This window comes from Alosa pseudoharengus, unplaced genomic scaffold (genome assembly GCF_046254945.1).
Source record: "Alosa pseudoharengus isolate Yale_2024_CS ecotype anadromous, Long Island Sound unplaced genomic scaffold, YU_APseudo_1.1 YU_APseudo_1.1_scf_2, whole genome shotgun sequence".
Lineage (NCBI taxonomy): Eukaryota > Metazoa > Chordata > Actinopteri > Clupeiformes > Clupeidae > Alosa > Alosa pseudoharengus.
Window position 1 is genome coordinate 37,780,996 of NW_027468663.1, and position 144,179 is coordinate 37,925,174.

General features: G+C 42.6%; 7 protein-coding genes across 8 annotated transcripts; 3 read left to right on the forward strand and 4 right to left on the reverse strand.

Moving 5' to 3' along the window:
* Nucleotides 1-28,416: 28,416 nt before the first annotated feature.
* Nucleotides 28,417-32,500, reverse strand: elovl8a (ELOVL fatty acid elongase 8a). The gene is made up of 8 exons (XM_076293258.1): nt 32,486-32,500; nt 32,317-32,383; nt 30,644-30,831; nt 30,112-30,192; nt 29,873-29,929; nt 29,684-29,798; nt 29,009-29,136; nt 28,417-28,584 (listed from the first exon to the last, which is right to left on the reverse strand). Exons 1-8 carry the CDS (start codon nt 32,498-32,500, stop codon nt 28,417-28,419), a joined length of 819 nt encoding a protein of 272 aa, XP_076149373.1.
* Nucleotides 32,501-33,128: 628 nt separating this feature from the next.
* Nucleotides 33,129-36,733, reverse strand: selenop2 (selenoprotein P2). Its single transcript, XM_076294910.1, has 5 exons — nt 36,654-36,733; nt 36,285-36,537; nt 35,086-35,298; nt 34,620-34,728; nt 33,129-34,519 (listed from the first exon to the last, which is right to left on the reverse strand). Exons 2-5 carry the CDS (start codon nt 36,500-36,502, stop codon nt 34,226-34,228), a joined length of 834 nt encoding a protein of 277 aa, XP_076151025.1. The 5' UTR covers nt 36,503-36,537; nt 36,654-36,733; the 3' UTR covers nt 33,129-34,225.
* Nucleotides 36,734-38,001: 1,268 nt separating this feature from the next.
* LOC143134494 (uncharacterized) lies at nt 38,002-39,771 on the reverse strand. Its single transcript, XM_076294909.1, has 4 exons — nt 39,483-39,771; nt 39,165-39,318; nt 38,720-38,895; nt 38,002-38,547 (listed from the first exon to the last, which is right to left on the reverse strand). Exons 1-4 carry the CDS (start codon nt 39,630-39,632, stop codon nt 38,176-38,178), a joined length of 852 nt encoding a protein of 283 aa, XP_076151024.1. The 5' UTR covers nt 39,633-39,771; the 3' UTR covers nt 38,002-38,175.
* A 472-nt stretch (nt 39,772-40,243) lies between these two features.
* toe1 (target of EGR1, exonuclease) lies at nt 40,244-43,830 on the forward strand. The gene is made up of 7 exons (XM_076294907.1): nt 40,244-40,683; nt 40,785-40,825; nt 41,275-41,371; nt 41,473-41,631; nt 41,717-41,976; nt 42,124-42,283; nt 42,784-43,830. The coding sequence occupies exons 1-7, from the start codon at nt 40,570-40,572 to the stop codon at nt 43,486-43,488; spliced, it is 1,536 nt and encodes a 511-aa protein (XP_076151022.1). The 5' UTR covers nt 40,244-40,569; the 3' UTR covers nt 43,489-43,830.
* On the reverse strand, nt 43,733-74,649 carry tesk2 (testis associated actin remodelling kinase 2). 2 transcript variants are annotated; one of them, XM_076294905.1, is made up of 11 exons: nt 74,193-74,649; nt 69,460-69,775; nt 63,511-63,632; nt 60,285-60,333; nt 50,630-50,776; nt 49,907-49,989; nt 48,805-48,889; nt 48,318-48,401; nt 47,683-47,769; nt 47,342-47,477; nt 43,733-46,051 (listed from the first exon to the last, which is right to left on the reverse strand). In XM_076294905.1, coding segments are annotated over exons 1-11 (2,109 nt in total). In that variant the 5' UTR covers nt 74,195-74,649; the 3' UTR covers nt 43,733-45,053. The 2 variants fall into 2 exon arrangements, with proteins under 2 accessions (XP_076151020.1, XP_076151021.1); XM_076294906.1 differs by having other exon boundaries at nt 74,054-74,649.
* An 860-nt stretch (nt 74,650-75,509) lies between these two features.
* Nucleotides 75,510-82,442, forward strand: tmx3a (thioredoxin related transmembrane protein 3a). Its single transcript, XM_076294908.1, has 16 exons — nt 75,510-75,649; nt 75,833-75,887; nt 76,003-76,042; nt 76,142-76,265; nt 76,958-77,003; nt 77,138-77,218; nt 77,426-77,525; nt 77,776-77,853; nt 78,564-78,630; nt 79,503-79,601; nt 79,766-79,823; nt 79,922-79,975; nt 80,272-80,328; nt 81,353-81,482; nt 81,894-81,962; nt 82,120-82,442. Exons 1-16 carry the CDS (start codon nt 75,622-75,624, stop codon nt 82,318-82,320), a joined length of 1,287 nt encoding a protein of 428 aa, XP_076151023.1. The 5' UTR covers nt 75,510-75,621; the 3' UTR covers nt 82,321-82,442.
* Nucleotides 82,443-84,163: 1,721 nt separating this feature from the next.
* Nucleotides 84,164-88,506, forward strand: dsela (dermatan sulfate epimerase like a). Its single transcript, XM_076294911.1, has one exon. The coding sequence runs from the start codon at nt 84,665-84,667 to the stop codon at nt 88,298-88,300; it is 3,636 nt and encodes a 1,211-aa protein (XP_076151026.1). The 5' UTR covers nt 84,164-84,664; the 3' UTR covers nt 88,301-88,506.
* Nucleotides 88,507-144,179: the final 55,673 nt, after the last annotated feature.

The window sequence follows — 144,179 nt, forward strand, 5'->3', positions numbered from 1 at the left end:
CTCACGTACCCCCTGGAGTGCCTTCACGTACCCCCAGGGGTACCCCCCATTTGATAACCACTGAGTTAGAGATTAAAGGACAATTCCGGCGCAAAATGAACCTAGGGGTTAATAACACATGTGTACCGAGTTCGAACGTTCGCTGGGATTTGTTTTCATGCTAGTCGAATGTGACCAGTTTTATTGCAAACCGCTTATTAGCGTTTAACGCTAGCCTTCGGGGCACACGTACAGAGAAAGAAATCGCTATTTCTATACCACTAACAAGGCTCAAAATAGCCCCACACTTACACAGTAGCATAATGAGGGTCTCTTTTGTAAGTGTACAGGCAGTTTATTAAAAAGAAACACATTACCGTTGACGTCTGGTTCACATACAGGCAGGCGCCTTGGTTAAACAGAACTGGGATGTGAAGTGAATCTCGGGTGAAACGTTGTTGCAGAAGGACTGTGCAAAAGAGAAGCACTGAACGCAACAGGAGACATAAGAGATGGCAGGTTATTTGAACGAATTTGAAGACATCGAGGATGAACCCTTATTGGACGTCCTTATCTTTTCGAGTCGGAATACCAACGAAGAGCTGCGGGAGCTCCGTGAAAGGGCTATGAGAGAGAGAGCTAGAAGCTACCTGTAGTCAATACCACACACAGGCGGCGGCGATCCATACCAGAGGGACCAGATGGATCCACTAAGTAAGTACACTATACAAGTTATGTTACATCGGAGCTATTATTTCTGATAGGCCTATATTGAGCAAATTACGTTTGATTTTAGTTTAGTTCACATCGCCTGCCTGTATATGTGAACCAGACGTGAACGGTAATGTGTTTCTTTTTAATAAACTGCCTGTACACTTACAAAGTTCTCAATGCTTCGGTTTACATGTAGAGACCCTCATTATGCTACTGTGTAGCTAGTGTGGTGCTATTTTGAGCCTTGTTAGTGGTATAGAAATAGTGATTTCTTTCTACTGTATGTGTGCCCCGAAGGCTAGCGTTAAACGCTAATAAGCGGTTTGCAATAAAACTGGTCACATTCGACTAGCATGAAAACAAATCCCAGCGAACGGTCGAACTCGGTACACATGTGTTATTAACCCCTAGGTTCATTTTGCGCCGGAATTGTCCTTTGACCTGTGACGTCACATGCAACTGTAGTTCGTTATCACGTTCAAATTCAATAAAAACAATTCAACTGATCCTAAAAATAAGGTATGACCACTAGAAGCAATAGAGTTGACCCCAGTGCCTAACATATGGAAAGCATTAAATTAAGATCCCAATGTGCACCGAGATATATTTTTTCTAAAAACAAAATCCCATCCACTCCGCTAAACTCTAGGATGAGATTACTTTCCCTCCCTATTCTGACTAGAATTTGAGTGACAACTTCAGGCTATACACCAATCCGACGAGCGTTCTGTGGAGGCTGCCATCTTGTGGCAACGCCATTACTGAGCTGTTACTGGTATGTAAACAAACCTCCGTCACCTGTCTATGTGATAACGCACCCTCAATGACAGCTACAGCCAGGCAGTATGGCTTGTTGGATTGATGATGTTAGACAGTGGCCTCCGGTCACAGATGAAGGTACAAGCGATCTTACATATTATTTATGAAAATAGCTTAGAGTAGAGAATGAGGAAATAAAGACATAAGTGGGACTAGGTTGATATTATATCTACTTAACTACTGTAGCTAGCTAACGTTAGCAATAACTATGCTAGCTAGGCTAGCTAACGAGGAAACTATACAAATATCTGTCCATTTGGAATGTTTTCCCACTCGACATTATAAAAGAAGTAGTGAGACAGTCGTAAATCGCGGGCTGTTATCCCAGTGGACACAACCAATCCAATATGATATGTAAACAAACCTCTGTGATAACGCACCCTCAATGACAGCTACAGCAGGCAGTATGGCTTGTTGGGTTGATGATGTTAGACAGTGGCCTCCGGTCACAGATGAAGGTACAAGCGATCTTACAAATTATTTATGAAAATAGCTTAGAGTAGAGAATGAGGAAATACAAAATTGGGACTAGGTTGATATTATATCTACTTAACTACTGTAGCTCTAACGTCAGCAATAACTATGCTAGCTAGGCTAGCTAACGAGGAAACTATAAAAATATCTGTCCATTTGGCAACAATAAATAAATGAATGGATATTAAATAAACAAATTCATGTTTTTCATTTGTGACCATTGTTTATCTAATTTTCACATTTCAAAAGGAAAGGGTAAGGTACAGCTAACTGCTATCTGTGCAAACCGTATGGTAACGTTAGGCTACCAGACAGGGGCAGTCGACCCGGGGTATTTTGTGTATCTCATATTTTTCTTTTGTTCCAACTGGTATTTTTATTGCTGCTATTGGAACAATTGAAAACGGAACATGTTTTCCCACTCGACATTATTAAAGAAGTAGTGAGACAGTCGTAAATCACGGGCTGTTATCCCAGTGGACGCAACGAATCCAATAGGAGGCACTGGCGCAATGCTACCCAGCAACAGCTCAGTAATGGCGCCCGCTTACTTCCGGTAGTTTTGCTGGCTTCGTGTATTGATGCACAAGAGATAGGCCTAACATTAAATCACTGACCTCAATGTCCAGCTCATATCAGGTGCTTTCTAATAGTCTAGCAATTTCATTTGGTATAATATTGGCTTATTATTTGCATGCTCTTATTGCTAGTTTATTCTATAATTGAATTAGTTACCATTTCAACTCGTAAAGGGTAATATTGTGTGATGACACAGAAGGTTGCAGTTTGGTGAGCTAACTATTTTTATAGGCTGTATAGTTCTGCCCTTTGAAAACCCCCGTAGGCAACTCTTAACGCATAAGCATGTCCATCTCGTCCTTTGAGCTTTCTTACTTGAACCTGGCTGTTTTCTTTAAAAGGAAAAAAAGAAATGTATATCCATCTATGGGGACTGTGTCAGGGTTTGTTGTTGGTGTTTCAGTTCACTGATATGAATGAGTGATGATCCGTCAGGTCGAATTATTTATTTTTCATTGGCATTGGCAGTTAAACATAAGAAAGTGTCTGGTAGGGAGGTAACAGCAGGCTTAATAGCACACTTTAAAAACTCATTGTACTCGCAAGCTAACTGTAGGCTATGGATAATGTTAGCCTACCAACTGTGCAAAATTGGACTCGTGGTGAATAGGCTAGGCTAAATCAGATATAATTGCCATCATTGTGATCAGGGAATCACAGATTGGTTCCACAAATACTACACCTGTAGCCTACTTAAACGTGTACATTCGATTAGATTTCATTTTCACTCCATTAGCCATACCTTTTCAGTGGTAGAAGGTAGCCTACTCTGACAACTGTTCCCCCCTACTCTGACGACTGTTCAGGCATCCTGAGCCGCTCACCAATCAGAGGCATAGCCTAGGCCTACTACTCGTTCAGGAAATAGCAGATAGGCTGTTTAGGGTACAACTGAGCCTGTCATCATTTATCCTATTCAATCGCTAAAATCAGGTTTGCAAAAGTAATAAGGTTTGAGCATTAAAAGATTTCACAAAAGTTTCCAGGTGTTTTTTGGTCTGGTCGCTCCACCCTTTCATAATGTGTGTGCTACTTTTGCTACTTTAGTCCCTCCAACCATCTCTGGGAAGAAATACAGATGTTTAACTGTATGTCTATATTGCTGCTGCCATAACCCTAGGTTATAGACTGTTGATTATATTCCTATAGTTGGAGAAATGCTGCATTCCTCTCTCATAATGCCCAGCCCACCCTCTCATATAATGAGGCCTGTCTTTCAAATGCCCACTCAGTCCGATAAGTACTACCTCGCAGCAGTGCTGCACCTCTGTCCACTGCCATTGTTTGGGCCAGAGCCTGCTTCATTAAATTAATCCCAAAGCCATGGCCCTGACTCTGGGGGTGAAAGGGGCGGCCTGGGGGCTGGATTTGGGCCCTGTCCCTCCCTCTGTAAATTGGGCCGGCCACTGAGGCCTGGCTGTTCTGGGAATGCGAGCAATGAAGAGGGGGAACAAAGCCCGACACTGTCCCCCTACAGGAATGTGTGTGTGTGTGGATGGGTGGGGTGGTGGGGTTACTGGGTGGAGCTGGTTTTCCATCTCAGCGCTATCAGCAATGAGAAGCTTTGCTTAAATCTTCATCTGATCTGACAGTGCTCTCGGAGAGTCTGACTGGTCTTGTCTTGTTCAGCTAGTTCTGCCCATACGGACATGGCTGTGGATTCTGAGCCTCACGTACCCCCTAATGTCCAGCGCTCTGTGTCTCCACCCCCTCTTCCCCATTCCCAACGCTCATCTCATTCCTTACTCCACCCTTTTTTCCTCTCCGCCCGTCTGCAGCGCGCCCCCACTCTGTGGATGCCGAACATTCTCCATCGCCTAAAGGCTGCCAAGAGAATAGACGCCGCTGAAAATGTCCATTTGCATAATATGTTTAATAATCGGAGGATTACGCCTTCTGCAGAACAGGCATGGAGAAGGGCCTGGCGCTGAAGGCACAAAGGCCCCCAAAACGCTCATGTTCAGTTCCGATCAAAAACTCAGCGTTAGTCACTGGAGCCCCTCTACTGTACGATGTATTTTGGATGCATCTGTTCCATGAAGCGCTCACGCCCAGGAGACGATGTTGAGACCTGTCGTTTTCCTGATTTGGCACTATTTCATCCTGCCAGTGGATACTATGTGCAGTAGTCAGAGAGCAATGGATATCAAGTCTCTGCTGCATGGCTCCGCAGTCTCTGTGCAACTCTCAGAAGCGAGGTAACCACTGAACTTATTTAAATGTCCTCATTCCACAGGGTGTATGCCTAATTATGCAGTTAAGCTTATAAAAGCTGAACGTAATTGTACAATTCCATGCATCTTGTTCAAAGATATAAAATAGAGTATGAAACAGCTTTCAAAACAGCTGTGAAAGATTTGTGTTTAGTTCTGGATAGTTTTCTATGGAAAAAAGGCTAATAATACATAGTGCAGCACTGTATGTCTTCAGAATGAATGTTTTCCATTGAATCTTGGAGCTTTGTGTGGAAAGAGTCGATTGCACCAGCTCCACCTCTCTAGCCCCATATCATCACCTACTCCCCTCGCCTGGCCCTCTCCACTGATAGCAACCAGAGGAACAGAACCATAAATCCTTCCCACAGCTGCTGTGGAGTAGAAAAGAGCCTGCAGTCTCACAGAGGCCATACAGCAGCAAGAACACATTGTTGGGAGTGAATAGTTTTTTCTATTTTTTTTTTAATGTTGGCATTTCACATTATTTCCTGGGCCTCATCCTGCCTTATCGGTGGCTTTGTGGATTATGGCAGGATCTGGTTCCATCTTTTAAGGGGTGGGGGAAGTCCCCGTGCTAATTACTTTCATTCTGGGCAAGAGAATGGACCCCTCTGAGACTGAATGTCTGCAGGCCTTTGGTCACATAAATAAATGCACACAATGCAAACAATTAATGGAGACTTAACTGCGCAAGGACTAATTTCTCCTTCGTCTCCCCCCCCTTCCAAGACAGGAGAACTTTCTGGCAATTACCATGCTGTTACCATGGTTATTATGGATAATTCCAGGTTATTTATGCTTGGAGTGCCAATCATGCTGAGGCTTCACCCGTTCATTATCTTAGCCAGGTTATTTTCTCCATCTGCAAAGTAATTTAGCTTGCATGATCGTAATCAGAATTTTTTTTGTGTGTGTGTGCCAGGCTGCTGTTCTTCGAAGGAAAGGGTCTCTGCCGGGAGACAAAGGAGCCGCAGTCTGCTATGCCCACCTCAGTGACACACATGCCATGCAATAAGCAAAGTCGACTTGCCATTCAGTTACCGCAGAGTGATCGGCTGGCTAATGTTCCATTTACATGCTTACTACTTGTATTCAACCCTCTTCTTTTTTACCACTTTAGCCATAATTGTTAGCATAACCCAGAACAGTGTGTACATTTTGAAAACGACAAAAACTGAAACTGCACCATAGCATTAATGACAAAATAGTTTTGAGAAAGATAGCCACGTGTCGCACGTCCAGACTGCAGGAGACATCAAGCCCTATTAGTATTTTCCCATCTAACCACACAACTGCTCATTTCTGGGTCTGAGGAGGCGAAGAGATGGAGACAACCATTACTTTGCCTGTCCAAATGATCCCTCCCATTTCACATCCTAATTGTCCAGGCAGACAAAGCTGTAAGTGCATTGTTCGGGCTGCTGCCAACTAGGCCTCCTCCTTCATTTGTTCCAGAACAATCCGCGGAGCTGTGGGTTGAGAGTCTATACTGTATGTTCTGTTTGGACTCGAGTGGCAGGTCTCCTAACGGCAGACCTTGTGGCGGTGGTTGCAAAATTGATTCCCAGCGTGTTTACCTTCCTCTCATCTTATTAATTAACCCATAAATTAGCAATCTCTGCCTTTTAAGTTCCTCTGAGGTAGACTGGAAATGAGCTGGTTAATTAACTTATTGTGCCTCTGGCAAAGGGCCATAGATTGAGGACTAGGAACGGTGTAAGAGGGAGGAAAATTCTGTTTCAAAATATCTTTTCCAATCATTTGAAGGCAGTTCATGCTGGCTCCCCGGTGGTTTCACAAAGTACTCCCTGAAAGAAGAAGATCCCAGAGAGAAGAAAGCAGGCTAATCATGTGCAGCCATGAACTCTTTTTCAGATGATCTTTTCTTCCCCACAATAGAGCAACACACCAAACACCAGATAGAAAAGGTCAGACCTTGCTTATCAAGGTAACATGCTGAGGAGAGTTGGACAGCTGCTGTCTTTGTGTAGATTGTTAAGTGTTTGCCTCTGCTTCACTCTGTTGGACCCATGTGAGGGTCAGCCATTTTGTTTGTTTGGTTGTTGCATAAAAAGAACCAAACAAATCAACGGTAGACTTCTGAAGCTGCAGCGAGAGAGAGAGACAGAAAGAAGAATGAGTCTTTCCCTGTTTCCTCCTACTTTACGGGCTCTCTCCCCCTCGGCAAAAAGGGTCGGAAAATCCTGGCAGGCTTAGAAAATGTTCTTCTTGAACCACAAGATGTCCACTGCTGCTCCTCGGAGAGCCTTTGATCAATACTAAAGCGTTTCCACAGGGCAGCTGTGTTAATGCCACTGCATCCACCGTGGGATGTTGCTGCCAGCTTCAACTTTCCTTCCAAGTCACCTTCACATTAACGAGAGAGAGGAAGAGAAGGATGGAGAGAAAGAGCATCCACAACCACCTTACCGCCCTCCTCTCTCTCTCTCTCTCTCTCTCTCTCTCTCTCTCTCTCTCTCTCTCTCTCTGTGGTCTGTGTCTCCTTTTCTCACCCAAACACACACACACAAACACACACACATCCATGAGCACCTTTATTAACTCCAGATAGTGCCTGTCTGCCGACCCCACCCCATCTTACTGACGAGGCCTGCAGCAAGGAGGCCTATCAGATGGAGGGGAGCTCCATCTCTCTCCACCTCTCCTCATCTCTCCCCATCTCTCTCCACCTCTCCTCATCTCTCCCCATCTCTCCATCTCTCTCCACCTCTCCCCATCTCTCCATCTCTCTCCACCTCTCTTTATCTCTCTCCATCTCTCTCCACCTCTCTCCATCTCTCTCCACCTCTCTTTATCTCTCTCCCCATCTCTCTCTATTTTTCTCCACCTCTCCCTGGCTCTCTCCACCTCTCTCCATCTCTTTCCATCTCTCCTCATCTCTCCCCATCTCTCTCCACCTCCCTTTATCTCTCTCTCCATCTCTCTCCACCTCTCTTTATCTCTCTCCCCATCTCTCTCCATTTTTCTCCACCTCTCCCTGGCTCTCTCCACCTCTCTCCCTGGCTCTCTCCATCTCTCTCCATATCTCTCCACCTCTCTCCATCTCTCCTCAGCTCTCCCCAGGCCTGGCTGGCTCCACTGAGCTGGAAAGGTCACACGTTGCTCCTGATGCTGGAGTGACCAGAGTGGAGGGGTGGTGTGCCCACAGGGGAGTACAGGAGAGACAGGAGTGGGCAGGAGGGAAGTGGAGACCCGACCCCCACCCTCTCAATCCCTCAGTCTAGCTAAAGGCTGGTTTATGGTTCTGCGTTGAATCAACGTCATTGCTGAACACCGAACCGTTGTCAGTTGTGTGTCTCATGCTGTGTCTGCTCACCACCGTAGCGCTACTTAGAGTGGCGAACGCCATGGACTACCGTGTTTAAATATGCCATTTGTTTGGCCTTTTCTTGCTTAGATTTTGTTAAAGCTACCGGAATAGACACTGTATAATATGCCAACAATGTCATTATTGTAACCAGGAAATACATCAGAGGTTATTTGTAAGGTGTCTGCCAGCCAGTTTATGTTATTCTAGCAAGCAAACTTCCCACAACTGCCCAAAACAAAGTACTACTGCTTGCAAGCTTGCTGGTGAAGTGCCGATTTTCAAACATTACTGAAAAATAGACACTGGATCAGATAATCCTGTCACTGTAACAAAACATATGATTTGTACAATTTCTGTCAGTGAACTAATATGTTGCTAACTACCCCACAGTACGCTGCTGAAATACACCGATTCCACACAGAACCATATGATGATTCCACACAAAACCATACATTTGGGCTCCCTATGGAGCACAACATGGTGGCACTTAATGCACTCCATCGGCGACACAGTGACCAGTAGCCTCTGTAATGCTCTCCATTGGCAACACAGTGACCAGTAGCCTCAGTAATGCGCTCCATCGGCAACACAGTGACCAGTAGCCTCTGTAATGTGCTCCATCGGCAAAACAGTCAACGGCTCATTCTAACTCTGAATGCATCATTTGACAAGATGTTAGAAGAGCACAAGGAGGATCATAGGGACAGATATATAAATATAGGCCCATACATTATTTCTTTTTCTTTATGATTTTGCAAGCGCATCATGAAAGAGGATTTGCCAGAGTAAATTAGTGAGGGCCCTTGATATGCAGATCAGAGCCCATTAATCAAAGAAATGAGATTAGGATTTCAAATGGGGATGAAGAAAGGCTCCATTATCTTAGCGGAGTGTCATGTTTAATAACGCGGAACGCCGCTGTAATTCACTTCTACTGCACACCCAGTGGGGGCCTGCAGCCCTCAGAGGCTTATCTGCTGTGTCAGGTAACCCTCTGAGTGTGTGTGTCTGTGTGTGTGTGTGTGTTGGATAGGGAGGGGGTGGGGCATCACTCAATGAAGTGAGAGATGAGAAGTGAAAGGGGGAGAGATTCAAAAGGAGAGGAGCACACTCCTATGAGAGAGAGAGAGAGAGAGGGGAGATGAGGGCTGGATGTGCATCTTTGGGCTTTGATGTCTTGTGTCTTGTGCATCCAGGCCTGGGCCTGCACAGCACATGAATAATGCTTGACTGTAAATGCAGCAGGCTCCAACAACCACCTCTGAGCAAGCAGCACACCACAAAACACACACAAACAACACTAAAAAAAGCATTTCATATGATCAAAACACTGCCATGAATATGCATCATGTATTTACAACACTAGACCAACAGATACCATCCAAACACTCTCTCTCTCTCTCACACACACACACACACACACACACACATACACATAAACAAACACACAATCACTGCAGAGTATCCTTCAACAACACAGTAGATAAGATGAGGCATACACACACAAACAACATTCAAAAGAAAAATTCCACTTACAATGGACCATAAAACACAATAACACCCTCACACACACATCCAGGGCCACAATGAAGAGGCGGAGCTATATGAATCAGCGAGCCTGGAGCCTGCGCTCGGGCCCAGAGACAAAGCTCCCGGGTGTCAGCAGGGGCAGGCAGCGCTGAAACGCAGCTTTTAAACACCGGCTGTTTCTCTTGCCTGACTAAGAATTGATTTTGACAAACGTCTTGCCACTGGGACAAGCACATAACTCACTGATGGCCACGAGGCTGCTCTCCGCTCCTCCTTGGGAGCAGCAGAAATTATGCCGAGATTAATATTTAATACTGGAAGAGACTTGGGAGACACACATGTGTGCCAGGTCCTTTGTCTTTGTGTTCAGCATAGTGGAGCTTCAATGCGAGGTGCATGCGAAGTGTTTTTTTTAGTGGTGGGCATGTAGAGAGATTGAGAGAGAGTGAGAGAGAGAGAAAGAAAGAAAGAGAGAGGGAGAGAGAGACCTATAGGCTGTTTGGCTCTGAATAATGCAGAGAAATGGTCCACTGATGAGGGGCCATTACAAAGAGGAGAGCTGAGGCAGGACCCTCCCCGGACACGCCACTCCACATGGATCTTCATCCCTGTTGGTCACAGCTCTGAAAATAAAGCCAGGGTCGGAAAATAAATATATTACATTAGCCTTTTGTTTTGTCAAGTGGTGGGTGGAAATTTGATGAGTTTCTGTGCCAAGGGCCAGAGATGAAAGAGCAGTGGAGAAAACAGACTCATATGAATCTCGTGGTGCGAGCAGAGTGCATACTGATAATACTATAATACGTCATCAACACATCATGGGATAAAGTGGCACTGAGAAACATCGAAAGAAACATTGAAACTGAAAAATACAATTAAGTGAAATGATTGTTGAAGACCTTGTTGACAATATCTATATCTGTCTGTGTGTAGCCTTATAAATATGATAAAAGTAGCAGGCAGGCTACACCAGGCACATAATTAAAGCATTCCGTTCGTGGAGGGTATGATTACAACAACAACAATTAGCTTCCACTATAATTAATAGGACATGACAGCAGCACATACGTTCGAAAAAATGAAACCAAAACTTCAAAACCTATTTTAACACTCTGAGAATGGAACGCTTCAGTTCCGTGCCTGCCGTAGCCTGCCTGTTAAACACAATATGCACATTTCAGCACCCTGAGTGGGTCACTTTCCACTAGAGGTAATTGCCTGCATGCACTATGAATATGAAGTCATCTGTCTTTGGCTGGACTGACCCATTACTGACCCGAGACATTAGCTTCCTTTAAAACATTTTAAGTCATTTGTTTAAACGAGAGGGAGGTACCCGGGGGCAGTTAAGCTAAAGAACCTATAGGTCATGTTTTTAGCTTGTATTTAATTCAATACCAGACCCTGATGCATGGAGGAGCTGAGGCTAGCTGAGATGAGCATCATCATTATCATCATCCCTGATGTAATGTTTTAAGCTCAATGGAAGAGGCATGTGGGGGCGGGGGCACATGTGAAACTCGTGACCATCAGATAAGATGCCATGGTAACCGTCCGGAGGAAGAGGAGGGAGTTACCCATCACAAGGTGAGACTTGGGGGGCTGAGGTGCTGTGTGTGAATGCATCTTAGTGCAATCCTGTAATGACCACCTCCCCTGATCAATAGGCAAAGCGCTTAAGTCGCTCAGCAAGAGATGACTACATAATTTGCACACTGCACATTTCTCTCTCTCTCTCTCTCTCTCTGTCCCTCCCTCCCTCCCTCTCTCTCTCTCTCTCTCTCTCTCTGCCCCCTCTCTCTCTCTCCCTCTTTCTCTCTCTCTCTGTGTGTACAAACAGCATACTGCAATTGAGCCTAACAGTAGAGTAGCTGATGAACATTTGCCAGAAGGAGAGCGGTGAGCCACATACCTGTTAAAGGTCAGCTCAGTGGGGAAACAAAACCATTCAGCCAGTCTGGACAGCAAACAGTAATCAGACTGGACCTCCATAACCGGTATAGAATCCTTTCCACAAAATGATTATCGACTCATCTCCTTTACACATCTCCTAGCCTCCTGCCTCTTCATCTGATTTCAATCTCACCTTACTGTCATTGCTTTCCAATTATATTCTGGCTTATTATCCATTATTTGTCTTCGCAAACTCCTTTAATTTGACTACTTTGAGAAAAACTAAAATATAAATAGGTGTTGACCCCCTCTCTAAGCATGATTGATAATGCAATCTGGATTGGTTTCATGCTATGTGATAAAGGCCCTGGCAAAGACAAATGTGACCTGTGTGGCCATCTAGATTGATCCCAAACCCAGTGCAAGGCCCTCCTCTCTGACTAACATGAACGGGCCCTGGTAAAGTATAAAGGCTATTCAGTGACCAGTGTTGGGAGTAATGCGTTACAAAAGTAATGTAATTACTGTAATATATTGCTGTTTGCGGTAACGCGGTAATGTAAGGCATTACAAAAAAAAATTGGGTAATATTGACTCGGTACAAACTTCAGTAACGCGCGTTACAATGCAGTTTAACCCAAAATTAAGCGCTTGTTTTGTTTTGATACATATTCGCAAACACCACGAGAGAACAACAGAGGAGAAAAAATCCGCGCAAAATAGTAGAACGTTATCTCCTGATACTGGTTGAATATGACTGTGGCTGCAGCAGACTCGCAGGCGGACTCTATTTGCGGGATGGACATAAGCCTACGCTCATTATTTTCAGCTTGTCAGAGACAAGGCTATGAAGAACATAATAGTTAGTGCACTTTGTGTGCGAAACCGAAAGATTTCTCAGCTCGCGAAATAGCACAAGTAAATTAATGAAACATCTAAAGTAGTGCCACGCTAATCTTTTTGATTCTTGATAAAACACAAACTATGCTGTTGTGCATGTCAGCTTTGTGCTGTGAACTTAAATTGAAGAGAATAAAGGGATAGAAATGCAGAAAAAGATTGTGTAGCCTGGCAGTGCCACCGCTCCCACCACGCGCATCATGCACTTTGCGTTGGGCACCAAAGGACAGAGGGGGCACCCAAATGTAACCAATGAATAGTAGCTTTACTGCAAACTGCGTTTCACTCTTCATCAATAACGTTTACAATGTCAAAATGCACTAACACGATGTTACATGCAAGTTTGATACCTTTTGGGTTCTCTCAATCACCACTAGAATTGGTGGGTCTTCAATCATTCGTTTTCCAAGCATATAGGCTACATGAAGCACATGATATGCTGAGTCGACTGAAACGCATTCCATTCAGATAGCTAGGTGGATACCAGGCTCATAATTCACTTGTATTCGCAAAACGAAATGTGAAGCAACATGTCATTGCATACTTCCATTTCCAAAGCAATGAAGGTTGCTTAAAACAACTTAACATTGTGCATATTATTGTTAATATTGTGCTATCAATGTAACTCAAACAAATAAGGCTTGTAAACAAGAGCTGGCAAAAGGGCATTATGACAACGTAAAGAGCAATGCTCTTAAAGTGACAGTGCACCATTTATAAGTAAAACAGCATTTCTTCAGAAATTAATGTTTAAAAATACACAGTAATGGTCTGTAAATAATAGGCCTTTTATTTTACTTTAGGTGTTTGAGTTATCATTTAAATGTCACTCACTCAAAGCCACTCACTTAGGGCACCGAAATGGCCAGCAGGCCACCATCTTGACATGTCTTTATTAAAGGAACCGTATGTAAAAATTGTATTTCAATTAATCATAAAATTGCCCTGATATGTCACTAGACATTAAGAAATCATGTTCATTTCAAATACTTATATCACTGACAACAGTAGTCTGGCCAGGATATTGTCATTTAAAAAGTGAAGTTGCAGCCCTCAAATGATGTTGATGTTGTCATGTTGTGTTTTGGCCTAATGCGCCACCCTCCACCTATCTACTAATCACAAAGTCAGTAGTGTTTCGTCATCCGGTTGCCAACTCTGCCAGTCAGAGGGGAGGGGAAGGGGATACACCGCTCTACAGTAATTTGAAAGTGATTGTACCCGTTTTGGCCACAATCTTACATATGGTTCCTTTAAGCTTTGATTTACAATATAGTAGGCTCTCTATTGATTTTAATGAGTAGGCCTAGGCCTTAAAGTTACAGTATTTCTATCACAATTTACCAGACTTTGACCTTTTGTCGGTTTTTAACAAAATTCTGACTATGATTGTTCCTTGTATTGCATTATGCGCCTATTGCATACTGTTGCCTTAAGCCTAGCTCAGTCATTATGCTATACCACAGCTCCCTCCATTGGAAGAGCAAGCTGCATTGAGTGTAATAAACTGCATTTAAAATGGCAAATCCATATTTCTAGATATTTTGGTGAAAGTAACTTAAAAGTAATGCAATAGTAGTGTAATGCCTTACAATTCAGAGACAGTAATATTATAATGTAACAAACTAGATGTACCGCAGAGCGGTACAAAATATGACCGCCGCCCAGTCCAGCACATTTTTTCCACAAAAATAAATCACGCTGAAAGGCCTATATGATTCTAACTGTCTCACTAAATTGCATTATCCACACTCAATTCTCACTGGTATCTGCTAGACAACAAGTACCAAAACATGATTAGTTCATAGATTTCACATGTAAAATTCATTTTATACAACCCCTCCTCCATCTTGCCTGTTCATAATTCTGAGAAATTCTTGATTGTTTGTGTTATGTGTATGTTATGTGTGTGGGTGTGAGTGTGTGTGTGTGTGTGTGTGTGTGTGTGTGTGCGTGCTTGTGTGTGTGCCTGCGTATGTGCCTGTGCATGCAAGCGTACATATGTCTACTGTGTGAGTATGTGTCATACGTATGATTACTGTGAATGTATGTGTGTGTGTGTGTGTGTGTGTGTGTGTATCTGTTTGTGCACATGTGTGCACATGAAATGGGTTAACATGACCCCTGGAGGCAAACATACGGAAAAAAATGGTCATCCTAGGCCCTACAGTTCTCAAGATATTCACAGAGAACTGTGTCTGCCCTACCCTCCTTTCGGGGGGTCCAGTCCAGCGGGGGGGCTACAGATCAAAACAAAAAATGACGGTTCCATGCTATCCGTGTGGGGGTACATGCCCACCAAGTTTTGTGTACCCCGGTCTTTCAGTGTCCCGGGAATCCTTGTTGGTGTACGTCACTAAATGTACACATAAATTATTTTATTGTAAGGCCCCCCATAAACGAAAGTACACAAAACTTGGCATGCATTCGGAGGGTGTCATAATGATCCTACACTTTTAATTTCGTGCAGTTTTGACCTTGTCAGCCAGAGATATTGTGATGAAAACACCTAATTGTTTGCTTTTTAATTTTTAACTAGGTGGCGCTATACATGAAATAAGTGGTAATGGGATGGGTTGACATGCCCCCTTAAGACCAACATACATAAAAAGGTGGACCTCCTAGGCCCTACGGTTCTCGAGATATTCACAGAAAACTGTCTCCGGCCACCTACAGGTCAGTTGGTGTATAGTAACATAAATGAATTTATTGTGTGGCCCCCCATGAACGGAATTCCACGAAACTTGGCGTGCATACAGATGGTGTCATAATGATCATACACTTCCAATTTCGTGCAGTTTTGACTATGTTAGGTCACAGATACCTTCAATTACAACACCTCATTTTTACTTTTTTGTGTTTAACTAGGTGGCGCTATACATGAAATAAGTGGTTATGGAATGGGTTGACATGACCCCTTGAGATCAACATACAAAAAAAAAATGGTCCTCCTAAACCCTACGGTTTTCGAGATATTCACAGAAAACTGTGTCTGCCCTACCCTCCTTTCGGGGGGTCCAGTCCAGCAGGGGGGCCACAGATCAAAACGAAAAACGATGGTTCCATGCTATCCATGTGGGGTTACATGCCCACCAAGTTTCGTGTACCCCGGTCTTTCAGTGTCCCGGGAATCATTGACAGAAATTTGGGCATGCGAAAAAGAAAAAAAAAGAAAAAAAATCTGACTAAACCTATATGACCGCCGCTTCGCTGCGCGGCGGTCATAATTACTTTGAAATGACAGTAATAAGTAATGCATAGTACATTACGATTTTGAAGTAACTTGCCCAACACTGTCAGTGACAGTAAAAAAACAGGTCGGAAAGCTTCGGTAGGATATATGCCTACAAAGATGAAGCGCAGCGAAGCGGCGGTCATATAGGTTTAGTCAGATTTATTTATTTATTTTTATTTTTTTCGCATGTCCAAATTTCCGTCAAGGATTCCCGGGACACTGAAAGACCGGGGTAGACGAAACTTGGTGGGCATGTAACCCCATATGGATAGCATGGAACCATCGTTTTTCGTTTTGATCTGTAGCCCCCCCGCTGGACTGCACCCCCCGAAAGGAGGGTAGGGCAGACACAGTTTTCTGTGAATATCTCGAGAACCGTAAGGTTTAGGAGGACCATTTTTTTTTGTATGTTGATCTCAAGGGGCCATGTCAACCCATTCCATAACCACTCATTTCATGTATAGCGCCACCTAGTTAAACACAAAAAAGTAAAAATGAGGTGTTGTAATCGCAGGTATCTGTGACCTAACATAGTCAAAACTGCACGAAATTGGAAGTGTAGGATCATTATGACACCCTCTGAATGCACGCCAAGTTTCGTGGAATTCCGTTCATGGGGGGCCACACAATAAATTAATTTATGTTACTATACACCAACTGGCCTGTAGGTGGCCGGAGACAGTTTTCTGTGAATATCTCGAGAACCGTAGGGCCTAGGAGGTCCACCTTTTTTTGTATGTTGGTCTTAAAGGGGCATGTCAACCCATCCCATTACCACTTATTTCATGTATAGCGCCACCTAGTTAAAAATTAAAAAGCAAAAAAAATTTTTCATCACAATATCTCTGGCTGACATGGTCAAAACTGCACGAAATTGAAAGTGTAGGATCATTATGACACCCTCCGAATGCATGCCAAGTTTTGTGAACTTTGGTTCATGGGGGGCCTTACAATAAAATGATTTATGTGTACATTTAGTGACCGTACACCAACAAGGATTCCCGGGACACTGAAAGACCGGGGTACACGAAACTTGGTGGGCATGTAACCCCACATGGATAGCATGGAACCATCGTTTTTCGTTTTAATCTGTAGCCCCCCCGCTGTACTGGACCTCCCGAAAAGAGGGTAGGGCAGACACAGTTTTCTGTGAATATCTTGAGAACCGTAGGGCCTAGGATGACCAATTTTTTCTGTATGTTTGCCTCCAGGGGTCAGGTTAACCCATTCCATGTGCACACATGTGCATAAACAGATACACACGCACACACATACATTCACAGTAATCATACGTATGACACATACTCACACAGTAGACATATGTACGCATGCATGCACATGCACAAACACACATACGCAGGCAAACACACAAGCACGCACACACACACACACACACACACACCCACACACATAAACATAAACGTGTACACGCACACATGCGCACAATTCAAGAATTTTTTCAGAATTATGAACAGGCAAGATGGGGGTGGGGTTGTATAAAATGAATTTTACATGTGAAATCTATGAACTAATCATGTTTTGGTACTTGTTGTCTAGCAGATACCAGTGAGAATTGAGTGTGGCTAATGCAATTTAGTGAGACAGTTAGAATCATATAGGCCTTTCAGCGTGATTTATTTTCGTGGAAAAAATGTGCTGGACTGGGCGGCGGTCATATTTTGTACCGCTCTGCGGTACATCTAGTTTACAATGAGTCTGCCTCTCATACAAAGGACATTTCAGTTTGAGCTGTTTGAATGTTTAATATAAATACCACTCACTCCTATTTCAAATATACATTAAATGAAACCATTTCCATTATAATAAATGTCTTGTGTGTTCCCCATATTTGACATGTACTGCATCTCGCTTTGGATAAAAACATCTAAATAATGAACAAGATGAGAGAAGCTATGTCACCTGCGTCTCACTAACACTGTTATTGTGCAGTTATTACCACCAGAGAAGGCAGAGGAAGCATGGGATTACCGCCCTTCAATCAGGATGTTCAGTAATGGACTACTGCCACAGTAGTAAGATAATAATAACTAGATGTACCGCAGAGCGGTACAAAATATGACCGCCGCCCAGTCCAGCACATTTTTTCCACAAAAAGAAATCACGCTGAAAGGCCTATATGATTCTAACTGTCTCACTAAATTGCATTATCCACACTCAATTCTCACTGGTATCTGCTAGACAACAAGTACCAAAACATGATTAGTTCATAGATTTCACATGTAAAATTCATTTTATACAACCCCACCTCCATCTTGCCTGTTCATAATTATGAGAAATTCTTGATTGTTTGTGTTATGTTTATGTTATGTGTGTGTGTGTGTGTGTGTGTGTGTGTGTGTGTGTGTGTGTGTGTGTGTGTGTGCGTGCCTGCGTATGTGCCTGTGCATGGAAGCGTACATATGTCTACTGTGTGAGTATGTGTCATACGCAGTGCCGGCCCAAGCCTTTTGGGGGCCCTAAGCAGAATTTGATTTGGGGGCCCCCTCCCACAACGCAGTCACCTGTGCTTGGCGATAATTGACAACTTCACACTATAATGTCATATTATAAATTAATACAGTGAGGTTATGTATTAATACAGCGACTGATTATGAACTACTGTCCCCCTGGACACAGATGCATAAGGACCCTCTCCCCCTACCCTGTTTGTGCAAATGTGGGTACAAACGGGTGTGTGTGTGTGTGTGTGTGTGGGGGGGGGGGGGGGTTAGATGTGATTTCCTGTATTCTGGTGCATTTTTGGGATGGTCAGCTTGAGAAGGGCAGTACCTAAATTTGTTCAGATTCATAGCCTTTTGCTTTTTGACTTATTGGTGGTGAATTCACACAACTACTTGGGGTTCAGGGTCCCTTGACCTCTTGGGCTCGGTAGGCTCATTCAGTAATCCATCCTTGCTCACATGCCAAAAATGTTTTGGGGCTCCAATCTAGACTTCTGGCCCCATGTGCTTGGTAAACCAATGTATTAATATAGTTGTTATTTACACCAACCCTGTCACCTTTTAATCTTAGAGGGTACTAAAATCACAGATTTATTTGAAACATTCATATTCAAAGTGAAGCACTAAGGGTGGTTTACTGAAGTTGAATTGACAAATAACAAAATACAACAGCATTTGTATTTGTTGTAAACAAGTACATCAGTTTAATGACTTGTTTTTCAACAGATTTGCTGAACAAATCCGCAAATGTGCATTAAATGAGCAATTTTCAACTACAAAATAAAAACAAAATAGACAAACATTAATAATCAAAAATAAAATGTCCCAAAAAATAGATAATTATTCCTACTTCGTTCCTGGTTTTTAGGCATCTGCAACTCTGCAGTGGACGAACCTGCAATGATTAAATAAATACATAAATAAAAAAAATAAAAAAACGATGTTAAATGTGTCGTGTCATATTAACAGGCTATGTAACCATTTGCCATCAAGAAAACCTCACCTTCTGGTAGGTAGAGTTAGGTAGAGGTAGAGATGTGCTCCAAAGGACTTCAACAGTGTCTCTGAAAAAAAAAAAATATTGCATAAGTGCATAGTTGATCGAGCAGAATGAGTTTATTTTGCTATCATTACTTACACTCAAATAACAAGCAATTCCACATGTAACAATTCATATTCTATTGGCAAATGAGGCATAATCAAAAGAGTATACTTAATTGCAGTATGGTGAACGCTTAACATGGTGATCGATCTACTGCAGCCTAAATATTAGGGTAGCACCGCTACATCACTTGCCACTATCTTAATCAAATGTAAGTTTATTTTCATCACAGAAGTCTCCCCACCCAACATGGTATATTTTCTCAAACACTACCATCTCTCTCCAAAGATCTTAGAGCAGAGCGCACTGCTGTTCCATCTTTGCCTATGAAGCTGGAACGTTACCGATGCCCAGAGTCGCGCTAGTCAGTGGGTTGGGTTGGGACTGGGAGCCTGGGCTTAGTCTGTTGTTGCTATCAGACTTACCACTATGTCACATATTATAGAGCAGTAATAAACTATCAACACTTTCAGGTACGAAATCAGAAACAATCCCTCTGTGGTAAATTTGCCTTCAGCTACGTTTTCATGTAGCTACTGTAATGCTAATGTCCACTTCAGTCAGCTAGCTAGCTGCTAACTTTAATTTACGACATAATAAGCCCACCTAGAGCAAGGGTACATGCTTGATTGAACATCCAAAACAATCCCAATATCATTGACATCTGAAATACATCTAGATAAATATATATTAATGGGAGACATTTCTCTGTTGATGGCGGAGATTTAGCTCTGGTGATGGCTTATATTAGATCATGACAGCTACCTCAAGCACAAAACATACTGTAAATAATCATGCAAAACATACCTGTATCTTGCTCGTTTTTCTCCTCCTCTGTCATTTTCTTCGTTCTGTTTTCGGCACCAGAGAGATACGTCCTTTTTTGTGACTTGTCTTAACATTACCGTCTCTTCCGATTGTTGAACTTGATGCAGTGTCTGCACGAATTGTATATGCACCCGAGGTGTCTACTTTATGCGCGTGACTCAAAGGCTGGCAGACACAGTAGCAGTAGGCAGGCATATTGATCATGAAATCATAATTTTCTTGATTTGAATGATAATTGTTTCATTTATTCATTCATTGATGTCACTTGTTTACGTTATTTATTATGTAAAAAAAAAAAAAAAACTCGATTGGGGGCCCCCTGGTGGCCAGGAGGCCCCAAGCAGCCGCTTAGTTCGCTTATGCCTCGGGCCGGCCCTGGTCATACGTATGATTACTGTGAATGTGTGTGTGTGTGTGTATCTGTTTGTGCACAAGTGTGCACATGAACTGGGTTAACATGACCCCTGGAGGCAAATATACGGAAAAAATGGTCATCCTAGGCCCTACGGTTCTCAAGATATTCACAGAGAACTGTGTCTGCCCTACCCTCCTTTCGGGGGGTCCAGTCCAGCGGGGGGGCTACAGATCAAAACGAAAAATGACAGTTCCATGCTATCCATGTGGGGGTACATGCCCACCAAGTTTTGTGTACCCCGGTCTTTCAGTGTCCGGGGAATCCTTGTTGGTGTACGTCACTAAATGTACACATAAATTGTTTTATTGTAAGGCCCCCCATGAACGAAAGTACACAAAACTTGGCATGCATTCGGAGGGTGTCATAATGATTTCGTGCAGTTTTGACCATGTCAGCCAGAGATATTGTGATGAAAACACCTAATTTTTTGCTTTTTAATTTTTAACTAGGTGGCGCTATACATGAAATAAGTGGTAATGGGATGGGTTGACATGGCCCCTTGAGATCAACATACAAAAAAAAGGTGGACCTCCTAGGCCCTACGGTTCTCGAGATATTCACAGAAAACTGTCTCCGGCCACCTACAGGCCAGTTGGTGTATAGTAACATAAATTAATTTATTGTGTGGCCCCCCATAAACGGAATTCCACGAAACTTGGCGTGCATTCAGAGGGTGTCATAATGATCCTACACTTCCAATTTCGTGCAGTTTTGACTATGTTAGGTCACAGATACCTGCGATTACAACACCTCATTTTTACTTTTTTGTGTTTAACTAGGTGGCGCTATACATGAAATGAGTGGTTATGGAATGGGTTGACATGGCCCCTTGAGATCAACAAACAAAAAAAAAAAGGTCCTCCTAAACCTTACGGTTCTCGAGATATTCACAGAAAACTGTGTCTGCCCTACCCTCCTTTCGGGGGGTGCAGTCCAGCGGGGGGGCTACAGATCAAAACGAAAAACGATGGTTCCATGCTATCCATATGGGGTTACATGCCCACCAAGTTTCGTCTACCCCGGTCTTTCAGTGTCCCGGGAATCATTGACAGAAATTTGGACATGCGAAAAAAAAAAAGAAAAAAAAATCTGACTAAACCTATATGACCGCCGCTTCGCTGCGCGGCGGTCATAATAATAATAAAAAAAGTAGTTCATCAACAACTAATTGATCAAATTGAAATTTGGGTTGATGCATTCTAGGCTTTAGCTTATAGTTTCAGACATGTTGAAAGATTGTTTTTTTATGTGCACAGTAGAACCAGGATCATGTTGCTGGCCTGATAACTGGTTGGCCTGGGTTCAATGCCCAGACCTGCTGTTCTGAGTCAGTGTCATTTGGGATACGAGTCACTTTACTTTACTCTATATGCCCACCTAATAAACAGGAATTTTACTGATTGTGACCTGATGGTAATTTTGATACCATAGATTTAATAGAGACCCAGTCAGAACATAGTATGTAGTATGAAAAATCAGGAACAGAGTTTATTTACAATGATGCGCATCAAGGGAGAGACAGCATGACTTCACCTAAAGATCCATCAGCTGCTCTAACTAGACAAGGAAATAGTTAGGGTTTAAGTATCCTTCCAGGCTGACGGGAGATGGCGTTGGTCATCCTATCTCACGTGGACTACACTGAATCAGACCCTGATTAGTGGCAACCTGGCAATCTGGAGCAGATAGCTACTGACGCAGCCATGCAGAACAGTGAAACACTGCAAAGTCATAATATTCCCGCTTATCTCTAAATACAGTCACACACAGATATACACAGGGACAGTACAGGTATCATACAGTCATTACATAGAATAATACTTTTAGTATCAAAGTGACCCACTAATGAGAAATGCAGAACATTAAACCACATATTGGAATGTTGGGCATAATGCAAAACATTAACCTACATATTGGAATATTGGACATAATGTTCTATTCCACTTTCTCTCAGTCCCCCCTTTTCAGGCTTTATACTGCCACTGGGAAATGCACAAAATGTAAATGATTATACAATTGTTTCATCAAAGTTAGTCAGATCCAAATAAGCAGGTACATGACTAGATATATGATTTAACTGATTTCTTCATAAGTCATGAAAAATAGCTACACATGATTGGTGTACAATAACAACCAAATAAATCAAAGAGCAAATTTTCACAATAATCACAACAAGAGCTAGTGATCCAAAAAGAATATATTTGGTCTATCCCCCTAAACTATTCAGAAACTTAGAGGCATCAGGACCTAAATCACATGTATATAAAAATAATAAGTTCTGAATCCAATACTCTCAGACCCAGGGACCGCCATTCTGACAAAGGAAGCAACCTGAAGACCGCTAAATAAAAAAATAGTGACTCACAATGACTATACATTCTTTAATGCATGGTCAAAGACCATCAGCAACACCCTAACAGTCCACCGGTGGGCCGCTGACCACTGATTTAAAACCTCCGTGATTGACAATTTGGCTTGTTCTTTCTCAGCACTCATTCACCAGTTTTCAGCAGAGGCTGTTCTCTGAATCCATATGCCCTTTATGTCTGACCTTTCTCACACACCACAGGGCCAGAAGGTAAATTGTATAGGCTCTATAGGGAGAAGAAGTGTATAACACTCCAACAGGGCCAGAAAGTAAAGGGAATAGGGAGAAGAAGTTCCAACACTTCAAGAGGCCGGCAAACCCACCTGTTGTTAATGTTCTGCTGAACTTGTGTGGAAACCTCTTCTCACCTCCAGGGCTGTTGTGGAGGCTAAACGCAAGTAAACACAGTTTATCCACCTCTGAAATTTCAGAAATAGAGTTTATCCACCTCTTATTAGAGTTTATCCACCAATCAGAAGAGTTTATTCACCAATTGCAACTTTTAACATTCTAAAATCACACTGTATTATCCACATTTGCAATATGTACACTCATCAACACTCTAGGAACCATTTAATACCACTGGTATTGTTATAAACATTGGACAATAACCTCCACCATCACCAAACATGTTCTGAATGCCTTTTTTAAAAATCCGATACCGCATGGCGCAGTCCACCTCATCGGGATCACAGAAATCATAGTTCATAGTCCACTTCTTAATTTACCACTACACCCTGCTCACCTCATGGACCTTTAGCTGAGCAGCGTCCACTTCCTGTCCTGTTGCCATGAGCCCTGGCCGATGAGGGGAGCGGCTCCTCCAGCTGATTACAAATTACAGGGCAGGGTGGTCCTCAGACTGACCTGCTCAGCAGCGACGAGGAACAACCGGCTACAGCTGACACATTCTCCAGAGGATGGGTGGGGAAATACAGGGAGGCACAGAATTCAGTCTCGATTCATCAACACTTAATCATGCCGCCATTCGTCACCATGTAGGAGCACAAAGAGGTCAGTGATCTGCGATCTGAAGCTGATGGTTGGTGTGATAATACACTCAAACATGTGTAGTCCATTATTCCCATGCTGTACGAATGAGCGGGATTTCTGAATAAAATATGGAATTTCAGCATAACAAACAGAAAGGTAGAGTGATTGCTCTTTTTACCCTTTTCTCTCACTGTGAAAGGTTGTCATTCTTTTCAAACAAGTCTTTCCCCCATTCAATCCAGGCCTGTTGTCAAATGAAGAAAAACCTCCAAAATGGCTATTACTTATGTGATTTCAGAAGATGGCCTTCATCTGCCTGCTGCCATCGGGAACGTGGCATTTAAAGGAGGGCTGACGAGGCCTGTTTATTGATTTCAACAGAGAGGTAACATGGGGCGCCCAGACAATACACAATTTTGGAGACTCTCCTTTGAGTGTGTGTGAGGACTCACTTAAACAGGTGGAGTCATTCGAGGCAGACTGAGGGGACAGCTTTGAATCTCTCATGAGACTACGAGACATTGTCATTTGATATAAGGCAATAAGGCAGTTGTGTTCAATATATATGGTTATGGTTATGGGATTTGGCAGACGCCTTTGTCCAAAGCGACACACAAATACAAAAACAACATGATATTTAAAATGTAACAGGGAACAGATTAGAATGTTGGTCAAACTATAATAAGGAGAATAGCAATAATAAACAACAATGTCAATTCAATCAATAGCCTAATAAAATAAGCAATGAAAATGAGGGGAAAAGCAATAATAAACAATAATGTCCATTCAATCAATAATATAAAAACAATGGCATGGTAAGACAACATTAAGGAGAATATCAATAATAAACAATAAGGTCAAATTAATCAACAGCCTAATGGAAATAAAACAATATTATACAAACCATAACGCACAAGTAAGGGATAATGTATTGTCCGCCGGTAATTATCAGAAATTATTCCACTGCTTGGTTGAATTTCCCATTGTACGTAATTTAGAACGACCATTAACCGTATGTTATTTGCACACCTATGAAGAAGATCCATTTTGTAGGCCGTATCACACTTGTATATTAATTCGCCGAACTCGTAGTGAAGTTTAAATGAACTGTCAGGTTGCATCTGAGCTGTAAAATGCAGACGTTCAGAACATGGCAACATTGTAGCATATGACGGAGGTGGCTTTTAGCTAGATGGATGACAGCAGGCTAAGTAAAATAGCAATGTTTCCAAGCTAAAGTTCATCAGAATCTTGGGATACGCCCGCTTGACAATGGGAGAGATACTGTAGAACTAACGACTGGCCTTTGGCCGTAGCAACCATCCATTTCGAACTAGTAACGGCAGTTTGTCCTGCAAGTTAAGAAATTAGTTGATATGTGTTGGAAGAAAGTAGTTCTACAAACAAGACAAGTTTTAGCGATTAAAACGTTTAAATTGTAACAGGAAATGAACACAACGCAAGTGGCAACAGTGGAATAGGCGGGATAATGGACTCCACGGTGGTCTGTTCACAGAAGTTAATGCACTTACGAGGTTTAAACGACCCTCCGCTTCGCGTCGGGGCCGTTTTACAACCTCGACCGTGCATTAACTTCTGTGAACAGACTACCGTGAACTAAGTGCATGTTGAATATATATAAAGCAGTCAAGCAGCCAGTCGCTCTATGCTTAACACCTGACATGAAAACTGTAGGTTTGTCTACACAAAGGGCTGTGCATGTTTTGGTTAATGCCTCCGATACAGACTGATGACTCCGATACAGACTGAGGAAGAGATCTGTTCAGGACAGATAAGTCACTTGGAGCATGAGTCAGAACAAACTTCAATGCTGCTATCCCTCCCAAAGGTGCCTGAGTTACCAGCATTCCAGACCTAACAATGATTCCTCTCAGGTACACAGGGTGAACTGGTAGCAATAATTATATGTGACGAGAGTTGGAAATATCACAATCTGGATTATAGAGTTTGATTATATAAATTATTAGAACAACTGAGCAAACACACATATCTGCAGAGCATAAAGAAAGCATGTTGCATTGAGATCTGTAAACATGTAGCCTACTGTGTTGACCCCTAGCTGAAATGGTTTTATAACAGAGTGGGTGATTTCCTGTGGCGTTCCAATCATCTCCTGTGGTTTCTTGACTCATCTGCTTCCGGGGGGGATTCTATGTAACACCAGCAATTCAACGGATGAAGTGTCTTCCTGGAAAAGATGCCTAAAAGCTTCGCACCAGATGCTTAATGTGCACCAGGGTGTCAGGATCTGGCCCTGTCCATTGAGTTTGTGCCACCCTGGTGGCCATTTTGTGTATTGTCCTGTGTTTGTTTTTGCCTGTTTCCCATGTGCTTTGTGTTACCTGCCTGTCACCTGTCTTTGTCTCCGCCCCATCTCCTTATTTGGTCTGTGCTTCCTGTCTTGTTTGTTTTCCCTCCATTTCTGCCTCCTCACCTGTTCCCTGTTCCTGTCTCGTTGGTTTCGTCCAGTCCTCTGTCTCTCTGTTAATTGCTCTGTGTATTTCTATCCTCCTGTTTCTCTGTTCCCTGTCGGCTCGTCTCTCTGTTTGTCTTGTCAAAGCCCATACAGTATGTATATATGTAAGTAAGTAAGTCTAATTGTTAAGTTTGTGCTAAAATAAATCGTGTTTTTGTCTGTAATTCCGCCTGGTGGAGTCTTGCATTTGGGTCCTATCCGCCTACCCTGACAGTACGAGCCGACCAAGTATGGACCCAGCAGACTTCCCAATGGAGGAGCTAAGTCAGGTGGATTACACCCTCAGCAGGCTCAACGCTGAGCTAGTGAAGTCCACTGACTTGGGGCGCCGGCATGCTATCGTTACATTGATGCAGAGGACTATTTCCTCAAGGCCTGGGCTACTGAAGGTTCCAGGAATGGCTACCCTGACCCGTCACCATCCCTGTTACTGTCCCAGTCACCGTCCCAGTCACCGTCCCAGTCACCGTCCCTGTCACTGTTCCTGTCCCTTCTCCTGCCCCTGAGTCTGTCCTGCCTGAGTCTGTCCTGCCTGAGTCTGTCCTGCCTGAGTCTGTGTCTGTCCTGCCTGAGTCTGTCCCGTCTGCTTGTTCCCTGCCCAAGCCCTCCGAGTCTGCCCCGTCCGAGTCTGCCCCGTGTTTACGGTCTGTCGGACCAGTCCCTCCGTCCAGGCCCCCTCCGCCCACCCTGGTTGGACTTTTCTGGGGACGCCAGGAGGCGTCCGTTGAGGGGGGGGGGTGGTTACTGTCAGGATCTGGCCCTGTCCATTGAGTTTGTGCCACCCTGGTGGCCATTTTGTGTATTGTCCTGTGTTTGTTTTTGCCTGTTTCCCATGTGCTTTGTGTTACCTGCCTGTCACCTGTCTTTGTCTCCGCCCCATCTCCTTATTTGGTCTGTGCTTCCTGTCTTGTTTGTTTTCCCTCCATTTCTGCCTCCTCACCTGTTCCCTGTTCCTGTCTCGTTGGTTTCGTCCAGTCCTCTGTCTCTCTGTTAATTGCTCTGTGTATTTCTATCCTCCTGTTTCTCTGTTCCCTGTCGGCTCGTCTCTCTGTTTGTCTTGTCAAAGCCCATACAGTACGTATATATGTAAGTAAGTAAGTCTAATTGTTAAGTTTGTGCTAAAATAAATCGTGTTTTTGTCTGTAATTCCGCCTGGTGGAGTCTTGCATTTGGGTCCTATCCGCCTACCCTGACACCAGGGACCTTGCGACAAAAACGTGGAGGTACCAAACTCTCATTGTACAGATACTACTGACATATCTGCCTCCAGCATGGCGGTCTAAGGAAAACAACCCTGAAAGTCTAGCACAATAACCACTCATCTGTACGTATGTCTGAATGCTACCAAATGAAACCATGCAGAGTGGAATTGATGTGGATCAAAGAAGTCAAAGGAAGTGAATGAATCCATGTCCATGACCCAGATGGCCTTCTGTGTAATGCAGTGCAGCTGGGGGCGGAGAGAGGGGGATGGACGGGGGCCTATCGCATCACACCCAGCACAACTCATCCTACTCAGCTAACTGGGAGGGGCGGGACTCTCACTAATGACAAACCTCCCTTGGTATTCCCTGATTGGTTCTCTCCTGTTCACAGAGAGGAGATGAATAAGGAGAGTGAGGAGGAGAAAGAGAGTCAGGTCTATTTCAATTTGGCCAGATCACCAGAGCGAGCACTACATCTCTGATAACCACTGGGGGTAGGGGGTAGGGGGTGGGGGGGGAGTGGAGAGAGACTGCCCTTTGTGTGTGTGTGTGTGTGTGTGTGTGTATGTGTGTGTGGTGTGCACGCACATGTATGTGTGTGTGTATACAACGTGTTTTCTTTAGGTTGGAGAAGATACTGTGACACAGTACACAGATGAAGTATCTGAGGCTACATCATCTCCACAAGATTGCTTTCACTAAACCCGATCCCACTCCTGCCCCAAAGGTGAACACAGAGATCACAGGTATCAAGTTGTCACTTTCTGTCCTTTATTTCCACAAGGTTTACACATATTCACTTTAACTGTGTCGAGTGTACGGCGACATGTCACAGGGTAGGGGAGATCTTTGGCTTGTGTCCTTTCACGTGGGTCGTCACAGCCTCTTGGTCTTCTTGGCAATGTAGCTTTGATAGTAGAAGTTGCTGAAGAGTCCAATCAGGCTGATGGCGTACGCTACCACAACGATATTCATGGAGTTGGGGAAGTCACAGTCGGCAAACAGGTTGTAGGTGGTGTGAACAGTAACAATGAGGAACTGGAGCTGCAGTGATAAAGACACTAGCTGACTAGTTTGTATGAAGCATCTGGGTTTGCTACATTATGACCAGGAGTAAAGGTAGTCGTTAAGTATTAATTAACAATAGTCTCAAGTACACTACTTCTCAAATGAGAGCACATACTAGATGTTGCAACAATCCTTAACTAAGAATAACTTTTTTCTAAGTACATTGTACCTAAGGATTACAATAAAACTACAATTTGTTGGGCAAAAAGGTTTCTAACACATTTTGGCTGCACCAATACCTCTACTCACTGCAAGTACTAAATACTGACTGAAAATTTGAATTTGTGAATACAATCAACTAGGCATCTCTGATGAAGATTATGGCTTTGTGTATATTTAATAATTGACTGTGTTGACATCAGTGTGACCCAGAGGATCCTATATGATGGCCAGGCCTTACCAGCTGTATGGAGGTCAGGTAGCGTTTCCACCACAGGTACTTCTGCATGTGGGGGCCCAGGGCCGCTAGTCCATAGTACATGTACATCACCACATGGACCAGAGAGTTGATGAGTCCAATCAGGAATGCTGAGGACCACACACAAACAAATGGATAAACAAAAACGCAGAATACTTATTTGTACCGTTTTCTGCATTGTTTACTGCTCAATGATATCATCATTTGTATTGGTATTTTCAAGCTTTTCAATCTTCTGTAGTCTTACAAAACTTGGGCTGAAAAAGTACAGTGCATCCACTCATGGTCCCAAAGCGGTCCGACAGAAACATATTAGAGTTACTGGCTGAAGAGCTTCAGTTGGAAATTTGGTTTGCATGCTTAAGCTACAGTATATTCTCATCAAAACAGTTAAAACATAGCCTTAAATGTTAAATTAACATCAATGATTCTGATGTCTCAGTGATTTGTCTGCCCAAAAGCAAGGCATCTCCAACATTGTATTGATCAGTCATGACACCAGTCCACATAAAACTGGAATCAATGTGATAGGCTTATGGTTATTTTGTTCAGGGCATAGCAGCATTCCTGTCATTGTCAATATTCTTTCAGAATAGTGTAATGCCTCAACTCTGTGTATGTTTTTATGTGTGCGTAGATCGTGCATGTAGAACTTACACTGGCCCCCAGCCACATATTTGACACCTGCCCACCAGTTAAAGATCATGGTGCAGTGGTGGTAGACATGTAGGAATGTCAACTGACTGTTCTTCTTCCTTAAGATGAAGAACACCTGGGAAAATAAACTTTAAGTGAGTACAGAGTCGTGGAATCTCTGTGTTACATTCGTATAATTTGTTGACTTACTGTATCGCTCAGCTCAATGACTTTTGAAAAGTAGAACCACCAACACACACTGGCCATCTATACAGAAGGAACAATTAGGCTAGTTGGAGTACTACATTTGTCATGCTTCTAGTTTCTGAAATAAGGGTAAAACTTGAAAAGATGGAACATTCATAATTAATTTAGAAATTCAGAGGGATGTAGATGAGAGCAGTAAAAAGAGAGATATTAATAAATAAGAGAAATTAATAAATAATTACCCTGATCCCTAATGGGCTGTTGCTGTAGTCCACTGGCTGACAGAGTAAACTGTAATTGGCCAACCAGGAGGTCGCGGTAAACTTATGGAAGGGGGTGGGGGGGGGGGGGGCAGAGAACAATACTTGTGTGAGAAAAAAAGTGTTCCCAGAACCCCCAGTAATGAAAAAAAGCAGTCGGAAACTTGAGGCAATGAATAAAACAGGACAATACAAACTAGGGACTCTTGCAAAAAAAAGACTAGTTCTTAGATCATTCTGCTGAAATTCTAGAAAAGACAAACTCTCATAAACCTGTCCAAACCTTATCAATCATGATTCATGTCTTAAAAGGCATTCAAGATTTCACACGTGTTGAAGTGTTATGTTTGAAAAAGGTTCCGGGGTGGGGCACACATCATCCAGAGTATCATGATGATGCCCTCAACATTGTTAACTTGGGACCATATACAAGGCTGAACAAAAGCAAACTCTACTGTTTATGGCTTCAACAACCATTCCCAGTCGTGTGTGGATTTACCCTGTCCGTACCTACCTCATAGAACATATAGGCAGACAGGCACACCATGGTGAAGTTGTAAATGATGAGTATGGTTTTGATGTTGACTGGCTCTTTGTGTGCCATTAGCTTTGGTCCAAGCCACACGATGATGAGGTAGCACAGGAAGATACAGGTGATGGGGACAGGGGAGTACACCAACAGCCATGGATCTGTCCTTTTGTCTGAGGGACACACAATCTATCTAAATATCAGCAATAGACATACTGTTTCCATAAATCTTAAGCAGTTGTGTGCACTCTAGAAACACTGACAGAAATATTTCTCCAAAAGACTCAATATGACTTCACAGAATAGTTTTTTGGTGGAAACAAAATTGTCATAGTTATGCATAGCCAGGGATTAGCAGTATTAGGCCTACATTAATTTAAAATAAGTATTTCAAATACAAAATTGTATTTTGTCATTTGCATTTTATTGTGTTGAAGAAAATTGCTGTGTATTTTGTATCAAAATACTTTGTAGGTGTGTATTTTTGTAGTTTGAAAATACTGCCAAATATTTTTGGTAAAACCAATACTTTTGGTGATGTTAGCAATTTGCCCAGACTTGTTGTGATCAGAATTTTGAGATGATCCAGTGCAAAATGAGTAACATGTAGGTTGCTCAAACACACAACACTCCTCTCACACCAACCCACTCACTCAACCACATGGTTACTTGCTCACCCACACATATAAGTTTGCCTGTTTTTGGTAGAACTTTGGAGCATCTTTGACTGTGATGTGTGTGTGTCCTCCAAAGCTGATGATACACAAGGCACCTTTCTGAGCAATGTTCAACGTTCCTGAGTATTGTTCTGGCACGTTCCCTTTGATATTGGGCAACTTATTTTTCTTGAGAACTTTAATCATCAGGAAAATGAACATGATCATCCAATCGGAACAGGCACCGGTTATGTGGTTGCCCTGCTCAAACAGTTGCCCCATGTATCACCTAAAGCAATATGAAGCATTCTATGCACTAACAATGTCAGAGACTTCATTCTCCATATTATATGCCAGTGTACCATGAGTCATATTTTAAGGTAATAGAACTGTATTTGGTTGATTTAAACCCACATTATGTGGCTCTCAATGGGTTCGGTGGTTAGTTCGTACCACTTGACAAGTTGTGACTTTTTGAGTACAGCTCTGATTTCGGCTATGAGATGTAACAGGCAGATCCGCATAGTTGATCTGTTGACTTTTTGCAGATTTATGTCTTGTAGGCAGATCAAAGCTGTTGCTCTCAAACGCTGTCCACTTAATCAACAGTCAGTGTACTGATGAAGGACTAGACTAAATAGACAAATATGGAAGTTTTGCAAAGTGATTTCATGCTCCCTTTAAAGAGTATTTTAGTGTTTTGAAAATACAAAAATACAGTATTTATTTTGATACATGTGTGACTACTGTATGTTGTAGTTTATTTATTTTGATACACTTAAATTAGGGTATTTTATATTTTATTTTAAAATACATTTGGATGTATCCAAATAGCACAGCAAAAACACACTGACCATATTAGCACCATATTGGCAATCATGAGAATTAAGAGGGCATGCGCAATTTAATAAATGAACCCTTAGCCACACACACGCAAGCTCTGGGTCCAAAAACAGAGATGATGAATTGATTTTTTTTTTAAATATATATATAAAGGCCTACCTCCATTGTCTAAGATCCATTGATAGAAGATTAAAAGTCTCTGCCATGGTGAGGCGATTTGAAACACCTGTATGGACAAAAATTTTTGGGGCGCACATAATAACAAACAATCAAGCCTTTTATTTCACAAAAAGTGATAGCCTATCGGTACGGTAGACACTCGACTTACCCCCGTTCTCGTCATTTTATAAATAAAGAAATGCTGCCATCTGTCGACAAAACAGACTAGAAGACGACAAATCCAATGTGTTTGGATAGACGACTGAAGAAGATGTGTAATTTGGAATCTTTTTTTCCAAGAATTCACCGTCCCTCACTAGCAGGAAAGCTATTTAACACTGAAGTCACTAGGTTATTAGGGGATGATAAGGTTACCGAGGGCTTTCGCTCCAAGACGGATTAACCTAACAAAATCCCTTACACAACTCCGCTGCACTATAACTTTAGAACGCCCTATCTCCCTCATTTACACGAGAACGCAGGGAAACGCAGTTATCAGTGTATTTTTCAGAATGGAAAAAGTATCATGTGGATTAAGGAATGGAAAGACAACATTTTATTTTTAAAATGTATTAACCCCACTGTTCAGGTGCGTAACAAGCGATGGTTTGGAGTCACAAGATGCTTACCGTCTCCGAGAATACTGAATGATTTATGCGCGCTGATGGCAGAAAACCACTGGTTCGCTCAGGCTTCGTTTATTAGCGACCTGGCTACCATGATACACCTATAGGCTAGTGGCAGTGGTCTCTCAGTAGCCTTGTCTCACAACAATTTCACAAACGAACATTTAAAATGAGATCACTTTTTATTTCAACTCAACCTGCACAAAGAGCAAATCACACTTCAGAAATCCTGCTTGAATTTATAGCCAGTGTATCCGAGCCTTTTAGCATAATTTTGAGAAACCTCCAGGAAGCTTGACATGTGTTTGAGCACGAGATGATTTCCTTGACCCATCAGCCACACAGCTTCCATATGCACACACCTTAGTGAGGTTTAAAGTGCACATTTCATTACATGCAACATCAAGGTCAAGGATTCCTGTCACCTATTCCTGTCACACATGAAGCTGCAGAAGCTCTCATCACTTGCTCAGCTCGAGACACAGACTGGTTCTCATGATAACTGATGTGGCAAAGGAATGTATAGAACAAAGACAATATCGCTTAAGGAAAATAAAAAAGACAAGAGGTATGAGGCTGAAACATCAAAACAGCTTTCCACACAATCGACCCAAGTTGAGAGAGGAATATGCCAAAACTGTAACATGGGCCCTGAAAAATAGATATGAAACCCTGACCTAATGATGACAATGAATTATCTGCAACAGCTGGGGTATGGAGAAAAACATTTTCTATTGCTTTTGTCATGTATTATGTTTTTTTTTAATAAATAATATTTATTTATTTTTTATTTGTTTATGTACGGCACCTAGGAAAATGATGTCATCTTTACCCCAAGGATGGTGTCTGAGATACACATGGATAACATATGGGGTCCTTATTTTTATGTCGAGCACACAGTCTAATGTCTGACTAAAGCTACTTTAATAAGGCATATTTATTTTTGCTAATTTAATACCATGATGAAGATCCCAAGTACAAACATGGGTGGGTCAGCATGTGAAGGCATTCACTGAACAAGATGAGGATATCACTTAAATATCATGAAAAGACAAGAGGTATGAAGCTAAAACATCAAAACATCCCATTATGAGCCTTGATAACCCATTTCCCAACCAACTGTTTTTGGTAAGATTGCAAACCCACATTCTCTCCACCATTTCACTGGCTAGCATTGCATGTCTACTGTAACACTGTTGAGTAAACAGTAATGATTTAACCAGTTGAATTTCTGTTAGCTGCTTGCTTTTTGTTTGTTGCAACAGTCTATGGACTGCAGCGTATTACCGATCATGGTTTTCTGGTGTGGTGTCTCCTGTGGTTGCAGCATGGCCATGGTGATCATGGTGACCATGGTGACCATGTGTGTGTTTGTGTGCTTGATGGGAGTGGACCCTATCACTATCACTTTGAGAAGGCTGGGGGAGCAGTTGAGTCTTGTCTGCAGGACCCTCTTGATCGTCTGCCCGGACTGTTACGTTACCATGGGCCTGGTCAGGGATTGGTGTTGGAGACAGCGTGGTGTCATTGTTCGTAGAATTGTGGAATCCCGATTCAAAGGACGTGTAAGAATGCAACTGGAATATAAGTGAGAATGTAACAGTAATGAGTGTATTACCAACATATCAGATGGGATATAAACAAACAATGTTTTTTTTTTAATCAATTGACACTTACTGAGCAGTTACAGATATCTCTGTGATATGTGGCCCGGATGGCGGCCTCCACATATGGGAAATGTAGGAAGCTGTATGGCAGAACGATGTGAAAAGTCAGCTTGCCACACCTAAATGGGGCGAGGGTGGTGGGGACAGAGGGAGACAGCAGACAAGAAACAGGACTCACTAGGCATCCTTAACTCAACAAGTTTCACACACCCATAGTTTGCTTTGCTCAAGCATGTTTTTAAAAGATCTGGCATAGGAAAGGCCAGTATAACAGGTCAAGGTTTAATTGTGTGCCAAAAGCTCAAGAATGCAACCCCTCAGCAGGAAGATTCAATGCATCTGTGCAATTACCTAATCTGTTTGCAATTATCATGTTGGTTATTCACTCTTGATTAGTAACTAAACATAGACACATGGAAAGATTTTTTTCTTATCAATATGATGGAAAATGATTGTGATGTGTATACAAGCTGGACCTGTCATAAATGAGGACGTCATCTTTTTCTCCCTGAAGAGCAGCCCAGACGTCTTGTTGGAGGGGACTCTGCTGATAGACAGGGATCCCTTCTGCTGCTCTCCTCTTCAGCTCCCAGTACATGGCTCTGGATTGGGCCTCTTGCTCATTCACAATCAGGAATGACACGTTGGCCAGCTTACTCAGGGCCAGCCTGTCACGCAAGTCTCCCATGCTTCAGGGGGGAAAAGTGTACGTTTGGAAAGTTATAAAATCAAAAGGAAAGGTGAGGGGAAAAAAAGAAGGCAGGCCATTGCTTTCCCTACAGTAGTGAGGCAGAACTAGAACTTTGTGTGTGCCTCAGTCTTGCTCTCAGTCTAAGTATGGATAACCATGGACAAGACAGTGCAGAGTTCAAAATGTATAATATAGTATAGTATAAGTATATATACTCTTTTGCTCCCGTGAGGGAAATTTGGTCTCTGCATTTATCCCAATCCGTGAATTAGTGAAACACACACAGCACACAGTGTACACAGTGAGGTGAAGCACACACTAATCCCGGCGCAGTGAGCTGCCAGCATCAACAGCGGCGCTCGGGGAGCAGTGAGGGGTTAGATGCCTTGCTCAAGGGCACTTCAGCCGTGCCTACTGGTCGGGGTTCGGACCCGCAACTCTCCGGTTACAGGTCCGAAGTGCTAACCAGTAGGCCACGGCTGCCCCAATGAGCATATGAACGAATACACTGTCTTCAAAAAATTTCTGTCTAGGAGCGCTTCCTGGACTCAAATTTGTTTGTTTGAGGTGCTCTTTGGATGGGAAAATGTAGATGAGAAAAAAACAGGGGATTCCAAGGCACTCTCAATTGTCAAAGGTTAAAAAGCCTTTATATTGTTGGCTTGGTTACATTTAAACCTTTAAAAAAAACATGACTGTGACTCCCTGATGATAGCCTGGGTGTTCCCATGCTGCCTTGCGCACGTCTCATTGAGAAGTGGTGGCGCTAGCCAGGCTACCCTGATGAAGGCTTGTTTGCCGAAACGCGTCGGAGTTTTTTTAAAGGTTTAAATGTAACCAAGCCAACAAAATAAAGGCTTTTTAACCTTTGACAATTGAGTGCCTTGGAATCCCCTGTTTTTTTCTCGAATACACTGTCTTCCTGACAACATTACAGAACTTTGCCATGACTTTGTGATTCTTCTCATTCTAAATCCCACTTACCGGGAAGCTTGCGTCAGGCAGAAGTGTCAGCTAGCTTTGAGAAGCGCCACCATCACTATGTGCCCATGGAGCTCTTCCATGGGGGCTTTGCCCTCTATCTCCCAGTGTGGGGCAGTCTTGCATATCCTGGAGGCTTCAGTATCCCTTTCCACGATAAGTGGTGATGCCCACAGGAGGGCAGGGAGTGCAGTCAGCCACAGAGCACGGAGTCCCTGCATGACCGCCTTCCCTTACTTCACCCACTAAAGCACAACTGAAAAAGCAAAAACAGTGCCAGAGAGCCAAGTTGTTCCATTATTTATAGTGAGCTATACATATTAACTAAATGAAAAATAACATAACCTACTAGAAATACCTAACAATACAAACCTTGTTTGATGGCTGTAGGAGTCAGTGTGTTCCAGCCGACCTACAATCTATAGTGTTTACCCCCTGGTTTTAAAGTACACATCAGAGCCAAAAGCTGCCCCCAAAGCAAACACCAAGAACCAATCATTGGATAAGGTGACGTTAGCTTACCTATGCGGGTTTGCCCTTAATGTGTGGGCTATGTGGCACAACCTTCCAACTCTACTTTCAGGAGCACATTTTGTTAGCCATTAATCATTGTTTGCTTGAAGTAAACATTGGGTAATTGGTTTACATGCTTTCAAATTCTAGAGAAAGGGGGGGGGGGGATGCACCTCATCTATTTCAAGCATATCCTATTTCAGTATGATAAATCCTGTATTTTGCTAAGCAAGCATGCATTCAACTTATCAATTTAAAGAATGTGTAGAGTACTCCCTTGTTTGTTATTAAACTATACTAACACGTAGCCTACACAAGGAAAAAGGATCAGCTTTTTAACTGTCTGCGCAGCTTTGTTTTTCAACCCCTCTGAACAACTGGACCAAAGTACAAGTCTCTGGTAAAACTATTGCGCTCTGCACTCTCTAAACATCGTGGCATCTAAAAACAAAGGGTTTGTCATGAAAAAGTTTTGGTCCACATGTCCTGTTTCTGTCATTTTAAACATTGAGGTACCAATAATTTCATGAAGTAACTATGATAATTCCGAAACGCATGCTGTTGAAAACTTTTATTCTTAAGATATTGTACATTTAGTACTGCCTGGATAACAGCATGCTGCACAAAAGTATCATTTTGCAACTCCATAGAGGTTTATGGAGTGTGGTGGGACACCATCATGCAGTCAGACAAGAGTTTGCTTAGGAGGCACAGTAAATATTTGAGTAAACTTAAGTGTCTCTTCTCCAATGCACTGGATGCATATTTTGTTTTCCTTCCCAAGTATGGCAGATAACATTGTGTGCTGGACGGTAACGTGTGGCATGTTGGTGTGTAGTTTGCAGTCATTCTGCCAAGCCCCTCACAACCATGTGTACCAAACAAATCAAATTCTGTGAAATGGCTAGAGCAGAGAGCAAAAATGTTTGTGTACTTCTTTCCCTCTTCACCACTGAGGTAAACAATATTAAAAACATGGCCATCAATTAATGACTTTTACAAGTTTTGACACCATCTTGCAGTCGGTAAGGCTCAAGAACATTGTTGAAGAAGAAATGAGGCTAAACGCACTCAAGTAAAACACCTTTTACTTAAAATATTGTGCATACTATTTTCATGGCTGTACTCTGTGTGCAAACATTTAATAGTGTCTTAGGTGTGTTGGCTATTGTAATATGTTCATATGAGAATGACCCAGCATCTTCAAAATATTCATTGGGAATTTAATATTGAAAAAATACCTCTGATCACACACTCTTTATGCAACCAGGTACCGATGCAAAATCTCAAAAACTATAGAGCCGCATCAATTATTGCCTTCAGCCAAATATTAATTTTATAATTTGAAACTTAAAAACAAAACATAAAAAGAGAAATGCCTCTACGTCATCACCCCTATAAGTCCGTCATCATTAGCTCCACTGCCCTCTGGACTGTTACATGATGTTATGATGCCAAGGCCCAGTTCAGCCAGCTCTTCCTGCATGCTGGTGGACATTGCTTTGGGCTCCAATCGGTTGCACAAAGTTCTGTAGGAGGGTAAGGGGTATCCCAGATCTCGGAGGAACTCGTACCCTTTGACCCCGACGGCGCAACGGATTTTGCGGGCAGTCAACACAGTGTCCTGAGACCACACGGCCCTGCGCGAGCGCTTGGCCAAGGTGAGCGCCCGGATCTGATCCTCAAACAGGAACATCTGAAGCCCTTTCTCGATCTTGTTCAGTTTGTGGAGACGTTTCTTCATTTCCTCTACCTGTTAAAACACATCAGCACAAGGATGGCTTCAGAACACTTTTTTGGCCAATGCACACACAAGCACCACAAGAGAATTCTACAATACTTCTAGCAATTACTGGACTACAGTGCCAAAGTCAGCCTAAGCACAATGAGAAAAAGGAGTTTGCCCAAATGGATGTGAAACTGGCCTCTCTCTGTAGCCTGGCTGTGTGTTGTTGCTGCTGCTCCAGCTGAGCCTTGTAGTGTTGACAGAGAGTGCAAGGGTGCTCTTCCTCTGTGGCCTGCAGTCCTGCCTCCTCCTCTGTACTCAGTTTAGGCTGTCGCCGAGCATAGCCATGGTCTCCCACGTTAAGGTCCTTCTCCACTAGAAGTACATAAGTCAAGACTACATGAACTGGAATTTAATGATAAAAAAATCAATTTAATGATAAAAAAAAGTAAATCCTTATGAATAATACAATTCACTATGGCAAGAATCCTCTCTGTAAGAAAGTAGCCTAGTCCTATTTAAAATATTGGCTTCAATTAAGAGACTTTCTTAACAGGGATACCTTACTTTAAAGTCCGACTCAATATAAAATACTCTTTTTAAAAAAAAAAAAACTACAAATAAAATGGGTATGACTATCTTACCTGGTTCTGGTTTAATAGGTAGAGTTATCTGGGGTGTGATGGGAGAGGGGGGGTCGGGTACATTAAAGAGGGTAGGGATGGCATTAGGTTTTAGTTTCTTCCCCCCTGCTGGTGATCTTGCGATTTCTTCAAACTGACTTTCTTCGAAATGGTCCTGCGAGAAAATTATATGAAATGGATCTTTCGTAAGATACGGAACGAAAGAACAGTCGCTGTATTTTTATCAGCATCCAAATTAACAACCGAGACAAACATAGCTGCTAATTGTGTTCATGTCATTGCATAGCGACGCTTATGTACATGAGTTTACAAACTTGCCTGGCATAACCTGGAGCAGGGTGTCGGCACAAAGTCACGTCGACAGTTTATCACCCACTTTCTGCTTCGTACGGGGTCTTTCGGAAATCTAAAGAGTTGTTTACCTATAGTAGTGGAGTTAGAGCAATTTGGTGCAGAGCATCCACCCATATTTAGTTATGAAGTGGCAAAAGTTAGCAGTAAGCTAAATAGCTATAAGCTATTAGCTTGCTAGCTCAAGTAACTAGTGTCTCGTTATTGATGACACGTAACGTTAGAGAGCCCTCTAAAGCTAACCGCTAACAAGGTTAGCGGTTTAGCAAGGACTTCCTGGGAAAACGTTTTTGGTTAATTTACACCTACCAGAAAGAATACACACATGCATTCAAATATATTAACAATATCGTAACAAAAGGTTTTACAACGAAAAATAAAAAAGAGGCTACAAGAAATTAGTGAAATGCAGACTTAGTTTGAGCCAAAATGGCACTGGGGTACTTGGCGAGCGTATTTTCTGATGTCACATTATTGAGTTGACCGAAGAATTGCCTGACTCAATAGTTTTGTTAATCTTATTCGAATTTCAGGATATAAGTAAATAGACTATTTTATTAGTTAAATATAATACATCACATATCCATGGACAGAAAACATGCAAAGACACATTATTTGGTGACTTTAGAGTATGCTAGGATGACGGTTTACCCCATGCCTTCATTGAAGACATCTATAAGGGTCCACTGTGACGGCCATACCAGAGCCCGTCTACCTTATTAGACATTCTCTGGCCATACCCATGTGTTTTTGTACCTTATGATTTACACGTTTGAGAAGAGAAGTTAGTGGTGTGTTTTGGTTTTTAGTGGGTTCCTAAACGAATGACTACACTTGAGGTTAAGCATACATCGATGTAATTTAGTGGAAACCTTTAAATGGTTTGATAAGTGTAACTGCTGACCGCATGAGCGTATATGTAAGATACAGCTCCTCACAGCCATGTCCTTTTGTATGACTTCTAGCTAGCTAGCCCATGTGTGTTAAAGATACCTTCTCACAAATGTTATTCCCGAATAAAGTGAAACGTTAGTGTGATCGACTCCAGCATAATATGGCAACCTCGATGGTGGTCCCGGTTGTGGATGTACAGAGCAATAATTTCAAAGAGATGTGGCCAGCAATGTTGTTGGCTATTAAATCATCATCTTTTATATCTTTGGACACGGTGAGATATCTAACAAGCATTAACTTCATTGATAGCACAAGTTAAGTGTGTGAGAAGCAAATATCTGACGGGATAAATCCTTGACTGTAACTTGTTTTTAGGAGCTGAGCGGTTTGGGAAACAGAAAAAGTCTTCTTGCGGAGTAAGTAGCTTAACCTAGAGCTAACATCTCTATATCCGAGAAAGTTATCTGTGTGTTTGGCAAGAGATCTGGGGGGTATTCCAAGTACGTGGTTTAGTGACAAACCCGGGTAAGTTAACTCAGAGTAAGTGGTAAACCTCCTACAACAAGAGTCCTATGGCATTGTTTTGTAAGGAGAATGAAGCCATACAGCTCTTCTATTAGGAGGTTTACCACTTACTCCGAGTTAATTTACCCAGGTTTGTCACTAAACCACGTACTTGGAATACCCCCCTGAATAGATTATGTTGTTTATGTACATATGTTTTGTACCAACATGTGCTGCCCTTGGTGGTTATTTTTTCTTCTTCTTTTGTTTTTAAACTTCTTGAAGGCTTCAATTATGGAGCAGTTTAATTAGAGATGTACTTATTGAATTCGTCCTATATACTATGGCTGTTTTTCCCCAGGTCCATTGAAGACCGTTATAAGGCAATTTGCCATGCAGCTCGTACACGCTCCATTCTGTCCCTTGGTTTGGCGTGTTTCAAGAAACTTGAGGATAAAGTAAGACTTTATATGTACATGTATTGTTGTGTAATCATTATACTGTGTTAACTATACAATTAACTACACTATACTATGCTTGTGTCAATTATCTTTTTCAGGCTGACCATACTTACTTCGTGCAAGTGTACAACTTGACTTTACTCTGTTCAGAGGAGTATGTTATTGAACCCCAATCAGTCCAGTTCCTTGTGCAACATGGTTTTGATTTCAACAAACAGTATGCTCAGGGGGTCCCATACAATAAGGGCAATGATAAGGTAAATGTTGATTAATATCATCATTACTTTTAATGGGAAACTACTCGAAGAAACATTCTAATCCCCTTTCTCTTTGTATTTCAAGGGTGGCGATGTCCATGTGATAAATGTTCGTAATCTTTTCGTGGAGATCCTCAGAGCTCACAAGCCTTTGGTTGTTCATAATGGATTGGTTGACATGGTTTTCCTGTACCAGAGTTTCTATGCCCATTTGCCCGAGAAGCTGGGTACGTTTACTGCAGACCTCTCGGAAATGTTCCCAGCAGGCATCTATGACACCAAATACGCCACCGAGTATGAGCTGCGGCTCACGGCCTCATATCTGGAGTACGCCTTTAAGAAGTGGTAGGTAAAGTCAGTACAGTATTTGAAAAGAAAAAAATAATCAGCCAGCAAAAATATGTGTAATTCATTGCATATTTTGCAGACATAGCACCATAAAATGTGATACCTTATCTCTTAACCTTTAGCTCCTCTCATTCTTTCGCACAGCAAGCTGGATAATGGCAGATCCATTCAGGCAGGTGGCCACGGGCCTCATGTGTTCCTGGAGTTCTGTAACTACACTGGGAACATGCAGAGCTATGTGGACTACAGGCCATGCGCTGATGGTCACGTGGGAGGCGCAACAGATGTCTGCATACAGTTCTCTGTGAGTATCACAGTCAAGGCACTTGCATGCATGGCTCTTAGACATCTTTGTGAGAGAGATTCAAAATTAATGTATTTCCTTGAGCAGTGGGTTCATCATACCGTCATTCCACCACTGTTCAGCCATTGACCTGGGTCTGCCTTAGGGGGTGGGGGTGTAGAGAGGGTTAGGCTGCGCTAGGATACTATTGCCGTTTCCAAAACATCATAAGGTCAAGGAGAGATATTGATAAATTCATAAGGACCTAGGAAAAGACAATCATGGTTTTAAGACAATCTGGCTCTACTTACACTTATGGGAAGTGAGTATTATAGACCCTTTCAAGAGAGTTCCATTATCAGCATCATAGTTGGCCCCACAAGGCTTCCGTTTTAACATTCCATATGTTATCTTAATGCAGAGGAAGTAGATTGGGAACCAAATAGAACGTTCAAGCATTGTTTTTGTTTTTATTGTTGAAAGGGTCTATAATACCTACATGGTCTGGCTCCTCTTCTCAGGCTTACGGGTGGTGTCCCAATGGGTCTCAGTGCCCCATGTCTCACGACACAGACCTGATCATCCAGCAGGACGAGCGGACTAAGGAGAGCAAGCGCCAGAAGAGGAAACGCAAGAAGAAGCAGAAGGGCCCACAGGAGTCGTGCGAGGAGGGTCTGGACGCACCCCCGACCAAGCAGGCTCACCTAGAGGGCAGCAATGTCGAGGAGCAAGGTCAGAACAATGGAGTGGAGAAGAACTGCACCAGCGCTGCCACCGAGATGACCGATGACCTTCAGGAAGATAGCTGTGCAGATGCAGGCAGCATAAACCGTGAGACTTTGGGAGCGTCCACAGAGGAGGAAGGAGCTGTTCCATCTGGGGCTCAGACTGGGGACCCCTCAGCGCTGGCGGTCAAGACTAGGGAAGCAGACGCAGCAGTGAAGAGGGCAGAGGCGGGGACCCACAGAGCTGGCTTTGATGCCTTTATGACCGGATACATCTTTTCCTACGCCAGTTCTCTGGCAGCGAAGAGCGAGGAGTCGAGCCCAGGCAAATGGCTGCTTGGCTGCTTAAACAAACTTTATCTAAGTGGTAAATCCGTACCCTTACACATTGTGAAAAGCACATTTTCCAAGTCGTCAAAGGCACACATGCATAAAATGGACATTGTCTGGGGAAAGCGCCTCAGTAACAATGCAGCTCCAAGGGTGGAAACGATGGCATGATGTGAGTCGTGTTTGAAATGGTTTTGTTATTAACAATGACTTTACAGTCTGTGGGCGTACAGGTAACACAGATGTGTCCTGGTCTTGCGTTTCATCAAACATTGTATATGGTGTTCATTTAATTGGGGTCATCCATCTCATTCTCATTTGGTGTCATGTTATGATTTCGAAGATGGAATGGTTCTTTCAAAATCTGAGACTGTATAAAGAAATGACAAAACAAAAACCATACATTCTACTGTAGTGCAGTTACATATAAAGTTGAGTTTTATTTGCAACGATTGGATATACAAGTTTTATAATGGTGTACATTTATAAAATTAAAGCCAGAAGAATGGAAAACGTTGTCCTGATCTGTCTTTGGTTAAAATATACATCTGTATTACGGTTAAAAATTGACACAAAACAGTCAGGACAAAAAGAAGCACTGTATAAGTATCCAACAAAACAGATTTTTTACATCGACAAAATCCCCATTTTAACCAAGCTGCATTAATAACATGCTTTCCACAAACTCTGTAGAAACAGATTTAAGACATTTCTTTTAAATATCAAAATAGATTCTCTTTAGAACTAGCCTGCCTTGTTATATTCATTGCATAGAAATGTAGTGACAACAAAAAAAGACAGGGAAAAAAAGTTACACCATCATTTATCTTTTCAAGTGCAAGTTAAAATTTTAAGTAATTACAGAACAGATCAGAACACAGCTGAAGATGTGACTACAGGTCCTGAAGGAGAGAGTGTGACCCTGTGTGAAAGATCCCAGCCATGACAAAACTCTGAGTTTGCTCTGTGTGTGTGTGTGACTCAGTCTAGCACAAGTCCTCTTGTGGCATTCTCAGAGAGTGAACAGGCAGGGGACTGGTCAAGCTCTCCCATGCCGAGGTCAACAGTCCCCCACAGTACAGTGTATCAGCAGTGTGCTGAGTGCCATTGGATAATCCTTATACAAATAATCAGACCAATATATTTTCTTAAGCTTATTGGGACTGGGGAAGGAGACGTGTCCTCATGAATGAAATCCATCTCTGGAATGTATGACTTGTATGACGCAATGTGCTCAAGCACCCTAGGAAACTGAACAGCTACATGCTAAATAGCTATTCACTGAGCTGTTATAGGACAGGTGTTTCTAGCTGTTACAGCCATTGCTCAGTAGTAAGTGAGCAGGATAGGGTTATGCAACTTAACGTGTCAAATGTTGAAAATGCTGAATTAGATATTAAGTCATTGAGAGTGCTTTTATAGGATGTTAAATGTGTTGTTACATTCAAACAATCGGTCTGGAGTTGAAAAGTTCACACGGTTAAACTGGTTTCTGAAAATGTCAAGATATTTGTCACAATGGCTCTCCACATATCTCCTCAGACCCCATTCCTTCAGTCCAAAAGTCCAAGCTTAAATTTCTTTCTTGCCGCATATTTACACAAAGTATTAAATACTCATGATTTGTGTGAAAATAATCTCTCTGCATTTTAAGACTGCAGTACTATCCCTATCTTAAACAGCAGGAGGCGCCCTCACTCTCGTTCTCTGGTGCTCAGTCCTGTTTCTCGGGGTGGTCAGATGTCGCACCGTGAGATCACGTCCGAGGACCCCAGCGGCGGCTTGCCGGGTGTGAGGACGACCGAGCGCAGCTCCTGATCCTGCGCGGCCACGCTGAGCGTGAGGGCCGGCGCTGAGGGCAGGGCGGGCAGCCCCATCATCTGTTCCTCGTCATCCTCCGCCTCCATGTCCTCGCAGGGCCCGTTGCCGTTGGGCAGGCTACTGGCGCCGCGCGCCGCCGCCTCCTCCTCGTCCGTCTCCGGGCTGGGCCGGCCGCTGGAGCAGTCCATGGCCTCGGCCTCGGCGTCTCCGTTACTCCCTCCCTCCCCGCCGTCCGGCCAGCTCCGCGCTGCCTCCGCCTCCTCTTCCCGCCCGGCCCGCGGCCGGAAGAGCGGGATGTCCGACACGCCGTACTTCTTGGCCCAGCTGCTCAGCGGCCTCTGCTTGGCCTCGGCGCCCGGCTGCTGCGCCTGCTCGGACCGTTGGGCGTTGGAGCCAGTGGGCGCCGAGCAGAAGGCCTCGCACAGGGGCAGCTGCGGCGAGACGGGCAGCGAGCGGCACTGCCGGCCGGGCAGCTGCCAAGGCTCCGGCCAGGGCACAGAGAGCGCCGACATGCCGCAGGGGTTGCCCGTGGAGACGGCGCCGGGCAGAAGCTGCTGTTGCTGCTGCGAGAGCGAACCTCTCAGGCTGCCCTGAGGCGAGTGCAGGTTGAACATGAGCGAGAAGACCGACTTGCTGGGCACATCGAAGAACTTGATCTTGCCGCCCTTCAGGTCTTCCCGGGCACTGAAGGGGTTAATTTTGGGCGCTCCTCCCCGTCCGGTGCCCTTAGGTCCAGGGTTGTAATAAGGGTCCTGCACGTTGACTTTGCGGCCGGGCTTGCGGGAGAACACGTCCGATTGGCTGCGCGACAGCCAAATGTTGCGGCGAGGACGGGGTGACTTGGGAGGAATCTTGTCATCCTGGAAGCCCAGCGGGTTTAGCCTTTTCATACCTTGTAGCTTATCACCTGGACCTAGACACAGAGAGAGAGAGAGGGAGAGTGTCAGATTGACTACAGACAACCCCAGAGACTACATGCACTTACTGTACACTAGGGGGCGACATGCACACTTGGATCAAACTACTTCAGTTGAACCTCAAGTTCTTGAGCATTTTTTTTAAAAGGTAATTGAGTTTAGTTGAAAGCTGATTATGTCCAAATGGATTTTGATTGCATGAGGTCATATACAAATAGCAAAACCTTCATGTCCATTCACTAAATCTCCTTGCCTTGCTTACTTCCACTGCTAGGAACAGTACATAAGACTCTGATAATTTGTCACATTACTTCAGCTTCAGAAGTTGACAAAAAAACAAAGCATATGTTATTGCCAGACAGCCTGTGATCAAGCTATAGGCACATACAGGCTTGTCAACAAGGAAAAGCCAGAGAACATGGAGCTCCTCAGGTGGCAGGGCACCCAATTAGAATCTGCGGCGATTCCAAGAGGAGCCCTAATGATTTATGGATGGCAGGCTTTAATTCACACCACGCCATGCCTCACAACACTCTAATCACCTGTCGGGAAGCGCCACCCCCTTTTTAATTACTCGCCCAGGAAAATTAGACCGTGGGATTGTTACACTGCGAGCGTAATTGGACGTTGCCAGCAGACACAGTGTAAAAATAATGGCAGCCATGGCTCATTAGCGAAGGCCATCCCAGGCTGGGGCAGTGGGGCCGGCTAGAGCCCACAGATCTGCAGTGCAGAGCTACATTACACAGCCGCCACGGCTGGCACACATACTGGCCTGCTTGTCTTACAGTTTCCTCGTTCCAGGAAGCCAGAGAGACCCAGGTCTTACATGGAAGCTGGGTGTCAAGTGGCAAATGACAAGTTCAGTTGCTGCGTGTGTAGTGGAAACATGCACATTTTATATGGACAAGGGATTTTATTGCTTGTAAAAACCACAAGTGGCGTTCTCAAAGAGGATCAAAGCAAACGTCTTTGTACATGAACAGGAAATTCAGATGGATGACAAGTAAAAAGGGGCACATCCTAAAAACAGGCACTTCCTTAAAGGAGTAAAAAAAAGGGCACATCCTTAAAGGAGTAAAAAAGAGCACATCCTTAAAGGAGTAAAAAAGGGCACATCCTTAAAGGAGTAAAAAAGGGCACATCCTTAAAGGAGTAAAAAAGGGCACATCCTAAAAACAGGCACTTCCTTAAAGGAGTAAAAAAGGGCACATCCCATTTTGCTGACTTTCTCTGTCCCATTTGATTTTGGAGAGAGAGAGAGCACGAGCGAGAGAGACACGTACCTTTGGGGATGGTCTTGTCGGCCTCTACAGAGGTGTGGATGCGCTCCTGCTCGGCCTCCTCCACGCGCAGGTGGCCCAGCATCTCCTCGAGCCGCTTCACGATGTCCGGGAAGGACGGCCGCAGCTTCGGGTCCATCTAGACATGAGACACGAGACACATGAAAAACACTCCTGACAAGCTGAAGGGGCTGGATGGGATCAGGAGCACAGGCACCGCTACTCAAACAAAGGAGGTAAGTGGATCCCTCTGTAGGGATGATAGAACCATGCCCGCTCAGAGGGCTACATCAGAAAATACAGACCGGATTGAGGGGAGGCAAAGACGAGCTCTTTGTACTCACATTGCAGCAGTCGAAGGCCAGCTGGAGGAAGTCGGGGGGGCAGTCTCCCACCATGTGCTGAAAGGCATGGTAGTCCAGGCCAAAGTTCTGCACGGATGGGGTCACAGGAGTGAGAGCTCAGTTAGAGAAGCCAACCAATAAATAGGAGCTACCAGCCAACAACAACGACACAATTCAACTCAACACTATGCCTAATGTTTCTAATGTTTCTTTTTTAAGCTTTTCCAAGAATCCACTGAGAAAGTTGTTGGCAATGTCAGTTTTAGAACATCAGTATATCAAACTACCAAAAACATAACAATATACATAAATAAAAATATCTCTAACCAATGTAACTATTTTTGGTTATCATGCAACCCATGAGATTTGCTCCTGCACCCTACAGTCAAGAAATGCTGTTCTCTTTAAGATTTCTTTTTTTTTAATGATGCCTCACTGATGGATTTAAAAATGTGGCTATAGCCATAACAAGTCTATGTCTATGTTCTCTGATGAGCAATTGAATAAAGGAGTGGGAGGTCACAGCCTAACAAGTGTAGTCAACCAACACACACACACACAGTTCAGTTTGCAGTCTTCAAAGTTCACTGGCTTGCTATGTATAAGACCTTAAGGCCTGCTAGTCAGCGTCTCACCTCTGTGCGAGGCAGGAAGTCTGGGTCGGCCTGTATGCGTGCTATAACCTCACAGAGGACTATACCATAGGAGAAGACGTCTGCCTGCAGGTGGACAATAAATTCAGTTCAGTTCAGTTTATTGTCATTATACAGAGCAGAGCCAGTACAACGAAATGGCAATCTCAGTAAAGGCAGCACAATACAATACAGTTGACTAGGACAGACAATACAACACAATAAATAAATAAATGAACATACACTATAGGGCAGAATAAAAACAGGCACAGACAGTCAAGATAGTCCTTGATAAAGTTGCTGTGCACAAGGTCACAGGTGCATTTAATAAGGTGCAATTTAGTAAGGTGCTTAAACATGTATGGGCATGGAGGAGTTAAGAGTTCAGTAGAGTTACAGTACTAGGAGAGAACACGGTGAGCACCCTGGTGATCAGCGGCAGACAAAGCCGTACACACAGGATCTGCAGCATGGCTCAGCACTCTCTCACCTTCTCATTGTAAGGCTCATCTCGCAGCACTTCTGGTGCCATCCAAAATGGAGATCCCACCACAGCAAGCTTCTCCCCTTCAACACTACACACATGCACACACACACACAAACACACACGCACACAAACACAATAGGAGGTGACTATCAGGTAACAAACACAGATCAATTGACATCCTTTACTTGTGCACATCAAAAATATTGACACACTTGATTGCTGGGTTTACACACCGGGCACACCGCGCTCACTTCCCACAAAGTCTACAACTAAAAAAACAACATGAACGGAGGCCAAGGCCCAGGGATATTGCTCACCACACCTATGCCTATTAATGAGGCTGGGACCACGGGGCCAGAGAGAGAGAAAGAGAGAGAAAGAGAGAGAGAGGGAGAGAGAGAGAGGGGGGAGAAAGATGGAGAGGGGCGCTTCCTTGAGCATTTTCTGGTATTATTAGCCCTCTTGTGAACGGTATGTTCCTGCCTAATCAGATGACCCTACCCTGGCTCAGCTCCCTCTACTTGCAGCTAAGGCCTCAGCTCTGGACAGCCACGCCATGCTGCCACTCTCTCTCTCTCTCTCTCTCTCTCTCTCTCACACACACAGAGAACACTGTGCTGCTGGTTGCCATTGGAATATGATGAAAGGGGGAGGAAAAAAAACACAAATATCCCTAAAATAAAAGTCTCGATTTCTCCTTTTTTTCTCTCTGTTTCAAGTTCCCCAAACAATGATGCAGTATCCTGTTGATATAACAGCATCAGCTCATTCCAAAAAAAGAAGGCTGAATGTGATGACATTTCATGCTGCACAGGAGAGTGGTGTGCTGAGTGGTGTGCTGAGATAGAGGGGTACAGGAGAGTGGTGTGCTGAGATAGAGGGGTACAGGAGAGCGGTTTGCTGAGTGGTGTGCTGAGATAGAGGGCTACAGGAGAGTGGTGTGCTGTAGAGGGGTACAGGAGAGCGGTTTGCTGAGTGGTGTGCTGAGATAGAGGGGTACAGGAGAGTGGTGTGCTGAGTAGTGTGCTGAGATAGAGGGGTACAGGAGAGTGGTGTGCTGAGGTAGAGGGGTACAGGAGAGTGGTGTGCTGCACAGGTCACTCACTCATCACTGGGGATCTTCTCAGCAAGGCCGAAGTCTCCAACAACTGCAGAGTAGCCATTCTCATCGGACTTTATCAAGCAGTTCTGTTGGTGAACACACACACACACACACACACACACACACACACACACACACACACACACACACACACACACACACACACACACACACACACCTCAAAAGCCTGTTTGATGCATGTCCAGACAAATGTTCAAAACTATACTTTTAAATATGGGCTGTGGGGGATTTCTGAAAGCCACAGAAGAATGTAAACAATGCTTTTTACAGGAGGAGACGCCAGCTGTGCAGAAAACATGAAGCCCCCACCCCCCGGTCATATGCTGCAACCGAAACATAAGATGAGAGGTCGGCAGCAGAGCAGACAAGGCGAGACCAGAGATGACCAGGCCATGTCTCTCTCTAAAGGAACATGCTAACTTACTTAAGGGAGCTATTGGCTAACTGGTCTAACCCACTTCCAGTGAATTATGCTAAGCTATGCTAACAGTGTCAGACTCGGTTATTGCACACATAGAGCAGAAAAGGGTGTGTATCCTCTTACTCTGGGGTAGTAGGCCTATTGTGTAATATACTGTTGAAGTAGATCAACTGTTTTTGTTTTAGCTAGGTGGTGCGTGAGGGTTTTTTTTATTGGTTAAGTGGTCCTTGGTCTGAAAAAGTTTGAGAAACACTGCTTTAGGATTCAGGCTGTGCTTCTCTCACCTTGGACGTCAGATCCCTGTGGAAGATGCCCTTGGAGTGCAGGTAGCCCAGGCCCATGGCGATCTCACAAGCCAGCTTCACCCGAGTCGTCCAGCTCAGGTACTTGTTGCTGTCCAGCAGTTGCTCCAGGTTGCCACCATTTATGTACTGAGAAACACGGCAAAAGGACCACATTTAGATTGCAGCAGGTGGACTTAGCTTAGAAATGAATCATTTAGTCAACTTTTCCACACAATAGGACTTGCATTCTATGCATACCTTTCATAAGCGCTCATGCTTACTAACAGGTAACTGAACCTGTGTGACCTATTTAGAACAAACTGAACTGTAGGAAACATCAGTTGTTAGTTGACAGCATGACTCAGATGTGTTCCCAAGGTCTAAATCCAACGTTACGGGTTGGGGTAGTAAGGTGGCATGCAACCAATGTGATTGGCTGGGTGTCCATCCGATTCACACATTTTAAGTGCATTGGTGAAAAATCGGCTGAAGAAAACGGGAATGAATTTGGACCAAGTTAAAGAAAGAGAAACATGTAAGAGAAGAGTTGTAAAGAGCCGCCAGGGCAGTCATCTTCAACGGAAAAATACGATAAAATTGTAGCAATGTGGATTTATGCAAATAAGCCCAACAAATTTAGTTTTTCCATCAACCTTAGTTGCAAAATGTAATACCTTATGCAAATTGGGAGTAAATGCACCCCCTCTGCTGAAGCAATGTCTTATAAAACATACAAAAACATATGCTGATTTCGAGAGTTTCCACTCCCATTTGATTTCCCGTTTGGATGGTGAAAAACTGCATTTAAAAGTTGGATGGGAACCTGGCTAATAACGCATCTGTGAGTTTGTCTATGACTGCTCTGTGGACACCCACGGCACACGCTTAAAACCCTAGCCATTTGTTAAGAGCACAGCAGGACTCGACTAACAACGACATAGTAATCTTTTAAACTGCCGTGTTGTGTGACATTAAACTACTGCGCTGCGCGTAATCTAATTCACCAGACATAAAGTCGCGCCGCGGCTATCACCAGGAGGAAATGTGGGCACCCTGCGATACAATACCGGCTTTGTGGGGAATTATTTGACATGACACTTATCTAATTAGAGCCTCCATGGGCTCCACAGTGGCCTACTTTAGTAAGCGCAGAGGAACACTGTTTTGATAGGGCGAGAGCATGGCTGCAAGGGAGATTCTACAGTCCAAGGCAAGCTCGAGGAAGCCACCAACCCCCCTTCCAACTAAAAACAGCGGGGAAATTGTGCTTGCCTGGAGAGGAGCGCTCAGCGGTCGGTTGGTCGTTTGGCCGGTCGGTGACCTGAGCTGGTTAAGTGTGCCAGTGGAGGAGCTCCTGTGATCTGTGGCTATCTGACAGTTCCTTGCTATCTTTTACTGCCAAAGCCGTGTGAATGGGATTACTGTGCGAGGCTTAACGAGTGCACACACAGACCCAGACACACTGGCACACACACACACACACAATAAAGCCATGTAGATCAGCTCTCTAGTGTGCGTGTAGGCTGTATTGCATCATGAAGTCATGGTAGATCTGGGATAGGTGTTCCACGACCTTTTACCAGCAGTCAACAAATCCATTCAAAATACCACAACCAACAGGCATGGTGGAAAAATAAAGGGAAAAATCCCTCCAACCTAAGTGCAGGCTTGTCTACATGTTCCATTCAGACTCACAAGGAATCAAATGCACTTTATACCCTGTTATTAACAAGAGACATACATTTCCTGAAAAAAAAAAAAATATTCATGTTGTTTAATCCAATATAAAAAATAAATAAATAAAAAAAACATTTCCTGGAGGCTTTATGTTGTCAAAGCTCCCGTGGTACCAGGTAAGCAGCATGTTTTCGCAGCGCCAAAGGAAGTGCGATTTAATGCTTACTTTTGACCTCCGGGGAGGAATGACAGGTGCTGGTGTATGTGTGTGCTATTCCTCTCACTTCAGATGCAGGGTCTTAGATATCACCTTCTCCAAATACACAGTCCCGACACTCTCCTGTGAATCTGCAATCTGTGTCTATTTTTGCCTTGTTTACTTCAATGTGCTGCAAACACACAAACCAGAGGCGCACACACACACACACACACACACACACACACACAGAACAGTGATGATGGTGTCCAGAGCGGCATGCACCTTCACTCACGCACGCACGCACGCACACACACACGCACGCACGCACGCACACACGCACGCACGCACGCACGCACGCACGCACACACGCACCTTCAGGCTGAACAGTGATGATGGTGTGTGCAGACTGATCAAGGTCTAGATCTCCATGGGCCTTTGTCTTCGCCATGTGCATCCGGTGCTTTGGGGTGATTTGCAGGCGGACTGTACGGGCTTGCTGGGTGCACTTGTGCATGCAGACAACCTAATCCAACAGCAGTGTGGGGTGATGGGGTTTGTTTGACCTTGATGTTTGTGGAGGGAATTTCCCCCATGCGATCCCCCCCCAAACACATACATACACACACCACACACCCACGCACGCACAGAAGCAGCTCTCCATCCTGCACTGGCAGCTCCAGACAGACACTGGGGGTTGGTGCTGGTCCTGGGGGCTGGGGGCTGAGGTGCTGATGAGGGATTACTCCGTCTTTAGCCCTCAAATTCCTCTGGAGCCCCTCCGGCATCTGCCGTCTGCTGCCAGCCTCGCTTCACCACGCCATGCCGCGCTTCTCTCCTCCAATCAGGCGGGAGGTTGGACGCCCGCACGGGCCCTGGAGAACCAGGCGGGCGGGTCAGAGGGTGCTGGGGACGCGCCAGGCTGAGTGACCTCATTGGCCCGCTCTCTGGCCGGTTGACCGTGTCACTGGAAAAGAAGGCCGTTCATTCGTTCACTGCAGCGCGGTGTCCGCGCACCTTTATGGAGCTAATCCCTCTGGCGCGAGAGCAGCCCTAAGGACTGCTGCCCACGGATAAAGAGCGCGCTTGATGCACGGCTCAGTACGGCCAGTAAAAGCCCAGTGGCCGCAGGTCAAATTAAACGCCGATGACAGCAGGACTCATCACGCTGCAGTATAAGGAGCATGAGTAAATGCGTCGGACAATGGACTTGGCGAAAGACGGGGAAAATGAATCATCGCTCTGTTTGGATTGGATTCAGGATGGTATAAAACACTTGGGGTCATGTGCAGCTTGGAATAATAGTATAATCTCCTGTGGGTTAGGGATTAGTTACCATTAGAATTGCCCTAATGCCTCATTCCGCTAATGTGCATCAGCACAGGGAAAGCAGAGCAAAGGTCAATGTGCCAATGGCAAGGACAGCCATGCTCAAGCCTTGGCCTCAAAGCCAGCCTCCCTCCTCCACTAACCACACCACCTTCATCACTCAGGACAGCTCAGCAGGGTGGATGGGTGTCAAAATGAGCATTTCATGAAGGCTACCTGGCGCAGCTGGATCAGAACTTACAGTACACTTCCAGTTGGGTCGTCAAACATCTGAAAGAGTCACCGGACCTATGACGTTTTGACCAGACAGGGCCTTGTTCTTTGCCTGAAGACCCTGTCGGGTTGAAACGGGGGATTTGGGAGCTACTCTCCAGTGCAGACATTCTCTCTTTTGTTTTCTCTGCGTTTCCTTTGTCCTGCACCTGGCCTAAAGATAGGTGGGATGTGCACGCACCACTCTACCAAACACCATCACCTGACCTCCCAGGGAGGTCATACAGCATCACCTGACCTACCAGTGAGGTCATACAGCATCACCTGACATACCAGTGAGGTCATACAGCCTAGCAGCCTTCCAGTCAGTCCACAAGCCACACCTTGGGCCTGCATGCTCACAGTGGCGTAGTAAGCATGAGTAGACTGCATAGATTAAATTAGATTAGATTAGATTAGATTCAACTTTACTGTCATTGTGCAGAGTACTCTACAAGTACAAAGCCAACGAAATGCCGTTTGCGTCTAACCAGATGTGCAAAAAAGCAGAAAAGTGCAATGTGATATACAAAGTATAGACAGGTGGTGTATAGGCAGGAAAAGAAATATAGTGCAGTGTAGACAGTAGAACACAGTTGGTTTACAGAAGGTGGTTTAGATTAATACAAATTAGATATAAATATGTGCAGTGTATTAGCAGTTACTTTATAAGAGCAGAATAAATATAGCTATGTGATATGAACAATGTATGAACAACATGTACATATATGTGCAATGTAGTAGCAGTACCAATATAATAGTAGTAAGAATAATATAGATATATGCAGTGTATTAACAGAATATATTAGAAATATGAGAAAAACAGAATAAATATGGATATTCAGTATGAACCATATATGTACAGTATGTACAGCTATGTGCAGTGTGGTAACAGTACCATTGTAGTACAGATACCGTAACATTATCAGAGTATTAACAATAAGTGTATATGTGTAGGATGGATTGTATGAAGAACGGTAGAATAAGGCTATGTATAAGTAAATAAATTTGTAAATAAGTAAATAAATTTGTAAATACAGAAATAGATAGACACTATGGGTGGGATAGGGTAGTGCAAATTGTCTGGGGGGGGGGGGGGGGGTACAACAAGGGCCTCCTTGTTGTCCCTGTCAAGGTTGCCAAGTCGTGGACACCTCAACAGGCACAGGCAAGGAGACGGAGGGGGCAGGGGGGTTGGGGGCTTAGTTGATTGGTTGTCACCGGGATGCAGAGTTAAGAGTTCAGTAAGGTGTCAGCCGCATGAAGAAGCTTCCTCTGAACCTGCTGATTGTGATAGATTGTGTTGTGCAGAACCACAGATCACACTCTTCTGACTTGTATTTATCAAACACTGTTGATTTGTAAAGAAAAAGCTTGGACTTCTCACTCACTCTCCATGTCCCGTCACTGTACAGACATTGCCACATTGCTGCAGAAGCTCCCTGCTCCCCTGAGCTGTGCCTATCAATTCTAGAATTTCCCCTTGGGGATCCATACAGTATCTATCTATCTATCAAACCATTGACTCCAGATTATCTATTTATATGATGGTGTAATCTCATACTGTTTCTAGATTTCTCTTTCTCCTTCTCTCACTCTGTCTGTCTGTCTGTCTCTCTCTGTCTCTCACACACACACACACACACACACACACACACACACGCACGCACACACACGCACACACACACACACACACACACACACACACACACACACACACACACACAGGAGATTAGAAATACATTTTCACTGCCTAAGTGAATCCTTCCCTCGGGCTCTGTGCAACTCAGACACAGCTGTCCCACTGTTCCTGATGTTGGATGGTATGGTTTGGTACGTTCATGTCAAGGGACACTTCTGCTGTGTCCAGTCTGAGGAAAGGAAGTCCAAGTAACGGCAGATGTTTGAGGAAACATGTAAGGATTGTGAAGTAAAAATACGACAGTAAGACCGGACACATGGGTGTTGTTGGTCAGTGGTTTACATAGCGACATAGTGACTATGAATGAAAAGGTTTGCGGAACTCTGGCAGCAACCCAAACCTCCCATTTGGATAACCGAGTTCCCTGACTGCAAAACTGTAATATGAAAGCCATGCTGCTTTCCCTAAAACCTAGAACTCAAAAACAGAAAGAAACAAAACACTGATTATCTACAGCTCAAGGTGAGTGTGGTGTCCAGTTGCAGTCATCCTCTGTTGTTATTTCAAACTAAATTGTACTGTTGTTGTACAGTTGGTGTGTCAACAGGCGTACTTGCAACACAGACACTGCCACGGTGATGGCCTCATGCACACTGTACTCCAGGAAACCTGTACTAAAGACACAGTGTGTTTGCACAGACACACCACAACAACAGCAGACAGTCACTTAATACTAGATCACTCCCAACACGCTCAATTAAAATGTCCTGTAACTGACAACCTCTGCGTTTGCACAGACACACCACAACAACTTTCTTAAGAGGAGCAGACCATTACTTAATAGATCATTCAACACGCTCCCATAACTGACAACATGCCCCTTGCTGGCCAGCCACTGACCGATGGCTGTTTTTTGAGTACTGCTGGAGGATGGAGTGCCCTTAATTCCACACATCGTGGGTGCGAGTTTGACAGCGTATTTTGCCAGAGCGAAGTCAGAAGCACAAAGTGGGCAGAGTTAGACCAAAGGTAATTAATAAAAGATAGATAGATAGATCAGAATTTAACACTGGTTGCATGTGATGTTATTCAAGTTCACTTCACCGTTGAGGTCTCGCCCATTAAGGAGTCCCCGCCTTGACGTATAGCAGGAGTCTCCAACAGGTAGCTCGCAAGCTACCAGTAGCTCCCCACCTGTTTCTAAGTAGCTCTCCACTTTACATCTAGTTTGTAATTGACAGGAGATTCAAACTTTTTACTTACACAACAAAGGTTATGAGGAAACAGGATTGTAGGGGGTTAGTGTCAAAGCCACTCTAGCGCAGGGGTCTCCAACCTTTTTGGGAATGAGGGCTACCTGAAGACCCGAAATCATATGGAGGGCTACTCATTTAAAACAAACATACCCTCACCCCTTTTTTGCGAGGGTAGTCCTCCTAAATAATAGGCCTACTGTATGTGATTTTTACTTTTAAATTATCAATATTGTGCAGGCCTATACATCTTTATATATTAAGCAACTGTATTTTCAAATTTAATATCAATAACCTATGCAACACTACCAAAATTTTTGTTCAGTTTGTTCATTTCATACTTTGCATGGGGAATCTAATCTATTTTTTTTTTTTTACAAAAAAAACTATCTTTTTGTGCAATTAATAATTTGGGTTAGAATTTGTACCCAATTTATACCCACCCACCATTATGAATTCAGGGGTTGTTTAAGTTCTGATTTCAGTGGACAATTCGGTTTTAACATTTCAATAGTAATCGCCCACACCACCCTAACATATGAAAACTCATTTTAAAGTTATTGCACACCTGAAATGATCCATGATCTGACAAAAAGGGTAATGCACAGTCCTGCTCAGTCATACATGCTATAACATTTTCAGCGCTATTATTCGGCAGTTGCCTAGGAGGAGAAAAGGCCTGTGAGCTAAAGCCATTGTTTTTCAGTCCTTGAACAATCATGCAAGAACCGTATTTGACGAACATGGAATGGCCACAGAACTTTTGAAGATATGCTTCCATTGGCTACACCAGACAAGCAAGTTTTTTCCCCCTTTACTGTCTATGCGTGCGAGCATCGTGTATGCGCTCCGCTTCCGTTGTTGTTTAAAGATTGAATGGGAAACGGATTTGGAGCCAAAGGCTAAAATTTAACGCAGCTACAAAGGTATCACCAATATCAATTTAATGTTACAGATGTATGGCTACATACATTCTTAAAATGGTTCTGGTCTAGACTTAAATATCTATTGAAAACTTCACAATGGAGCGTGTTTTTAGAGCGTGATCTGCAGGCGACCTGTTGGCTATTTTTAGAAAGTGCGCTGGGGGCGCCTCATAGCCGTCCCGCGGGCTACCTGGTGCCCGCGGGCACCGTGTTGGAGACCACTGCTCTAGCGTCAGGCGTGTGTAGCCCAGACTGCCGTGAGAGGTGGAGGGTGCGCTAGCTAGCAGCCCAGAATGCCGTGAGGTGAGAGGGTGCGCTAGCTCGGGGCACCATACTTAAAAGTGCCCGTAAGTGGCCGCTGATTACAGGCTGCAGTCAGAAACACATGGCGTGCATAGCACAGCGCCGTGATCTTTACTCTCACTCTGGGCCAAAGGGGCCCCAGTGGAACAGCACAGCTCAGCGCGGCGGCTACAAACAGTGCAGACAGTGTTGTGCTCTCCCAAAGAGCCTGTGGAGACTTGTCTGTCGGAAAGGCTACATTCTTTTGTTAAACACGTCGCTGGAGGACCCAGAAGGACAACAAGAGGGTGAGAGGACAACCGAAGGGAGGGAAAAGAAAAAGGATGAGAGAGTGAGAGAGAGAGAGAGAATGAGAGAGAGAGAGAGAGAGAGAGAGAGAGAGAGAGAGAATGAGAGAGAGAATGAGAGAGAGAGAATGAGAGAGAGACAGGGACAGAGAGAGAGAGAGAGAGAGAGAGAGAATGAGAGAGAGACAGAGAGAGAGAGAGAGAGAGAGAGAGAGAGAGAGAGAGAGAGAGAGAGAGAGAGAGAGAGAGAGAGAGAGAGAGAGAGAAATAAGGGAACTCCTACAGTACACACATTTCACTGATTCATTAACCTGCCAGCCTGACAGAGACTGTAGCCCATTAACTCTGCCTACCTGGAGCAGGAAATGACTGACTTAACACCACAGTAAAATCACACTAAAGTTTGAGTAGAGAGACTAAACACAATGTTGGTGAAAAAGACGGGGCTTTCACCCCAACAGCCTTCAGTGCCTTCTAATCAACCCTAGTGTGTTTCACTCCTGATTTCGGTTTGCTTGCATCGGTGTCGATCCACGTCATGAGTTGGATAGTGTCACGCCCGGCTATGCCGTGCTGGGTGTGTCTCTCCCTGGCTTGGCCCTGTGTGGGTAATCCAGCCTGCATTGTCTACTGCTGCTGTTCTGTCGCCTTTAGGTGGAGCTGTTGCGGTGGGCCGTGCCGCGCTAATTGGTGGCCCGATGAGCGGGTCTTTAAAATCACCGCCTTCCAGTCAGCTCGCGCTCTCTTTCTGCTACCTTGGCCTGAGGACGAGAGGCTGGCTGTGGTCGTCGCTCCTTGCCCGTTCACCTTTTTGCTTTACACTTACATTATACTGATATGCACGACACTTTTGGTTTGCTTACCACTTACTGACTTCGGACAAATCATTCGTTAATAAACCAACATCATATTTAAACATTAAGTTCAGTGTGGTCTCCCCTATGTCAGCTCTACTTTGAGCCAAGTCCTGACAGATAGCTACACTACCGGTCAAAAGTTTGGGGTCACTTACAAATTTTAATTCTACTCCATTATAGACAGAATATCATCTGAGATCAGTTACATTGTTTTTTTGTTTAGTTTTTTCAGATTACATTATGTGCTTACATAATTGCAAAAGGGTTCTCCAATGTTTTATCAGTTAGCCTTTTAAAATTATATCAGATTAGTAAACAGAACGTGCCTTTCACATTGGATGAATGATTGCTGATAATGGGCAATGTAGATCTTGTATTAAAGATCAGCCATTTCTTTCTTCTTTCTACAACAGTCGAGAACCCTTTTGCAATTATGTAAGAACATAATGTAATCTGAAAACTGCTGCTCTGGTTAAAAAAAGACAATGCAATTGATCTCAGCTGGTATTCTGTCTATAATGGAGTGGAATGGAAATTTTTAAGTGACCCGAAACTTGCGTCTTGCGTCTGTCTCAACTCTAGTGCATTAATACTATTTTCCAGCCACGCAAAATGCATTGGTTAAAGTCATAAAAGTTAATATTGTTGGCTAATAAACAATTGCCAGGTTCTAGATCAACCCAAGTGGCTCTGCCTTCATTGCAAAATGGTAAATGCCACGTTATATTTTGAAGATCAACACCAAATGACCAATGACAACTTTGGGTCGGTGTAGAAATAATGTTATGTGAAACTGAACCAAACACACACACACACAGAGCGATCAAGCTGTATGTCTAAAAACACCCTCAGCATGTGTCAGGCAACCCCACCTTTAGGTAACTGATTTACCTGAAGAATCTAACCCCCACCTGAAACAGGTGTGGCTCTTACCTCTGTCAGGGCATGGAGTTGACCTTCCTGGACACAGACACCCATGAATCTGCCAGGGAAAGAGGGAAGAGAAGAGAAGGAGAGAAATGAAAGAATAAGTCAGTCACTTTCACCCTCTAATTTACTTGTCTGTTTGAGCAGAACATCTGAAGACAACAGCGTCAGAACACAAACCATGACAAATGCAGTTAGGGGGAAAAACAACATTAATATCTGGTTGGGTAAAAACAGCGCCAGTGAGATTTGCTGTGCATTCCTGCTTTTATGAACGTAGAAGAAAAACACTTGTACTCAAAAGTGGAGGTATTAAGAGTCCTTTCCCCCCAGGCCAGAAGTCCAGCCCAATATTCTGCGGATCCTGCAAATGACATGCAGAGATGCTGCATTGTGGAGAAGCTCCATTGAGACTGATGATACTGAACACTGCATTCAGGTGCTTGGGAGAGCAAAGCTGGGAAATGCATAGACCTGTACCAGCAACCTGAAAATGCAGATCCCTAAGGAAAACTGCAGCACAATATACTGTTTGGGGCTGTGTTCTACATGGTCAAAACCAAATTTAAAGTATTGTTTTCTATTTTAACCTTAAGTTAACTGTAGCCGTGACTGGTCTAGTAACAGTTGAGGACACTAGCTCCTCCCAGTACCTACGAGGGGCAAGGGCCAACATGAGTGTTTTTGCCCCCAAATGGAAAACATAACAAATTACTCTCTCTTTATCGGCATTCCATCTCTCAGCTTACTGGGACTGTGTATGTGAGTGAGTGTGTGTGAGTGTGTGAGCGTGTGTGTGTGTGTGTGTTTTTACAGCCCCACATTGCAGATCGTTAGCGACCCAGGAGAGACTGGGGTTGCCTGTGTCGGCCCTTTATGGCACCAGCAGGCACCATCAGCGCCAAACGGCCCTCATGGGCAGGGCCGTCACACGTGAGCCGCCGACACACAACAGCAAACATTTGTGAGCAGCTTTTACGTTATGGCCCAATAAACTCCAGAGCCTGAGTTTATGGCTGGTCCTTGCTGGGATTTCATCAACAAAGACCCCCTCAGAACTCCGCTGTCAGCACCAGGGCCCCACGCGGCCCCGGTGGAGCGGGACGCAACAATGCTGCGATTGTAGCGTCCCTGCGCACACACACACACACACACACACACACACAGCCTCTGTCTCTGTCCCCTGCGCTTGGCCACAACTCCCTTGTGCAAACGAACAGTTGCGCATCACAAATATGGAATGACTAAAACAATTCGAGTCACTCTGTCCATGATGTGGGACGATCCAGCATGTTGACAAAGAATAAGTCTGCGCTGGCCAGAACAAGCAAAAGACTACACAACAGACTACACAACAGACTGTTTAACATGTTTAACCAATGAACAGATCCAGCTCCATAACTCTACAGGGGAGTCCCTTGTTTTTATGTGTCTATTTATTATATTGTCTTTATTCTGTCTCCCAGCACAGTTGGAGATGTTACATTTTACATTTCACTGCTGTTGTACATGTACAATCATGCATGTGACGAATAAACTAACTTGAACTTGAACTTCAGCAGCACTGACTAATCTCAGAATAGCACACACATACAGCTTCATATCTTACTCTCATGTCCCTTGAAAAACTAAAATAAAACAAAAACTAAGAAATCGCAGTACTACTGCAGAGTTTGACAAAATGACTTTTCCATAACACTGCACTTTCAAAACATTTGAAATATTCTGACAAATAAATAAATAAATCATATTCAAGTGTGATTACAGATACCTTTGTGGCCTTGGCACAGTCAAAGCATCTTTTAAAAACTCTATTTATAGCCATTCTGTGGCGGCAGACTGCGATGACCTTTGTGGAGCTTAAAATAAAAGGCCAAGTCAGTTCTTTGAGAGGCACGGACATCAATGAAACCCAAGCTCAGGGTGGCGGTCCAGCCCATCCATTGTTAATGGCCCTCCGTCCTACTTCAACGCTAGGGGAGCAGGGCGAGGGGGTTCGCTTGCTCGGCCCACTCTTCCACAAAAGCAAGAAGTGACAGGGATTTGTATTGAAAGCCGCAGTCCCGAATCTTTTTTTTTATGAACGAGATGAAAGGGCTGCAAATTGCATTGATATTGAGCCACTCACTGGAAATAAAGAGGAGCAAGAACCAGTGAGGCACTCAGCTACAGCCAAGTGAGAGGCCCCTTCCCTAAGAGGACATCAATCAACAAGGGGGCCTGTCTAAACGAAAACGAATGAGTGTTTTTCTCGATCTGTGTTCCGTATCATAGGTTGATCACAGTAATCACTAGCTCAACTTTGAGACAATGCTTGGATTTCTTATCAGACGCTTTTGTCCAAAAGTGACTTAGAACTATAACAATAAACATTACATTTGCATTAAATTAATAGAAAGATAATGTTTCCATAATTGTTTCATTAAGACAACCCAGTCTATTTCTAACCAGTAGTATGGGTAAGAAGATTCACCTATACCAGTAAGTATGGGTAAGAAGATTCACCTATACCAGTATACCAGTGAGACAGTGAATGAGCAGGTTGTGTCCGAGACAGTTTCTATGCAACATCTGAAACTTTCAAGTTATATGGGTGATCTATTTGTTTTCTCAGCAGATGCATGAGAATGCAAGGGGTAACCAAATAACTGTAATGTATAAACTATAATAAAATGTATTGTCCCCCGGTCATCATCATGATGTCAACATTGGGCGAACATAACACGATGCAAAACTGAGTTGATATGGCAAGCCAATTTAACATGACAGACTGTCTCGCCGTTAAAAAGCAGCCACACACCAGAGTGGCGCAGTACCGGTCATAACTCAGCCGCCAATACAACAATATACTCGCCAATGGCGCTTGGCAGGTGCTAATTTCGAACCCTGTGTCTGACAATAAAATCTCAAATGAGTCAATCTAACAATGGATCCCCGCCACTACAACAACAAACTGTACCATTAAAGGAACGACTGTGGTCGTTGAAAAACACATTGCATCCACTTGCAAATTCATCTAGGACTTACACAAGGCAATTACACAGCACTCCCTCCCTCACTCCCTCCTTCCCTAGCACATCGGCTTGTTTTGGTTACTAAACCCTGAAGCACATTCATGCCCTGCCCTGTGGCTCTCCACATGACCTTGTGGTATGCAGCTAGCGCGTGAGGAAATCCTCAGTATGTGGGATGTGGGGTGTGTGTGTGTGTGTGTGTGTGTGTGTGTGCGCACCTGAGGATGTTGGGGTGGGAGAGTCGGTTCATCAGCTGCACCTCACGCAGCATGTTGGCCCTGTTACTGCTCAGCTTGTTCATCTTCAGAGCCATAACCTGGTCCGAAGCGCGGTGACGTACCTGGAACACACACACACACACACACACACACACACACACACACACACACACACACACACACACACACACACACACACACACACACACACACACACACACACACACACACACACACACACACACACACACACACACACACACACACACACACACACACACACACACACACACAGCATGAACACTGGGACCAGATGTACGTACATTTGCGAACATAGCGTTATCAGTGCCATGTCCAACCCGCAGAAACCACACGCTTATGTTAATGTCGTATTTACCAAACATGCAGTTCATCGGGTAAACAGCGCCTTTCTCCGCCCCCTACCTCAATTTATGAACATTAACAACTAAAAAAGACATACTTCAATCACATGCGCAGTTGAATGAAGTTAACTGATAATCACACATTTAGCTTTTGTCATGCATTGTATTAGATAATGAAGAGCAGTAGTTCTACTCAAACTACTTGTGCACGTTGGCTATGGAAGATTGGTCAAATCTAGCAAGTTGGAAAGTTTAAGTGGAAAGGCCAACGAAAATTAAGGTTGCTTTTGATATAGTACAAAGACGTAAAACTGGTGCTCTAAATAGCGATTCTGTTGTCTTTGAAAGGTTCTCTTATTGACGCATTTAACCGAAAAACCGCTTTTAACACCTGTTTTTACAAGGCAGAAATATTTAGGCGCAACATAGACACGCGCTTTTATGGGCAGTTTTCGTACATACAGGGGAATACCTAATTAGGCGCTTCTCCTCCTATCCTTTTACACAAAAATCCCACTTTCTCCTGACCCTCCTATGAATGCATATGCAGGAGACGGAAAAGCTCAAATTGACATTCTCAGCTCCTGCGACAGGTATTCTGTGCTTTTACCTCAGTGCGGCCTGTTTGTACATACCTTGCCATTTTTTACGTGCATTTTGCGAAACAAATATGCCTGAAATGGGCGCAAACGTTAATATATCTGGCCCTGGGTCTCCTAAAAAGCTGATTTCAAACCTTCATAAATCAATGTAGACAACGTTCAGACTTATCTAACAGAAGCTACTGCAGTGGAGAGCCTGGATTATAAAATGTACTTGTATGTGCACGTTGAAATGAAATTAAATATATCTGTATATTTCTCAGATATCTTACATCTTTCTTGTATTTTTTTATCAGCAGCTCTAGATCTTATTTAGTCAGCCAAGTGATGACAAACAGAATTCTACTTTCGCAACAGCCCCGGAGGCAGGAAGTTCCTTATTGTGCACCAACAACTCACACCTGAGCCCATGCTACACACCAAAGCTCAGTGTTCAAGGATATTAGACTGAATGGCTTTTTCAGCCTGCTGGATTCATCCGGCACGCCACGTGCACACCTCTGTTATATAGCTAAACCTGTTACATATCTAAACCTTTAACAGGTGTGGGCTGCATGGCAGGGGGCAAAGATCGTATTCTTGGATCTGGTGTACTGTACTCTACTCTACTCCAAAGTGCTGGGCAAGAGGAGATACCCTCTATCACACTGGCGCTGTGTGAGTGAGTCAGGGAGCACTGACGCAGCAGGCCCTGCACGTTCTAACGTTCTGAGACAGGTTAGCACGGCTCGCAACAGGCCCTGCACGTTCTAACGTTCTGAGACAGATTAGCACGGCTCGGTGTAAAGCCTCAAGTGGTGTCATTCTCTCCGCTCTGCAGGCCTGCTACAAGGGATACGAAAAAGAAACGCTCCGCTCGGCAGGAAGTGCTTATGACAGACTGAAATATTAAGCGGTATCTATTCCAACTCACTTCCTCAAGCTGAAAGTCAGCGATACAGAGCGTCAGAGCCCAAAGGCAGAGAAATGGTACTCCAGTGCATATTTGATCAACAGGTTTGGGGCAAGTGCAAGATACCAAGTTTACCACAGAATAGTCAGTCAAGAGTTCACAACAGGCCCTTGGGAACAAAAGAGTGAGGCTAACTGCTGTTAGCGCTCCCTGACTGCACCCAATCAAAAAAGGCCCCCAAGTCCACTGAATGGAGAGGCGGAGAGAGGACAGGAACCCCGTTTAAAGGGAAGTACGGAGCCACTGGAAAAAGGGAAGTGCTGTGCTTCACCTCTCCTCCTCCTACAACCACAACAACATCCCTCTCTAGCAGACTCAGCCTCCAGAGAGCTCCGCGCGGTCATCATGGCCCGTCGAAGCAAAGGCAGGCAGCCCAGCAGGACGAGCTGGGGCAGATGGCTTCCACCCCTAGCCACCTGGGGAGAGTGCAGACGGTCACACACACACACACACACACACACACACACACACACACACACACACACACACACACACACACACACACACACACACACACACGTACACGCACGCACACACACGCACGCACGTACACACATGCACACACACCGTCCAAAGGCTGCAGTACCACACCCCTTTACGGTCCGTCTGTGACTGGTCCTCCGTATAGAGTAGCACATCCTGCATCTCAATATTGAGGTGATTTTTGCCATTTTGTCACACAATGGCCTTTCCTTCCCTCTCGCAAAGTAAATAATGAAACGCCGTACACCCATTCAGCAGAGCTGCAGTGTACAGCCATCTGAAGACTATCCAACAACAAAGCGCTGCGTCAAAACAGCAAGCTGATAAAATGCCAATTGACATACGTGCAAAGTCACGTTGGAGTTTGAAACCAACTGAAAGCACAGGGAGCACAGTCTCACAGAAACGTGACACATTATGTAACAGACGAGTATTGATTAATGCTTCATCCCCACAAAGCAACATTACACAGGAGACCAGTGAGGGGAAATAACCCTCTTCAAAAAGCCCGACACTATTTAAGGTCATACTGGCATCACTAAAATGGCCTTTCTAAAACTATTTGGGTCTGATGGTAATTTTGATACCATAGATGAATAGAGATCCAGTCAGACCAATAGTATGAAAAATCAGGAACAGAGTTTATTTACAATGATGCGCATCAAGGGAGAGACAGCATGACTTCACCTAAAGATCCATCAGCTGCTCTAACTAGACAAGGAAATAGTTAGGGTTTAAGTATCCTTCCAGGCTGACGGGAGATAGTGTTCAGTGTCATCCCATCTTACGTGGACTACACTGAATCAGACTCTGATTAGTGGCAACCTGGCAATCCGGAGCAGATAGCTACCGACGCAGCCATGCAGAACAGTGAAACACTGCAAAGTCATAATATTCCCGCTTATCTCTAAATACAGTCACACACAGATATACACAGGGACAGTAGATATCATACAGTCATTACATAGAATCATACTTTTAGTATCAAAGTGACCCACTAATGAGAAATGCAGAACATTAAACCACATATTGGAATATTGGACATAATGTTCTATTCCACCGTCTCTCAGTCCATATCATTTGGAATTTTTGGTAGAACCATACATGGTTGATGTATTAGTGTACGAGCTGTATGAGTGGACATGGCATTATTTATACAGTCCATGTGACAACCTCATCCTTCTGTGTTCAAAAGTCCCCTGCTGAAGGCTGTAACCGCACAGGATAGTGGGTTGCTGATGACTATTCACAGGAACACTTAACGGAGAGCTGGGGCCAATACCCTGCTAGTGAGGCAATGTCTCAACTTCAGCCTGACGTAAAAGTGATGGTCTATTAGATGCTCAGTGCATTCATTCAACTACTGTACAGCCAATAACTTGGTTCATTATTACCTTGTGATTAAACCCAACCCCTCCCGCTTGCCCCCAAACACACACACACACACACACACACAGTGATATGGTCTCGTGTCCTCCTCCTCACCCCACATGGCATGGTGGACGCGGACCCCCCACACAGCCGTGTGCTAATGAGTCTGGTCTGGGTGTTTTATTACACAGGGCTGACTGCACACTGTTATGTCTCTGTGCTCCATTCATAGGCACCCCATCCAGTTCAAATCTATGGAAGCAGTTGTTCATGAGCTAAAAATACTCTGTTTTACTCTGGGGGGGTATAATGAAGTGGAGCATAGTGAGAACTAAATGTCAAAGGAAAACCCCCACCTTAAATGACTTTTGTTAAATGTTTAATGTCAACAATATATTAAATGAAGTAGGATAATAAAGCTCTATACTCTTTATCTGCTTTATAAGGAGTGTGACTTGTGTTAGAGTTTGGCTACTTGTGAACCTACAAGCCTTCAGGTTTCAACTCACCCTACATGCACTGCAGCCTCACTCCAACTCAGCACTGAACGAGGATGTGGTTTAGCAAGGCTGCAGCTGCCGCTACATACAGCCTGACCTCGAAACATCCACTCCATGACCATTCATAGCCTAATGACTTCACATCTTTACTCATCAGCCACCATACCCCAGACTACTCCCACCCAACACACACACACACACACACACACACACACACAAACAGACACGTACACCCACACCCACACTCACCCAAGCATGTCACTCTGACTAAGCCTGATGCCCGACAACTAGGTCCGTGAGAATTGTTAAATCCATCAGTCAGATTTCCAGCCTGCCCAGGCCACGGCTGGAGCCATTCCACTGTGATGACTGGCATTGATCTGGCTCTGTGACTGACCAGGCAATGTGAGCTCATTTTCTCTGAGGGCTTGTCTGCCCTATGGAACAAATCGTTTTTTTTTCTTCTTCCAAACAAAAAGTTTTGAACCTAAACGCAGCTGAGAAAGTGAGAAAGCTACTGTAAACAGAGCGTTGCTCGTAGCGCTCGCGTAGCGAGTTAGTTTGTTTTCCTGCTCTCTTGCTAAGGGGAGCCAGTTTAAAGATAGCACCATTAATATTGACAACAGCAAAACATTTCACTTCTCTCCTTAGATACACTGTTTACAGTTCCGCTGAGCGAGGCTCAGATCACTGCTGCCACTGCACTTATGCAACAGCTCTGTATTCAGCAGGCCCATGGCATGACACACCACTGCCTAATTATACACTTCTCAGGAGTTCTGATATGCATCTGGTGGCCTCTGTGTTGCTTTCCATTTTCACACAGCACATTCTTGTGAATCAGTTATGGGCTGTGGTATTACCGAATCTCACTGACCTTGTTTTGACGTAATACACACTGAAAAATGCCACCAGCTTGATTAATAGCGAGTATTGTGTTTTTGTTGTTGTTGTTGTTTTTAGGGGGGTTGACTCATAAAATAGCAGGCTAGCATCACACAAAGCTACTGAACCCAAACAGGCAGCTGGGGAAGTCAGACTCTCTCTCTGGCCCGCTCTATGAGCTATTTATGCCTTTTCAAAGGGTGAATATAAATACAGCCTCTGCGCACTTAAACAGGCCTATGGGGTTTCAGTAAACATGAAGGGCGTCAGACCCACATGAGCTTTCATGAGATTTCCTTGTGGCCCTTTTTCAGATGCCAGATCTAAAGACGTAGATTAAAAAGTAAAGTAAAGCTGCATTCTTTCATATTGTCGACCATTCACTTGCTGCCCTTCTCTTGTCATCTAAACAGTTGAAATTATTTTAACGATGTTGTGCGACATTTCGCGTAACCAATAGTTATTTCGCTTGTAATTACTTAATGACAATAGTACTCCATGAGTCTCTTCTATGTTTGAATGGGGCTTAAACAATGTGATAACACTATAATTAAAAGCACTAAATTAATAGTTTGCACTGGGCAGATATAACACATTTAATTCCACACCTGCACAGTGTTATACAGCCTAAATATGGGTGTAAATAGATGTGAGAGGGAAGATCTCATCTCCACTAAACATTCTCGATCCTATAAATACCTCAGAGTCTAAACTCAACACTTAACCCAAAAACGCCTGTGAAGCAGGGCATTGTGCCATTGCCCTCGGGTTACCTTGTAGACTTCTGAGAAGAAGCCAGAACCGATCCATTCGCAGATGAAGTCATCCAGACGGGTCAGGCGTGAGAAGGCACTGATGAGGGCGCGGTAGGATGAGGGGCACACTCGGTCCAGCTGGCCCGTCTCCACCCCACCCACCCCCACGTCCAGCTCCTCCGGGCGGTCAGCCCGCGTCGGGAAGCTGGCTATGGAGTTACGCTTGTTCCGATCCATGTCTACTGATGCTGCAGATGCCGTTCGTGGTGGAGGACTCCGCAGTAGATCTTTCACATCTTTGACAGGCAGGAGGCGGTGGTGGTGTAAGACAAGCCTAAGGGAATCAAACAGGTGTGTGTTAAAAGAGTGTTGCGGAAGTCTCGTTTCAATTTTAATACCTCGGCTAAGGTAGCACATGGGTAAGAGTCTTCAGGTGTCAGCAATGCTGTCACATCACTGCAGGACAATAAATAGCCAGAGCAAATGTTGTTGTGGACTCTGTTGGTTGATGATGCAGGCCATCTGTCAGGCTGATTTCATTAATTTATTAATTTACAAAAAACAAGCCATCTTCAGACAATTTAAGGAGTTGGTATTTTATTGACACGACAAAGCGATACAATCAATAGTAACCAAACCGTGAACACCTACACCTACACCCTTGGGGATCAATAAAGTATCTGTATATCTATCTATCTATCTGGATGTCAAGCTAAATGCATTCAGTGCCTGCTGCATTGCTGTGAAAGCCGTGCTGGACATGACACTGAGTGACGAACCATATTCAGGTGACAGGGGAAGAAAAGGTGGAGGGGGCTAAAGGAGATATTTCTCTTGCGTCGCAATTTCATTCTCCAGCTTGCACAACACCAGGATTTCCCTTTCTCTTCTGACCAATTCATCATCTGAGTGTTCAGCTCCAAGAGTGCAGCTGAGTAGATCTGCCCAGGCCTCTGGTGAATTACAACAGCTGTACTAGTAGTTTTGATGGGCTGAAACAAGAGTGCACGCTACAAGTCTTATATTTTTTTTAACTCCCCAAATGATTCCACTTCAACTTCATCACCAATTCATTTCTTATGGCCAATTATGTCTGTCATCCATATTAGAAACGTTCACATATGTTTGTGAACAACATTTGTTTTCAGTGTGATGGTATTTTACAAAAACATGTCATGCCTTAGAGACTTTTTAAAAAGTTTACACACACAGATTTAGACAGTGGATCAAACAGGTGTCCTGTCCTATTGCTGAGCTGGGATCAGTTTGAATGAATGCAAAGTAGCATTAGTGTCGTTTGAACCCCCTGACTTCCTTCTCTTCTCAGGTATTTCTTAAAAGCACTGCTAATAAAGACTTCAAGAGAACCATATATATCTATTTTCATTCTAATTTTCAAAAAGCAATTGGAGAACAGATGACCACTTTGATTTAGCTTTTATAGCAAGGCTTTCTCATGAAAAAGTTTTTTTTAAGAGTTTGGTAGGCTGTCAACAACCACAGACTGTTTGATATTACGTTTTCAACAACGCTACAGTGACATTAAGACTCTGACTCACTACTCTCAGTCTGAACAGAAAAGCTGGTGTAGCCAGACCACCAGTGACATCCATAAAAGGACTTTTTCCCTCCTCCACCAAAGCTTCTTTCCCCATTTTTCTTGTGCTTTGAAATCACAAAGCCAGCGCTGCCAAGAATGTCCACGACTATTTCTGTGTGCTGAGGCTGTCAGGAAAGCGCACAGCATGAGGGAGGCACTTTTGGTGCTTATGTCGTCATGCCTCCTCTCTTTCTGGGAAATACAGGAAGAAAAAGGGGGCCAAGGATCCATGTGAGAAAGAGAACAACTTAGAAATTAAAGAATGAAAGGAAGAGAAACAAAAAGAAAGATTGAAAGAAAGAAAACTATTTCCCATTATTCAGCATGCATGAAGCATCGGGTTGATCGGGTTCAGAGCCTGAAGGGGAAAAAAGAGAAAGGCTGACAAAATTGGGTTTGCGGATGTCTAACACTGACTTCCCAGACTTGGCTGTCTTCCTCTACTCTCCATCCCCAGCTGGCTGACATCTCAGCAGTCGTTCACTGTTTATAATGCATCAGGAACTGGTCAGTCGCCCTGCTCTTCTACATGCAACAAGATGGAGGAAGCACTTTAGATTAGGGTGATAGCCAGACAGAGAGGGCAGCAAGAGAAAGAGATGGAGAGAGAGAGAGAGAGAGAGAAAGAGAGATGGAGAGAGAGAAGGAGAGATGGAGAGAGAGAGGGGGGGATCCAATCAGGATGGATAGTAGCTTCTCAGAACCATGAGGCAAGATAATTCAGCCTCAGTAAACATCCAGAAGTCTCAGAAGGTTAGAGTAAACCAGCCTGATTAACTATGCCATCCTCCCAGACGACGATACAATACCATACGATACAACTTTATTGTCAGTCAGGGCTGAAATTGTTTTTCCATCAGTAGGCAGCTCATTTAAGAAAAACAACATAGACACACATATAGCATGTACATGTATCACAAAAGACAATGGCATGAACATACACAAAAACAAGATCATGAAGACTTGTAACCCTGAATAAATATTGCACTGGATTTTAATTTAGCTGTTTAAAAATAGGATAGAGTTTTTAAGTCTGTTGCGATTAAAAGGAGGACTGTGCTACAATAGAGCATGATACTCTGAATAACTGATGTAAAAACAAAGACTGTGCTACAATAGAGCATGATACTCTGAATAACTGATGTAAAAACAAAGAAGTGATTTGGCTACTAGCTCCAAAGGATCTCAATCTATGGAGAAAACACACTGATTTTTGTCTATCATGACACCCAAATATTTACAGGCTGAGACATGGTTGATTTCTGAATTGTGAATCTTTACTGGGGGCAGTTGACAATTAGGGGGTTTTCCAAAGATGATGACATGCACACGGGGGACAATATTAAAGTACGAGTGCAAACCCAGAGAGGGCAAATAGCCTATAGTTCAGCATGCATTACTCACAGAGCATTTACTTGTTAGTCTCTATACATAACCTTTGTCATTTAGGACTTTTTACAACATGAATGCTTACCATGCTTATTAAAAAACCTCATTAGAAATTGCAGTCTAAACTATGGGATTGAGCATTTACATGCCAATGACTTGTTCAACCACATATGTTCCAATCATAAAAATGCCAAGGTGTGTAGTTCTCAATTTGTACTAAGTATGGAAGGCTTGGAATGTTTCACTAACCACGGAGACACATCCTCATTCCAAATAAATAGGGAAAGGCCCTGCCCCTCTATATAGCTCTTGTTGTGCAGATGACACTGAGAGCAGAGTTAATATTAGATCAGTTTCATTAAGGGTTTTTAAAGTGACGTGTTAAACGCATGTCAAAGTTGGCTGAAGGCTGCCAAAATCTTGGCTTCCAAAACCATATTGACAGGCCATCTAAGCGCGGCAGTTAGCTTGTTATTAGCTTGATGTTGCATCTTTTAATTACATAATTCTACATAAAAGAGTGGCTAGACTAGCTAAATTCAGACTTTCATCTCTATGCTCAAAGAACACCAGCCTGGGTGACAATGAATGAGAACACAATGGTCCGACAGGACTCAGACAGGATAGTCACAAGACATGTGTGAGGGTATTACTATGTCTGACTAATGGGACCATACTTTTGCTACTACTTCACCACACCTTAGGAGTGAGGAGACCAATAGGCCAGTTACGGCATTAGCCTTCTTCAGGTATTTTATAGTTAAAATATTCAGGTATTTTAAGTCGCTTAGCTTACAATCAGACTTTGCAATCTGTTTTACACCACACAGGGATGTGAAAAAACAGCATGCCTCACATTCCACAGATTTGAAATAATGACTGGGCTGAGCTGCCCTTCAGAGAGTGAGCTTTTCCTCAGGGCCTGTTTCAGAGGTAGGCTACACGGGAGATTTTGAATAGCATGCTTGGACTTTGGTTGGAACAGGTTATGGAATTGCACAAGAGTTCCATAAATAGCAAACGTTAGAACACTAAGCTATACCCTTTCAATAATTATTGTGAAAGTTAGGCTTTCTGTTCAACAGAAGGGAAATAAGCATATTAAAAGCCTTATTGTCATCCCAACGCACTTTTATTGTAGGCTAGAATACTTAATTAACCTTGTGCACATGCAGCTTGCATTGTGAAGTTGCTGCGCAAATAGAATTTCAGCCTTTGAAGGTGACGTACCGAAGCGCTTAACGTTAGCTGTCAAATGCAGGAATGTCAAATGCAGGAATTACTGATCTTACATTACTATCACGTTTAAATCTGAATTGATTACACAGCTACCGTTTATGAACAGGTTTGGGTGAAGAACATCCCTTGTGCTGTAGGGCACTGCTTATCAAAACAAATAGGAGGCACATTTGATGGCTCAGAGTTCATAACTCTGGCTGTTGTCTAGATGGCTCTCAATAACTGTTACATCAACAAGTAGTTTATGCAAATTATTGGCAACTTATTTAACTGTCAAGTTCACTCAGCAACACACAACAATGGATAGTGACATAAAGTGACGATGTTAAGTTAGCTCATACGCTAACGTTAGCTACCTAAAGTTCGAGTGAGTGATTGTCTTACCTGGTAGTATGTCTTTACCTAAGAGAATCCGTTTAAAGGGTCGATAGGCATCGTTAAGTCCCATTGCAAGTCACAGTGAAGTCAAAAGTGTAATGTGCAATCCATCACTGCCAAGTCCACGATATAGACGATAACTTACATAAAGATCTTCGCGAAGTTAGAAAGCTAGCCCAACTTGCAGACGTTGATTCTTCTTCCCATTACAGGCTTCTCGCTAGCTAGCTGCTTCAAAAGTTTCCAATATGTGACAGGTTTCACTTCAGCGATCGCAAACTACTATAATTGATTGCATTGCCAAAAGAGTTTGCTGGCAGGCGAGAAAAGAAAATGAACTTGCTAGCTGAAGTTCGTAGTTAAAAATGTTTAAACAGCGTCAGATGACGACCGAAAACAAACAACGCACTAGCCTGTTAGCGCACACATTTCACGTAAAAGAATAATATTTCATACGAAACTCCACATGAGTGCTTCCAGTATTACGCATAAGTTAACTGCTTAGACAAAATATTTTGCTCTATATATTTCAGTCTAAAAGTATTGCTGTACTTAATGTATGGCACGCACGAACCCCCTACTACGCCAATGGCATAATAACAAATGCCTCTCCTCCTCCTCCTCCTCAGACGCCACTTGCAGTAGTATCATCGGGAGGGAACGCATGATGATTGACAGCAGTGATAGCCAGACAGATGCAAGTATATGCGGACCTCCATGTCCATCATACCCAATAGTGACGGTGCATGTGAAACTTGATACTGATAGATATGTATGTTGACGAATGAGATTTTTCAAAATACAGCTCTCGGACCAATCGTACTTGAGACTAAATAAGACTTTTGTGGGCTTTTTAGTGAGGTCAAGTGACTCGCTCCAGTAAAATGCAATCAGTACTTAAAGGCCCATTCCGTGATTGTAATTACAGACATTTTTTTTCCGATTGTGTGAATTCCTCCTCACGATCAGCTTTCCGTCGGCGCTCAAGATAACTCTGTTTGTACAAAGCCATGGCTCAATGAGAAACTAACTCAGAGTGGCTCGGACCGAGCCGATCCCAATGAAAACAGCGATTCAGCACGGCAATACATCGCCATCTTCTGGTATATTGGGTAGCCTACACACTAAGCCCTCTGTAAATGTGTTCAGACCATCTATGCGTTGCATGCTGTTGATCATGCATAAACTTTTGTAATCGTTTCTTTAATCGTGCCTGTTGCTTATAATTATGATGTCCAATAGTCCTGTGCTAAAAGGTCTAGATTCGCAGATCACAGACTCGACTGATAGATGTCATAGTAATTCAAATATTATCACCTGCAATTTTTATATTCAAGATATTTAGGCTAGATATTGAATAGAATTTAATTGAGACAATTGAGACTATCCAATCAATCGTTGGTCGACACTCGAGCCTTCAGCTAGTGGCTTAAGCAGATTCCTAAATCCCTGCTCAGGTAGGCCTAAGCGGTACAGTATGTCGACGTCACATTCCTGGGAGTCGTTTGATGGCCTTGTTTCCACATAGCGGTTACGGATATTATCTCATTGTAGGGTAGGCTATTATAGCGACAATGGCAACACTACGGTTCACCTGTGCAGGTAAGCCTGAATAATTTACTGTAAACGTAATGAACTAACTTACGTGTTGAATTGTTAGATTCTGCCTCAGACTTGTCCACATGCTTCGAGCTAAGCACAAGGAACCTTCTATTGGCATATAGGCCTAGACTAGGCCTATATAGCGTAGCCTACTCTAACCTATTTTGATCGATTTATTTACAGTGATTTTCATAGCCATAACATCTGTGTCAGCTTACGTGGACGAGCTTGATGATACGTATGTACAATCAGATTTAAAACTTTCTTTTGGTCTTAACATAAACTAGGCTATAGCCTAAATTAATAAATATGCCTAGCCTATATACACTTTTGTCTGAATTAAATTTCTTCAGGTTTAAGGAGATAAGAACGAAAGAAATGTGGCTGGTGGAGGTAAGGTTGATAGCCTATAGGCATATTCACCAATAACTGCTGTAGTAGCTATAAGTTGGATTGATAAGAGTTTACATTGTAGCTTATCATCCCCTGCAGTTCTACGCTCCTTGGTGTACTTTCTGTAAGACGTTTGCCCCGGTGTGGTATGAAGTAGGGGCTGAACTGAAAAGCATGGGTTCTGAGGTGAACGTGGGCATGATGGACTGCACCAAATACACTAGTAAGTGTTCTGCTTCCGCTTAACCGTGTTTCATGCTGGGTTTAACATGTTTATGGGTGGGTAAGTCAACACCAAGATATCATTGTAAAGCCGTGTAAAGTGGATCTCACTGCAACATAACATGGTGTGGGTTTTGTGTCCTTTCAGTCTAGTGAGGTATACACAACTTTGGCAAACTGGTTTGGCAGCATGTAGCTTTATGCAGGTTGGATTCACAATCATCTAATAGGATTACCCTATCCTATGTTGTAAACCACATGGAGTTCAAGCTGTGCATTTAAATCTAGGTGAAATACTAACCAGATGGTCGGCATAGTTATCCATTGTATATCCCCAGAAAGCACTTTGTGGCTGGTATTTGCTGGAAAGAGAGACAATTCCCACTGTCTTGCCTGTCTATTTAGTATCCCACGGCAACCCAAGCCTTATTTTATTTATTGTGCAAGTGGGATTCATGGTTGAGATTTGTCCTCATCTTTTCCATATTGATGTGTCATTACTTTAAAAACTAAAGATTTCCTTTATTATGAATTATGGATGTTTTATACTTGTTGCTCCACAGTGTACATTTAAATTAATGTTTACTGATTCATTTTACAGAACAGTTTGCTCCATATGCTGCTGTACAGTAGGCTATTGTTTTCCATGAGGTCAACTTTAACTGTAAAATCTCTTACAATAAAAATATATAGGTACTTCATCTGAATTTGGAGTCCGTGGATATCCTACAATTAAACTGTGAGTGTTTACATCAATATGTTATATCGCCCCCATTACATATGAACTGCCTTCAGGCTTTTGTGTATTTTAGGAGTAGATCATTGTTACTGCTCTGAATATAGTCTAATCTTTTCTTAATTCCCCAATGATAGGTTTAAGGGTGAAAAGATCTTCACTTACAATGGCCCCAGGCGGAAGGATGAGATAATTGAATTTGCCATCAGAGTATCAGGGTATGTACTCTCAAATATGCCATCTATGTACAGTAGGCTACCATAATACAATTCACTCTATAAATGAGATATTAAGATACTGTATTGTGCAGGGACTTAATTTTACTATTCACAAGAGAGCAAATTCACAGTGCAATAAATTCATAATATATTAATGAATAATGACCAATTTATGTTTTTTTTTTTTTTTTTTTTTTAAATAACTAGTCCAGTTGTCCGGGCAATTCCAAATCAGCAGATGTTTCAGCATGTCATGAGCCGCAATGATATTCTCTTTGTGTACATCGGAGGAGCATCACTTCTGAAGGTGCAAAGGAAACACAACTCAAATTATTATTTTGCAGATATTTTATGTTTTTAACACTATATAATCTATTTGTTCTTGCCATGTTGTGGTTATTATTGGGAGGGTGGGGAATTTGTTTTGTACCTCATGGGAAGAGAGAAGGTGCAGTGTAATGCCCTGAACAGACGATGGAGCGCAGGAGAGCTCTTACTTGATAGGCCTACATCTGAAGGTGTTAACAGTTACCTAAATGGAATTCTCATTTCTACAGGAAAAGTATGTGAAAATGGCCTCCCAGCTCATTGTGTACCTATCCTTTTACTCAGCCTTAGAGACTGTTTTACCTAAGGTGAGTCTAGCATCATCACACGTTCATTGTACATGTACATACATACTTACTGTACGTACATACAGGGATGGGCAGTATTTATATTTCAAATACATATTTCAAATACAAAATAGGATTAGTGTAGTGATGAAGGAATAAATTAAATAGACAGATATGGAAGGTTTACAAAGTGATTTCATGCTCCCTTTAAAGAGTATTTTAGTTTTTTCAAAATACAAAAATACAGTATTTTATTTCTATACATGACGTGGCTACTGTATTTTGTAGTTTATTTTGATACACTTAAAATTAGAGTATTGGATATTTTATTTGAAAATACATTTTGATGTATTTTTGTCCATCCCTGAGTACATACACAACACTCTACTTACCTCTTTCGGTCTGTCTCTGTCCTTCAAGTATACATGTGTACGTACACATATTGGGTCTTAATTTCAATGATGGGCCGTTTTCAGTCTAGCTCAAGCTAATTTAATAACTAGGTAAAATCAGTTTGCTAATTTAACACAATTGGCAAGAGCTAAAAACGGCTAAAGTCGACTAAATGCTCCTACATGCCCCACGATGACTACAATTCATGCATGTGAACTTTGATAGTGAGTGTTGATAGACTTGTTTAAATTAGGGCCCGAAGTCTTCATATTCATTAAATCTGCCCCCTTTCTTTGGCATTTGCTATTTGCTCATGACGTTTTTTTTGCTTACATCAGGCCGTGACACTTCCAGAAGTTCCATCAGTTGTTGTATTCAAAGATGGAACATTCTTCACGTATGATGGTAAGTCTGTCTTATTTTGCATATGTAGACTGTTATGTAGTTGATATTTCACCATTCACATCAGACAAATGAGAAATTCCCCAGTGGCCCCAGATACAACAGTTGGAGGAAAACAGGATGCCCCCCCAGGAAATGGACACAGACTATATCCAATAGGCCGGCTGGAGAAGCCAGTCTAAACAGAACCCCTCTGGTTGTTGCTAGACTGTGGCCCAATTTTCTGGATGGTGCTCTTCAAAGACCGAATGACTCATTAAGGGGTGTGCCTTTCTTCTCTAGCCAAGATACTGTATGTCTTATGGCGTAATAATAATAAAACAGAGAGGCAGTGCTTAAACAAAAGGGCAAAGTGGCCTTTGGTGGTTCTCCAAGTAAACAAACAGTAGCTATGTTTATCGGGATATACCAAAACCAATATGTGAAGCTCATGAATAATTAATCCTTATATGGCACTGGAAACTCAGAGACACTTAAAATATATCCACAAATATTCTCTTTGAACCCTTGGAAAGCATTTGATATTTGGACACTTTGGGGCTTGTTTATATTGTAGCTGTATGTATCCCTCAGATATACTGTATGAATAAAATGTATGACTTCAGTGCAGGACATGTTGAATATTGATGTTTAGACTGCTCACATTTTACAGAGAGATAAACCTACACAGCCACTGCAAATTATTAAGGGTCTGTCTTTTTGTGTAGTCCATAAATATCATGTTAAGATATTTAAGATAATCTTCTGAGTCCTTATATAGGGGCATGAATCATGATATGAGCATGAATTGAATTGAATTGAAGTAACTGAAGTATAATGAAAGAGTGATTTACTCTTTTCCCCTTTACCTCTATTATCTAACGTAATGCCTGCAGAAAAACAGCATGGTGACCTTACCACATGGGTGAACAGGGAGCGTTTTCCTACTTACACCAAGCTTGACTCTTACACACTGTATGCAATGGGAGATTCAGGTAAATTACAACCATTTTATAAAACCGATAACTGTCATGATTAGCCAGATTAAAAAGCAAAAATTTGTGTAATATATGAGTTTCCCCACAAGTTGGTAGATAATGGTGCCACAGTGATTACTGTGTGCCACTGTCATGGTTCTCTTTTGCTTGACTATTAACAGGGAAACTTGTGGTGATAGCTGTTGAAGATGAGAAGAATCCATCTGAGGAAAGCATTCGGTTGGTTAAAAAGGAAGATGTATAAATGTAATTTATGCTTGTTCAATGCTAGATGACACACAATTCTAAAATGTTGGAAAATCTTTCACTTAATTCAGCCTCAAGGCTCTGATTGAGACCGCTGCAACGGAATATAAAGATCATTTCAGCAGGTGAGAGGGGATTTATTTCTCACTTATACATTCTTTACCATTTAAGGTAGGATTGGATTATTACCGTTATGCTGTAATGAGAAATAATAGAAAGATCTCTTGACAGTCGGTATAAAGGAAATTATGTAATATAATAATGTAATAGAAATATAACATGTCGACAGCACTGGCATTTTGACATAAATGCTATCTTTAATACAAATGCTATAAACACAGAATCTGTGCTATTTGTTTAAGACATTTTATATCTGTCTTATATCTCATTCAATGCTAAAAGTGTTTTTCTTCTTTACCAGTAACTACCAGTTTGGTCACATGGAAGAAAACAGCTACCTGAATGGCCTAGTTCTGGAGTGAGCGAGAGTTTAATATTCATATTTCACTATAGATATATATATATTTTGTATGTACTATATAATATAATAATATATCTGAAGGTTGTGACTTCAGACAGACTGTGGTATGTGATACAATGTGGTCCATAACACCACGATTTTGAGGCAAAATACTGTATACCATAAAAACTCGATTTATAGCCGGGGCTTTAATTTGATTCAATCGCCAAACACAACCTGCTTATATTTGGGACAGGTGTCTGTATGGGCCAGGCCTTTAATTCCTTTCACACAAAACTTTTGCTCAGCAAAGATGGGAAATAAAGAACTATCAAATAAATAATGGTACAATGGATCATAAAATCTTTGGTATAAATAATTGCGGAAAGGACACATTTTCAGACTTTATGGTATGGACAAAAGGTAAGGAGTCACCATTGTCTATTGCCTCTCTTTACCATGCTCGTAAATCTGAATGAATTTGACCGTAGCCTACTTTGGTGCTCATGGTTTCCGTTAAATAAACTGTAAAACGATAGAATTGGGCAGAATCTACAGAATCTACACTGACAATGTATAGCATGCCCATATTGACAGAAGTTTAAACATTGAGGAACATTTAGCTAACATAGTGTGCCTTTCATTAGTGGGAAAACTCTGATTTTGGTGTGCGCGATTTAAGCAGATTAGAACTAACTCAAGCGGGCGATCTGCTGCTTTTAGGGGTTTTATACAACCAAAACAGGTCCATAAAAACCAGACCAGGCTTCTAATTGAGACCTGCCTTTATTTGTCCAAACCAGTAGCCACTCCAGGCTGGTAAAAAGGGATCTGTGTCTAATTGAGACTAGGCTTTTAATCACGTTTTTACTATATGTATATATTATTGGAGGAAATAAATGGCCAATACACAAATAACACTATATTCCATGTGAGGACATACCTCTTTATTAGGATTAATATCAATAAATGGGTTCAGTTGCCAGATTGGCTGCTTGTAATGCTGTCAAGATTGACCTGATCTAATATGTCTTCTCCTCAGTGAAGTGAAGGCACCTTGCATCATAGTGCTAAACCTGTCCAATGATGGATACTATATGCCTAAGTTGCCAGTGAAGACCATACAGGATCTGGTTTTATTCTTAAATGGTATCCTGGATGGCAAGGTTAAGGTATGTGAGATCGCACATCATGATTGGTCCTGCCAGCTGCCTGCTGTCCATGTGGTTTAATGCTAACCACACAGCTGTCACAGTGCTGTTACTGCATCATTTTGGGATGAACTCTGCTGATTGGTGTAGGCATCTGTTGAGGAGTGATGAAATGCTGTGCAGCTGGTAGGCTACCTCCACTTCCTGCTGTTGTAAATGAACCTGAAATAAAACCTATACAGACAGTTATACCACGAAGGGGAATGAAATGAGGGAAATAGATAGAAATGTCTTCTTGCATGTATCCAGTGTAGAGACATATCTACTGATATACATGATGAGAGAACTGGTTACCTTGACTCATGCAAATCTGATGTGCAATGTTAACCCTCTGTTGTACATTGAGAATGATGGTGACTTTTCTGTGTTCAGCAACTTGGAGGAAATGGAATTGTGCAACGCATCAAAAGAACCGTGAATGATGCAAAGACAACCGTGAAAGTAAGAGTTTTGAAGCTCTACAACATTTGACTGGAGTTGTGGATAAAAACCCATCTGCATTGCCCTCAGTTTTGGTTTTGACAGTTAGTCTAATGTAGTTCTTGTACTCAAGCTGAAAGAATGACTTTGAATCTCTATTGTTTGTCTTTTAATGCAGACCATGTTTGATGCTGCACCGGGCTCGACGTGTGCGGTTATTATTATTCCTGTAGGAGTCGTTGGCATGATAATATATGCCACATGCACTGTTAAGCGCGTGGACGATGATGAAGACGAGGAGCCGCAGCAGACAGGGAAGAAGGCCATCGCAGACAAAGAAAACAAGAGAAAGAATTCGGCTTCTAAGAAGGAGGATTAGCAAATTGTCACTTGAGAGTAATGTTGGGATGCAATGGCCAAATACAACCATGTGTATTCAACAAATCTACTTAATCTAAACAATTTGGTTGTTTTATGTCAATAAAAACATTGGGGATCTCATTTCTTTGTTTACTTATAAAATGACATAACATTGAAGTTTTGTGAAAGAACACCTTGGTTGGCATTGTTAGTCTCTCAGCAGATGTATTTGTTGAATATACTGTATGCTCCAACAAAATGTAACGAAGATAAATACTTGTATGATGCAAGACATATTTTAAATCAAATATGGGCATATACTTGGACATACATTCACAAACACTATAAAATGACAGATAAAAGTGATCATAGTGAAAACGCTTTTGAAGAGTTTTTATGTCCTTGTCTTTAGCTTGGGTCTGTTTTTAATTACATTGAAATTCTCAATGAATAAGCTATGATTGGCGAGGGAGTAAGATGCAGAGATTGAGATTCTGTAGCCTAAATGAAGTATAGAGATTTGAAATGAATGCCGACTGAACGTCAATCAGAATGGTCCATGTCACCATTGATGGCATGCAAAACACTGGCTCAGATAAACTTTAGATAATTTGCTTTAGATAAACCTAACCCTTGCATACTGCAGTAATGTTGAGACAGATGACTGGCCGGAAGATCTCACTTGGTCTTTTGTGTGGCTTGTGCATTTGACTGTTACTCCACAGAAAGAAAATGTTGTGCAACAATGTGAAATTGCCAGGCCAGTTGGTAATGATTAGGTCTGTGAAGTCTTTTACAGTATTTTATATTTGTGTATGGCAGAGGAGCACAGTCTAATGAAAGACCAAAGTATAGAGCTGAACTGAAAGATTAGATGGCAATTACCCTCACGTGGCACAGAGGAAAAGTTGCCCTTATGCTAGGAAAAACGTCCAGCACTTCTTCAAAATCCACAAGAATAATTGGCTAGACCATAGATATTTTCCCATATATAGTCCTAATGAATGTACTATTGCTTACTCATAGGTGTATTTTTGTGATTGTTTCATAGGTCAGCTTGTATATATATCTTTCAACTATATTATGTAAATCTTATAACTACATTACACACACAAACACATAGACACAGGGGACTATTCTGCATTCTGGTATTTTATTTTTTGATTTTATCTTAACAGATTTTTCCAATATTAAACCTTAGCCTATGATTCATGTCAACTATATGATATCACTCCAGTTCCAGCCTGAAACAACTACTGTGGTCCTATAGAGTAAACCAGAGGGATGGAGGAATGGAACCGATTTTCTATTAAATCTTGTGTGAATTATTTGCAGGGAATATAGGCCTGTACACTACACATTGAAGCCTATGTGTTCTTACTGCGCAGAGCTGTACTTAAATTCCAATCTGGGAAGTATAGGCTATTTGTCAGTGAAATGGAGTTACAAGGCAAACCTAGGCTACAGTAATTCCATCGATAAATGGGCATGACATTGTTAATGTTTTGATCTGAATCCTAAACTACAGTTGACTAGGAAGGCGGGGTTATGATCCATCTTTGGATGGGGCTTGGGTTTAGGCATGAACAGATTGTGGGAAGAGGTTTTCAATATGAGGATCACGCAAATCGAACTTTGTCACTAGTTCTGCTCTGCCCCTGATCGCTGGATGGATGAAAGAAGATGACGCTTCTTTAAACAAACGGACTATGGAACAACCGATATTTTAGAACGACTCTTCGCCAAATAAAATGCACTACAGTAGCCATAGGCTACATATTTCTTGGACCCTGTGGTTGTTGGATTAGTGCGCTATCTATTTAAACTCGACTCGAGCACGACGGACGATTACACTGTTTTGGAATATGAGACTGGGATGCATTTTAGAGGAGGCTTTGACCTGCTGGTCATGACAAGGAGATACGGATTTGAAATGTTGGACTTATGTGGATCCTTGCTGTGACATCCCACAGTTCAAACATACATTGAGCAACAGGCAATGGTATACGTTTTTGTTCACTTGTGGCGCAAAACTTTTTGTTGATGTTTGGAATGTTCACATTTTACTTCTACTGTTTGATACATTAGCCTAATACTGTGTTACTGTGCTGCCCGTGAAACAACGGTGAAAATGACAGGGGATCTCTCAAGAACGAAAACATGACAATCATCAGAGACAGCAAAAAGTACATTTGAAAATGTTTTAGTGCTACCAAGTTGCATTAACACTAACACGCCTCTCATTCCGTTCAGAGTGCTGGAAGACAGTACACAGACACTTCTGATGACAATTTCCCACAGACTCTTGAAAAGGGGAGGGGTATAGACTGGGGTGAAAAAAAAACACATCTGGAATTTGCATCATGGCAGCAGAATGCATTGGGCGGTCTGTAATCCTGCTCTGTCTCTTGGCAGTGGGGCTTGCCTTCTCAGGCATTTTCAATGTCTCTGACAAACAGTCGCTTTTCAATGAGGACATGGAGCGGGTGAAACCTCTGGCAGGCAACACCACCACAGAGCCCTGGAAGCTCATGTCCACTGACCTGCATCCCAGACTCTTCTTTGACCAGGTTGAGCTCAAGTCACTGAAAAAGAAGGTGACAACAACGCACAAACATATTTTCAAAGTGATTCACAATGCTGTCGATGCCATGCTGTCCAGTCCCGCCATGTACCTGCCACCTGAAAACCACCAGGAATTCGGCAGCAGATGGAACGAGGTCTATGGGAACAACTTGCCCCCGCTCGCACTCTACTGTCTGCTCTGTCCAGACGACTCCGCAGCCTCACAGTTCCTAGTGAAATATATGGACAGAATGGCCGAGTACCCAGACTGGATGGTGACCAGCGCACCCACTGATGAGGTACCCATAGCCCACTCTCTCACGGGTTTCGCCACAGCGTACGACTTCATCTACATCTACCTGGACACAAAGAGGCGGGTTCAGTACCTGAAGAAGATCCGTGCTGCTACTCACAATCTGTATGAGCTGTCTAAGCATAGGGGGTGGGGGAAGCAGTTTCTCCAGAACCACCAAACCACCAATATCATGGCTATCCTCACGGGTGCTCTTGTTGTGGGGGAACACAGTGACCCAGAGACTATGATGTGGAAGCAGGTGGTCGTGAACTACATGGAGAAAACCATGTTTCTTTTGAACCATGTGGTAGACGGGTCTTTAGATGAGGGTGTTGCATATGGGAGTTACACTGCAAAATCAATCACACAGTACGTTTTCCTTGCGAGGCGCCACTTTCATATTGACAACACACAAAACCATTGGCTGCGGGCACACTTTTGGTTCTACTATGCCACTCTTCTCCCAGGGTTTCAAAGGACAGTGGGCATTGCGGACTCTAACTACAATTGGTTCTACGGTCCTGAGAGTCAGCTGGTGTTTTTGGACGCTTTTGTCCTCCAGAATGGCATGGGGAACTGGCTCGCTCAGCAGGTCCGGAAACACAGACCCAAGGATGGACCAATGATGCAGTCAGCAGCTCAGAGGTGGGCAACTTTACACACAGAGTTCATTTGGTACGACGGTGAGAATGACCCTCAACCCCCGCCAGGCTTTGGCAAAGCAAACATGCACATCTTCTCAAACTGGGGTGTGGTGACGTACGGGGCCGGGCTGCCCTACAGAGAGGGAAACACATTTGTCTCCTTCAAGTCTGGGAAACTAGGTGGCAGGGCTGTGTATGACATTGTCCATGCTAAGCCTTACTCCTGGGTCGACGGCTGGACTAATTTCAACCCAGGCCATGAGCACCCAGACCAGAACTCCTTCACATTCGCTCCCAATGGCCAGGTGTTTATCTCGGAGGCGCTGTACGGACCCAAGTACAGCCACCTGAACAACGTCCTCGTCTTCTCTCCCTCTCCGACAAGCCAGTGCAATCAGCCGTGGGAGGGGCAGCTGGGCGAGTGTGGGAAGTGGCTCTGCTGGGGAGAGAAGGACGTGGGCAGCACCGCGGGAGAGGTGGTGGCCGCGTCCTCTCACCAAGACACCCTGTTCGTCAGCGGGGAGGCCGTGTCGGCCTACTCCTCCGCCATGAAGCTGAAGAGTGTGTACCGTGCCCTGGTGCTGCTTAACTCTCAAACTCTGCTCGTCCTGGATCACGTGGAGAAACAGAAGGGCTCACCTTTGGATGCCCTCAGTGCCTTCTTTCATAACTTGGACATAGATTTGAAGTACGTGCCTCACAGAGTCTTCGAGAAGTACAATGGTGCGCTGATGGATGTGTGGGATGCACATTATAAAATATTTTGGCTTGACAGTGAAGGTCTGAGTCCTGTTGCCAGGATACAAGAGGCCGAACAAGTTGCTGAGTTCAAGAAGCGGTGGACTCAGTTCATCAATGTGACTTTTCCCATGACAAACTCAGTCACCAGAATAGCATACCTAATGCATGGGCCCTATGTTAAAGTTTCCAGCCTCAGGTTTATTGACAACAGCAAACACGGGGTCAGATTATCTCTCAAACTGAATGATACAGAAACAACAGTGTCAGTTGCAACAAACTATCAAGATATCGGTGCCAGATTTAATTATTTAGGTTTTAGTGGCTTTGCTAAAGTAGAAAACAAGCATCAAATTATATATTTTGGTCTGGGGGTTCAAACTGCAGTCAGTGACAATGAATCAGATTCTTCTTCTCACACTGGATTAGTTGTCACTACAGTTGTGGGATTAATGTTCTTTATAGCTTTAGCATATTTGAGGAGAAGAAGAACACTAAACATACCCTTACACTGGCTCATGCGTTACACTTTAATTCTCATCCTCCTCTTCTGGCTCTTTGAGTTTCTTCTTCTTTCCAATGGCTGTGCACGGTTCATATGCGGAACAAAATCAAACAGGATCTCAGAGGGTCTCAGAGACTCAGACCCTGTTTCTCTCTCCCCTCAGTTCGTGAGCACCCTGCCATCCACCATCATTACATCCCTGCCGGGTTCAGGGTCTGAGATCCTTGAGCAGCTGTTCTCCAACAGCTCTGACTTTGTGTACATCAGTGTCTCCCCTGCCCATCTGGAAGTGCCAAGAACAGAGTTTGCGTTTGACACGCTTGTGGATGCTTGCGAATGGTCCAAAACGGATGCCCAGAGTGGGCAATTCAAAGCAATCCAGGGCTGGTTTCACTCCGTAGCGCTCAATGTCAGGTTACACCTGCAGAACATCCAGCTACCTCGCGGAAATGAGAACCGGCTCAACAAAAAAACCAAAGGGAAGAACGTTGGCAGGCAGCCACTGGCACAGCAAAGAGGCAGAAAGCAAGGCACCACAAGGCATTCAGAGTACACCAGAGAGCTGTGGCGCCAAGCAGCGACATACCGCAATGCCCGGCCCATGTTGAACCTGGCCAGCGGGGGCTGGTCTCTCAAAGTGCCTTTCATTCAGGAGGTGATCGGGCCCTCTTTCCGGGCAATCTATGTAGTACGAGACCCACGTGCGTGGATTTACATGATGTTGTACAGCAGTACGCCAAGCCTCTACAGCCGTAAAAATGTTCAGAAGCACCTTTCTGCACTCTCTCAGCTGGAGGGCAATGGTGGTGGTGGCGGCAGTGCTGGACAGGTGTGCACAAAGTTCAGCGCTGAGTTCCAGGCTGTGACGCGATTGCTCTCACAGCCAGAACCAGAGCCTGTGAAACTCCTGGCCCAGGTGTGGCTGGCACACACCAGCGCGACTGTCCGGATCAACCGTGACTTGCCCGCCGACAATTTCATGCGAGTGAAGTTTGAGGACATAGTGCGTTTCCCAGAGGACACCGCAGGGGAGATACACTCGTTTATCGGGGTGCCTATTTCCCCAGCAGCCTTAAACCAGCTCATATACAGCACCTCCACCAACCTGTACAGTCTGATGTACGAGGGTGACATATCACCGGCCACCATCAACACTTGGAAGGACAACATGAACTACAATGATATAAAAGCCATTGAGGATATGTGTTGGCCTGTTATGCAGAAAATGGGTTATGAGAGATTCACAATTTAGGGTTATCGCAGTTCACAAATTGTTTAATGTTCTCTTTTACAAACTGCCTTACACTGCAATAGGTACTCTGAATTTAATGTCAGACAGCATTAAGGATGTAGGCTATACATCTTTTGCCATGGTTTGCAATGGTGTTTCAGATGCAGCATTTGTTATGTACTTGCACTGTTTGTTTACAACTCCTGCACATGAATAGTGAAGAGCACATTGTGTGGCCAGCCATTTTTGTCCATTTTCTGGACATTTATGACCTTTTTGGCTTTGATATTTTATATTTGTATAAATAATCTCTTTCATGAAGGACTTTTTCAGAGTTTTCATCTTTTAATCAACCAAGTAAAGTATAAATAATGTATGAGTCAGCAAAACATATTTTTTAAAATCTTTCTGAATTTCTGAATTACATTAAATGATCAACACTGAATTTTGTAGAAGATGATGTCTTCTATTTGATCTATTGATCACTCAGTATGAGTGATCAATAAAGTGAATAGTTTAAAGCAGCAGTATTATATGCTAAGTATTACTAGGAACAGACAGACTCCAATGCTGGAGTGCTGCTGAGGCTTCCTGGCAGGGGGAGTGCCTGACTTACACTGAGAAGTCATTCAAAGCAGATTCAATTTGCTTAACAAAATTATTTAAACCAGTTCCTATGAAAATGTGTATAATCTGGAATGATTCTTGGCTCTTATCCTTGATTGAGAAAGCATTTTCTATGAGGGGGCATCGTTGGATACTCATGCTCTAGCCTATTGTTTGATGTCAGTATGTTGTGGTAATACGGGTATGGTTTTATTGCAAGAGAATGACTGACTCAGATGATGTACTGTAGGAAGTTCTGCACAAAGAAAAGGAAGCCCATAAAGAGACGGCCTTCCCAATTGTGGTTGTTGTTGACTTCGAAACTCCTTTGTTTCCGTCTGAGATGAAGTTTGCCCAAATGCAACCACATTATGAGCTTCTGCCAACCTGACATTTTAGTGCTCTTGTGGAATGTCAAAAATCCTAAGAGTGTGAAAGTGGCTTTTGGCAGACATTCATAACACATACAGTGAGTGCAGTGCTTTTGTTTACAATGATTACCTTGAATTGCTCTGTGGAAGCAAACAAGTCATTCTGGGGCAGCCTGATGGCTAAAAAGTAATATTTAAGGATCATTTCAGTACACGACTAAGTAGACATATCATTCTGATAATATCCGTACACAGTGCAAATAGCTACAATTCTTTGTCTAGAAGTTCCAGTCTGATGATGAGGCCTTCAGGAACCCTTTCAACCACCATCTGTGTCTCAAACAATCCATGAAACAGTATTTTCATCAACACAAAACCTTTTTGTCACATGAATAAACATTTGCTAGCAAAACTATGTAAAGCAGAATCTGCGTGGGTCGATTCAATAAAAGGCTTCTTCTGCTGTGTAAAGCCACATAACCTGCATCCTACATTCAAAATGTTTCAATTACAAAAAATGTTCTGCATTGTCTTGTGCAGGTACAAGTGGAACCAGAAGACTCATTTTGTGTAATCACAAAATGAATCTTCAGTTTTAACAATCATATCTCTAAATGTATCCATTTTACATGATAAACAAGGATCACATCATTGATTTAGAACAATAAGGCCTTTATGGCATTTCCACCAAAACAGCAGAGCGTTACTCTGCTGCATTCACTGCAGGAATAAACAAATAGCTTGGTAGGTGATGGACAGGAGACGGACGTTACATATTCATGCAGGACCCTGCCTCTTAATTAAATAAACACAAGAGTAATTAAAGGTAAGGGAGTATAAAATGACGGGGGGAGGAGGGAGGCATGAGAAGGGGATAGTGTTTAGCTCCGTGTTGCTAGATAAACACAAGCGTGGCGAGGAATAATGAGGGTGGCGTGCCATCCTACCAGGCTCAGCGTGGCGTGGCAGTGAACACGCTGGGCATCCGCGCTATTGTGCGGGCCTCCCAGGGTGGGTGACGACATTGATGCACAATGTACACCAGAGGCAGGAGGATGTCTTGTAGCACACGGGAACTTCCATGGCCGTCTCTGGAGAACGGCTTGTGCTCTGTGCGCACAAAACAACAAGGAGATCAATTCATGCCTTGAATCATGACGATGATTCATGATTTCATGAAGAGGCAGAGGCTGATGTGTCTCAAGAATCAAGATTATGATGCCCATTTGTCATGGAGAGCATGAGCCTTGATGGACACTATTGAGCACAGCAGAAATAGTCATTGTAAAAGGCCTACTCATACCATACACAAACACATGCACATGTTCTCAGTCACAGTCAGTTTCAGACTAGATCAAGGTGAAAATGAACAAGATCAAGGTCAAAATGTCTTTGTAAAATAGCCCTACACTCGCAATCCCAGATAAATCACAATCATTTTTTATAAATTTTATAATTCTGTGTTAGTTATTTCTGGACACAATAACAAATGTTGAACATAATTTTATAAACACATTACAGCCACAATATGGCTAACACAATCTATCCCCCAATATAATTCCATAAAGTTATCATGACAATCATTTTATGACAATCATTTTACTTTCAATAATATACCAGCAGGTGGCTCTATAACCTAACAGGAGGATGTTAGTGGTTAGTGCTACTGAGGAATTAGCAGAGCATTTCTTACCTTGTTAAAATTAGCACTGGAAGAGATCAGAGTCTAGTCAATTCAATCAGAAGCAAGAAGCTCACAGTAGATGGGTCATGATTAGAGGATATGACAAAGGTGAAGATATTGGAAAAGCAACAGACTGAGATGCAGTCAACTGGCCAGACTCATCCAACTGCAATTACAACCTGAGCATCACCCCATTGGCTCTTATAATGCTCTTAATGCATGCACCTTTCAGTTTAAGGTGCAGTCAGTGGCAGATCTATTTTTGATGATCATATTGATTTCATGACCTCTGATCAATTAGGCTACGAGCCTGAAGGATTTGCTCTGCTATTCTACTATATTGCTGAATATGACTGGCATGGGCTTAAGATACACTCTGGCAAACTCTGTTTTGTGAAGTACTGTAGGCTTGCAGGATGAATTTCAGAGGCAGGCACTCTGCGAATCAATGAAAACTTCAAATGGCAGAGTCTTCCAGTTTAAGTGTATAGCAGAATGGGTGACGCGCCAACAAATTACGGCCTGATGGGTGCTTGTGGTTCCACTATCAGTATAGTGTTCAATCAAAAAGAAACCCTCACACATACTGCAGATGCAAAGATGCACACGTTTAAGTCATCATAAGGAAAAAAAGAGGTGCATGCTACCCAGAATTGTCTAGATTAAAGTGTATTTATTTCAGGGTTTTGTAGGAGGAAAGAGGGGAGATTTATACAGTCAAAGTCTCTCAGATTTGTAATATAGAATATAAAATCCCGGAAGATGTTTGAAAACTGAATCAAACATAACATCTATTGTACGTACTCCACCACTTAACATTTTTCAAACAGATCTGGCTCATGGTATTCTATTGTATAGGAACTAACTCAGGCTGTGTCTACATGTATGAACTATACTCACACTACTAACCCTTTAGGCTTAACAGCGGATACATTTCCATCCTTATTTAGAATTACATCATCAACAACTACAATTAGTCAACAATCTGTAGGGTAAGATAAGGGTAAGGGATGTAACAATGTTGGTGGTTATTGTTTAGTACAGTAATAATAATATAATAATAAGGTAATTTAAAAGGATGTGGGCTACGACACACTTGTAATATACTGCCCAATTGAAAACATTCCAATGGGATAAAGAGACATTACATGGCAGATTAAACACTCTGAAAAACAATTTGGTCAGTTTGATTGCATCCAGTTATTTTCTGTTCATCTGTGGTACAGGCTCCATTTCATTCATCTGAAGCAATCCATCTGATTCTAAACCAGATACAATCTAAATGCTAATCAATTCTAGCATCCAGACCCTTTTGAGTTGATGACTTTGCACACATCCCTCTGTTTCTCCAAAGTGACTACATTGTTTTGACAGCATGGCAGAATCTCCCCCCCCCCCCCTGCCTGTTGCTAACCAACAGAGAAGCCAGGGATTTGAATGAGCAAATTGTCCAAACAAAGAATTCAGTCTCAAAACGTTTACATCTATTGCATTCGATTGCATCAATTAGTGTTCTATATTTTTCTTCATCCAGTTCTTAAAATGCGATCAAAAATGATATTCAAATAGATGCATACCTAAGAATCGATTAAGTTAACCTTCAATTTGAAATACCACACAAGAAAATGTGCCCCTGAGAACAATGTTGCATTGCTCCACTCTTATAAAGAGTCAATAACCAGGTTTGATCAGTAGGCTTGAATATGGATTGGGGCCTAATTGCTGTTTGAAGAATGTACTTGAATGCAATATGTCTGGATAGACAATAGAGCTCAGTTAGATAAACGTGTGCGATGCCAAATGGGAGGTAATGAACAGCTGTTCTTGACCTTGAAGAGTGACATAAAGGCTCAGTGGCGACAGCAACAGTTAGACAAAGTCACAGTCATGCTGTGGAGTGTGGATGCTTGCAGAGGCTTTCATCTCCATCCATGTGCGTCTCTCTGTCAGACAACATTATATAGGCAGGTGTTTTAGTTTGAGGCTTCACCTGTGCGCCACCCCATTCTTACTGACAATCCACAGGTCTGGTGCCAAATGAGGAGAGATATGTGGCATCCTCCTCCACCCTATGAAGTATCATGTCTTTGGTAGTCTGGATGCTTATGTGTGTGCCCTCAGCCAACCAGGGTAACCAGGGTAACCAGTCTTTCCACATTCCATGGGCGCCTCTGAAAATGGAACACTTGGTCAGCTTGAGGGCTGGACCGCCATCCTAAAATCATCAAACTATAAAAGTGTTGGCAGTGGAATCCACTCATTGCAGTTGTCTCAGTTGTGCCTGTACCTTCCCCACAGCCATCATGCTGGAGTTGTTGCAACGCTGAGGATGAGAGGAGCAGGTGACCATCTCAGCTGCAGGGGTTGATGGGCTTTCCTACTACAGCACAACATCTTAATGTTTATTATGTTAACAGGTTAAAGCATTAACAGTGCCTGCATGGCATACGTGTGTTTCTGGTGTGGCTTGGGCTCTTCATGATCGATGACAAATAAGATGTAATGCGCACACAAGGCATCCTTTGTGTTTCAGGGCTTAATCTTGTTCTGTCAGTGTAACACATAACACTTAGTGTTCTTCATACAACAAGGTTTGAGCTACACAGAGATTTATGAGTTTTTTTTGTGGATTATCCTCAGCTGTGTCACTCTTCCTCTCCCCCCTCTCCCCCCCCCCTTCTCTCTCACTCTCTCTCTTTCTCAGTCTCTCTTTTGGTCTGTTACTCACTTTTACCCCTTTGAAATACATGCTGTGCCCCACTGGTCATGGTGCGGTAGGGCAACTCTGAAGCAGTGCTGGCCATGGTGTGCTGACCACACACACACACACACACACACACACACAAACACACACACACACACACACACACACACACACTCTCTTAAATCAGTGCTGCTGGCCCCTAAGCTGCTCCCATGCTGTTGAATGAGCAGTCTGCAGCACAGTAAATCTTGCGGGTAAACACAGACGATGGAGTGTCAGCTTTGCGTGAGTGAGAGTTGTGGCTCTCCGGCCAGCGCGTCTCCTGTGGCAGCATCAATCACTGCTAGTGATGAGATCCACAGGGGATCGCCTTCCTTAGATGTACTAAAGTACATCAATGTTTCAGGCCATTAATCTGTGGCATTCTCCATGGTGAATATCACCACGACTGGAGATTAATAATATTTGAAACAGTGCCCAGTGGTTTCATTTATTTTATAGGTAATAGAGCCTCTGTTCACTTTTCACCTTTCATACAACAGGAAATGACTTAGCCACACAAATATTAATATCAGTGTATTACCTATTCTTCTGATCTTGCAAGATGGCGGCAACCGTAAGAATAGTCAGTGCATTACCTTATCCTTCTTCAGGTCACCACAATCTTCCTAGCCTAGAGTCCTAGCAAGATGGCAGCAAATAAGTAATGCACTAACAGCCCTTTTTGTATCTTTTCATTACATTTACAAAGGTAAGAAATACTTTGTTTAGTCTGCAGGGACCCTCTCCACAGTAGTGTTGAAGTGTAATGCTGTTCTGAGCCTAGTCAGTGGCTTACAGTAATGATCTACTTTGACATGATGAGCATGCCACAAGGCTCAAATGCAAATGCATATTCGATTAACGTATTTTTGGTCCCCAATGTTTACACTCAAAACTCTCAAAAATAGGCTATGTTTCTGTACTAGGTTGTTCTTAGATGTCATCTCCTCTAAGATACGATGGGGTACTATCCCAAGCCTGGGTGACCAGACATCCTCATCTTCTTGAACCTCTTTTAGGGATTTTCAAAAAATTTCTGTAAACTACAGACAGAGGTTACAGACACTTGAGACAGCGAGACACGTCTCTCTCTTTGGCTGCTGAAGTGGCTAAAGTGGAAGTGGTTAAAAAACTCCAGATCCCCACCATCCAGAACTGCACGGCTAACTGTGAACTCAAGACTAAACGAGATGGACACTGATAACATCCAATGATATGACTGGTGTGGGGCTGGAGGAAGCCAAATACAAGCTGGCTGCCCTTCCTACAGTGCAGGCTAATCACAGTTCCACTATAGCCTCATCTGACTGGTTGATCTTTTTTTCCTTTGCTGATTGATAGGGCTGCAAACTCAGGCTGGCTTTCCTGGAGATGACAGGAGTGTAATACTGTATTTCACCATAAAGTCACCACAAAACATATGAGGGGGGGGGGGGGCTGTTTCACTCATTCTAAAGGAGATGACAGTGCAGCACATTGCTCTATAGCTATTGTTGGACAAAACAGTGGAAGTGTGACTTTTCTTGACCTCATTTGGACCCAAAGGATGCTGATCAAGCTGTTTGAACAGCTACATTGTTTATCGTCATATATCCTCATCTCTCTGCAACTGCAAATTCTTCACTTCATCACTTTATCACTGCACGTTCTCTCTGCCACCTTCTCCTCATCAGCTCAGGATGCTCAGCTCTCCAGTGGGACTCCATCATCCATTCTACAGCCTTCTGATTGGATATAGAGGGAGGTCATTCAGAGAGGTAAGGAAGGCGTCCAAGAGCCGACTACTCTGAAATGCAGTCTTCCCTAAAGGCAGGCAGATGTTCCAGAGCCCCAATGAGATTATCCCAAGCACACATCCATGTCAGTGGGCATGAATACAATTTCATTATCGACGAGAATGAGGCTTTTAAATAATATACTCAATTTTATCCCCAATCTACCACCATTAGTCACGTCTTCAGAAGTCCCCACTGAGAGAGACCCATGCCTGCATGACTGCCTGCCTGCCTGCCTAGTGCAGGAATTTCCTTTGAAATTTAAGAGCCTAATGATACAGGTCAGAATCAGCAATGTATCAATTTAACAAGCCGCTGTCACTGATGCCTGTTTGCACATGCCTGAGCTCAGTCGCCTGGGAGGGTAACCTCTTTATGTGTGGGTCCTAATAAGTGCGGTCCAGACACTGTGCAAATGAAGTCTCCGCGCGCGTGTCTCCGTCTACATGAGGTGCCGTCTGCGTCGGTTTCCATTAAGGCTGGAGGAGGTGGCACTGCTTAGATCCAGACACGACGGGAGGAGCTGCTCAGTGAAATTCTAGAGTCAGTGACATAACAAGATACCTTCATACAGTAAATGCACAATTATACACACCAACCACTTGATTTTTGAATTAAATAACTGAACTAAATCAGTTATTGCTTGTGGAACAATGTATTTGATGCTCTACACTGTAAATACAGTTGACCTAATGAAGATGTACTGTTAGAGATGTTGTAGAGTCTACTGCATCTCTAACAGTACATCTTCATTAGGTCAACTGCATTTATAGTTTACACTAAATGCAGTTGACCTAATGAAGATGACTTAAAAAGAATGCCTTACCTTCAAAATCCACATGGCTATTGACACAGGGCCATACATATATGTAAGCCTATAGTGTGCACTATGCAGTGAGGTAAGACTAGGAAGTGAATTATGACTGCAGAAAGAAACCAAAAAAGAAAAAAAGTCCAGAAAGGCACATGCAATTCAACGTGAAGCTTTAAGCTGTAATTCTACGTACTTATTTCTATCAGGTGGCTTCAGAGCCAACAGCTCCAGGGGCCCAAAGTGGGATGAGAAATATTGTTCATAATGGCTGAAATCAAATGAGGCGTGATATGCCAGTGAGAGAGGCCAGAGGCAACCATTTTCTTTCTCTCTCTTTTTTTTCCGTCGGTCTGGATAGGGTAAAAATTGCATGTGCACTCAGTTTGTCGCAATGCTTTTTTCACTTGTTTTCTTGGTAAAATTGTTTTTTTCATATTCTTTCTGTCTCTATATAGCTTTCATATTAATATAATCTATAAGATCCCATTTTCCAATTGCACTTTATGATGATGATTCAGTTACAATTACACTGAACAAAAACACAAGAGAAATATGTTTTCATTACTGTACTCTGCAACAGTAAGAGAAAGCTTTATAACACAGTTATGTTCACATATATGGGAAATACTTTTAGTTACATTAAAGGAACTGCTTCTCTGTTATGTGTGTGAAGAAAGAAAAACCTTGAAATGGTATTGTTTTCTGTACTTCAAGGAATGCATGTGGAGATGTAGAGAAAGTGGAGAACAATGCATAGGCTACTAAAATAAACACCGCACCTCTGATTTGTAGTCATAACAACATGCTGCAGCTTATAACAGATAGGATTTAATTTCTACATGTGGTATAACTCAAAACGTTACTAATTTATTTGTATCCGCAATTCAGAATAAATAGACAATTTATTCAAATAGACACAAGGACACAAAATGTGACAGGTGAAATAATTGCTCAGACAAGGTTCAGTCCTGTGACATGTACACACACACACACACACACACACACACACACACACACACACACACACTCTCTCACTCTAAATCACACTGCTGAGAGAGAAAGCAGTGATTGCATTACTAAGACAGGAAGAGCCTCTATAGGAGTCCTGTCCATTACCTGTTTCCAAAGTGAGGATTTGAAAGTGACTTGAGTATGAACAGTATACGCACAGCATACGTGGATTTGACAACCCTGGCTGGCAGCACAACTGACACTTTACACATTGAACAAATGTACACAATGTGGGGGAGGGAGTCAGGGACACATAAACATCCTGTTGTGTGAATCCCACCCATGTAAACCATCTGATTCAACACATTCATTCTACCTCTGGGTTGTGCTAATTACCACGTCCAGATAGTTGACTCCATTTTCTAAACATGTCTGAATCTTTCATCAACATGAAATTCCATATTTCGCCACCCTCTTTGTGTTCCATGGTTTTCTATAATATAAGAGGCCATGGTCACACATTATAGTATTTGAACAGCTCTGTGACATGCCCTGCACATTTTAAGCGATCCGTCCAGAGCAATGGAAGAACAAAACATACAGCCAAAACAGAACATGACAGGATGAATAAAATCGCATGACTATGATTTAATTAGAAAATGGTTTTGAGCGCAGAGCCATACCTCCACACACCAGACATGCTACAGTCTTTTCTACTCAGGTGGCCCTATATAAGTTCGATATCCTAGATGGATTGATCATTCAAGGGGGTACTGCTCCTTGATTTCATCTGGGTTTTAATGGCTGCTTTGTAAATCTCCTGTCTTGTTAAAGCTCCACCTGACGTGAGCAATAAAACTTCAGAGCAGATATCACCCAGAGAGAATACAAGGCTTTGGTGTCTGCTCCCTGGACAATTACCACCCTTTAGAAATGAGTGACTGCCTTGGTCATGGCTGTCACCACCTCTGAGCAGCAATGAATGGCAGTCACTTTAGAATGACAGCGCTCGTGTTCAAGTCTATCTTTACACCGATGGACAGGATAGCGACATAGAGCTGGACAGTCTGGACTCTATACTGAACAGCCAAAATGGCCAATGTTCTGTGTGACTCACTCAGCCACTATATTCAAAGGACAGAGTCATCCTCATTGCGCTGCTCTTGTTCTTGTGTCCCACTCAATTTGTTTAGTGTCAGTGAGATTAATACACGCCTGCAATGTTGCATCTCTCATGTCTTCAAGTCTGAGAGAGATGTTCTCACTTTAACCTCAAGCAAATTGAAATCATGACCCTCTCTCCCTTTCCTCTCTCTCAGTATAAGGAACCCAATTGCGGTGCATTCCTACAAACTTAAAATTGGAATGGTGCGTGCGTCACAAAATGCCCATCTTGGTTCTCTAGAGGCCGGGTATTTGCAGGGCATGTGGAGTTTGCAAGTGGACACCACTACTCAGTGACTATTGCCCCATTTTAATGCTAAAGGGACATTTTAATTATAAAGTTTCAGCAGCTAGTATGGTACATATTTTTCCTGCACTACTGTCAGGGATGGATTACTGAACGGGCCAACCGGGCCTAGGCCCTGGCCCAGGTGGCCAAAAAAAAATCCAAACTCCAAAACAGGGCAGCACAACAATGCACTGCAAAGAAAGATCTACAGAAGAAGGCTTAAATACTGTGATATGAGAATCAGAGTGATAATTAGACAAAGGTGCACTGTGCATGTGACGTGACGTGACGTGACGTGACGTGGCGTGGCGTGGCGTGGCGTAGCATGTGGTGTGGCTATGGACTAGGCTATCTGGGAGTGGAGCATGCTCAAAGCCAGGGGGTCAGGGTGTAGAGCGTTAGTTTCAGCCTGTTAGCATCCCAGTTGGCCGCCACCTTCTTTAAAAATGGTGTCTGATGTGCTCACTTCTGCCCACATTTTCACAATTTGACAATTAGGTGACACATTACAGGTTGTCACAAACGTTGTCTGTGTGGATTGGTGGATGAACTGGTTATTTCCTACGAACAGAATACCAATCCACATGGCCAACTATAATGTGTATAATCTATTTGGCTTGTTTGTGAAGATAAAGGTGGATGTGAGCATATGTTGGATGCTATGTTTTAAAGATGGCTGCTGCCCACTGAGTGTATATTTTGGGTTGAATCAGCTAGCCTAGTATCAGCCACTGAAATGAGTGGAGGTGGTGCTTCCTCGCTCTCTCCGCCTCTGTGTCAATCCTGCATGCTTAAAGCACAGCCAGCCAGGAACCCAGGGGAAAAGCCCGGCTACGATCTGGAAGCTCCAGACCGATTTGTGACACTGGGTATGGCTTCACAATATGGCTCCATGGCAGTTTAAGCATTCTATTGGCTGTACGAAAATCTAATTGTATTGTTTTGGTCTAGTCTCTTCAGAAAGTAATAAATTGAATTATCTGCGAGTCCCCCTTGAGACAAAATAAAAGTGCCCCTATGCATTATTTATGTGATGTTCTTGAAGCGTATTAAGTCAAATGGAGTATTTCATGTTTATGATAACATTCTTATGTAATTAGCCCTAGAGTCTGCAGAATATTTGGAATATTGTGCAAATTCAAACAAGGACATTGCATAAAGGGTGAGAGACAAGATAGTTTTGCTCAATCATTAAATTTTTTAAAAATCTAAAACCACGACTATTGTCTCTGAGGTTGGACTGAATAAACGTTGCACTCCAATTGCACTCCAAGATTTGAACATGCTGTCTTGTAGGCATGTGTGGCAATTCAGTCCTGATCACAGCAATAAACTAGATACTCACTAGATAAAACATAGCAGCAGATTCCTAACTCACAGCACCAAGTAATAGGCCTCATCAATACATTCTAGTTTTACTGTTAGTGAACTCGAAATGTGTTAATATTTCATGACTAATTGATTGATAATTTGTATTCTTTCTCATAATTGTTATTCTTTTTGGATTCACAGTGATGGCATTGCATTTATGCACACAGTAATGATATGTTATAGTTCTTCTGTGCAAACTAATTAGTGAAAGCTAGTGAAAGTCATAAATGAATACTGTGAATTATGAATATTAATAAAAAAAAAGGTTGAAAAAAAAGGTTGTCAAAATCATCACAATCTCACTGTCTTGCTAAGACATTGTTATAGTTTATTTATCATTAAAACCCTACTTAAAGGGCCCTTCTGTAACTCTGTAACCGTCATTTCTTCGCCGATTTCTCACTTTTGTTGTCGCATTTTTCTCCACGGAGCTCCCCCTACAGCTTTGGGATGCATATTTCACAATCGTTTTTTTGCTGACTCTGCCATAATGACCATCTAAAAAATGAAGTCACCTTTTAGCTAGCCGGCACGGCTAATCGGTGCTTGAATGTGTATGTTCAGAGTTTTAAGCATTTTGTGTTTCTCGCTCGTTCTCGCTTCTTACGGGACTTCCTGATTCAGACACTGCCGGGACGCTAGTGCAGATCTTGCAAGGCTGGTTTTCCGCTAGGAGACGGTAGAGGGAGCAGGGAACGCCGCCATTCTCGCCACAACAGGTTATTTAACCATAACGATGATTTCTAAACTGTTTTATTATTTCCCCAATAAAGTATCTATCTATCTATCTATCTATCTATCTATCTATCTATCTATCTATCTATCTATCTATCTATCTATCTATCTATCTATCTATCTATCTATCTATCTATCTATCTATCTATCTATCTATCTAGGGGCAGCCGTGGCCTACTGGTTAGCGCTTCGGACTTGTAACCGCAGGGTTGCCGGTTCGGACCCCGACCAGTAGGCACGGCTGAAGGGCCCTTGAGCAAGGCACCTAACCCCTCAATGCTCCCCGAGTGCCGCTGTTGTTGCAGGCAGCTCACTGCGCCGGGATTAGTGTGTGCTTCACCTCACTGTGTGTTCATGTAACAGAGGTAGTTTTCCCTCTACCACGTTCTCTGCGTTGTGTTGTGTATAATGAGAGACGCCACAACCGACCTGGTCTTTGACTCTTTTACTGAAATATAGGACAAAACAAACACATCAGACAGGGAGCGAGCCAGTCGCATCACAGCTCCTCTGCCTCAGGACAGTAGCAAAAGAGAGCGCGCGGCAAGACTACGAGACACGCAGTTAACAGCGTCGCCACAAAAGTACATGTGAATAGACAATAATAGAAGTACATAAAACAAACATGGCATACCTGAAATATAGGACAAAACAAACACATCAGACAGGGAGCGAGCCAGTCGCATCACAGCTCCTGCCAATCAAACAGGTAAACCACATTTAAATGCATTCAGTCAATTCACCAGTATGAAGGTCTAGCTAACTAGTTAACGTCGCTACACCTGCAGCCACGTTAGCAGACTGTAGCATGTAGTACTGAGGTAATGTGCATTGTGTAACAAGCTAACATAAAAACAGTGATTAAACAAACATAACTCGTATATAAGGTGTGCAACACCAGAAAACAGTTCTATGTGAAAAATGCACCATACAAGTAACCATTAAAGCATAAATAAAAGATATGATGTATTGTCTGCAAGACTCCACATACCTCTGCCTCAGGACAGTAGCAAAAGAGGCAGAGGAGGGGGCTACATGAACACTTAAGGGGTCTTCAGCGTGGGAACCGACCCCTGCCACACCCAAGCCACACCCCCCTACAACCTACTGTACCTCAGAGGCGTGGGAAACTACAATAGAACTTGTAGAAACGGTGGGGGAATTCAGGGAAGCATAATTAACCCTGCTACACTCACCCCCACTGACTTCACTGAATTTCACTCATGAAGAAAACAAACAAAACAAATTAAAAAAATACATAGCATGCAGGACAGTGAACCCACAATAAGGACAGAAAGTCCACCAACACATGAATGCTGTCCAGTGACGGACTAGAGAAGTAAGAAGCCAGCTAGAGGGGTTAGCTTGGCTCTAACTTATCACAGGAAAAAGGTGCCATATACACCTTACCAACTGGGGTACACCCACCTACAACCATAGCCTAATGCAATAGGCAGAAAAGTATGACATTCTTTCCCCACAAGGAAAGATATACAGTATGGAGGAAAAAAAACAGTATTTCACAAAAGAAAACAAACAAACAAACAAAAAGAAATCTCCCTACAGAGCTCCTCTTAGAAGACTCCGCACCCACTGGAGAGCCATAGTCTGTATTAGCCTCTTCACCGGCCTAACCAGTCTACCCCGCCTAGTGCGTAACCCACCCCCATAATGACCAGGTGAGGCACGGGTGTGAGCAGCAGACCTAAAAGTTGAGGGGGGCTCAACGGACAGAGACTCTTCGGCACAATCACTTGGCACAGCACAGCCAGAGTTCCTGCTGTGCAAAGACGGAACAGTGCTTACTGAGTCCGAACTACCTGTGTCCGGAGCCACTTGAATCACCTGCGGATCCCCTGTGTCGCTACTATGCGAAGTGGAAGCACCAGGAAGTCCAGCCACCCATGATACAGTTCTGTCAATAGAAGCACGATCCCCACTGAACTGTGAGCTGCCCACCTCACTAATGCTGCCACCAGAAAATGACAGATGCTCATCATCATCCACGTTGGTCAGTGGCAAGAAGTTAACCGGCAAGATGAGATTCCTATGCACAGTTTTCACAGTACCCGTTGGACTCCTAATTCGGAAAGTGTGAGTGGAGTAGTTCACAGAAACTACAGTGTAAATGGTCCCCTCCCACTTATCCGCCAGCTTCTTCTTGCCCCGCTCCCCCTTATTGGCCAGCAGGACCCTATCACCAACTACAACAGGTTGCCCCTTAGCTCTCCTATTGTACAGCTCAGCCTGCCTGTGCTGCTGCTTCTCAGTGTTAGACTGAGCTAAAGCCATAGCCTCCCTCAGGTCCTTACCCAGTGATGCCACGTAAGTGTCAATGTCTACTGTGTCCCCATCCAACAGAACATTTTTAAACATCAAGTCAACAGGCAACCTAGGAGTGCGGCCATACATCAAAAAGAAAGGAGGGTAAACCACATTTAAATGCATTCAGTCAATTCACCAGTATGAAGGTCTAGCTAACTAGTTAACGTCGCTACACCTGCAGCCACGTTAGCAGACTGTAGCATGTAGTACTGAGGTAATGTGCATTGTGTAACAAGCTAACATAAAAACAGTGATTAAACAAACATAACTCGTATATAAGGTGTGCAACACCAGAAAACAGTTCTATGTGAAAAATGCACCATACAAGTAACCATTAAAGCATAAATAAAAGATATGATGTATTGTCTGCAAGACTCCACATACCTCTGCCTCAGGACAGTAGCAAAAGAGGCAGAGGAGGGGGCTACATGAACACTTAAGGGGTCTTCAGCGTGGGAACCGACCCCTGCCACACCCAAGCCACACCCCCCTACAACCTACTGTACCTCAGAGGCGTGGGAAACTACAATAGAACTTGTAGAAACGGTGGGGGAATTCAGGGAAGCATAATTAACCCTGCTACATTCACTGTGTGCTGAGTGTGTTTCACTAATTCACGGATTGGGATAAATTCAGAGACCAAATTTCCCTCATGGGATCAAAAGAGTATATATACTTATACTTATAGCCTACTATCTATCTATCTTATTTAGTTGAAAATGTTGCATAAGGGGCCTTTAAAGTTTCGTCAGTTTTGTCTTTCTGGGAGTTCATGAATATATCATATAGGTAGTGGTGTATAAGCAACAAAAATACAGTACAGTATATGAGGGGTAATGGTTGCTGAGGTGTTCCGATATACATAATTAAGATGTGGTACCATCTCTGTTTTGTGCTCATTCCAATACATGCCCAGTAAATTGCTGCTTGCGATTGTGTCTGAGTGAGACAGAAACAAATGTTGGATGTTTTTTTTACCCCGTTTCTCAACGTGACAAGCACTTCGAGTCATAATTTCCTGCTAAGCTGCCACTTTGTTTAAAAGTTGCCATGTTAATTTATCAGGGCTGTGAGTAGGCCTACATTTGACTCAATCTGTGCATCTGTGAGCATTCACAAAATAGTTCACACACCACTGGCAGACTTTTATGGTCTGTCCCGTGTTTTGAGGGGTCTGTTACAGGGACCATCTGGGGGTCTTACCCCAGAACTAGAACAGGGATTGGATGGGAATTACCCAAGGCGTCACTTCAGCAGGTCCCACTGCACCCAGAGGATAATGTTATAGACTGTGGCAGTTGGAGGATTTGCGTGTGTTTGCCTGTTCCGGTAAAAATAATCTTGCCATGTTTAAAATGCTGCACTTTTTCCCTTCATAGCCTATCTCTGGCAATTAATTTTTGGATGACTGTAGATAGTTGTATTTTAGCCTACGTCTTCGTAGACAGTAGACTACACCATTAGGCCATCTTGAGAATAAAATACTTCACAGCTGCTAACGATCATCCTCCACAACCACGAGGATAGGTAGGCTAAACGGTCGTTCGTTGCCTTTTTGCTTCTTATTGTAAAACCAACTGTTAGGGCCTACACAAGTGGTCGGCATCCCGGTCAATATTTGATACAATTGATTCAATTTTGAAGCTATTTGTAACCATGTGTAGCCTATGCAACCCGACTGTTGTAGGCTTGCCTACCACTCTGCAGTGCCTTGCCTACCATTCTTGCCTACCACTCTAGTTGTAAACAAACGGTCACATGACATTATGACGTAGGTGCAAAACCTTAATAGACCCTTTCAAGAGAGTTCCATTATCAGCATCATAGCTGGCCCCACAAGGCTTCTGTTTTAACATTCCATATGTTATCTTAATGCAGAGGAAGTAGATTGGGAACCAAATAGAACGTTCAAGCATTGTTTTTGTTTTTATTGTTGAAAGGGTCTATATCTGAAGTGCATACCAAGAGACCAAGACCCTTGTGAGTCCATGTGATGCATTTAACTGTCTCAGGGACAGATGATGTATGAGGACACGGCGCCATGTGGAGCAGCATTAATTGGGTCATGTGGAACAGTGTCACTGATTGGTCAGCCTGGGTCCGAATCCCAAACTCCATAAATGTCGCTCTGAACAAAAGAGACTGCTATATCAGTAAACTCTAACTTTAAATTTGACAGTGTAAATGCCGACTTTGTCTGTCTGCAGAAAGCAAAATCATATTAACTGCCCCCATGTATTAAAGGGAAACTTGGCAGGATTAGCTATATTTCTCCCTCTGCTGGAGAAATTGTGCATTATGCTATTTCAAACGGTGGAAAAGGGTAACGATAAAGCACATGGATTTGTTTACAAGCTAGCGAAACGGTTAGCATAAGTTCGGCAGAACAATGTAGATGTTACAAGGTAAGAAACACGATTTAAAACAAGTTAATTGTTTCTCACTTCTCTTTCCGGGACGGTAGTCTCAATGTTGCAAGGTTGGTTTTCCGCCTGAGGATGCTAGGGGCAGCGGGGAAAGTCACCATTTTCACCGGAACAGGTAATTTAACCATCCAAGTGATTTCTAATTACGTTGAAATAGTTGCTAAGGTCCTTTAACCTCATAGCTGAAGAAATTGTGCAAAATCAATGTTACAATGGAAATTACGGTACATAGCCTAACTCAATCACAAGCAGAGTTGAATGGAGTCAGTCAACGACAACATTAAAATGAAATGTTTACTGATCGTGACATTATACAATACATGATAAAAATATGTCAACAAACAAAGGGTTAATGTAGAGCAGTATTTCTATTCCACTTAAAAAATACTCTTTTTGTGCACATAGGCTATAACAGATTTTATAACCTAGCATGATTAGGGAAGTGGATGACATTAAAAGTAGGCCTTGATGGTCCAACCCAAAAGTCACAACACAAACACATAGGTCCCTATCATGCACCTGGTGCAAGGTGGCACAAAGCGCAACGCAAGGCTTATTCTTATCTTACACTCAATAAAGTGAGGGATTTTTCCCCATGCACTGCACTTTTATTAAACCTTGTACCCAGGGGTGTGGCAATTAACAACATAAGGTGTGGTATGGCGCATGATCTAAAAATTGCTCTTACACCCTCTAAAAATAATTACGCCACTGACCAACAAGAAAAACCTAGTATAGCGAAAGGTGCATATAAAGCACAGCTTAAGACGCACTGTCTCGAGATGTAAGCAGCAACTCCTCTGCAGGATAATATCCTTTTATTCAGTCATTCAAACATGTCACAAGTCATTCAAGTGTTGCTTTTATCAGGCTATGTTTTGGATGGTAACCACTTGTCAGTCAGGGGCGGAGTGGGGCACTAAAATCCACCGGGAAAATTATGACGGCACCGCCTTTCTCTCTGCCTTCCATCCATGTGTAAAACAGCAAGCAAGCAACCACGCAAATCCGTGGACTGTCAAAAATCCTGTAGTTTTCCCATAGACAGTAAGAGTTTTCCTCGAACTTGATCGCTTGTCATGCCATTAGACGAGGGGCCGCTCATTTATCCCCCTACATGTCTGTAAATAGACTTGATCTGCAATCGGTTCATTGGATAAACCAGAAACACATTCCCCGGAGGCTTTGCTCCATTCTAGCCTAGGCCTGCGTTAATTTAAGAACAAACAAAAAAAAATTAATTATCTTTTTTTTAAATTTGTGACCATGAAAGTTCTGTAACACCTGAATAAGACAAAAATGAATTAAGATAAAAAATTAAGGCTAGCCTTCACAAACCATGAATGACATATAGACAGTGAGCGAGTGGTATAATATTGGTTGGACTTCTTAGACCTCCAAAGTGTAAGTCTTGGAGATTTTTGAGGAAAATTCTAAATGTGTTTCTCATGTACGTCTCACGGCCGCGTTAAAAGATATGGGCCGGCCTGCACCTCAGCTGGCCCACCGGGAAAACTCCCGACCGTCCCGATTGCCACTCCGCCCCTGTTGTCAGTCAATAGTGAAAGTAATTAACTGTGTAGAACTGTTACCGCTGCCTGAAGTCCAACACGGAGAGAATGCGGGAAAGTTTTTACCCCCAGGCTATCAGGATTCTAAATGAGGATTGTAGCAGGAGCACCAGTATAGCCTAAACACTTTGCACTTTGGACTATCTTCCTTTATTCATCTCCCTTTTTTTATATATATCTTTTGCACAGTCTTGGAGTCAGTGGAACAAGCATTTCACTGCAGGCTGCCTGTATAATGTATGTGACAAATAAACATTTGATTTGATTTGATTTGATTTGTTTTCAACAAGAGACCACAGTTTGACTTTGTCTTAATGAGTTCAAATAATAGGCGAGTGCAGATGCATGTAGGCTATACTCTAGTCACAAAGTAAAACAAGGTTTAGTGGACGTTCTCGCATGTAAGCAGATTCCTTCAAATGCGCCTCTGACTATCAAAATACGATGCGCTATTTGAAGTTGAGCTGCTTGCTCTTAAAGGAAATGTCAGATGTCATTCTCATTGGTTTAAAGGATGTTACGCCCCAAAACACACCCATGACTGATTACAGTAAGAAACATAAGAACAACCTTTTTGCGTCCTGTGCCCAGCGTTTTATCACAAAATCACACCATCAAATTAGTGTATGTGGACTGGCCACGCCTTTAATGTCTTTAAAGTCTACGCCTATGACCATCCGTTTCTGATCGCCAAAATACGCCCATAAAGTCATAACATAAATATAAAATCCACGGCACATATACAAAATCTATAGCACAAATATCAAATCCACAGCACAAATGTGAAAAGTTAGGAGGGAAAGGAAATTAATCCACAACTGAACTCGGCAGGTCCCAGTGGAACGTCCTACGCCAAGGGCACACCCCACCCTGCCTCTGACTTGCTATGACACACCCCTGCCTCACTTTGAATATGTCTCACTTTGAGTATGTCTTTGAATATGTCTCAGTTTGAGTATGTCTCAGTTTGAATATGTCTCAGTTTGAGTATGTCTCAGTTTGAATATGTCTCAGTTTGAGTATGTCTCAAGTTTGAATATGTCTCAGTTTGTGAATATGTACTTGTTAGGTTGTAATGTAGTAATAACTCTACGATAGTATGCAAAGTGACTTGTAATATGTTAGTAATGAAGTGGATGCAGTACAACAGTAACAGTGTCATTCATTCTCCATGTATTCTTCTTCTCAGGCGAATGTGTAGAACACAACAGTGCTGTATAGCTTTTATACTGTGTTTTTGGAACAGAATTCAGAGCTTTATGCAAAAAAAAAAAAAAAAAAAAACATGAAGTCTGACAGACACACCATGTAGAAATTCAGCTATTTAGGTTTGTCAGTTAAGTGATTTCAATTTAGAATCTGACAAATTCTGAACATTTCTTTTTTTTTTTAGCCACTTAACAGAGTGCAGCTTGAATGTCAGCATTACACGTTAAAGATATGCCTGGCAAACAGCATTGGGTGTCAAGAATTAATTGTATCTTTTCAGGAAGTGAGGCGCAAATCCCAATGTCAGCTCATTTTACTAGGTAATTCAAAATAGCCGTGGGCCACTCGGAGTGCTGTCTCTCATCATTAAACCAGCCCGGCACATTTATTCTTGTATGAATATAATATGCAGATCCTGAACTGCTGCAAATCTTTTCTAGACTGCTCATCTAAAATTGATTTTCCCCGCTGTCCATTTGGGTCCCCATTCTGTGTGCTCGCTCAGCTCACTTGTTGGGTTCACTTTAGCACATACAGTAGAACAGAATAGTTATCTATCTAGTCTTTTATCTTTCACTTTCTTCGGCTTCTTCAGAGAGAGTCCAGGATGTATTGAAACCAGTGGCGGTTGCTGCTCTTTGCAATAGGGGAAGCTCTGATAAAAATGGTAAATTATTAAATTAATATTATTAAGGTGCTATATTGTTCTTTGAGGGCAAAAATTATCCCAAAACCCAGAATAGACCAAACAGTAGGCTATGGAGTTAGCATGGCAGACATGGCAGTTTGGGGGGAGTTTAGGCTAGCCTTCTAGAGTAATTTATCTGTGTACGCCTTGCTGTTTTATTTTTAATCTTTAATAACTTAGCCTAAATTAGGGGTTTGCACGGCGTGTCATCAGATCTGGACATCGCCATATTGGAGATACTCGCCTCATTAGAAAGCATTAGGCATTGAAGTAAATCCCTAACATCGTCAAGGAAAATGGTTAATTATTGTCGTGTTTTAGGTTGTACCAATAGGTTAGACTGAGAAAAACATCTGGTGTAGGTATCGACTTCCAAAAGTTATTAAAAACCCAGGGAGAAGAGACAATAATGCCAGAAGTTATCAGAGGAAGGGGGGGCGTTTGTGGTTGAACTTGGTACTTCGTCTCCCTCACCCAACTCATATGAATCTGCGCTGCCAATAATCCGTAATTTCTCGAAATATCGCGCCTTTTCTTGTGGTCCAAGTCCTGCCCTATATGCCTTTGCATCTTAGACGCATTTTGATGAGCTTTTCTGTTGTTTAGACATGGCTACCATCACGTAAGATATCCAAAGTGCATAATACTCCATTGTACTTCATTCACTGAGTATCGCCAATATGGCCGCGCGTGCTGGGTTACCATAGTTACCGGCCAGAACGTGACGTCGGTGCAAACCCCTAATACACAACTGAAACAAAAGCAAGTCACAAACTCTGTAACTCCACATTACGGTTTTATTTACAGTATGCTATTTACAAAGACCAATAGAAACCGACTGTATTGCTCACAAATTATGACTTCACCTGCCAACACTAACGTTAACGCATCCCTTGAACTGAGAAGCCCCTGGCTGCAGCTTGCAGATCGCTTGAACTTGAACCACTTCCTGTCAGATCGCGAAATATGCTGTCAATCAAAAAAAGTCCAGCCTCTATGACGGTTCCTCCAATCATCATAAGCTCGGCGTCCGGGCCATCCCACTGTCCCATAGAGCTGCACAGTCCCGCCCACAGCCAAAATGCGGTTAGGTGCCGGATGTAAGATTCCCATTCATTTGTCCCATTGAGGTTTGGAAAAATCCGTATCTAAAGAGTTTTACAGCATGTCTTAGGCTAACCAGCTACGGCATAACTCATAAGCATACAACATATAATTTCGAGTGAAAAAACGAAGAGAAAATCCAAAAAAAGTACAAGACTGTGTGTATTTTCATTTCCGAGCGAATGAACTACTCATCCCATAAACCACCGCGCCTCACTGAATAATATAGGCAAAATCGGCGCGATTTATTTTGCCATTTAAACCATTTCCAACCGGCGACAGCACGCGAACCCTTTCCTCCAAACAGTGATTTTTATTTAGTGAATGTGCATGGACCGGTGCATGGTCTGCTCTTGGACCACCATATTCAGTTTATTAATTTGCCGTGAATTATTACACAAAATGTTCATTAAATGCACAAAGAAGTATTCCTAGGTTAATGATTGATATGAATCATACAGTATGAAGGCTACAGTAGCCTAGCTAATGTTAACTAGCAGCATTAACGTTACCAACCTCCCTGCTTAACTCACCACAACTTTGTAGGTTTTGTCCCTCATGCTGGCCCTTACAAAACCCACAAGCTGACTCTCGGACACACAACAGTCAATAATGTGACCCGATTTAAAGTGGCTTTCACCCCTTTGGACACTGACTAAAACATAATATATTTCATACCCGTGTTGCAGCATGTATGCTAATGTTAGCTGCCTTATGTAATGACATACAATCTCGGAAATGCTAAAGGTTAGCCTGTCGGCTACCTGAAAAGTTTGATTGTTTCAATTAACATTTACAGTGGTCTATTTGATAGTGTATTGGCCCCAAGGGCGCGGGAAGGGGGGTGCTGAGGGTCAGTGTTGCGCGGGTTTGGTCACAAGCGGCCCGCGGTCGCCCGATATTTTAATCAACCCGACCGCAACTCGGACCGCGAATATTAATTAGGACAAAATTATATCCGACCCGCGATCCGACCCGCTTATTTACAAAATGTGTGCTTTTGGTTATAGGCTGCATGCAGTGTGACAGTAGGCCATTTCTGTAAAAACGAACTAATTTATTTACGAAACTTGATGCAGTAGAACTACACGCAGTAAGCATGCAGGACATAATGTTTGCGCAGGAGAAAGAATGAGAATAAGAGCGCAAGCACGCACGCAACGCACAAAGGATAAGAACACTAGGATAAGATTTGAAGGCCATGGACATACATCTTTCTTTCGAAAACAGAAATGGTGAGGCGAGGTAGGCAAGAGAGATACATTGCTGGTCAAAACGTTAGCGTAAGAACTGGTTTATAATGCTGAATGAAACACAAAGCTTTACTAAAGCACATCCACTGTTTAAAGTCACAAACACAACGAACTAAGGTAACTTTTATGCATGCGCGAACCTATACCGGTAGATATGGCTGTGTAGTCTGTGCCATAACATTTATTCCTGCAGGCTGCCCGTTTTGGCTGTCATACTTTTAAATGGCTTCGCAAGAAATAGGCCTAGACCATAACCATAGCCTATATCGCTTTTCCTGAAGGGGTGTCTTTATTATTTTAACTCGCGTCTTGCTTCTTTACTGTTGACTTTACTGTATTGATGCTTTACTGTATTGATGCTAGCTTTCTCGTGATATTTTAAGTAGGCCTATTTGTAGAAAATATATATTTAATTAATTTTAACTGACCCGCCCGCAAATGACCCGAATATCATTAAAATATTTTGTTTATGACTCATAACCGCGGGCGACCGCTTAATTTCGGGCAGACCGCGCAACACTGCTGCAGCACCCCCTGCTGGCAGGAGATAGATTTTTATTTATAAATAATTACTAATTCGCTGTCTGACATTATTTATATTTTTGTATGTGATTATACAAAATGTGATATGTGATAATTAGCATAAATTAGCATAATTGCCTATATTGATCATATTATAGGAGCTGCTTGGCCAAAATGGACAATGTTAGTATGTTTTTAGGGGTTACTGGAGATGCTGAGTCCATATCTGACATTTCAAGACTCAAAATCACTATTTAAACATGGTTTGGTCACGTTCTTACTCTCATTAAGCTGATTTTGCTGAGTTTTTGGGGGCGATTTAGACAGATTTTTGGAGGATAAAAATGTTCAGTGTTCAGGAATAATTTCAAGTTATTTCTGAATTCCACAATAATTTTGGGAATAGCTATTCACTGGCCCTCTGCTGTGACTCACAATTGAGTAACAAAGGGAAGAACTAGCCTCTACTACTCCTCACTGCCCTCATCCGTTGTCCTGTCGCCATCTTCTCCAGACTCTTCATCCCTGTCCTTCTGCTCTTTTAGCTGTGTAAATATATATATTGCAACATGTAACATCACTGCCTTTGCAGAAACAATAATTAGTACAGGCCAGGCCTGCGGCTGCACAGCTGCACTTTCCAGATACATGTATACACAGTTTTAACCCAGCTTTGCAGTTACTGCTGATAACATCTAACAAATCAGCAGGAGCAACAGGACTTGAATCGAGGGTGGGCGAGTAACTCTCCTTTCTTCATACCTGTCTTCTTACTCCATCCAAACGTTGTGATATCCACAGCCGGTGGATCAGGGCGGTCTGCTGCTTTCCAAAGCAGCACCTGTAGATAGGCACATTTTCCATGGAGGAGTAAGTTGCGTTCTGTAGGAGACAGTGTCTTCAGTGCTGGACGAGCCTGCCGTGGGAGGCCTCACCGCCAGGGATGGATTACTGCACGGGCCTACCGGGCCCAGGGTCAGGGGGCCCTGAAGCCCAAGCCTTTGCATGAAATCATTGCCTCAATATCAACACATCAGGATGTATGGTGTATGAATCTGATTGAATTTAGTCCATCCCCAAAATGCACCAGTATACAGGAAATCACATCAAACAAATTAAAACATTTCTGAGGAAGGACCCCCAAAGCCCCCTTCCACATGCGACAATTAGTGAGGGGCCCTTAATACATCTGGGCCCAGGGGCTCGAAAGTTCATAATCCGTCCATGCTCACCGCTAGGTGGATGCCCAAGCAAAAGGATCCGAAGAGAGCCCTTGTGAGGGGTACTAAGAAGCTTACGGAGGCCTTCAGTAGAAGCCATGGGAGACCAGCCGTCGCCTGGGCCTGGCTACGGTGCTAGCCTGAAGAGGATCTCGATGCAGTGGACACGGCGGAGAAGGGCTTTACGCGACCGGGAGAGCGGGCCTTGGAAGATGTGGTGACGCCGACCTGGGCGCTGACTTCACTGTGAGAAGACCTTGAGCCCCTGCCCCCGCCAGGCACCTTTAGGTTGGAGTTGGCGGTGGCCCTGTCTGCGGAGCAGAGCAGAGGTGGAGCGGCAAGGAGGTGGTGCCTTGATGATGGACGGTTGGCGGAGCCGTTTGAGGCACGACGGTTGGGCAGCTCCGGTGGAAGGGCCCTCTGAAAAACGGAACTCTAAGCCTTTGGGTGTGTGTGGGAGGCACCATGCTGTGCGGGTGCCTGTTCTTGTTGGCCTGTTCGCCGGCGGTCTTTAGAAAAATAAGGGGAAAAAAGTTTGTTGTGTGAAATCCGATGGCACGAGCCAGAGAGAAGGTCTAGGCCTTGGCGCAACCGTGACAGAGTGGAGCGGCCGGGAGCAGCGGAGGACCGCTATGCGACGAGGCAGCAGAGGAGGGACGCCAACGTCGGTAGCTGTAGCCCGATTGCGCAGCGTCTCATCAATCATTACACTATTAAATCTGCTTAGCATCATTAGCATGCTGCACATACTTGTTAAAGCTCTTGCATTCAAGTTGAGTGATCATCTCAATACCAATGTTTCCCAAAAGGGCTTGTCCCTACGAGAAGAGTATTACCTTAAACACACATGAGGAAACGTAACAGTCCAATCAGTAGACTATGATAAGCTAGCCAACTATGCTTCTTTGTGTACAATATTTCCAGGCTTCAACCAGACAGCTGAATGTGGTAGAGTTGTAATAGAAATAGTAGGCCTAAGCTATAGGCTAATCTGCATAAAGTGTGCTGTCATAAATATCAGACATTCAGTATTCTCTCTTTTAATATCAGGATATAAAATAATACAGATATATTATATTGTAATCCTCTGGTGTTCTAAGGTAGGCTATTGAAATGTCTAGCCCGACCCCTCCAAAAAAATGGAGGTTCGTATCAAACCGTGGGTCAACGGTCAAAAATTGTGATATGAATCGAATTGTTAGGTTGGTGTATCGTTACAGCCCTACTGTATATCGCTACAGCCCTATCCTCCAAAAATAGTGATTTTGAATCTTGAAAATGTCAGATATGGACTCAGCATCTCCAGTAACCCCTAAAAACATACTATCATTGACCATTTTGGCCAAGCAGCTCTTATAATATGATCAATATAGGCGATTATGCTAATTTATGTTAATTAGCCCAATTACACAAATTGCCCAACATATGCAAATTAGCATCCGGCAGTTTCTGCATGCTGGGAACCCATACTATATATTTCCATCATAAAACTTTGGTGTACTCAACATTTCCGGGTCCACAATGGGGCTCTATGGGCTGTCCACCGGACTATTACCCAGGTAGCAAACAGACGTGTTGTACACGTTTTTTATCGGTGCTCTGTTGGTGTCAGACACGTTCAGAATTGGTTCAGAATAACGTTCATTTTTGGTAAAAGTGTAGGTTCCCGATTACGCTTTTTACACGTTCCAGAATAGTTCATATTAAGTGTCCAGTACGTTTTGTGCACGTTGCAAAAGGGTGTTAAAACACAATGTTGTGAAAAACACGTTCAATGGACGTGCAAATTAGATTTTTATTACGTGTACTGCACGTTGAGTTTGACACTTAAATTAAACGTGCGTGCTCGCTATAGCGGGGCTTTACATTTTATTTTGGCCTAGGCCTATGCTTTATAATAGCATTTATGTGGCCAGTTATTCTAACTTCGATGGAAAAGTCATAACCAATGAATAATTGTAAATATAGCTATTTATTTATTTAACGTATGACGTCAACTACGGAGCATCTAGGAATTATCATTTTTCTGTAGCAGCTACTAAGAGTAGTCCTGAGAGGCTTTATGAAAAGCTTTTGAGAGAAAACTCCTGTTAGAACCAATGTGTGGCCGTACGAACAGTTTTTCTCATCTTGAAAGTTGAATTCAACGGTAACGGAACGGTAGGAAGTTAATCATCATCTTATCTCAGATGAAAATATCATGTTAAACTAACTGTTATCGTTAAGCTGCAAATGTTCGAAATGACGGCTAATGTATGTTTGATAAGAATCATGGGATAGTAGTTCTTTAACATGGGACAGTAGTTCTTTAAAATATGTACACAGTCCCTTTGCCTTCTTTTGTATTTTCCGTTTTTTTTACTCGAAGTGATATGTTGTATGAGTATGAGTCATGTTGTAGCTGATTAGAAACCTAATTTTGCTATCTAGCTCAGTGCGCTAGGTTGGATCTGCCACTGATTTGAGGTTATTATTCCTAATTTCAGTACCCCGGGCTCTGTTCGAAACGGGAAAACTGCTGCGTTATATTTAACTGGAGTGCAAGGCAACAAGTGCGGTTCAAAACCGAAAAAATAATAATATATTTTAGCTGCCTTTTAAGATATCTTAGATTTTACCGAATAACGGTCAATTTTGAAGGCAGCATGGCAGCATGCTTCTCCCTCCTACCAATAATCCTTTGCGGCAACGTCTGAAACAGCTGTGAAAAGTCAACAAAGATGGCTGATGACATCGGTAAATGGCTGCAGAAACTAAATGTAATTTGTGTGACTTTATTTTGCTTAGGTTTGTACACTTGATATGAGAAATTAACTATTTAAGCTACTGTAGTGCCTGAACTATTAGCGTCTGGTCTGATATATCTGCCGCCCGTAATAAAACAAATTGATACCATTAACCTGCTAGCTAACGTCAGCTAATTTAGTTTAACGTTAGGCTTTTGCTAATGTCATACTTTAGTGTTAACTAAAAGACTGTAGAGTGCTACGCTCGTTTCTTAAAAGTTGCATTTAATCTAATGTGTATACATGGATTTCTATGGAACGTCACGAAAACATGCATAATATATTAGACATTCTCTGGAAATACTTATCCAAGGGCGTCGTAGTGGGGGGACAAGTGGGAATAAATTACCCGGGCCCCAAGTGGGGGGAGGGCCCCTAAGGAGTTGAATTTTATTTTCCTTAATAATAAATAATTTCCTTAATTTAAAGATCTTAATAAATGTTATTAACTAATATAGATGCAAATATTTCGGGTAAATGCATCAGTTGATTGATGTATTAAATTGTGTCCAAGCCAACATTGTTTGAGGGCAGGCACCCTCTCCCTTGAAATGGTTCAGTCCGCCTTCCCCTGCTAGGCGCATTTTTGAAGTAACGTTCATTCTGCCGAAGCGGCAATGCAGACGGTCACGGTGTGAAGATGTCTAAGTCTAAGAAAGCTAAATCCGGTTCCCAGAAAAGAAAAGAGAGGCAAGAAAGGGAGAAAAAAATAAATGAGGGAAAACAAGTGTTAACAGCCTTCTTTCCCAAGAAAGGTGAGCCCAATGTGAAAGCAATAGTCTACAAATGAAAATGAACTCCTGAAGGTTACAAAACACTTCAATACCACCGCGAATCCGCGATTATCAGTGCTAAAACAGCATTAACACAAAATTAGAAATAACATGATGCCTGATTTAGCCTACCACAACATTTCAATAGCCTACTAATTCGAAAATTATTATGAGCTTATAATAATTATAATAATAATAGCTTAACTTAGTAGGCTCAATGTTATATAGGTTCATGAGGAAAGGCTGTCAAATTAGTAGCAAAGCTAACCTGTGAAACGCATCACACTCAGTTAGCTATAGATAGCTGTTCTCTCAGCCAAAAGTGTTCAATTTGTATAGATAGCTGTTCTCTCAGCATGTTCTAGCTTTTAAACATTCTTTAAACATAAGAAATTCAGTGAAGTCTTGGGTAATAAGATTATTTTCAGTTATACAGTACATATAAGAGTTGTTAGATTAATTCAATGTGTGATTAGATAGTAGGCCTAGTTAGTTGTGAACCTCATGCTTCATGCTTACAGCCGATGGTTGGTTGGTTGGGGGGGGGGGGCTATGGCCACCACTTGTGCATAGGGCCCAGAATTTGGTGCTACGCCCCTGTACTTATCCAAGAGATCGCGAATAAAAGGCATTTATCTCAAAACAAGGTTAGTGCCCCATGAACTCTTAGCGTCTATATGAGCATATACAATCGCTTAGTACAGCCGTAGCTGGTTTTAAGTCTACCACGTGCAGTTAACTTTCTATGGCTTATACCGCAATTGTCAATGGAGAAATTGCATTGATTTTTTACTTCCGGCATCGGCTGTGGGCGGGACTGTGCAGCTCTATTCACTCCCAGAGACGCCGGGCTTCCCTGGAAATGACGATTTTGTGGCGTTTGTCCAATAAAGATCTAGCTTTTCTGCACTGAGATCAGCCCACTCTGTAGTGCCCAGTGTTGCCACAGTTACCTTGAAAAAGTAATCTGATTACTGATTACTGATTACTCCTTTAAAAAGTAACTTAGTTACTTTACTGATTACTTGATTTTAAAAGTAACTAAGTTAGATTACAAGTTACTTTATTAGTTACTTTCAGCAGCTGCCGACAACACCCCCAATAAAAATGATAACGGTTTTGTCAATACTCAATATAGGAAGTGCATTTTAACAGCAATGTATAGCAGATATCCCAACCTAACCTACTTAGATACTGAAATTCAGATGTTTGTTCAATAATGTCTAAGTACACCAAATAAGGAAGGCCTATTGATAGAAACTGTTATAGTAAAATATGTTGATTTTTTTTCATGTAGCCTTGGCAACTAGCCATCTTGTAGCCTATAGGCCTGAATAATATGCAAATGAAATTACACTTGTTAAACTCACCTCAACAAGTCTTTTGCAATCATTTAACCCGCCATGAGCAATGCTAAAGATGCTGTTACAAACAGTGCAGTGTGCAAGATTATCATTATGTTTTAATCTTTTGAGACAATTGGGTACACTTTTGTGTAGTCTGATGTGAAATGGGTCTTAAATCTTCCTTTTTGAGGGGCACTGACGCTGCCATGACGCTTCTGTTCCTAGATACACTGAACGGATTAATTATGTCTGGGAGAAAAGAGATATAAGCACTTACACTGAAAACGGATTGGTTGATTTAGCAAAACAGACCAGGATGCTCTCTGTCTTGGATGCGCTTCAGGCACAAACGCACCCCTCCTCTCTCTCTCCCTCTCCGTTGTGTGCGCATTAAGCTATGCACACGCGATTTAAGGCAAAGATTCTAGAATCTTTGATTTGAAGTCCGGTCTGGCTTGCGTGCTCTTGTTCGCTCTAGGTTCCGGGAGATTTTATGTAATTTGCGGGCGTCAGGAAGCCGCTATCAATATGTGGAAGACTCCCAAAACTTCGGGAGACTTGGGAGGTCTAGCTAGACAGCACTTTGTCGCCAGCACAGAATGTACAATGTACCTTAATGTTGTCATGTTTAACTGACACAAACTCAAAGTAATGACTGATGAAATGTGCATCTCTCTCTCTCCCTCCATTGTTGTTTACGTTTGTGTCGCTGTGTCGTGAATTGTCCTCATGCTGAAAACGTGAGCATAGCCTCTACATGACATTAATACCCAAGACAAGAAGAAAGCAAAGAATATATCTTTTTATTAAGGAACATGACAAAAATAGTAACGCACAGTAATTTAGATAAGTAACTTTAATCTGATTACTGGTTTGTAAATAGTAGCGCGTTAGATTACTTGTTACTGAAAAAAGTGGTAAAAATTACTAAGTAACGCGTTACTGGCATCACTGGTAGTGCCATTGAAAGTCCAGTGAAGCCGAGTGTCTATGGGTTTTTTGCATGGTTTTTTGATAGATCGTGTCGTCACACAATGTATTACGGGTGCGAAATCACAATAAATGACCGGTGTTCCAGTTTAGATGGTGAGCAGTTTAACTGGTGATATTTGCATAAAATCAGTGAATATTCAACAAGACCCTGCCTAGGCTACTTCTTAATCTGCTCTGCCTCCGATAGTGCAGGTTTATATTAGGCTACATTTTCACAAGTGTTTGCAAGTGAGACAATATAACGGATATCGCTGAAAACATCACCAGTGTATGTCTAATACATGTCCGTTTAAGCATTATCCACAAATATGACACATACGGAAAAAATAAAACTAGCGATCTAGCTGGGATTCGAACCACGCATGGACAAGAAAGCTGATTGGATTAGCTTCTACATCGTCTATACCACTACACTACCAGCCGCTGAAATCAATGCCAGATTTCTATGTATATATTGAACTGTTAGTCAAAGTTAACAGGTTAACATAAGTGAGAAATATACGCCCATGTTAACTGGTGCCATCACAATTTAACATGGGCATGCAAGCCTCAAAACAACAAAATAGGTTCATCTTTGCCTCACATACCAAAACCTAACTGATGTACAACAAACTGGCATGTCCCACTAACACTTTATTCCGTTTTGGGGGTTAATAATATGAAATACTTCAGTCATGGGCAAAAATGATCATAACTTAGTGTCATGTCTCGGTGAAGTTATGCAGTGAGCTGTCTAATGATTTGAAGTGAACACATGAAACTTATTTTCTCCGAGTTAAATATTATTTAATTTGTTGGTCCTAATTTGACGACACAAAATGGTTATCATGGTAGCTTACAAAACTTTGATGAGAGAGTTTGATGACAGATGTTGCTGTTTCAGATTCCCACGTAGCCTAAATTAGAAAATATTACTGCTCGTTCAGCAGCCTGTTGCAAAACATTCACTTAGCCTAGATGTTTGCTATAATGAATATCTTGATCGATTGACAAATAAGCTGTCACAAGACAACATAGACCTACATTCATTTAATAGGAACACCATGCTATTGCATAGATACAAAATAACCAGTGGTGTAATTGGTTAGCAGGGTGGACTATTGCTGCTAGCTTGCTATTTTAGTGAGCAGTTCGAGGCACAAAAAATGAGCAACGTCTGATGGGGTCATTTGTTACTGTTTGTGATGCAAAATTACTGAGGCAAAATGAATCTGCATTATTCAAGGCATGCATTCGCTGTGTTTGCTCATGTTATAGGCTATCACCAGTTAACATACATCAGGATAGCTAAGTTAGTAGACTAGTCTAATAGACTAAGTGTTGCTCTCTGTGGTGTAGTGCATAGTGCTTACTGCTTAGAACATTTTGCCTCAGTGAGACTCATGTTCGAAACCCAACAAAACCTTCGCTGATTTACTTTGACACATTTCCTGTTTGCACAACATTTTGTGTGGATGCTTAAGCAGACATGCATTATACATAGCGATTCCCGCATGTTTTCGGCAAGATCTTGCTTCATATTCTGTCATGCACTGTAGGCTTGTGAAAATGTGAATCTCCAGCACTGGAAGGGCGGAGGCAGAGCAAAGCGTTGTTAACAAGTAGGCAGGGTCTTTCTTGTTGAATATTCACAGATTTTATGCAAATATCACAAGTTAACCTGCTCACCATCTAAACTGGAACACCGGCAAAACCTTATTGCTGAACAAACTAGCCATGAAAATTAACATGTTTTCTGCATGTTGTAGTTGGAATAGTAGGCTAGAAGCTAATGTAACAGTGTTATTTGATGTGATATTCCGTGATATTTTAGAGGAGGCTGAGCTTCCCCTGTAGTCTTAGAGCAATCCCCTCTGATTGAAACATCATGTTGCCATGAGTTTTTCCATTCTGGAGAATATCGAGCCTAACATTTAATGACCTCTGTGTATGAAATGTGCTATATGACTTGACTTGACATGACTATTCTGTCCTCATACAATCGGATGAAAAATACAGCCATTCATGTTGCATACATACATACTTGTATAATGTATAAAAACAAATGCCTTATGGTTAAGGCATGAATTTTGCAGCACTTTTAGAGAGCTTGAGGGTCCCTGTTGACATATCAATCATAACATTTAACCCCCCCCCCCCCAAAGCAGAAATCAGTTTGTTACCTCAGAGCAACAATGTGCTATAAGGGTAGTAAAACGCCAAGGTTTTCTCTATGTAGTTGTGTAGTGAAATTGGGACAAACCAAGCAAGTTACTGTATGCAAAAATCTCATTTCCAATTTTTAATTTACTGTTAGTTTATAGAAAAAACAAGTTCATTTTCACACTTAACATTCAATCCAACAATCAACTGACTGTGTCTGTGTGTGAAAGCGCATGCATGTTTTAATCTGTGTGTGTTTGACTTATATTGTATGTCTGAATTTTGTTTTAGTCTATGTGAGGTGTTCTCCAACTCACAGACTACTTGGGGTCATGTTGTAACCTGAATTGACTCTGAGATGTCTGAAATCTTGCTGGTGTGTTTTTGGAGTAGGCTTGCGTGTCGGTTGGGTATATTGATGATTGGATCATAAATGGCCACAACAACGAAGAGGAATTACTGAAGAATTTGTATTTGGTGGTATTTGTTGGTATTTGTGGGTGCCCGCATCAAGGTCTTGAGGATTGTCGGGTTATGTTGCTGATTGGATCATAAACAACCACAGCAACAAAGAGGAATGACCAAAGAATTCGCTTGTACTTGTTGGCGCCCTCATCAAGTGTTTGCTATTTGTTTATATGTTGCTGATAGGATTATACTGTAAATGGCCACGGCAACAAAGAGGATTGACTAATGAGTTTGTTGGTATTTGACGGTGCCCGCATCAAGGGCTTGCGGTTTGTCTGGTTATGTTGCTGTTCGGATCATAAACGGCCACTGCAATGAGTGACTAATGCATTTGTCGATATTTGTTGGCAGAGAACCCATCATGAGTGTGGATGGGGCTGGGTCTGGGATGCCAGATACCACTGTTGAGCCTTCTGGAGGTGTTGTGGGCCTAATTCAGTGAATCACTCATGAAGGAAAGTGTTCGCTTGATAACCCCAGTGAAATGTTCTTGAAGGCTGCTCTGTTGGCGATTTTTGGGTTGATTTGTTTGAAATTAACATCTCATAAATGAAAACTACATACTAAACTATACACTTCTTTTCATAATTATGCACATACATAGATGTTTGTTTATACATTTATTTAAGTTTAAACATGTTAAAACTTTATATTTTTCTTACCTATATATTTTTCGGGTTACACTTTACTTGACAGTGTCGACATAAGAGTGACATGACACTGTCATGAACGAGTCATAAACAAGTCATAAACGTTTATGACATAACGCTTCTGTTATTAAGTGACATTCGGTTTTTGTCATAACAAGTTATGGTTAGGATTAGGGTTAGATTTAGAGTTATGGTTAGGATTAGGGTTAGGGTTGGGATTAGGATTAGGGTTAGAGATTAGGATTAGGGTTTGGGTTAGGTTTCATGTCATGACAGTGTCATGTGTTCATGTGTCGATCAGGGGCGTCACTAGACCTTATTCACTGGGGCACGTGCCTTAGTAAAAGTCTCCTGGTGCCCCAGTAAAATTCTAGCGCTGCTCTCGCTGGAAACGGCATTCATGAGTGCATCTCCGTGCCTGCTTTAGTCATGACTCGAGCCTGTCACTTACCAGCCAATAAAAATAAACAAGGAAAAAAAGAAAGGGGGCATAATAGCCAATTAGGAAATAGCACCTCTGTAGCTGGGTAAGATTGAACGCAACAACCAATGAAAATCGTTCACATGATTCTTCCGAGAGTTTCGTTGTACTGCACACACATACACTGTGGAATCCGCTGGAGCTCATCACATCACTTTGAGCGCAGAGTAAGTCGTCCCCTGTTTTAATGTTACAACAAATTCACAACTTGTTTGACAGAAAAAATGACAAGTTGATCGCTGTTAGAGAATGTTGCCCACATAATTAGCATCTGTTTTTCAGTGCTTAGCGTCATCGTAGCCTAAATTTAGCAAAAGTTTACCAGCTTGTGCTCTCTCCCTCACACTCACACCATTCGTAGGCTGCATGCGGAGAATTAATAATAATTTACGTATACTGTAGAGAGAGTCCTGTAAAAGTAGCCTATACTGTTTGTGAAGCTGTCCTACTGTAAAACTAAACATAGCCTTTTGATAAACTATTCAGAGATGGACATCAGAAAATTCTTCCTGAACAGAGGCAGAGGGAGAGGAACAGTGAGGAGAGATGAGGAGGACGAGGGAGGTATGATAATTGCCCACATTAACGGTAACATTAACATTTATGTTGATAGCCAGTGCTGTGATTTGATCTATGGTTTAATGGCAAACTTAAATAAGTTTGCTGCATTTGCAAATGTAGCCTATGTAGCGGGTTGAAATAGTGCACTTGCGTTTTAAGGGCTTTGTGCCCCTGAGTTGTGTGCTGATCATCGTGACCGCAGGTATTTTATCCACGATGTCGTATATATTCTTCACATTACGTAGCCATGTCAATTGTAAAGCTGTTAACGTTCACTCAATTCCACGCACATAGACCCTCCAGTGGGCTGACGAGTGTCTTCCTCGCATTGTTGTGGCTGTCTCCTCCAATACTTTGAAGCTACAGCGTGCTGTCTAACCCTCCATGGTGGTATGTAGCCATCTAGCCAATCAAGCTTCCTACAAGGACTGTAGTTTACCGCAGAGAACGTCTAATAAGGATAGGACGATTTTCACATGAAATGTAATTCCCATTTCTTCTTCAAGCCGAAATAAATCTGAGAATGTTTATCGGACATGCTTGGTTTTTACTGCAGGTACATTAATATTATAATATCAATAGCTATAGGACCCTAGGTACAATAATGTTACCGTTAGCATTGGTTGAGTGATGGAGGCCAATAGCAGCATTGATAGCAGCACTAATTGTATCTTTTGATTGTCATCTCATTTGCTTATGACCATAACCTAGGCTACTAACAGGAGTAGTGAGTTAGCCACAACACGTTCGCTATGTGATGGTTTTTTAATGGAAAATATATAGGCTACCTGAAAGATAACCTGTCTATGATGCATCCTAAACACCGGGCTGGGGCATTTCTGCTCAAAGTCTCAAAAAGCATCTGAGTCAACGTTCATTCCCAACATAGGCTACTTCAATCCTCTATTTTCAAAGGTGATTCAAGTAAGGAAGAGCATGGCTCAAAGTAAAGTAACTAGGACTGAAACTACATAAATTCGTCAAAGTGAATAATTTGTGTCAACTCGCCACAATGTAGATTTATTAACGCACCCGTGATGATCTACATCTCCATTTAAACCAAATGTTTTAGAGCGCACGTTGAGAGATGTATCCAGGGCAAAACTGGAACTACAAAAATCATTCTTTGCGATGGATGATTTAGTACCAACGTTACACCGGTCCGATACAGTTTTGCCTATGGCTACTGTATACCGTGAGACTGAGATGCTTTTTGTTTGTTCGAAGTGCGTGTTTAGGGTGTAAGAGGGGAGTCGATGTGCTTTGATTCCAGCTGTCGTCTATGCGATTAAAAAACATGTGTGTGTGAAGTATCCAAACAATGATAACGTTTTCATTATGGCTGCTTTAGCCACAGACCTTGAGCTACTGTACAGTGGATTGGGTTCCATTTAGAAGTGTCCACTTCATTTGCGCATTCCGTGATTAACACAGCTGCGTGAAATGTATTACTACTGATATGCAAAACTATTAACTTTTCGCCAAGAGGTGGCAGCTTAAGTCCGCTTGATACTGTAAGCCATTGGTTCCCAAAGGAGATTTTATTTGGGTCGCCAGCATAGCCTAGTGACCATTTATGTTGTGTAATAGGCCTAGCATAGGGCCTACCTTATATAGCTATGAATATAGTTTGTTAACAGTCACGGTTTTGTCATAACTCCTCTATGCATTTTTGCATTTAGAATAGCTCTGAAACAGGGGGGCGAACACGTCGCAGGGGGGGCGCCAGTGCGTCGATTTCTTTTTCGATTTCTTAAAAGATTGAGCTTGGTCTGGCGAAAGCCAGACTAACCATGGACCTCATAGTTGCAAAATGCAAAACATGAATCAGCCTATTATTTGCACGAACAATAACGGACGGTAGCTCTTCAACTTGGCCCGATAAAATGTGTATGAACAGTCTAGCAACGCATTTCATGAAGGCCCTTTTGGACATGTCAGTTATTTGGACCACTGGGTAAAACTGCATTTTGTTTTAGACTACTGGTATTTAATTTGTGCATTGACAATAAAGATGAATATCATATGAACTAGATGACTAAACTTATGCATTATGTAGAAGAAGAAACATTCACAAAAATCCATGACATGACCTCTCTTCTTGATAGCTGTTGAAAACTGCATGGAACTGACAGGGATTGTTTTGTTTAATAATAAATAAATAAATACATTATGCTGCTATCTCTGCTTTTCCCAAATACAATGTAGCCTACAGGTGTAAGTGACCTTTCATCAATCCAGTTGCAATGGATGAACTGTGATGAACTGCCCTACTTGTGATTGTTTAGAGATTTTAAAGGTTTTATAACAATGCTACAACTTTTTTGGCTATTCTATAATCTATTCACCTTTGCAGCGCCAGTAGGCTACTTTCTGTGCAGCCGCACACACACACACACAGGCATGCCAAACAAGCATACACAAAAGTTTCAAGAGTGGGGGATGGAGTAAAAGATGGAGACAAATTGATTAGTGTGATTTATTTTCGCGGAACGGATGTACAGGACTGAGCGGCGGTCATATTTTGTACAGCTATGCGGTACATCTAGTTGGTCTTACCCTTGGTCAAAGGCCACACCCACTTCTACCCATCCTTTTATTGGTCAGAGACAAGTCTTGTATCATTGTATTGAAATAAAATTCAAATGCAATTTGAAAGGCCACTGGAATGTGTTTAATTGTGTGGTTAATGGCATGTATACTGAGTCTTATTCTTTGTATTTTGAGTGACCCTGCAAATTGATCTGCTATGATGGACACGATACATTTCAGATGTGTCTGACAATAATGTATTATCTATCTATTAGCACAATGGCTCTCTTGTTTCACAATGTGGTCAATTTTCCTCAGGAGTCTGATGTCTGATGATTGACAGAGTGCATCATTGGTTCATGACTTAGCAGGTACAGGGATTACAAAAACTTTTTTGTGGCACTTTGTTCTGAGACTCACAGTCCTTTCCCCCTTTATCAAGGCTCGAACCAATATAACACCAATGCACACCAATATAACACCAATGCACAGAGCCCACTCAGTCGATGGGACAGAGGACCCAATGTGCGAGCTAAGCGACACCTAGCTGGAGCACCACACTGAAGAGGTGAGGAATAGTTTCTGACTCAGTTAGAAGAAGGTGATTAGATGACAGGAAACTTGGAGTTGGTCTAGAACAGCGGTTCCCAAACTTTCCCCCCCGCGTACCACCGCCTACATTCCGACTCGGCTCGCGTACCCCCACCATCCGACACATAAACACATAAAAACGTAACACATTCTATAACGCATTCTTTCCCCCCACGGACCACGGACCATCCAACGCATTCTATTAGCTATTCCAGGCGTCATGTTTAATAAGCTGCCCTTTTTTTGATGAACACATACAGAGTTTATAAATGATATCCTTTAATTTCATGTTTCCACATCATTATGACCTGATTCGAAATTGTGTATTTATTCATGAATTAATCACAAAAGATTTACATTTTTAATTTTACACCTGTCCGCCATAGCCCTTTTCATCTCGCGTACCCCCTAGAAGCAGCTTGCGTACCACCGGGGATACGCGTACCACAGTTTGGGAAGTCCTGGTCTAGAATGAGTTCAACGTGAGATTCAATTATTAGAGATTTGTTATTCAGAAGGATCCACAGATGTAAGGCATCATTAACCAATGGCTTAAGTTTCTTGCTTCCTCTCCTGTGTAAGAGCTCAGCTCTCCTCTGAGGTTTCCTCTTCAAACACCAGTCGAGCTTTCTAGGAGCCTATCTGATGAATTATGGGGCTCCACCAGGACGTTTTCTCTCCTCTAAAATAAAAGATGGATTTGCGTGCTGGGTTCTAGATTGGTGACCTAATGTCTGTGTGCCTTATAGGTAGCCATGGATACTGATACACACAGACAATCAAGGCACATAGGGGCCGACATGAGTGCGGCACACTCCGGTTTTAACGTTCGATTACATTAGATTTCATTGTTTTCGATACAACCTCACACAGCACTGCCAAACCCTTACGCTGCTGCTGTGATGATTACTTTTTAAGTTTTACTTTTGTCAGCGCCGCGCCGCTCCCACCTTGCGCATTACACACTGTGCGTTGGGCACCAAAGGACAGAGGGGGCACCTGTGGTATAAAATGATCACTATGGTAGACATGGAGAGAGAATGAGTTTGAAACTGTAAAGCATGTATTTATATAACCTCAACCATATTCAAGTAATACACTGAAGTTATTCCTAACTAACATACTTTTATAACATTTTAAATAACAAGTTTAACTAATACTAATAACATACTGAAGCTATTCTACCAGAATTCCCCCTGTGTGCTCTGTATCCCTATGTCTCTCTTTGTCGCTTTGTGTCTCACTGTGGATGGCCGAAGCCTGTTTGAAAAAGGCATGCTTGGCCTTGCAGCTGTGGAGATAAAGACATCATTGGAGGCAAGCTCTACTCAAAACAGCTAGGAAGAGAGAAAACGAGTGAACAATATGTAACCCATGAATGATGTGTGACCTGTGATCACTGTAAAACCCCTGAACTTTGTGTAAACCTCTGTTCTTGTGCTGCCTTGCAAAGATAAGACCGAACAACAATCCTTTGATAACGCCACCTGTGGGTTCGAAGTTGCCAAATGTTGTGTCAGCATCTAAGGAGGGGTATAAATGTTGGTGTTCAACAATTGTTCGGGAGTGCGATCGTGCGATCCACTCAGGCTTTGCGTTATGTAGTCATTAAAGGAATTTTGCACGGAACTCAGCGGACTTTTGCGCCTTCTTTTTGGGATAAGTTTTTGACTTCAGCACTTATAATGGCGTATTTTTGTTATGTTGTAGACAAGATATTTGGACTTAATTTCTGGCCCGAGTCTGAATATCTGATACGAAACCCAAATTTAGCCAATAAATAGTAGCTTTACTGCAAACTGTGTTTCAGTATTCCTCGAGAACGTTTACAACGTCAAAATGCACCAACACCATGTTACAGTACATGCAAGGATGATACTTTTTGGGTCATCTCAATCTCCTCCACGTAGCAGATCTAACTTTATTTACTCCGCTTAATTGGGAATGCATCTTGCGCACACAGGAGAGAGACAAAGAGAGTGGCAGATTCCAGCTGGCTTGTCAATATGTATCTCCTCTAATTTCTTCAGAAATTTAATGTTTAAAAACACACAGTAAAGGCCTTTTATTTTGCTTTCAAATGGCCTTTCAAATTTAATGACATTTGAAATGCCACCTCAGCCAGGTATCTTTTGAAAATGCATTACATTAAATCAAAGCATTTTATTGAACAAAACAATTATTACATGTTTTATTACCATCCATGTTTCCTTTTCTTTCCAAGCTAAGTAGCTACATTTTAATTAACTCTTTTGTAAATGAATGAGGACTGTAAACTTATGAAGGCTGTTCAAGATTACATTCTGCTATTTAAGGGCCTGCCATAAAGTTTTTTCCATCCAAGTGTGCAGTATACACACACAAATTGCCAATGCTCACCCACATGTCAACAAGAAACACCTCATACCCTTGATTATGAGGGAATTAGTCTGCATTGGCATCGCAGTGTTCCATAGCAGGGCCTAAATGTCAGTTAGCACATTGCCTATGCTGGCTTGGGGCCAGCCACATAAAACAGTGTCATTTTGGGATAATGGCTTAGCCAAAGCCAGCCATGATGAGGCAAGTCAGAAAGGAAAAACTGAAATGAATAAAGAGAGCTATCTGTTCAATCTCCCTTTTCATCAGGAATCGATTAACTGGTCCAATAAAATTAATTACGTCCAGACTTTAGTGTAATTACCAACATGATGGCTGTCTCCCAAAATTTGGATTTAATTTCCAGGAGTACGATAGGAGACTGAGGTTTCAGGGAAGAAAAAGAAACCAAAGTAGATTTAATTTTACTGACAGGTTGAAAATTAGAAGCTCCTGGTTTGTCATGACCCGCAAGTCGTATATAATTTGAAATGACGTACATCCACAGATTTATTGGCCAGAGTGCTGCTGAACCAGAAAGTGGCGGTGGTATTCTTAGAAATCATTGTCCGAGAGTACCAATCCCACCATAATAGCCAGGGGCGGAGCTACGTGGTGGCCAGGGGGGGCCACGGCCACCACTGGTCAAAGCTTGGCCACCCTGCTGGCCCTCCCAGCTCCGTTCAGTGAAAAGTAAAAAATAAAAAAATAATTGCTGCCGTTTTCGACGGCACTTTGCCAACACTTTGCAAAGCAGGGACTGAACCAATTACTGCACTCTATCTACGACCATTGGCCCAGTCAGGAAGTGTAGCCCACGGTTGTGATCAAATCTTGATAGGCTAGGCCTAGTGCAGCAGCAGCAGCGGGACAATTCAAGTCATCTGTTAAAAACACTGACAGTAGACTACTACTTAACCTCAGTAACAACAGGTGAGTTGATGATGAGTTGGAACATTAATGCTAATAAGATGTTAGAATGTGTCACGGATCATAGCCAAGTGAGCTGCGTTGGGCTGTCCTTAGGTAGGCTCTGACATTGACGTGTGGGGCTGATCAGAAATAATCGGATGCCTGCGGTAACGCTGTTACAAAAATATTTCGATAAAATTCGGGTGAAATGCAAGCATATTAGGCACATTTCATGGCTCCAATAAAAGTAGGCTAATAGGGCCTAGGCTAGGCTACTTTATATAAAAAACATAATTTGCTGACTGCGTGTGCACATATACCATGTGCACCATGGTTCTTGCCATAGCTGGTCAGGCAGAGGCTGAGTTCTTTGTTACATTGCTCCAGAACTGTTCATCGCAGCGAGATGAAACTTTAATTGCGCGACAGAGCAGAAGTGGGGCTTTCCAACGAGACTAAACTCTTGCCTGTGCGATCAAGTATGAAAAAAAAAAATCATGAAATTAAATCAAATTGATTCATATTTATAGTTTACCTGTGCACCCATTACTCTCGTTTGAATTACTCGCGAACCCGTGATCGCATAGATATGGCAAGCATATCAGAAGAAAGAGGAGACACAGGGCTATCTATCTGGTACCAGGTATATCGATGCTTCTGGGATATAAAAACAGACAACGTGACTGCAAAATAACATCATGTACAAAAACCAACTATCATTTGAATTAGGCCCTACTCACGAACCCGTGATCGGATAGATATGCCACGCATGTCAGATGAAAGAGGAGATACAGAGCTATCATTTGATACCAAGTACATCCTTCTGGGTTATAAAACAGACGAAATGACATCAAAATAATAACTTCATATAGCTCCACTTACCCCACGTTTTTGTGTGTTGTAGTGGCAAGGCATGTTCATAATCCAACGCTATCATGTGTTTCTCTATGGCAAAGTATGTTGAGATCCCAGCAAATTCTTGCATGGCATCGAATTCGAGACTCACATTGCATCCCAATTTATTCGACGAAAAAACACCTTTTTGCCTTCACTTTGTTCATGACAATGCAGTAAAAAGTTGTTTTAGAATCATCATGAGTGTACACACAGAACACGCAAACTCGGGTTCAGTCAGGTCAGATCAGTTCGTGTCACAGATATGGAGCGCTGAAAGGGTATTTTTCATTACTAAATAAAAAAAAAATGGCATTTATTTCTGTAAGGCGCACACCACATGTCTGTAAATTGCTCAGCCCCAAAGCCCCCCTCCACCATGGTTCTTATATTGCCAGATTCAGGACAGTCTGCCCTACACATACATGAAAGTCATGTCCAGCTGACAGAGATACATTTCAAAATAAGAATGGTATAATATGCTTTTTGTCTTTGTATTATTTAAAAATCAAAATGAAATCAATGCAAGTATTAATATGAATTGGTGGCAGATCTGGGTAGCCTAGACTGTTCTGAAAAAAATATAGCATGTGTAAATGGCACTTACAATGACCAGGATAAATGCTTATAACTAAAGGTAGTGGAAAAGCCCTTAAAACAGTCTAGGGTTCTAAGGGTTAATTTCTTAATTCAGAGCCATGTTACTTACAGCCAAGTACTTAGAGTGGATATCAGAAAGAAATATAGTTTGGCCATCAGTATAAGATTAAATATCTGAATACAATATTTGTAGTATTTATTATTGTTCTTTAACATCATTTGAATAAGACTGATTAAGTAAGGTGCATTATCATAATGTCCTTTTTTATAGCATTGGCTTATGGAACATTATTTGGAGTGGACAACAAACTGACCTGTGTATCAGTGTTGGCTTTACACAATTTATTACCATTATTAAAATAGGCTATCCTAATCTTCAAAACATTTTGAGTAGTTTTTAAATAGTAGTTTTGATTCCCAAGTGCCACCCCAATAAAAAGTCTGGACCCAGCTGGCCCCCCCTATAAAATAATCCTGGCTACCCCCCTGATAATAGCACAGTCTATTTGTGAGCCAGGGGCAACACTGCAGGACTGTCGGTGTCCATCAATGGTTAAAATGGTTAAGTGAGCATTGTATCATTGTATACCCACCCATCTGTAGAAGTTGAACAATATATATACCATAAGTGATTCTCAAGGGTATATCTTTGAGATGAGCTGAGTCCATACCCTATGATTCATCTGAAGGGCCGTAGCATGCTCCATAGTGTCACAGTCATATGCCTCTCAACATTCTAATTTTACCTGTCAACTCTGTAACCAACTGTGGAAAAATGGCAGATTGTGTTGTTAAGAGCAGAGTGTCATTTATGCCCTTGTGTCAGGTGCATGATGGCAGTTCCCCTCCCACCCTGATGAGCCTTGTGTAGATCGAGGGGAGGAGCTGTCAGGCTGAGTGATTTATGGTCGAGCTGAAGCTTTATGGTCTGGCTTCTGTCACGCAGCTGTTCCCTTTAAGGCGCCCGGAATGATTCCGCACATAGGCCCTAATTAATAACGTTACCCACAATTCTGTACCTATTCAAGCCAGTTGAGTTAGTAGCAGGGAGGCTAATAGAGGTTAAAGCAAAATCGAAATCCTTATGTTCAAAGACGGTGAGACATTTGGCCGTGGTAGAGCACAACCTGCAGTTAGCACGTCATTGGGGAATATGGTCTATTGGTTTTTCAATGGCGGAACGGTCACCTCAAGGACCAGTTGTAGATATAGTTGAGTTCACTCAGTAAGTTCATCACACATCCTCATGCCCTGCGCCATCCACCAATACTGTCTATTCAGAAGCTTCATTTATTTATTTGTTTATTTATCCAAACAAAAAACCCAGTCATTTCCATGAGCATTCATTATATATATCATGGTGGAAACCTACCTGCAGGACCGCTGGCAGTAGTCATAATTCACCACCACAGGTTGTCATGTAAAGGACTGCTCATTATCTAAATGTACATGGCGGCCTGCAAGAGAGATGGCGGCAGACCTGTTAATTATATTTTCCCATGACAGGAGCGCAGGCTCTGGCTCAGAATCAAATGGCTTGGGCCCTAACATAAACATATTCATCTCATTTGGTTGAACCCTTACCAGAAGCACCTGCCTTGGCCTTCGGAGACATGTCGTTAACCTCATTTCTGTGAACACCACCACTGACAGATAATTTGATGTCGAGGCTGTTTTTTTGCTGTTTTATGGAAACAACACAACATATGTGTCAGGACAGAACCCTGAAAACTGAAAGAAAAATAATCAGTTCTGAGGAATCATCCCTGTTGTGTGGTCATCCTCCACCCAGAAAAAGTGCCCTCTGAGCCTGTTATAAAAGATTCAACATATGGTACATTTGATAAGAGGGCAACCTCAACCTTTGGGGAAGGCAATGATCCATGTGTTTGGCATAAGAAACAGCAGCTTGGTTTCACACCATGGCACATATCCTCTTGGGATTTTCAACAAAGCATGAGCTTGTGAGGTGTTTTTGTGTATGCACATGTGTGTGTTTGTGTGTGTGTGTGTGTGCGCCACATGCGCGTGTGTGTTTGTGAAGACAATGGAGGTCAGTTGTTCAGTGTTTGATAAAAGATCTTGTGAGCATGGCTTTACAAGGCCGGGGAGCGCTGTGTTGTATCCCAAGCAGAGCCAGAGCTCCATTAGCATACAGAGAAGATAAAGCCAAGGCAGCGCGCTCCTCCACCATATAGCCTCCCACCAGAGACCAAAGTTAGCCCACTGACATCCCCGAGGAGCCTCCCTGTGCCTTTTTGATGTCAGAGTGCAAGAAACTTGTTAAGTATTCCATGTGGCGGATGGCGAATGCACAACCCAATCTCAGTGCTGCTTTTCACTGCTTGGTCTCCTGTGTCCAGCTGGCAAAGGCACAAGATGTGCTGTGCCTTGGCACCAAGTCGACAGAAAATTAATGGGAAACTTATTTTGTTGTTGTGCTAATGAGAAAGGTCTGTTTTGAATATATTGATGCCTGTGTTTTAATCCTGTTCTATTTGGAGTAGTTGGCCAGTCCAGGACAAGGGAGGGCAGGAGTGGACCCTTTGGGTATCTGCTATGTGTTGGTGTGACTCTCGGTTCTGTTGAATTTCATCACAGACTTCATCTGCCTGTGATTTTCCCTCAGTCACTAAGTTAGGTACAGTTAGATAGAGAGATAGATAGATAGATACTGTATTGATCCCCAAGGGGAAATAAATCAAATTCAAGTTACGACGAAATCTCTTGATCCTTCTACTATTGGATATATATGTTACTGTCTAAAGGTTAAAGCATATGTTACTGTATATAGGCAAAGATACAATAACAATCCATGTGAAGCCTTGCATTTTAAGATTACATTTTGAAAAATAATTTCAGTGCATCATATACAGTACCATATGGGAACTGCACATCTTTTCAGGTTTGGCTCTTGATGAATGGTGATTAATTGTCTTCATGCACTTTTTAGATGGATTATCACTAGACCACCACATCAGGAATGCTCATCCTCAACCATAAACAACTCACTCAACACCTACTGTACATGCAACTACATAACCTATCTTATTATTGTGGACATGTAGGCCCCATCATTAACTTCCTAAGTTCCTAAGCAACTAACTTACAGCGAAAGCTGCATTAGTACTGTGTATTACGTTATTTGTAAAGGTGGATTTGGGAAGGAGCTGACAGATCTAGATACTCCTGATTAGATGATTAGCTAATTGTTTGAACGAGTGGAATACATATTAATAAATATAAGGTTTGTTACAAACTTTTAAATATTATATATAAAAATGAGAGAATGATTGTTTAAATGGCTTTATAGAAACAATCTCCTCATGGACATGTTTTTTATGATGATGTGATTTGATCTTGACTGCTCTGAGTTAAAGATAAAGAGAACCCCTCAGAATATGTACCACCATGTGCTTTTCAAAGCACCTCCTTCAGTTACCCTCCTGACGTCCCAGTTGGTAGAGCAGCTTTGGGGTACGGTGTTGAGGGCAGGACCCCTCTATCCTCATGGGTTCCACACCCTTTTGCCTGCCCCTCTCCTTCCCTCCTCTCCTCTCGAGTGTGCTACCCTAGTTCCATCACCATAGTTTCAGCCCCCAAGATGGATGAATGTCTCGCACTAGTTGTCAAATAGAGCATCCTATCTCCTCTGACCTTCAGTGGGGCAAACTAAGAGAAAAAGATGCATACACAAAGAGCATTAATCCAATATGGACAGGCGGTTATTAATGACATCTCATGCTCCTTCATCCATTTGATAGGGTGCAGATGTTCCTCTGTTAGTAGGGAAAGAAGTAGAGTGACGTGAGGCCATTTTGAAGAAATCTGTCCACAGCAGATTCTTGTGTCATTTTAAAATAAGTAGGAAACCATCTTAAGGGTTATCACCATCCTATTTTGGTAACGTTCATGCTGGGCTGAGATGTCACCAAAACTGAAAAAACTGAAAACTGAAAAAACTGTGTGCAAACTTTTCAGTGACTGGCAGAGTTAGTTAGTCGTCCACTTACTGGAGTAGAGGAGCAAGCACTCCACTATATTTCTTTGGCTATATTTGGCTGGATTTTTTTGATGGATGAGTCTCTTTGTGTCTGGAGTCTCCGTAGGCACGCCTTGGTCCGATACTGAATAAGTCTGTTGGAGCCTGACCTAGTTTCATCTCTTATTCCAATAAAATGTTGTTATTATTATTACCCGCATCATATTATCCATATAAATCATCTGACGGGGACCCCATGGCTATCGGAGACACGTACCCCTGCAGAGTGATTTAGTGGCCCTTACCAAACATAACACACAATGACCCACTTTGAGATTCAAGACAGGGGCCTGGGTACTCTGTCTGAGGGGGGCTGGGGGAACACAATTAGGCGTGATGTCCAGGAATCACAGTACGGGTTACTGGGTAAGATGGGCTTCATCACAAACATGTGGGAGTGCTCGGGGTATGATAAAAATCATGAGAGCTTGATCTAAAACACATACTACTGGTTAGTCTGATGGTCAGCATTCCTTTAACATTCAAAACACAAATGACAGAATAATGTCCCAATTTTTTTTTAAATATATTTTACAGGTCTTAGATTTTTATATATTTATATAACCAACTGTGCAGAGAGTAATACCCCTCATTTACCACAAGGCATGTTTTTCAAATACACTGTACAGTTTGTATGATTTTTTGGTAACACTTTACTTGATGGGTGAGTTTATAACACATTCATAGCAGCTGTCATAAACTGCACATAAAGCATTCATGACTGTTTCATGAGACATGACTCAACATTCATACCAAACCTTTTATGAATGTGGAAGATAGAACGATGACAACTTGTCAAAATAAAAGTCCAACAATCGCAAAGCAGCATTGCCGTTTTTTCTCTCCAGCCTTTGTAAATATTTCATGAATATCTTATGAAGTCTACATCGAATGTCACTTTACTATACAAGTTGTGAAGTATTCATAATCACTGAATTTAACACTGGGAGGTAAACTAGCCTTCAGCTGACCCGTATTTGTGTAACCTGGAACGGTTGGACATTCCCAGTAGCAAAAGATGAGAAATCATCTGCAAAGGTATCATAAAACAAATATATTTTTATAAAACAAAAATTATTTGCTTGACCATGTTCTGTCTTTTTGGCACTGGAGTAGCCCATTGACTCAGATGTGACGTGATCAGGTAAGAGGTTCGGAACAAAAACGGCAATGCTGCTTTGCAATTGTTGGACTTTTATTTTGACACATTTTTGTCGTTCTGTCTTCCACATTCATGAAAGGTTTGGTATGAATGTTGAGTCATGTCTCATGAAACAGTCATGAATGCTTTATGTACAGTTTATGACAGCTGCTATGAATGTGTTATGAACTCACCCGTCAACTAAAGTGTTACCTATTTTTTTAGCAACATTACACACTCTTACCAGTTTACTTGACATAACATATACATGACATATAACCAACTGTGTAACAGACATTCAGTAAGGGATAATGTATAGAACGCCGGTCATTATCGGGAAATAGGTCCGGTAATGACCGGCGTTCTATACATTATCTGGCTAACGTTGGGAAGGCCCATTCAAGTGAATGGAGCATTCCTCAGCATTATGAAGAGCCGTGTAATAATATCTGTTAGACCCCTCTCAACATAGAGACTATCCCTCATTTGACACATTACTTGTTTTCCAAATAAACCTTATTCAGGTTGAAAAAATACCAGCACCATCCTTTAAGCTATATCGCAGTAAAGTTTACTTGTGTCCTATAGAGCCAATGCATGACAATTACTCAAAGTCATCATTGTCAATTAATCAATACACCGGTTGTCTTTGTCAAAGTGAGCACACAAAATTTTACAAAAATGCTTTTCTTCACATTGCTTTATGAAGTAACTGCACCTTCAGAATGACTAGTCAAGGACAGAGCCTCTGGTCAAGGTGTGCAGTTTTCTCTCTTTGTGAAACATATTTGAAAAAGAAACCTTGTGCCATATGACATTACAAGACATTAATCCTCACGTTGCCCAGTTGCTTGTATTAAGTGAATGTTGGATATCAAATTGAGGTTGTCTCAAAAGGATATGTACAGTATGCAACATATACCTTCAAGCCTAACAGAATGAAATGAATGGTACATCTCAGAGCATAATCAGATGCTGACATGACATTTCAAAGTGAAACCAATCTATAGATGTGCACAAAGGTGTTTGCTGGAGGATAAGCTTTCTTGGAAGCCTTCATTAGGGAGCTGCATGGCAGTCTCCCAATAATTTGACTATAGTTGTCATTAATGATAGAAACCAGTAATTACAGTTTTTTTCAATCACTAACAAACGCTTACCCATACTTCAGATACTTTTTCTAAACTCTTAACACAGACTCACACCTACAAAACACAATTGGCCAAATGGATCATTTTCTTCTCAAAAACACATTTTGTTAAATATATACTAACTCTTCATTTCAAAACAGAACACATATTTCTCTGCACACACTAACTTTACCAAAACACTGGAAATCTGACTCAAAATGAAAACACTTGTTTTCACTTCACAAGGTACATGCAGCCAATCAAAGTACACCAGGTTTCAAAATACTGGCTATTGTTGACATTACAAAAACTGCATAGACTTTTATGTTTCAGTTTTACAGGTATTTGCATGCAAAACATGCTCTATCCACAGTTTTTAACCTAAATTTCTTGGTTGGGAACTGTATGTCCACATGTAACGTTCACATTCAAAAGCATTCCAGTAAAAAGCAAATCATTTTTTCCCCCTTTACTGTTTACTACAGGAGGTACAGTATAAATACTGTTTACAGTATGATAGAACAGAAAAAGTTTTACAGTATTGCTTACAGTGAACAAAATATCCATGAAACACACAAGAGCATTCTGAACAAAAAACAACAGCAAGAACCCCAGATAAAAAGGGGTGGAACTAAAAAAAACACAAAATTACTGTATCTAATCTCTGTGATCTACAGAGTTAGGCCACATGTTTTCATCAACATCGCATCTGATATTATCCAAGGCGATGCACCTGAGATAAAATCATTTGGTAGAAGAAGCAGAGCAGAAGCAGAGGTTTTAATAGTGTATCTAAGGTTTGGAATATTGTGTTTGCTATTGTGGGATGTTGTGTGTTAACATTCTGCTATTGACTAGACACTCCATCCCCACCATTTTGATTTTGTACTTGCCGGGATACATTTTAAATAACATCACCGACCCCATCCAATACACACAGGATCACAGAGACATAATTGCCTACTTGCCCACATAGACAGGGACATAATTTTCCTGTTGCCTCAGTTACATTAAAAACATCCATCTTCTAAAGTGTTCAGATTTCTTACCCCAGCAGTTTCATGTTTGAAGAAAGTTGCTGATGCTGAGGATTGTGCCTGGTTAGTTAGGAGAGAAAAGCAGAACTGACCCGGCTATTCTCTGGTATGACTCCATACCAGAGACCTGTTTTAGACGAACTGCGGCTGTCTCAAAAATATTTTCATTGTGTTGTATTTGTGCTAGTACGACGTCACTGAATCCTTCGCGGCAACTCCCGCAAATCTCAATCAGCATAAACACCCATGCACGTGCAAGACCCATTGTTAGTGCTTCTTGGAGTGTATATAAGCGGTCTTGGGATAAAGATGGTTCCTGACAGCTTTTGGCTGTGCTCTTTGGACCAGTGTGCGACACCTGAGTATTTGGGATTGCTTGATTAGCCTGCGCAGGTGCAGCTTTGTCAAATTAGCACAGCCAGGTGCAACACCATTGTACTGGTGCATTGGCTGCTCTGCTGTGACAGGAGGTTGGAGATACAGACATCCTATGACACCCTGTGATCCAAAGACAGCAACGGACAGCAGGTGGTGTGGCCGCCATGGCAACTCTCTTGGCCATTACTGGTGACCTTGCTGATTGCTCTTTGTGAGTGATTCTTCACCTGATTCTGGACTTGCATCAGTTGACACACAGGGCAAGTCAACTCTTGCCCAGGAGTTAGAAGAAGCCTTGAAAAGAGAAATGAAATAGAGGCTCTGATGAATCAGCCGTTGAAGGACAATGCCACTGGTAAGAGTGAAAGCATGGACACAACTAATATCCTGTGGTAGATAAAAGAATCAAACTATATTGACTCATAAATCCATCTTTTTGGAGGTTATAAAGTTGGCTTTGGAATTAGTGTGAAAACATTGGTATGCAATGTCCACAGACTCTCTACACCAAAAAGGCAGCAGCTCACTCATGTAGAAGTTAGGATGATGCATTAATTAGACATGAGCTTCACTGCCAACTCTCTGTATTAGACATATCTCAGCGGAAAGTGATGGAGAGTTTAAAATTAAAATGCCTTGGATGATTTGATGCGGGATTTGGAATTAGCATTTGAGGTTGGGAGTTGGGGTTGGGATATGAAGCAACTGTGCAGAGGTGTGCCAGGACAGTGGAGCAAAAGCAGCACTGCGGATGATGGCCTGAGCTCAATGAAATAATAATTCTGGTCCCTCGTGAGCGATCTTCTCAGGCTGCGTGGGTCACCATGTTTAATGATCCACAAATTCAATTCTTTGAGCAAACGGACCGCTCTGTTGCCCACCCACAAAGGAGCAGAAAGGCATAATTCCAGCTGTACTTATGAGAACGTGCTCTCCATTCTCTAGCATAGACATACTAGAGGGGACTCATGCAATGACTCTCCACTTGAATAGAAAACAAATTATTGCACCCACCTCTGGACACCCATATTAGACATAGCCGGCTCCTGTTTTATGATCAGTGAGGCTTTAAAGGAGCACTTGCCATACATAAAAATATATTTACGTTTACAGTGCATTTTGGAACCAAACTCTTCATGTTTAAGTTGGTTGCCTTAATGTAGAAATGATTTCAGAGGGATGTTTCTCTAAGTCTTGGCTCACTTATCCTATTGAAAGGTACACTGGCCTCCAGCTGCATAACAAACACAGGCAGCCCTGCTGGGAGCCCTGCTGCTGGGTAGGTAGTCGAGCCATGTCCAGACCCAATCAGACAAAGGCAGCGGCGGTGGTGGTAAAGGCGGAGATGGTCAGCGAAACAAACATGTTGCGACGAAAAACAACTCTGGCTGTTTCACAGTCAGAGAAGGATATTCTACCACCGGGTGTTTTTGGTTCAGATGGTGGAGACAGAGAAAGGAAGGGAGGGAAAAAAAATGGCTGTCACTGCTCTGTTTGAAGCCTATCCCTTTGGGTTTGACTGGTTGTAGGCAGTTCTTCAGAAGTCTATCCCTGCCTTCTGCCTTGCGTGCTGCCATGCCAGGCTATCTGTGTGTCTGCGCCTGCGTCAGCACGATGTGATGTGTACTTGGCTCCTGAAGTATACGAGGAAACATAACAGATCCTGTGATAATGATCACTCCTGATACCTGACACAGCGGGGGTGGCAGAGCAGGCAGACCTGATGGGGCCTGATGCAAGACTGGCGAGGAAGGAACACTTTTAGCCCCCCACACCTTTCTCTTACACACTGCACAGACTCGCTCCTGGGCAGCGGAGAGAGGATTGTGCCTAGGTGTAAAATGGTCATGGTGCAATGTCAATCACAGACAGACAACACAAGGAACCGAGGATTCATAGGGTAACTTGGCAGTGATAGTTGACCTAGATAATGCAGACTTTAGGAAGACAACTTTGTTTTTGGTTTGTTTTTGAGGAATCAATTGTTGACATATCATGCTGAGGATTGCCAAAATGAGATGCCAAATTAAGTGCAGCAATGAAAGCACATTCACATTATGCGCACCAGTGAAGACATTTTCTATTTACAATATTCAGAATTCATTTTTATAGGTATTGTGGCTTTATTTAATAACCAAAAACATAGGTGTGTCATAACTTATTCATGTTCATCACAAGCTTAATTTAATGACAATGTCAACGAATGTTGTTTTTTGCATGATGGAGCAGAATGGTGAATGTCTTTGCGTTTAATAGGATGTGCGACAGATAATTGAATCCACACCACTGCAGGATGCATTTCATTTGACTGGGGTTCCGCTCTGTTGTACTAATTGCCAAAACAACAGCCGAGGTATCAAGTTCACCGTGCCCTTGTCTCAATAACACAGGCAGGACTGTTATCTTGGACTGCCTGTGGGGACGCATTTGATGGTTCTTATTTTCGACTCATTCATGTCTTTGTGGCTGTTCTGGCAGGGATGTCTGCCTGCACACACACTCACTCTCTCTCTCTTCCAAGCACTCTCTCTCCTCCCAAGCACCACATCTGCTTTATAATCAGTGGATTTGAGAAGCGCTTGGTCAACACGATCTCACGCTGGGCCTCCTTTTGCCAGGGGATATCTGCACTCCTCCTCTCAACCCCCCCCCACACACACACACACACCTCCTCCCCCCTCCCTTTCTCCTTTCAGTCCTTCACTCTGCACCTCCCTCTCCACCCCACTTTGCCTCTCTCCATCTCTGCCCTCCTGTGGGGTTGAGGTGAGACAAAGGCCCGCCGAGGTTATTCACTGACACTCAATTCCCCAGCAGGACTGAATCTCACCATTCATTGGTGGCCAGTGCCTGGGCAGACTGAGCATCATCACAAGGGCCTAAGCTCCAATTTTACTCGGCAAATAGCAGAGGCCCCGCTGTACTTAACTACACGCCCAGTTGTATAGCCAGAACAGCCGCTGTTATGAACACTGCTATGATTCATGCTTTAAGAAAAAGTAACAAAAAACTACAGGTTTTTTAGACAGTATACAATGCAAAACAAACCCAAAACAAGAGAAAACAAAGAATTAAACTTAAATAAACTCTTTAAAGGCTTTGCGGTACAAGTGAGTTTTTAAGAAGAGATTTAAAAGATGTCACATAATGAGCTAACCTTATTTGCTCAGGCAGTGCATTCCAGAGCTTTGGGGCTAACACAGAACAAGATCTATCCCCTTTAGTAGTAGGACTGATGTGATACCCACGCACTGTACATATATTGCAATTAATTTTATAGTACGTCATATTTGTATCTAATATGAATATCTTGCTATTTGATTGACATGACTATGGCATGTGTGCTCTGGAATGGTGATGGAAGCACTGTGTGCAAAACGCTAGAATGACACAGAGAGAAGACGGTCCTTAAAACTGAACCCGATTGGCTCTTTGTACTGTCTGTCACAGTTGTCACCAAGGTGGAATAAAGTTGGAAACTGAGAAATGAAAGACCTTGACAGGCAAGGGCACTTAAAGGCCTCAATTCAATTTTGGCTATATCTCCGTCTTTTTTTTTTTTTTCAAACTTATTCTAATCCAATTGCTTTTATTCCACGGCCAACGCTCCTATCAGTCTCTCTCGCTCCTGCTTTTGTCATCCACACATTGCAGTCCTACAGGAGCCGAGGCAGGGATTATGGAGAGTAATGATTTTTCAGGAGGTGATTTTCTGCCCGCCGGAGTCCGAGGAGGAATTAAATCCTCTAGGTGGTGCAGCGGCTGGAAAAATACCTGCGCACAATGGCACACAATGAGGGAGGTGACCGAGGAGGGATTTCATGATGTGATTGAATTGCACTGTGTGAAAAACTTAACGGTGCATATTTTCTGTGCCAATGATCCCATAAATCCTGCCAAAGGATAGCAGGTGGAGAGAGACACATCTGCGGGATACACACGGGAGATTGTATATTAATACTGCCATGATAAAGACCTTGGTCATATGCAACAGCTGTCCTCGCTCTCCATGGGATGTGATCTATTTGCAATAAAGTAATGTCAATACGTCTAACCTAGACCCATGAAATAAGGCTAACGTCTCAATAAGCATGGGCGTGATGTTTTGATGAGGCTAACTGATTGTAAACTAGGGTATTTTTTATGTGTGAGCCACAAGAACAGAGCAGATCTTTACTCAAAGCAGGGCTTCCATTCCTCTGATAGAATCAGGTTTCCCATTAATAATGCAGCATCCAGTCTTTGTATCTTTGTGTTGCTTCACTTACATGACAGTTCACATGAACATACAACATCTGAATTTGTCCCTGAGGATTTTGTGTCCAGCATCAAGAAATGACACCATCAATCAGTCATGAAAAAACAAATATGCTTCAGTGGCAGACAAAATAAATACCTTTCATAAAAAGCACACTGTAGCATTATATCCGACAGCAAAGAAAAGTGTAATCACTGAGTACCAGTGGCTTTGTCAGGCAAGCTATAATCCAGTGACCCTTCATGTTCTTTTATCAGGTATAGACCGGCACACTTTCCCATCTCCCACAGTTTTTCACCTGAGCACGTCCTCATGGATTTGGCAAGGTTAGGGTTTGTTCCTCTAGAACCTCTTAAGATGGAGGTGAAAGCGTACAGAGATAAATTCACTGCCACCCTTAAGTTGTACGTCAAGGGGTGGCTTTTCATTAAACAAAACAAAACAAAACAAAACAAAAAAACATAAATAAACTGACTTCTGACAGGAAAGACGGGCCGCATGCTGTTCCACTACTGAGAGGACTCTACAAATAGGACAGGGCTGAGATGTGGGCTTCAGCTTTGACCACTGGGGTCCTTGTCGTCGGTGCACATGTAGGCATATTCGGTTTGGAAAATTGCCAGGCTTGCAGTACAAAGCATTAGTTCAACCTCTGATAAGGGCAAGCCACATATCAGTGGAGTCACCACTCTGCTGACGATCCCATCTTTCTCTTCTCACCTCCTGGAAAAACATGTCAGTCTACGTGTGAAGTCTTCTCTCTGAGTTGTTATTCTGACCGCCGAGCAGCGAACCGGCGGTCATATAGGTTTAGTCAGAGTTTTTTTTCATCCGTTTTTTGTTGTTTTTTTCCGCATGAGTAATTTTCCATCAAGGATTCCCGGGACACTGAAAGACCGGGGTGCACGAAACTTGGTGGGCATGTAGCCCCACAAGGATAGCATGGAACCATTGTTTTTCGTTTTGATCCGTCGCCCCTCAGCCGGACTGGACTCGCTGAAAG

Coding starts and splice junctions, on each gene's coding strand:
- elovl8a (XM_076293258.1), bottom strand. Junction 30,832..32,316: donor ATGGATCTTAGACAATGGAG/GTAGGCCTTTAT, acceptor TGTGTCCCTCAG/ACAAAAGGACAGATCCATGG. Junction 30,193..30,643: donor CTGCCTATATGTTCTATGAG/GTAGGTACGGAC, acceptor CCCTTCCATAAG/TTTACCGCGACCTCCTGGTT.
- LOC143134494 (XM_076294909.1), bottom strand. CDS start 39,632: ATGGGTGGATGCTCTGCACCAAATTGCTCTAACTCCACTACTATAGGT. Junction 39,319..39,482: donor CCTGCTCCAGGTTATGCCAG/GCAAGTTTGTAA, acceptor ATTTTCTCGCAG/GACCATTTCGAAGAAAGTCA. Junction 38,548..38,719: donor CAGCCAGGCTACAGAGAGAG/GCCAGTTTCACA, acceptor GTGTTTTAACAG/GTAGAGGAAATGAAGAAACG.
- toe1 (XM_076294907.1), top strand. CDS start 40,570: ATGGCAACCTCGATGGTGGTCCCGGTTGTGGATGTACAGAGCAATAAT. Junction 40,826..41,274: donor AGAAAAAGTCTTCTTGCGGA/GTAAGTAGCTTA, acceptor GTTTTTCCCCAG/GTCCATTGAAGACCGTTATA. Junction 41,977..42,123: donor GAGTACGCCTTTAAGAAGTG/GTAGGTAAAGTC, acceptor TCTTTCGCACAG/CAAGCTGGATAATGGCAGAT.
- tesk2 (XM_076294905.1), bottom strand. Junction 60,334..63,510: donor TCCCACCCCAACATCCTCAG/GTGCGCACACAC, acceptor TTTCCCTGGCAG/ATTCATGGGTGTCTGTGTCC. Junction 47,770..48,317: donor ACTTCCTGCCTCGCACAGAG/GTGAGACGCTGA, acceptor CCATCCGTGCAG/AACTTTGGCCTGGACTACCA.
- tmx3a (XM_076294908.1), top strand. CDS start 75,622: ATGGCAACACTACGGTTCACCTGTGCAG. Junction 77,526..77,775: donor GAGGAGCATCACTTCTGAAG/GTGCAAAGGAAA, acceptor TCATTTCTACAG/GAAAAGTATGTGAAAATGGC. Junction 77,854..78,563: donor TAGAGACTGTTTTACCTAAG/GTGAGTCTAGCA, acceptor TGCTTACATCAG/GCCGTGACACTTCCAGAAGT.
- dsela (XM_076294911.1), top strand. CDS start 84,665: ATGGCAGCAGAATGCATTGGGCGGTCTGTAATCCTGCTCTGTCTCTTG.